This window comes from Haliotis rufescens, unplaced genomic scaffold, assembly GCF_023055435.1.
Source record: "Haliotis rufescens isolate VD_foot unplaced genomic scaffold, xgHalRufe1.0.p SCAF_5, whole genome shotgun sequence".
Taxonomy (NCBI): Eukaryota; Metazoa; Mollusca; class Gastropoda; order Lepetellida; family Haliotidae; genus Haliotis; species Haliotis rufescens.
The window spans coordinates 24,826,992-24,946,584 of NW_025964223.1; the positions used below are offsets into that span (position 1 = coordinate 24,826,992).

The window sequence follows — 119,593 nt, forward strand, 5'->3', positions numbered from 1 at the left end:
CACAGGCCACACCGACGACCCATTCTGACTCCACGTCATCTCCGGGACCGTCTTCAGTGGGCAACACAGCACAAGCATTGGCACCACCAGCAGTGGAGAAGAGTCCTCTTCTCAGACCAGAGCCGTTACTGGATCTCAGCAGCAGATGACAGAGAGAGAGAGAGTCTGGCGACGCCGTGGGGAACGTTATTCGGATGCTTGTGTTGCTGATAGAGACCCGTGGGGATGTCCGAGCATCATGGTGTTGGATGGAATTGGTCTTGCACAGAGGGTCGGCCCTGTGGTCTTCCAGAACATCGGTCCAGGGAGAGGCAATGGTGTCACAGTAGCTCGGTATATTGATCAAGTAGATCCAGTAGAATGGCATCAGAACCATGCAGTGGCCTGCCCTCAGTCACGATTTAAATCCCATTGAGCACCTATGGGGCGAGATTCAAAGACGGCTGAATGAAGTCAGACCAAGAACGACAACTGCAGCTGAACTGCGTCAGGCGTTCCTCAGAATGTGGGCTTAAGTGACTATGGTCTTCATCAACTGCCTCATCCACTCCATGTATCGACGTTGCACGGCAGTCATCAATGGACATGTAGGACACACGAGATACTGACTTGTGATGCCATTTTCCAAGAGACTGGTGTTCCGTTTCGCTTTAAGAACATTTGATACTTTCATTTCAACCTTGATTATCAGTTTTGCGAAGTTTCATCTTTTTAAAATGTCTCAAAGTATGTTTACAGTGTTTGGACAAATAAGGTTTCTCATATATCTATCCATGGTGACGTTTCTTTTGCGGTTCAGTATATAATGAAATCAAATTCAAATCTCCAGAGGAAACTTGAAATTTATGCAAGGAATGATCAACAAAACATTTACTTAAATATCTAACTTCTTTGATAGGTATTTAGAAGTTGGAATACTAAGTAAGGATAAGAATTTATGGATAAACAACTCCTTTTTTACAATTAAGAGTGACGTTTCGGTGTAGGTTCTAACACCGTTATCAAGCAAGTGATATACAGAGTTGTTGTTGTTGCATTAGGTGTATAAGAGGTCGCCTTCTGCCTAGGCAATTTCGGCTGACCTGTCCCTCTTTGGGACTCCTGTGTGTGAGAAGGGTTCACATATCTATTGTGACATAATTTCTGTTTTTGCATTGATATGATTTCTATTTTCTTATATTGATATGATTTCATTTTTATCCTTGGCTGCTCTGTTCATATACGTTCGAGCAGCTGTCCATCTCTCAGAAATAGAGTTAGTTTGGCCTTCGCTATTGCATCTCTTGGCTTTAGGAGATCTATGACAGATAGCGGATCTAACTGCAATTCTTGTTTTAACCTAGCCCGGGCTGGGGCATGGTCTTGACATTCTAGTAACAGGTGGTCAATGGTTTCAGCCTGATTGCAAGATGAACAAACCTTGTCATAGTGCTTTTTGTGACCAAGTCTGAGGCGTGAGATAGCAGTTTCAATTTTCCTTTCATTTGAGTATGAGTTTGGCTTTTGCTGGACCTTGGGTTGAATTTTGTATAGCCATCTGCCGATCTTACTTGCGTCCCATTGGGTTTGCCATCTTTTTGCTATGGAGGCTTTGATTTTGCTTTTTATCTCTAGTTTACTAAAGGGAATAGGCTGTATATCCGCTTTGTCTAGAGCTAGCTTCGCCAGTGAGTCTGCTTTTTCATTTCCATGAATATCTATGTGAGAGGGGATCCAACACAGCTCCACCTGTTGCCCTTGGTCCGATAGTTTTGTATATTCGTATAGAATATTGTTGACTGTGTTTGGCCTGGAGTTTGAGTTTCTTCCACTGATGGCCTGAAGTGCACTTAGCGAGTCTGATAGGATGACTGCCTTTGCTTCCGGGAGTTCCGGTATGAGTTTGAGTGCATGATGAATTGCCTCCAATTCAGCCGTGAATACTGACTGACCATCGGGCAAGCGAACTGAATGTGCTTGGGGTTTGGAGCTGTGGATATGGATCCCGTAACCAGCACTGTTGTTGATAGGATTCTTGGATCCATCAGTGTATATATGGGCCCAGCTGTCCCAGGTAGTTTGAATTTTAGTGATAGCTACTGATCGTAGTAGGGTTGGGTTTTCTCTTTTAGTGACTTCTGATGTTAAAGCAGTGTCAACTTTGGGAGTTTGTAAAGTCCAGGGAGGGTGTAACCCTTTCTAGTGACTTTCTGGAGGCTGAATGTCATCGCAATTGTGACTTCGAATGAGTTCACGTACTAATATCCCAGATGGCTTTAGTGAGGGATTTTTTCGAGCTAGGGCCTCATGTCGAGCGTTTTTGTCTTGCCATATCTTTTTAACCAAAGGGTTTGATGTTCGTCCCCAGAACGATAATATTGCCTGCTCTCGTCTTAGTTTCAATGGGAGTTCTCCCGTTTCTACTTGTAGTGCTTCTAGTGAGGTGCCTGTCGCTGCGCCTGTGGCCAGTATTAGGGCTTTGTATTGTATTCTGTCTAGTCTTACTTACTTACTTACTTTGGAGATTTAACGTGCGCTTTCCGACTGATGCGTATTTCGCACACGGGCCCGGCCAGGCCATTTAATGTGTTTCCGAAAGGGGCGAAGGTGGTCTGTGCAACCCAAGAGGGGGGTTTTAGGGGTTGCTTATATAGAATTTGGGAATTTTGAGATTTGGAATAGATGCCGATGGGATTGGGGAGGAGAACTAAGGGAGCTGGGTATGGTGGATGTTTGTTTGTTTATGTGATTTTGATTTGGTGAGTTATTGTGTTTTTAGATGCGTTTTATTAGTTCCGTTTTGATTAAGAATACGCCTAAGGCCTTGAAGTTTTCTAGTTTATTTTGTGGGTTTAGTATTGCTTCTAGAGTTAGAGCCTTGTTTAGATTGAGGGTGGTTTGTAATGCGGTTCGATGTGTTAGGTAGTGTGTGCAGTGGATGAGTGCGTGTTCTGGGGTTTCTGGTTGTTTGCAGTGTGGGCAGTTACCTGTAGTGTGTTTTTTAAATTTTTTAAGGTGGTTATTTAGGTTGGTGTGTCCTGTTTGGAGTTTAGTGATTACTCTGTCGATTTTTTTGGATGGATGGAGAATTTTTGGTTTGGTTAGTGGTTTGCTGAGCACTTTTTTGATTTGGCTATTTGAGTTTAGATATAGGTTATGCCATTTTTTGGTGATTTTTTGCTTGTTTACACTTTTAATTTCTGATTTTGAGATGGGTAAGTTTAAGCTTATTTCTGGGATTTTGAGGGATAGTTTAGCTGCTTTATCGGCGTTTTCATTACCGTATATTCCTACGTGGGCGGGTATCCACAAGAAGGTTATTTGTTTGCCTGCCTTAGTTAGGTCGTTGGAGCTTTTAAGTATTTGATTTATTAATTTAGGTCGGTTTTTGGTATTTTTGTTTTGGAGGGCTTGCAGTCCACTTAGGGAGTCGGTAAGTATTAGGATTTTTTTGTGGTTTTTGGATTCTTGATTATGGAGGGCTGAGGCCATGCCCATTAGTTCTGCCGTGAATATTGATTGGTTGTTTGGGAGTCGGAAGGATTGTGTGGTTTTAGTTGGTTGTGTGGTATGGACTCCGAAACCTGTGTGTTTGGAGGTCGGATCTGAGGATCCGTCCGTGTAAATGTGACACCAATTTGGCCAATTTTCGTGTATGTATGCTAGTGTGGTAGTTTTAGCTATGTTTGGGTCGGTTTGTTTATTTATTTGGCTAGCTAGTGTTGTGTCTATTTTGGGTATTTTAAGTTTAGGGGTGAAGATATTTGATTGTTTGCAGTTTTGTTTAAGATTTTTAATTTGGTGTTCATTTAGGTAGTTTGTTATTCTTTGGGATATTGGGGTAAGTAAGGGGTGTTTACGAGCTAGAGCTTGGTTTTTGGGGCTGATGTTTTGGTTTATTAAGTTTTGGATGAGAGGGTTTGATTGGGACGCGGCCCAGAAATTTAAGCTTAGCTGTTCCCTGCGTAGACTTAGTGGCATTTCTCCTGTTAAGGCCTGAAGTGAGGTGTAGGAGGTGCCATGTTGGGTGCGTGTAATTAGTTTGAGAGCCTGATATTGTATTGAGTCAAGTTTTTTAGATAGAGAGTTGTTTAGGGTGTTGTATATGGCGCAGCCGTAGTCTAGTTTTGATCTAATTAGTGATATGTAGAGAGAGAGGAGGGTATCTTTGGATGCTCCCCAGTTAGAACCAGTTAGGCATCTTAGGGTGTTTAGGTCTTTACTGCATTTAGTTGTTAGGTTTTGGATGTGAGCATCCCAGGTGAGATGTTCATCGAAAATAAGTCCTAAGAATTTGGTTTGTTTTTGAAATTTGATTGTTTGATTGTTTAGCTGGAGGATTGGGGAGGCGGGTTTCATGTTTTTATGTTTGAATACTATTCCTGTTGTTTTTTCTGAGTTAAGGGAGAAGCCCCATTTGTCAGCCCACTGTTGTATTTTATTAAGAGATTTTTGGAGTAAATTTTGGACCATGTTCATGCTTTTAGTGCGGATCCAGATGGCTCCATCATCCGCGAATTTTGATGTGTTTACTTTAGGGGATAGGCCCTCGAATAGATCGTTTGTCTGTCTAGTCGCCTCAAGACAGTAGATATACAGAGTGTGGTGGGCAAGTATATATACAAGTAGGAGGCAATGTTCATACAGTAGAGTAGATATTGTTATGCTGGAGTAGAGAAGCCTGTTATGTACACACAAGGGTAGTGATGACAATCATCGGTGAAGTCAGTGACATAAACAAAGGATGAAGCCAGTAATATAAACAACGGGATTATGGCTGATTGGGATCTTTGATGAGTTGATGGTACGCCGGGGGTATGTAATAGCTTTGGTCACGGTTGATTGACGGCTGGAGTCTTTTGATGTTGATGGCTTCTTGTAGCTTCCTGATCTTGAAGTCTTTGAGGTTGGTGGTGAGGACAGTGACTCTCTCCCAATGAATGCTGTGGCTTGGGTTGTCACGGATGTGGTCTGATAGAGCTGATTTAGAGTCATATTTGGAGACTGAGTTTTGATGTACTTTTATTCGGCTTTTGAGGGTCCTAGATGTTTCTCATATGTAAGGTATCCACAATTGCATGGATTGTGGTACACTGCTCCTGATGGTTCTAGCTTGTGGCTCGATGGTGGTTTCCCTGTGGCTTTAATTGTGTTCTGAATGGTATGACTTCTCTTGAAAACTACATCAATGTTGGCCTGTTTCTTTAAGAGTCTCTGGATTTTGTGGCTAACGGTTCCAAAGTAGGGGAGGCTGATCACAAAGGGTGCAGACTGTTGACGCGGGGATTTCTGAGATTGATCTGTGTGGGTAGGTTTCCGATAAACAGTGGTCTGGAGTTTGTCATTATTATCTTTCTGTACAAGTACATCAAGAAAGGGGAGCTGTCGATTGGTCTCCATGGTGAACTGCATTCGAGGGTTTTGGGAATTCAGGTGGTCCAATAGAGTTCTTGGGTCATTGTTGGGATGTAGGATGACAAAGGTGTCATCAACTTTGCGGAACCAGCAGAGGGGAGTTATCTGGGATGTTTCCAGGGCTTCTTCTTCAAGGTGGGTCATAAATATCTCGGTGATCAAGGGTGATAGTGAGGATCCCATTGGGAGGCCGTGGGTTTGTTGATATACTTTGCCTGTTGAGCTGATGTAGGAATGTGAGAGTCGGATGATGCCGTCAGTTGTTAGGTGGGTGTCTAGGGATGGGAGGATGTCCTCAACGCGGGTTCTGATGATTTCCATGGCCTCGTCCCGGGGTACATTCGCCAACAGGTCGACAACTTCGTAGCTGATTAAGGTTCCTGGTTGGGGGATGTCGAGAATCTTCTTATAGAATTCTGACGAATCAGCCACAACGGACTTGGCAGTCTTACCAAGAGGTGCGAGGAGGCGGGCCGTATTGTAGTGAGCAATGTCTCTGGAGCAGACAAGGAGATGGGCTTTGACGGGGTCTTTGTCAATTTTTATGATTGCCCGGGCATAAGGTGGCTTAGGGTGAGGGGTGATGAGTTTTTTTGTGAAGGTTGGGGCCGATATCATTGCTGTCCCGAAGTTGGTTGAGTAAGGTCTTGTGTTCTTTCTGTAGGCTGTTGGTGGGGTCTTTCTTAAGCTGCTTATAAGTACAACAGACGATACAGAACATCACCAAGAAATCTCAGAAATCCCCACGTCAACAGTCTGCACCCTTTGTGATACGGGGTTAGAGCCTACACCGAAACGTCGCTCTTAATTATAATAAAGAAGCTGTTTATCCATAAATTCTTATCCTTACTTAAATATCTAAATTGGCTTAATTTTATGAAATACTGTCATCAGATTCATGAAACAATGAATAGGTCCAACTAATTTCGTACCATTCCCTACGGTATAGTCGTATAATTTATTTTCGTTTGTATTTCATTGCATTTTTTCTTACAGAAATGCTTACGAGGATGAGAACGCAATTCCATAAATCCTTGCTGAAACAGGAGATCTGCACGCTAATCTCTAGTAGGTCATATCATTAAATGTGTCCATGCTTGTATTACTACTTTGAGTCTTTTTGAGACGTGCTAGTGTGTACACACACACGCGCGCGCACGCACGCACACACACACACACACACATCACCTCTGTTGTATTACAATACAATCACTCAACATATGCTACACTTAGTAATTATTTCCCATATTACTCTGTTTTACTTCGCTCATAGCAACACTAGCTTCAGTAAATCTCTGATCTTTGCATATTCTACATGTCATATATCCCTACAGACAAATCTATAAATTCTCTGTTATATATTACTCCAATGATTTTCAACCAGCACATACTCAAGGCAGTCAAGTCACTGCAGTCCTGTCCATTATCATAAAATGGGTCACAGATTACAAATGAAAATTCACCCTCTGAAGCGTATAATATTTACTGAAAATACAACTTCTCCTATCGCAGTGACAGCTAAAAAATAAAGCAAGAATATGAAAATTTAATGGCAACATGATTTTATAATGGACTCGTCTGCATCTCAACGTAACATGAAAATTCAGCAAATACAAATTAACAAAATATACACTGACAAATACTAAATTATTGTTCTACACATTATTAATGTTACTGAGATTGATGTTCCTGAAGGGTCGATCTCTCCAAACTGAAGAACAGCTGTTTAACTCTTTGCGGTTTTTGCACTCTGTCTTCTCTGGCAGACATTTGTACATGTTCAGGGAGAATTCCGTAAACTGAAGTAGAATAATAAAAACTATTTAAATGGGGAGAAATAATTATTTCTAAATGCTGCTTGCGTCAAGGTTATCGTAAAATAATAAAGTTCTGGAGCATAATGACTAATGAAATTATTCTAATCGGGATTGTAAATTCAACAGTCAATTTTCCATGTATGTTGAGCAAAATTCCAGCAGCTCCAGCTTTTGGTAATTACATTTCACAACTTTTGAGTTGCAATCAAGCACGCTCTTCGTTTATGCCATGGTGTCCAGGGCTTCGCTTCACACGGAATGATAACTCTAAAGGAAGAAGACATGCTTACCCTTTTCTCTAACATCAGGTGTCATCACTGATTTTCAGTGATCTATTCATGTGGACACCACTGTTTCGCCTTTTATGCTCAGTGGAATCTGGCTGATCGTAACGTTGATCATGACGTTTTATGTTAAACAGGCGGTACATTACGGGTATAACTATACTCAACAACAAAAGTTCCTCTGACACCAATATTTTAGTGTATTTTTCAAACAAGTAAAGTTTGGTTATCAATATTGAAGAACATGCATGGAAGCAAGTCACAAGAACGTAACTGATACAGAAAAGCATGCATTCCATGCAAAAGTTGACTTTTATGCAAGCCCCATGCATTTCACTACCTAAGAATGGGTATAAAAACATGTGCGTTAACGGGATTCCATATGCATTGTTTAGCATCGTGCTGACAACAACCACTCAGAATAACAACAAAATTACGCAATTATTCAACATTACGAAATGCCACGCCTGTCCGAAAATGAGCGTCTGCGAGCCATTGGTATGCTTGAAGCAGGATCGAGTCAACGTGAATTTAACGTCCACAGAAACACCATTTAGTGTTTATGGCAACGTTGGCAACAGACGAATGCAGTCAGATACCATCTTCGGAGTGGCAGGCCACGCGTAACCAATAATCGACAAGACAACTGCATTCGAACAACACACCTACGAAATCGATTTCAGCGAGCAACGGTGACTGCAAGAAGCATCCCTGGCCTTCGACGAATATCTTCACAAACCGTACGTCGTCGCCTCAGATGTGCAGGGATTGTCGCCAGAAGACCCGCCTGACGTCCTATTTTGACAGGAAACCACCGTCAAGCAGGTCTACAGTGGTGCAGATAGCGTCACTGACGAGTCTCGTTTTCACCTCAGCCACAGCGATTGACGGATTCGAGTGAACCGACGTCGAGGTGAACGTTACGTCAATCATTGTGTCATGGAAGAAGATCGGTTCGGGGGCGGCAGCGTTATGGTATGGGGTGGGATTACAGCAAGACAGAGGACCCGTTTGATAGTGGTAGAGGGAAATCTCAATGGACAGCGCTACCGCGACGAGATCATCGGCCCTGTTGTTCTGCCGTTTTTGCGTCGTCATGGCCCAGGCATTACCTTTCAACATGACAACGCCCGGCCTCACATTGCTCGACTTGTCAAGGATTCTCTTCAACAAAACAACGTGAATGTCATCCCCTGGCCGGCTCGCTCCCCTGATCTCTCACCAATCGAGCACATGTGGGATGAGATGGATCGGCGCCTTCGACGTCAACCACGTGTTCCACAGACACTCCAGGAACTTATTCAATGTCACAGGAACTTTTGTTGTTCAGTATATATTCACAAGTGAGTCATTTATGCAAAGTTATATTCAAAAACACATTTTCGCATAACAATATCAATCATACAGTTTGAAACACGGGCTATAAGCCACCAATGGCCAAAGCTAGGCCACTTCGCTGGGGATCGTAGGGGCTTCCTGCACGATATCCCAGCAGGATTTACATCATCACATTAGCTTTTGCTGGTCGTGCACAATATTAGCCAATATTAAAATACATTCAACAATGAGTTGGCTTAAAAACACAGGTTATGTAATTACATCGATTATGATAGGATAGGTAAAAACACAGGGGTGTAATTATCATACGGTACTTTAACCTCCTGGACAGAGCCTTAAGTAATGTCAGTTGATAATAGCATCGCACCTAATTTTAAAACAAGCATTTTATTATTCACATACATATTTTAAAATTTATTATACAGACCAATTTCTTTCAAGTAACTGAGAATTTGATGTCCGCTTACACGGGAAAAATATCTTTCATATTTCCTGTTTGATAATGTGAATCCCTTGCGAAACAATATATGCTTGATGGTGAACCTTTCAATCACAAGGGATACACTGTCTTAAGCAAATATTCGTGGGTAAACCGACTGTGGCCAATACGACGTCGTCGTAAAACGACCTCATCACGTCCTGACTGACAACACAAGTAGGTTTGACCGATTTTTGTTTTAAGTTCATGAAGTTTATTGATTCCAACCTGGGTGTCCCACCTTTCTTTCATTAGATCCCGAGTATAACTTTTGATAGTCGGTTTGAAATCGCTATGCGGGATGAGTAATGGAGATAACGGTTTGTCAAGAGCTGCTTTAGCTGCAGCATCGGCTTTTGAGTTACCTGTTATGCCCACATGACTTGGGAACCACCAAAAGACGATGTCACATTGGCCAGTAGAAAGGTCATTATACAGTTCTAAAATGTCTAGGATAACAAAGTGATATGTTGAGACACTTTTAAGTTCCTGAAGGCAATACAACGAATCAGAGACAATGTTCAACCTTTTAGATTGGGTTTTTCTTTAATATAGGTCAAAGCTGTTAGGATAGCTTTGGCCTCAGCCGTGAAGATTGAACTATTAACTGGGATTCTTAAGGAGATAGTTCTTGATCCAGTGATGGTGACACCATCCTTGGACCCGTCTGTAAAAAATGATCTGTGAGAATTGTATTTTGTTCGTAATTGGTTACAGTCAAGTCTCGTTAATCCGACCATTTAGACCCGTTAATCGGACAGTCTTGCACTCCGACTCCGACACACCTAATTTGCAACGAATTGCTGAAATCACTCATTAATCAGTCTCGTTAATCCGACACAGTGATCAGCGTACTCCATGGTCATCTGCCCGCGTGTACACAGCCCCGTGTTTTGATGCGAGACGAGTCGGCGAGTAGCTGCATATTTAAACGGCTGCAGAGATAAACTTGCTTAACAATAAACAATTACTGCGTTAAATAAACAAAACATGAATAATCACATGCCAAGACACATCACATTGGCTTAACAATAAACAATTACTGCTTTACCTCAATCTCATTAAAATCGGATACAAGTTCTCGCTACTGCCGAGGACATCCCTTCTTCCTCTTTAACCTCCATCTAAAAGAACTCACCGAATAAAACTAAATCACCAATCACCCGAACCCAATAATCGAAGGACTAAATATTTTTCAGTGGAACGCCAACGGACTCACCTCCCACGGCCATGAACTAAAAACTAAATTTAAACTAAATAAAGGCCCTCACATTGCTTGTATACAGGAAACCAAATTCTCAAAAAAATCCAAATTCACACTACCTAACTACAACTCAGTTAGAACTGACAGAGCTAAACCGAAAACAAGAAGAGCCGCAGGAGGACTAATCATATTTATCAGGGAAGATATAAATTACGAAGAAATAAAAATAGACACGCCAAACCAAGAAGCCAACGGCATTAAAATCACATTAAATAACCGAAACATAAACATCATAAATATTTACCACTGGGCGGAACAAAAAGTCCAACCTGAGGATCTAAACAAACTACCCCAAATAAGCGATAAATCTACTATATTCCTCGGAGACTTTAACGCTCACAATCCTACATGGAGCATAGATGATAAAATAGATAATCATGGCAAATTAATCTCCGAATGGATAGAAACAAACGACCTAGTACTCCTTAATAGCAACCAACCCACGAGGTACGATAAGATAAACCAAAAAATGTCGGCTATCGACCTAAACATATGCACCGCAGATCTAGCCCAAAGTACTCAATGGGAAGTGCACGACGTCCCGCTAGGTAGTGACCACTTCCCCATAAACATAACCATAGGAAATACAAACGTACCAATCCAAACAGAAATCCAAGAACCAAAATTCCATTACAATAAAGCTAACTTGGAACAATTCCAAGATATCTGCAACGAAGCTAACTTAAACGAAATAGAAAATAATGATCCAGAAACCTATTGTAAAAACCTAACAGACTATATAATAAACGCAGCCAAAACCTCCATCCCCTTCAAAACATCTAAGACAGGCAAACCGACGGTACCATGGTGGAATGAGGAAATAGAACAGACTAGACGAAAACGTAAATCAGCCTTCAATAAAGCAAAACGCGACTACAAATATTTAAACATAGCCCACGAACTAAACCACCAGGTTCAAAAACTAGTCCAAATAGCCAAAAGTAGAGACTGGAAAAAATTCTGCGAAGGTATAAATAACCGTACAGATGCAAGAATGGTCTGGCGCAAAATCCACGCCATCAGAGGCTTAAAACGACATAAAAAAAACCCTAACATTGACAACTCAACCAACCCCGCCCAAAAAGCAAATAATCTCGCCAACCACTTTTCGGCCGTTAGCAGTAACACCAACTTCAGTCAAAAATTCCAAGATAAACTTAAAACAGAAAATAAGAACCAAACAATAACAATCTAGAAATAAATCAACCCTACACAATGGAGGAGCTCCTCTACGTAATCCAAAAACAGGAAAAAGGGCACAGCCCCAGGATTAGACCTAACTTCTTACCAAATAATTAAAAAACTCCCCCTAAAACTACTCCAGGCACTACTCAAACTATACAATCTCATCTACCTAAACGGACAGGTTCCTACTCCCTGGAAACAGGCCCTAGTCATACCAATCCCTAAACCTAATAAACCAGCTAATCAAGCTAACTCATATAGACCAATATCCCTAACTTCAAACTTATGTAAAGTAATGGAATCAATGGCTAAAAATAGATTACAACATTATTTAACCCAAAATAACATCATAAACCCAGATCAAAGCGGTTTCACTCCTGGCCGCTCAACCCAAGATAACCTCGCCCGACTAGAACAAGATATTAAGACAGGACAACTAAATAAACAATATACCACAGGCATCTTCTTAGACTTCTCTAAAGCTTTCGACATGGTATGGCACGATGGGCTAATACAAAAACTTTAAAAAAAATAGGACTCAAAGGTCAGATAATAAACTACATCCAGGACTTCCTAAACAATCGTAAAATAACCGTGGGTATAGACCAAACTCTATCGGACCAATGTCCCCTAGAAAATGGTACTCCTCAGGGCAGTATCCTCAGCCCCACCCTCTTCAATATAATGATAAACGATCTATTCGAGGGCCTATCCCCTAAAGTTAACACATCAAAATTCGCGGATGATGGAGCCATCTGGATCCGCACTAAAAGCATGAACATGGTCCAAAATTTACTCCAAAAATCTCTTAATAAAATACAACAATGGGCTGACAAATGGGGCTTCTCCCTTAACTCAGAAAAAACAACAGGAATAGTATTCAAACATAAAAACATGAAACCCGCCTCCCAAATCCTCCAGCTAAACAATCAAACAATCAAATTTCAAAAACAAACCAAATTCTTAGACTTATTTTCGATGAACATCTCACCTGGGATGCTCACATCCAAAACCTAACAACTAAATGCAGTAAAGACCTAAACACCCTAAGATGCCTAACTGGCTCTAACTGGGGAGCATCCAAAGATACCCTCCTCTCTCTCTACATATCACTAATTAGATCAAAACTAGATTACGGCTGCGCCATATACAACACCCTAAACAACTCTCTATCTAAAAAACTTGACTCAATACAATATCAGGCTCTCAAACTAATTACACGCACCCAACATGGCACCTCCTACACCTCACTTCAGGCCTTAACAGGAGAAATGCCACTAAGTCTACGCAGGGAACAGCTAAGCTTAAATTTCTGGGCCGCGTCCCAATCAAACCCTCTCATCCAAAACTTAATAAACCAAAACATCAGCCCCAAAAACCAAGCTCCAGCTCGTAAACACCCCTTACTTACCCCAATATCCCAAAGAATAACAAACTACCTAAATGAACACCAAATTAAAAATCTTAAACAAAACTGCAAACAATCAAATATCTTCACCCCTAAACTTAAAAAAACCAAAATAGACACAACACTAGCTAGCCAAATAAATAAACAAACCGACCCAAACATAGCTAAAACTACCACACTAGCATACATACACGAAAATTGGCCAAATTGGTGTCACATTTACACGGACGGATCCTCAGATCCGACCTCCAAACACACAGGTTTCGGAGTCCATACCACACAACCAACTAAAACCACACAATCCTTCCGACTCCCAAACAACCAATCAATATTCACGGCAGAACTAATGGGCATGGCCTCAGCCCTCCATAATCAAGAATCCAAAAAACACAAAAAAATCCTAATACTTACCGACTCCCTAAGTGGACTGCAAGCCCTCCAAAACAAAAAAAAACAAAAACCGACCTAAATTAATAAATCAAATACTTAATAGCTCCAACGACCTAACTAAGGCAGGCAAACAAATAACCTTCTTGTGGATACCCGCCCACGTAGGAATATACGGTAATGAAAATGCCGATAAAGCAGCTAAACTATCCCTCAAAATCCCAGAAATAAGCTTAAACTTACCCATCTCAAAATCAGAAATTAAAAGTGTAAACAAGCAAAAAATCACAAAAAAATGGCATAGCCTATATCTAAACTCAAATATCCAAATCAAAAAAGTGCTCAGCAAACCACTTACCAAACCAAAAATTCTCCATCCATCAAAAAGAATCGACAGAGTAATCACTAAACTCCAAACAGGACACACCAACCTAAATAACCACCTAAAAATTTTAAAAAAAACACACTACAGGTAACTGCCCACACTGCAAACAACCAGAAACCCCAGAACACGCACTCATCCACTGCACACACTACCTAACACATCGAACCGCATTACAAACCACCCTCAATCTAAACAAGGCTCTAACTCTAGAAGCAATACTAAACCCACAAAATAAACTAGAAAACTTCAAGGCCTTAGGCGTATTCTTAATAAAAACGGAACTAATAAAACGCATCTAAAAACACAATAACCTACCAAATCAAAATCACATAAACAAACAAACATCCACCATACCCAGCTCCCTTAGTTCTCCTCCCCAATCCCATCGGCATCTATTCCAAATCTCAAAATTCCCAAATTCTATATAAGCAACCCCTAAACCCCCCCCTCTTGGGTTGCACAGACCACTTTCGCCCCTTTCGGAAACACATTAAATGGCCTGGCCGGGCCCGTGTGCGAAATACGCATCAGTCGGAAAGCGCACGTTAAATCTCCAAAGTAAGTAAGTAAGTAAGTGAGGACATCCCATTACAGGTCATGTCAGAACGACCTGTCGCGAACTGTGACCGACTAAGGAAAAAACTAACAGGAAGTCGACATTAGCCACAAAGAAAGCAGCTTTCTTAAGCATTGCGTCACTTGTTTCAAATTGGCGACTTCCATTCCAGACTATGTTTTAAAAAGTATTTTGAATCAGTTATACTGTCCGTAACAGTAGTTTTGTGTTAAACTTTAGAGGTTGCATGATAAGAAGCATATTCCGGTAACAATGTAACACAACAATATCATTTTTTCTTTTCCCTTTTTTATTACATGTTTGAATGGTTATCTATCGTGTAGTTGTCCAATTTTCGATCACGAACGTTGATACTACCCAATTTTGTTTATCCGCCATACTCGTTAATCCGACATAATCATATGCAACCGACAATGTAGGATTAACGGGACATGACTGTATATGATTGCTGATAAACCAAATGATTTGTTTCGGACTTTTTGAGATGGGTGAGAGAGTAATTAAGGTCTATCTCTGGCTTCACCATCTGACAGGGAGGAGAAGACGGTAAGGTGTTATCATAATTAGATCTATTTTAGCTGCAGAGATGTGTGGTTGAATTCTGATTCCATAGCAATACAAGATAAAAATGAGCTATAGATCGCCAGTAACTGAAGGTAGATCACCATACTGAGGACCATGGGGACTTACAGTACTCCAGCTTCCTGCACGGACCCCAGCCGGATTTACATCTTCCCTTCAGGTGTTAGCGATTATTGACAAATTAAGCCAAATCAGACAATAATTTTACAGTACTTTAACCCCCGTCAAGAGCACAGCCAATAACAATCTCAGTTCACAATTAAACACTACCAATTTAAGAAACAACTATGTACATCACAATTTATTAATAAGTTCAATTTCTTTAAAAAAGTTAATAATTAAATGAGGACTACTACTATTAAAAAGAGATGGTGAAATAATTATCCTTCGTGATGGCAAAATCTATACAGTCAAGCAGGACATGATTCTCTCATCACAAGGGATACAAAATGGAGGACCCTCACCTTTCAACAAATATTCATGGGTATATCTTGAATGGCCAATACGACACCGTCGTATAATGACCTCTTCAAATCTGGACTGACAGCCCAAGTAGGTGTAACGTATATTTGGTTTATTTTCATTCTTGTTTGTTTGTTTGCTGTTTAACGCCGCACTCAGCAATATTCCAGCTATATGACGGCGGTCTGTAAATAATCCAGTAATTGGGATCGATGACATGCATCAACCAAGTCAGCGAGCCTGACCACCCGATCCCGTTAGTCGCCTTTTACGACAAGCAAAGTCGCTTTTTACGGCAAGCATGGGTTGCTGAAGACCTATTCTACCCCGGAATTTTCACGGGTCTTTTAATTTCATGTAATTTATTAATACCTACTTGGGTGTCCCACCTCATTTGCATCAGATCACGGATGTAAGATCTAACTAAAGGTTTATAATCAGTGTATGGGATAAGAAGTGGTGTCACAGATTTGTTGACAGCATCAGCCAATGTGTTATCAGTGATACCAACTTGGCTTGGTAACCAACAAAAGACGATGTCTATTGGCCAGTCGCAAGATCATTATATAACTCAAGAATTTCAATTAAAAATGGATGTTTACATGAAATATTATTAATAGCCTAAAGGCACGAAAGTGAATCTGAAAAATAATGAATTCTTTATGTTCGGATTTGTTCTTGATATATTTTAGCGCTGTTAATATTGCTGAGTGCGGCGGTAAACAACAAACAAACATGATATACTAGTTGATTAGTGTCAGATTTTATAAAACGTGTGAGGGAAATGTCTACTTCCGGCCTTACCAACTGCCAGGGAGAAGAGGTCAAATGTCGGTATGGAGAGATAATATCCAGATCTAAATTTGAAGCATTAATATGAGATGGGAGCCGAGTTCCAAGTGGAGGAACCAGCTTTGGTTTCTTCTGAAACAGTTCGTCGAAGAGGGGATTAAAAACGGAGTCATAAGCAGGATTGAAACGTATTTTAGTTATATACTGGAGTGACAATTTAAAACGGCTTGATCAGCCTCGACATAGACATAAGTCTTATTCCTTGATGGTGGATTGGATCCAGGTTTTTTAAAATTACTCTTGCACGCTCCAGCATACACAATGGAGCCAGAGTCCAGCTTAGAGCGAATTAGAGATCTATATAAGTGAAGAAGGGTTGTCTGATCCCCTCCCCACTTTGAATTTGAGACGACTTTCAATAAATCAAGGGCCTTCAGGCATTTAGTCTTTAAATATTTGATATGTGGCAAAAACGTTCGCAAAACACGTTCGCAATCGGCTGTCTGTAAGGGCATGATGATCGCTAGTCTGGCTAGTATCAAAATATTTGGAAACATAGACTTGTGATGGAGATGTATCAACTTCCAAAGTGTCTTGAAATTGTCCAATGGATACATTTCATTCATGACAACTTGTTTGACAAGATCCCATTCCCCAAGAGTGGCCTGCTTGTCAATCTGGGCCTTACTGAGATGCCGACTGGAACCTGTGAGGTCTGAACCATAATGATTGATGAGTGTTTCTATTGCCTTTCTTCCATACAAGTCAAGCTGGTCCTTGGATAGGAATGATATACTCCTCATGCCCATGACACTGAAGGCAGTTGCACACAGATGTGCTGTTACTTGGAAATCTCTTGTTGACTCTGTCCTGAAGCCCAGTAAGAAACTTATGTCGGATAGCTTCTGCATCTTTGACATCATAGTTTGAAAGCTTTTCACCCCAGTACGTCACAGTGGCAACTTTCTTCTCCTTATCACTGTTCACTCTGAGTTTGTCCTTCAGCAACAGCTGATAGTAGCTTTTACCATTGATTGCTGTTTTCACACTTGCCAAACAGCCATCAATTGCAGGTTGGACACAGGAGATGTCTAAATCCACTTTCCGGAAGACAAGTTCTGTGAACTTTGGGATAACATCCATCATCACATGTAGTATGAACACAAACTTATAGTCTGTGAGATTTTGTAGTTCCTTCTCTGCTGAAGTAGGCTTCTCTTTCTGTTTGGAGTACTTGACCAAAGATCTCCAAGTCCTATACACTGTGTTGAGAGCATTGTACAATGCAAAGCACCTGATTTCATGAACTTCTTTAACCTTGATCTGGGGATCATCAAGTAATTCCTGCATCTGACTCAACTCTGCATGCTGATTTCTTAAAGTAATAAAATAAGTCCACCAGATTTTTCTGAAATGTCTTTCCAACATAAGCCACATCATCAGCTGCCTTAGATGTGTATAAGTTGAGGCGATGAGCCAAACAGTGGATATTAATGCAATGTGGGCTTTCCTTTCTTATAAGAGTAGCCACTCCTCCCTTGCTGCCAGTCATGACAGAGGCGCCGTCCGATCCGAAGGCATATATGTCACTAACTTCCAGGCGCCGAGAATTCAAGAATTATTTCAAATGATCATAGATGATCTCAGCAGTTGCACATTCACTCTTCATTCCAACATTTCCAAGAAAGTGGGTTTCTTGTTCAAGATCGTCTGACACAATCCGTCCATACACAACAAGCTTTTTGGTTATGTTAATATATGTTCTCTCATCTATCAAGACAGATGTGAAAACACCCTCTTTCAATTTTGAGTATATGTCCTCTTCAATAAGTTCAGCAAATGTATCCTGAAATTCATCAGCCGTTTCTCTTGATGCATATGTTGCATTTTTCCTGCAGCTAATGCCTGAATACTGTCACATCCCTGAAGCTTCATGAGTGATAACAAAGAAGGGTATTTCATTGTAGCCACAACTTCTTTGCATAACAAATAAACACAACGCATGGCAGAAATAATACTTGCAGTTTTCTGAGAAATGGCAGTATCTGCTGCTACAGATTTTTTTTCTTTAATTACTGATTTTTCAGAGCATTCTGATGATCCGGTAGCTTGACATGTCTTGCTAACGTAGACGACCGATAGTTTCTACATGACATTGAAGTCATCGAATTTTTTTAATTGCCTTCCATAAAGTTCACACGTCATAATGCAAGTTTCATCATCAAATGCCAGCCAGTCGTATTTCTTAAGCCATTCAGTTCTAAACTTGTGAACAAACTTTCTCTTACTGTCACTGTTTGGTTTGTTACCCACACTGTCACTATCGCTATCAGAACTATCCACGATGTTGTCCACCATGTGTTCCGAAGGAGGAGGCACAATTTCATTCACACTGACCAATGTTGACCGATCAGACGGCGTTTTTGTGAAAAGTCAGTAATTCTACGCTTCTTTGGCACTGACATGTTCGCGTTTACGCGGTACAAAAACTGTACATCAACATACAAAGAATCCTAATTCCAAGTGTCAAAACGACTGCCCTCATACCGATTCCACCTAGCGGGAAACATTAACCAATCAAATTAATCGTAATTATGCTTCATTTGATTCCGTTGCACATCCGATCAGTTCCAAAAGCAAATAGAAGCGACCTCTAGCGAATTCCAAGAAGTGCACTATTTTTAGCTTCGGTTTTCCCCATCTTTCACTTACCAGTTGTGTCACTTTCAGCTTCCACTGGCGATGTCAAGCGGCATTCGATATCCAGCCCAGCATTTGACAATAAAACTTTGCATTTCGTCCGAAATAACTGTTCCAATAACTATTTCCAAACATAAACATAATTTGTATCGGTTTTCCTTGAATAAAGTTGAATATTTTCTGCAAATATAGTTGCAATGACCCTCGCCTCGATCCAGATTGTCAAGCCAGCTGACACAGTAAAACAATCAACATCCGTGAGTAGAGAGCCGGAAGTTCCGGGAAGCATTTGCATATTGCACATGTGACTTAACATGTGATAACCGGTGAAGCTGAAATCAATTCCTGTTGATTTTACAGTTGTATTAACAACTGTTGGAGACGGTGTGTGTAAGTGAATGTTGAATAAACACGCTGAATGTGAAGCAAACATAAGCCTAGTTAGTTACAACATAGTTAATTGGCGATTAAATTACTCACCACTGTCTCTTATGTTATTACATCATAAATGAATTATATTTTACTGGCACCAATCTGGTGTCGCACCGTGTAAACAAAAAATGGTCACGTGTGCTGGAGTTACGCACGGGACCAATCATCGTAGAAAAAAACAACACAAGATAAATATAAATTTTTATTGCAAATATAAGGTTTGTGTGCGCACTTGTGATGTGCATCATTCTAGGTCGCTTTATACACGGAGTATATAGGCGGATTTTGAAGGCGTGTACAGGGGGTCGTCTTATACGTGGGGTCGCTTTATACACAGCGATATACGGTATCCAAGAACAGCTGATTTTCGAAAGTTTAACAGACTGATACGCACGGTAATGTCAAAAATGCGCCATCGGTGTAATTTTTGCGTACCAAGTGGCGCACCATTATTTTTATTTTGCGCCAGTGTCATATATAATGCGTCATTTACGCAATTACGCACACTAGATGCAACACTGACGCCGCACTAAGCAATATTCCAGCTATATGACTTTGGCCTGTAACTAATTGAGTCTGGACCAGACAATCCAGTGATTGATATCATGGAGCATCGATCTACGCACTTTGGATACGATGACATGCATCAACCAAATCAGCGAGCCTGACCACCCGATCCCCTTAGTCGCCTCTTACGACAAGCATTATCGCCTTTTACGGCAAGCATGGGTTGCTGAAGACCTGTTCTATCTTCATGAGTCTCACCATTATGTACTTGATGCAGTGTTGAATCTTTTATACATCAGACCCGTGAAGATTCCGGGGTACAATTGGTCTTCAGCAACCAATACTTGTCGTAAAAGGCGACTATGCGTGTCGTGTTTCACTTTAAGAACATTTGACACTTTAATATCAACCTTGATGATCAGTTTTTGCCACGTTTCATCTTTTTAATATGTCTCAAAGTATGTTTACAGTGTTTGGACAAATAAGGTTTCTCATATATCTATCCATGGTGACGTTTATTTTGCGATTCAGTATATTTAAATCAGGTAAGATTGATCAAATGTCCAATGTTTACAAACACCGATAATATGAAATATCAATACCCATAGAGAGTGCCTGTTCCAAACAGAAACGAAATAAAGTGATAAAAGAAGGTTCCATAGTCAAACTACAAATCGGGCACTTCTGTGATCTAAATTGTCATGGTCTTTTGAAATCGTTCGTTCGTTCTTTGTTGTTTAACACCGCACTCAGCAAAATTATATCTATATGACGGCGGTCTGTAAATAATCGAGTCTGGACCAGACAATCCAGTGATTGACATCTTTGACATCGATCCTCGCATTTGGGATACGATGACATGCATCAAACAAGTCAGCGAGCTTGACCACGAATTAGACCTGTATCTGTATTGTACCGATTACAAAGATATCTAAAAAGAAGGCTAGAAATGACCTTTCAACTTGTGACAAGATGACCAATGTTGTGGTCGCTAAAAAGCGTGATTTCCGGATCTGTTTTCCAATAAGCAATTATGTTTTGAAGATGGAAACTAAAACATTATAAATGAAAAAAATATAAATCTAACTCTAAGCCATAGGTGCAAATATGAATTGTTGCATCAAGTGTCTTGTTCCTCATGTGACACACTCACGTACTTGCATGTCCCTATATAAGTGCATTAATTTTGAACCCGACGTTAAACGCCATTTCATCTCACAGTCGATCATACAAATCCGGCCCTTCTGTCACCTAAGAAACGGTGTCTTTTAAAACTGAATAAAACAACAGGATCAGTAATATATCGGTGATATGTAAATATGTACCAGTATTTTAAAAACCAAGACTCATGAACTTGTGTCAAGGTGGTCTGTTAAAGACAAGTGTCGTGGTCTTCCTTTTCGGCAAGAAGTGTGATATCCGGATCTGTATTCGCTTCCCCATAAGCCATTCTGAATATGAAAATAAATATGAAAACTATTAACTAATAAATGTATATGAATAAGTTTAATTCTAACTGAAACAGCCATAGGAACAAACTTAACTGTTACATTAGGTGCCTTCTTCCTCTTATTATCCAACATCCCCTTAATTATTTTAATTGCCTCTCATTTCATCTTAATCTGAAAATATGAATACAAATGTAACACAACCACGATGCCGTGAGTTTATGAGCACTCTTGGTGTCAAGATTCATATTTCATAACATATCACAACTCATGCAGAAAGGCATTCTGTTGTCTGCTCCACTAAAGTCAGCACATCATTTCTTCTGACCGTCTGTTTCTATTGAAACCGAGCATAGAGATGAGAAACACAAATGTTTGGAGTCATTTATGTATGGGTGAGTGAGTGAGTTTGATTTACGCAGCTTTTAGCTATGTTCCAGCAATATCACGGCGGGGACACCAGAAATGGGCTTCACACATTGTACCCATGTTGGGAATCGAGCCCGGGTCTTCGGCGTGACGAGCGAACGCTTTAACCACTAGGCTACCCGACCGCCCCATTTATGTATGAATTGATAACTCACGTTCCGAGTTTCTCTGCTTCCTGAATTGTTTCTGGAAGCCTCTTGTTGAATGTTTCTGGGAGGAGTAGACAAAGGAGTCCGGCCAGGGTGGTCATGCTCCCGAATATCAGCATAGGCAGGATCTGACTGTATCTGCCACTGATATGCATTGTCTGAAACAGGAAAAGATCTTCATTGGGAAAATAAGACAAATCATTAAGACCACAGCAAACAGGAAGAAGTTGAGGCAGACGTTGCCAGAGAGGGTGGCGACGTTCATGCTGAGGCCAAAGAAACCCAGACGACAAAGTTTGTGATAAAAAATATGTTTTCCTCCTTCATTTAGAGAATTGTGTTTGCAGCAACAAGAATCCCTTTTTCATTTGAAAATGTATCACTCACCAGATCATTGATATATGGTGACGAGATACTACCAGCTCTAGAGAAAACTGAGCATAGCCCCGTGCCGAAATTCCTTGTTGTCGTCGGTAGTAATTCTGCTGTGAAGACGTAGACGGTGACGAAGGCCGCGGATACGCAACCATTGCCAAGACAGGCCAGCACTGTGATGATCCATGTGTTAGCTGGGGTAAAACCATAAAGAATCACACTTATTCATTGCAGCAATTTAGGAAATACTTCAGTTATGACCACATCAATCGCCATCTCTCCCTATCTTTATTTGAGTTAATCATTAACTTGCCCCCATCCTGAGCTGACCTTAAACGGTCAACCTTAATAATAATGCATAGTGACAGGATGAACACTGAACATGTATGTATTGGAACTTCATCAGTGTATTAGATATTAGGATCTGTCAGTTTAAGATGTTCATCAGTGAACTCCATCACTTGATGTTGTTATTAAAATAACGAGAAAACAAGTTGGAAAGAAAAACACAATAACTCTTACGCGTTTTCGTGACAAAGAAGGGAATGAAAGTAGAAAAGCACGCAGCTCCTGCCATCAACATAGTCGCACACAACAGCTTCCTCCGACCAATCCGGCTGATGAAGAGCATACAGAGAGCATATGAACATGCTTCTACCACAGAAAACAGGAAGTAATTGAGGTAGACGTTGCCAGAGAGGTTGGTGACGTTCATGCTGAGGCCAAAGAAACCCATTCCGATTGCCAACCTGTGTTTAACAAATGTGAAATTTATTATCCATTTAATATTTTATTTGAAAATTTGTAAAAGACATGTAACAACTACATCGAAGTTATTCCTCCTTAATGTACATACGTTGTCCTGATCATAGATAACTAGTCATCATTAAAGATAAATCAATTTGTGCATCTGTATGACATGAGAGAAACATGCAGAATAGTGAAATTTGAAGAATATTAGCCTTTAGACATGACTTCAGATGGACTTTGTTGGATGCGTCGTCTACTTACTTCGTTTTGCAATTGCTCATAAGATGTTTCTTGTTGTGAGCACAGTTGCTAATTGCATTCGCGTTGCAGAATAAAAATAACAGTTTCAACAATCGCTCTTAAAGGGCAAGTAAATTCAAACAGAATAAAATATTGCGATTTTGTTGCGAATATCAATTTTACAAGATACATTTGAATGCCACCGCTCGAAATAATTGGTTGGCGTCACTCATTGCTCAGTGACCTTTATTGTGCCTCGCGGTGTTGTATGGTGGTCGGACAACTTCTTTGGGAACATTTCAAATGAATGGAAGTTTGACGTCAGGTCTTAATCAGGATCTTGTAGCCGGTAAAACCCAAATGCCAACCCCTCTTAGAATTGTGAATAAACTGTAAATCAACCTGAGCATTTGCCACAGTGGAATACTGTTGTCTGCATTTCCTTTAATAGCCCAAATCATACTGAATGAATCATATTTTCACTAACTCATAGATATATACTCAACAAAAGTTCCCGTGACACCAATATTTTAGTGTATGTTTCAAACAAGTAAAGTTTGTTTTTCAAAATTGTAGTACATGTATGGACAAAAAAACGCAACTGCTACAGAAAAGCATGCAAAAATTGACTTTTATGCAAGCCCCATGCATTTCACTACCCAAGAATCGGTATAAAAACATGTGCGTTAACGGGATTCCAAATGCATTGTTTAGCATCGTGCTGACAACAACCACTCAGAAAAACAACACTATTACGCAATTATTTAACATTACGAAATGCCATGCCTGTCCGAAAATGAGCGTCTGCGAGCCATTGGTATGCTTGAAGCAGGATCGAGTCAACTTGATGTTGAAGGACAATTTAACGTCCACAGAAACACCATTTGGTGTTTGTGGCAACGTTGGCAACAGACGAATGCAGTCGGAGACCATCCTCGGAGTGGCAGGCCACGCGTAACCAATAATCGACAAGAGAACTGGATTCGAACAACACACCTACGAAATGGATTCCAGCCAGCAACAGTGACTGCAAGAAGCATCCCTGGCCTTCGACGAATATCTTCACAAACCGTACGTCGTCGCCTCAGATGTGCAGGGATTGTCGCCAGGAGACCTACCATACGTCCCATTTTGACAGGAAACAACCGTCAAGCACGTCTACAGTGGTGCAGATAGCGTCTACGCTGGACGGCCATGCAGTGGGGACAAGTTCTATTCACTGACGAGTCTCATTTTCACCTCAGCCACAGCGATGGACGGATTCGAGTTTACCGACATCGAGGTGAACGTTACGTCAATCATTGTGTCATGGAAGAAGATCGGTTCGGGGGCGGCAGCGTTATGGTATGGGGTGGGATTACAGCAAGACAGAGGACCCGTTTGATAGTGGTAGAGGGAAATGTCAATGGACAGCGCTACCGCGACGAGATCATCAGAGTCGTCATGGCCCAGGCATTACCTTTCAACATGACAACGCCCGGCCTCATATTGTTCGACTAGTTCAGGATTCTCTTCAACAAAACAACGTGAATGTCATCCCCTGGCCGGCTCGCTCCCCTGATCTCTCACCAATCGAGCACATGTGGGATGAGATGGATCGGCGCCTTCGACGTCAACCACGTGTTCCACAGACACTCCAGGAACTTCGAAACATGCCCCAGCAGATATGGACAGATATCCAACAGGACTTTGTGCGACGCCTGGTCGATTCCATGAGACGAAGATGTGTTGCTTGCATCGCAACCAGGGGTGGACACACACGCTATTGATTTGTAAATTGACATTTTGGCATGTTCATGTTTTTTTTATGAAATCACGCATTTTCTGAAGTCAGTATGGCAAATAAACCATTTGAACACTTACAGGAGTTTTTTATCTGTTGCAAAACGAAATTGATTCAGATTTGGTAAAAAACATAACTTTGCATTAAATCTTATTCAATGTCACGGGAACTTTTGTTGTTCAGTATACATATTTAAAGTTATTTTACAAAAAAAGAAACTGTCCCAGAAAATTCCTTAGGAAAATAGCTGTGCTTCATCAACCACATAAATCCGCCTGCCTAGAACACGATGAAATAAATACAGTGAGTATTGTGAAATATGAAGGTCATGTGATTGTGACACAACAGTGCCAAAACATCCTGTCTGTAAACATTGTGGCGTCATAATAGTTATTAAAGTTACATCAAAGTTACCAGCTTCGTTTCAAATATTTTCATGGTAAGTTTTAAGGTTGAGTCATATGTCATGTTTGCTCTGACCTTTGATGTCTTCGGTGAAGAGGTGTTTGCAAGTGATTAGCTTGGAAGGTATGGCAGCCAGTACTTATAAGATAGGTAATAGGTAATGGACATTGGGCAAATTCAGCGCTAATTAGTGTATAGTGTTGGTTCCATTGTCTATTGTTAATCACCTATCAGCGCATCATCTGTCGGCTTCCCTTGTTAGTTTCTACCCTTTGTTTGTTTCCACCTTTTGTTATCTTATTTTGTTGTCCTTACATGTACATATATATGCTCTCTGCCTCATGGCATTCATTCACCCGATAAAGGAATAAGCATGTGCTCCGAAACGTTGTGTTCCTCATAATAAAAAAGTTGACATCCATGTATTCTCTTCCTTGAATCGCATAAGATTGCATATCCACATCAGCCAAATATAGTATGATTAATAGATTAGTACAGCTAGCACTATATACATGTATACTGAACCAAATTAAAAACTTCACAATCCTAAAATTTTAACATTTTGACCAGTTATCATTGTGGGCCCTTATTGTGTATTTAAACAGTAATGGCCACGTATTGTCTTCAGATAACACCCGTTTTTGTGCAGGTGAATCGATCAAAATCATGTGCACAGCACTATAGTGGCAAAAGTGGTTTTTCACGTGCAACTGGTCGCGTGGCCATAATACCGCACGTGTTTTCAGCCATACTTGTTAGGAGTCGTTAACAAAAAAAGACAAACACAAGAAAACAAAAGTCTTTACGGCCATTTGTCATGCCACGCCTTTCAAATGTGCAACGTGAACGTGCCATCGGCATGTTGCAGACGGGAACGTCCGTAGCTGAAGTCGCAAGGACGATGGGTTGTAGTCGACGGACTGTTTATGATTTACAGACGCGTCTACAGCAAACGGGTACCACCGCTGATCGCCCTCGGCCAGGTCGACCACGTTTGACGTTACATGCAGAGGATCGTCAGATTGTCTTACATCACCTCCGTAACCGATTTTTGACGGCTACATCAACCAGAAATGAACTGTTTAGGGGTAGACTGAGTGCGCAAACTGTTCGAAACCGTCTGAGAACTGCTCACCTTCAAGCACGACGGCCATACTGCGGGCCGATTTTGACTCAATTACACAGACGTCAACGTCAATTGTGGGCACAGCCTCACTTACGATCGACTCAGAGGAATTGAAATCAAGTCGTCTTCAGTGATGAATCCCGATTTAGTCTTCGATTTGCTGATGGTAGGGCGAGGGTGTGGAGGCGCCGTCATGAACGTTACGCCCAGTCTTGTGTACAGGAAGTTGACAGATTTCGAGGCGGAAGGGTCATGGTGTGGGGTGCTTTCTGTGGCAATGCACGTTCCAGGCTTCTTGTCATCCGTGGCAACCTCAACACTGCTGCTTACCGCGACCAGGTACTGGCACCACAACTTCTGCCTTTTATTGCAGCACATGGACCCGGTTTGATCTTCCAACACGACAATGCCAGACCCCAAACAGCAATTTTGACAAGGAATTTCCTTCAGAATGCGGGAGTCAACGTCATGGACTGGCCGTCAAGGTCTCCCGACCTCAATCCCATCGAACACATCTGGGATGCTCTTGGCAGAAGTCTGCGCACTCTCCAGAACCAACCACAGAATTTGCAAGATCTTGGCACCATTTTGCAGCAACAATGGCGTCGTCTTCCCAATCATGTGTTCACAAGCATCACAAGGTCCATTCGGAGGCGTTGTGTGGCAGTTGTCAACGCACATGGTGGCCATACACGCTACTGAACTTGTGTGCCATCAGATTCTCGTGCTTGTGACTTATGATTTAAACTGTTGATGTTATTACCGAATACCGTAGGTGCTTGGAACAAATTATGGTTACCACCGTTAATTAAAATCCTTCTTTGGACATTAATGATTAAAAATTACCTTCTCTGATACATTTGTCCGTTGTATATCATATATGGGATTACTTTTAAAAATGTGAAGTTTTTAATTTGACTGAGTTTATTAACAATTGTTGAGGTACTGTGTTTTAGAACGTAATCACGTCTTACCAGTTACAACAAATTACAACCATCCTCTTCAGCATTATAGGGGATCTAAACAGCTCCCAGAAGCGCTCACGTTGTTCATCGTTACAGATAGCATTATCTACTGTGGCATCAGGGATTTCAACTTTGTTGCATTTGGCAATTTTCAACATTGTTGTCTTTGCAGCTTTGTTCCTGCATTTGGTAATTTGCCATCTTGGGGACTCCGGGAGAAAACTGAAACCATTTGTAGACACCATCTAGGCTTTATTGAAATATATCTCTCAGCAAATTATAACTGTTTTGTTTTTTGCCAAAACGGTTAAATACAAATTGTTCCAACTCTGAACTCTAGCAAGCAAAATGAGAAACTCAACAAACAAAAGTGACAGAACATAAAATGTCAAAGTAAACTTGGGGAGATTGTCCATGATAATGAGATTGATCTAGAAAAATGTTAAATTACACTCACTACAAATAGACGAAGATGATACCAGGAATACTGATGGCGAGCTGCCTAGTCTTCCAGTCTCTCACCATGTAGGCCACGAGAGCCAGAATCATGTTCCCAGCACTCCAGAAGAGACTCATTGCTACTCCTGTGATCATTCTCTTTGACGGGCCGACTATCTCCATGCCTGTGGTGACAAGACGTTATGTGGATTCCTCTAGTTAACACAGGTTTCTTCTGAGCATGGCATAGCCACACACTACAATAAACAACCGATGAACTTGTTCTTGAACAGATGCAAACATTAGTTGATTTACATTATTAAAAGGCAAAGCATATTTAACCATATATGCTTTATCAAGACAATGCTTATAGCATATTCCACAAGAAAACGTAAACTGATTTTACGTTATATGCAAAACGTCTAACAATACATCAGATGTTTTGTAGGATCTATTATTCTGTGTACAGTTTAGTGTGTGTTATTAGCCATTTCGCGTATGACATTTAGCATTAGTTCCTTATGTATGCGATTAAGTTTTTGTTTTAGGCACACTCAGCAATATTCCAGCTATATGACTTCGGCCTGTAACTAATTGAGTCTGGACCAGACAATCCAGTGATTGATTTCATGAGCATCGATCTACGCACTTTGGATACGATGACATGCATCAACCAAATCAGCGAGCCTGACCACCCGAACCCGTTAGTCACCTCTTACGACAAGCCCAGTCGTCTCTTAGGACAAGTATGGGTTGCTGAAGACCTATTCTAACCTGAATCTTCCCGGGTGCTTAATGTATACTGATTTGTTGAACCGTTTATACATATCCCCAAAAGCAAACTACATGTGACTGAACCAAGCCAGATGCCTACAAAATGAACGAAATTTTGATTGATGTAGATTATTGTCAGTGAACGGAACAGATCACAGATAAAATAGAGGATGTGTCTTCCGTACTTACTGTATATAAAACAAGATAGGAATTGCGCGTTGAATGTTCCAATCACAAGGAACACACATGCCAGGAGAAGATAGAAGTTGGTGACCCAGTTGAGACAGATGCTGAAGAAAACAGCACTGAACATTGCAACCAGCATCATTGTCCGTCGCCCAAACCTAGAAAATATATTTTTATGAAATACCCTCAAATTTAAAGCTACTATTTATATGTATGTGTCGGGAATGTTGGCTCAGCTTTTATTCACAACTACCAAGGGGCTCATAATTTTCGGTTTAAACTGGACACAGGGGCAGTCTGGTAGCCTGGTGGTTAAAGCGCTCGCTCGTCACGCCGAAGACCATGGCTCGATTCCCGACATGGGTACAATGTGTGAAACCCATTTCTTTTGTCCCCCGCCGTGATATTGCTGGAATATTGCTAAAAGCGGCAGAAATGTGCTTCACACATTGTATCCATGTGGGGAATCGAACCCGAAAGCTTTCCGTGTCCACTTAGGAAAAACATCTGACTCCTTCATCTCTGACTCCACGGACTTCTGCTCCAAACTCAAGAACATCACCGATCAAGATCAGATCATAAGTTACGACGTAGTAGACCTCTTAACCCACGTACCCATTGATGACACTCTGCAAATTCTCCGCCGTCGCATAACTGAAACTCCTCTTGAAACTAGCCTATCCATTGAATCTATCATCGCCCTCAACACCGCCTGGTGGGGGCGGGGGGTGGGTACGATTAACAGATACACGGCCAAGCCATGGGATCCCCACTCTCACCACATCACCCATCCAATCTATAGGAAAGTCCATCCCACACCCAGATCTGCTACCATTAAACCCGAATCAGCGCCCATCCGCATCGCCATCCGGTTCATAGGAAACGCCTCCAACATCATCAGCCGCCTCCTCAAACAGCAAGCCAATATTGACACCAACTTCACCAGCCCCAACTCCCTTAAGACCCTGCTAAGAGCAAACGGCAGGAACACAACCAAACCCCTAGAGCCTAAATTGTAGTTTACAAAATTGGCTGCAACTGTGGATAATCCTACGGTAGGTGAAACGTCAACTCCAGAATCAAAGAGCACAAAGCCTCAACCGATCTCGGAGCTCATCAGCAACTGTCCTATTAACAACATCAACTGCGACAACGTCCAAATCCTCTCCAACAACCTCCATGATTTCACGAAAAGAAAACTAACAGAAGCAGTCCACATTCGCCGCCACTAGCCATCAATCAACAGAGATCAAGGCTATTTCATCCCATCCGCCTGCTATGAACTCATTAAGCAATAATCACCCCACCTATGTATACTTATCCTGTTTAGTTGGCTTCCTGTCTTATTGGCTTCCTCCTATGTGTTCTCTGTCCATTGTGTTGTGACAGTATTATTTTTCTGTTCTTACCACGTACCCTATGTTATCCCACTCATGTATGCAATTGTTGTTACTGTTAATCCCCTACTGTTAATCCTCCACCTACTTTTCATATTCTGTACTCTGTCCCTCATTCAGTCGCCTTTACAGTATTAAAGATGTCGTTATCCATAAAATTGTGTCTACTTTATAAATGTATTACAAGACACCCAATAAAGATGATAAAATAATACTAATTAATGAAAATTATTAAGATACATTGTAAAAGATGGAGGATCGACGCCATGTATACCCCCGTATTAAACCGATGCTAGTTTGGATAATACTTTCGCGTTTACTGATACTGAAAAGGCTGAAGTTCTTAAAAGATTATTTTGTTTCTGTAAGTAATCTTTAGGCTAATAACCACCCTTTACCTCCCTTTGATCAGGCTTGTGAATCCTGCCTAACTGATATCACCATACAAGAACAAGAAATTAGTGACCTGATCAAATCTTTACAAAGTGACAAATCCAGTGGTCCTGATAGCATTAATCAAAGGCTGGTGAAGCAGCTAGCGATATAATTGCAATACAATTATTATCTTCTTCAATACATCTCTACACTCCTCTACATTTTCATCTCACTGGAGACCCGTGATGAAGATCCGGGTTAGAATAGGTCTTCAGCAACCCATGCTTGCCGTAAAAGGTGACTATGCTTGTCGCAAAAGGCGACTAACGGGATCGGGTGGTCAGGCTCGCTGACTTGGTTGATGCATGTCATTGAACCCAATTGTGTGGATCGATGTTCATGATATTAATCACTGGATTGTCTGGTCTAGACCCGATTATTTACAGACCGCCGTCATATAGCTGAAATATTGCTGAGTGCGGCGTTAAACAGCTAACCAACCAACTAAATCATCTCACTGGAAATTACCTCAAATCATGCTGTTCATAACAGGGGAGACAAATACCTTTCCTCGAATAATAGACCAATATGCTTATCATGCATACTTGGACAGTTACTGGAGAGACTTGTTTTGAAACATTTATGTTATCATTTTCAAAGACATCAGTTTATGTATGAGTTCCAATCCGGATTTATTCCAGGCCACTCTACTGATTTTATTGTATGATACTCTGTGATGTTTCCAAAGCGTTAGATACGGTTTGGCATAGAGGCCTACAATGTAAACTTGAAAAATTTGGTATAAATGGTAAACTCTTATCGTGGTTAAAAGGTTACATACTAAAAGGTTACATTTCGAGACGGAAACAATACGTATGTGAAAATGATAGCCTGTCCTCATTGAATTACCCCTCAGGTGGGGCACCCCAAAGTTCTGTACTCGATCCCTTTCTATTCCTTGTATACATAAACGATTTGGCGGATAACCTTTACACATTCAACTCCTTTATTTGCTGCATGCGCGTCTATTGGTGCATCGTCTACTGGAATTAACCACTTGGAAAAAAAACTTGAATCATGATTTATCGTACCTTTACAATTGGGCGTATACTTGAATTGTAAAACTTGACCCAGACAAAACAACATACATATTATGCAGCCACACAAACAATATTGCCAAACCTAATCTGGTCTATGATAATACACCGCTTCATCACTCGAATACTGAAACACCTTGATGTTATTTTATCCCAAGATATGAAATGGTCTGCCCATACTGACAGTGTAATTAACTCTGCATCCAAAATGATATTTCTTTGCGAAAACTTAAATATGTACTCGATAGACCAACATTATGTCAACTCTACAATGTTTTATACGACCAATTCTCGAATACGCATCTGAGGTCTTGGCAAACTGCACCTATGCAACTCTGATAAACTTGGAAAGATTCAACTTGAAGCAGCTGGAATAGTTACTGAACTTATCTAATACGCATCTCAAATTACTTTACATTATGAAACAGGATGGGAGGCACTCTCAAGCAGACAGAAAACTGAAATAAATATGTAAAAAAGGTATTAACAACTTATGCCCAGCTTAATTGAATGATCTTTTATCACCAAGACTAGCCAACATTAGTCACCATAATCTTAGAAATAGAAACAATATTAGTATTCCACACACTCGAACTGTTACGTTCATACTCTTTTATACCAGACACACTCAGGTGCCTTCTACACTTTCGTGCTTAAAATGTAGTGTTAAACCATAAAAATATGTACCTCCTCGTTACTTCTTATCTGGGGAGAGAAGGGTAAATATTCTTCATACAAGTTTAAGACATTCCTGCAGTTCCTTCAATCGGGATTTATTTGAAGTCAATTTGTCAGAAAACTTAACATGCCTGTGTGAAATCCACTTGAAAACGTTTATCACCTTTTTCTCGAATGTCCTCATTATAATGCTATTAGAACTTCATTATATAACAATATTTTATCAATTGGAGGTCAATTCACGATTAAACAATCCTCTATCGTGATAGTTCATGCTCATCATAACATAACATATTTATATTCAAAAGTTTGACCCGCTGTGATATTGCTGGAATATTGCTAAAAGCGGCTTGAACCCAAACTCACTCACTCAAAAGTGTGCAAAAACAAGAATTATATCATGCCAACATAGAGATTTGATCAACAGTTTTATTTACTTCAATTTATGCTCATTGCCATCTCGTATTTTACATTTGTTGTTCTACCATTTACATCCTCTCTCCAGATGACTGGTACATCATTCATCACAGCAATAGTTTGTGTAAGTGTTCTATTTAAACACTGTTTCCGTGAAAGTATCGGACTTTGTTTGCAGGTTATCTATTTCAATGTTTAACATTTACACTATTGACCGCTACGAGAAAATAGGAAAAGTTAAACATGCCCATGCCCTTATTGTTAATAACTGACGCTTAATGAGGTAATAAAGACCAGTTTATCAGCAGTGATTCAGTTGCACCAAACATCCACTGTGATTTTGTGTTACTCTTCCTGTCCTTGTGATGAATATGAATACGTGATATGTACAGCACCGACGATTTCAACTCTAGTGCATACAGTGACTTGACCAATGTATTATATACCAGAAACGTATATTGTGTCATGGAATACAACACTACTCATAGACTGTCTATACAGGTATCTCTTTGATTTGACGTCACTTGTTTCTTACGTCATAACTTAACCCGCTTACACTCCTACATTACCATACTGAGAGTACGGTGGTGGTCTCAGGATCGGTCTAATTGTCCTAGAAACATTTTTCACCGAAAGTAAGCCTATATTTCAGTTTACGGGCCAAATAGTCGTGGATACCACGAAACCGAACTTCTATTTAGGTTGCAAAGTCCTTTTCATACAGCTATTGATACATGTAACGCATTAACCATTTACAGCCAGATAATAGTGTGTACAATTAGTAAGGTGATAATAATGACTATAAATACATTAGAAATACCTACATAGTACTACAAAAACCCGCTATTGTCTGGAAATCAAAGTTACTAAAACACTTGTGAATATCCTTGCCCACACATGGGAGATAACATTTATCAAATCAATATACATTGTATGATAAGAACATAAGATTAATATGCTAGGGAATTAAGTTGACAGACAACACATTATTTAGCGATAGCCTAACAAACACAAAGTCAAAGAACTGAAGCCAAGTGGCAAACCTCCTGACAGTGATGAGTAGGTGAGGCGCTGATATCAGTGAACCACTGAGCTGGGTTCTACGTCACGGTGACAGTTATATAATATCAAAGTGGGAGAGAGATGATTCCTCACATGTCTGAGAGAAGTCCGCTGATGAAGACAGCAACAAGCTGACCCAACATCCCCATCATCTTAGCATGGGTCACATAGGACTTCCGGTCACACACAAGATCCATCTGAAATATAAGCCGTACATATGAACATGAATCTTTTTGGGGCTTCAATGAATCCTGATGAACATATGAAACTTGAGGAACGAGAGGACAGCTTAATAGATACATGGCTGCAAAACCAATAGTACTGGTGCTGCAGCTGACATATATTTACAGATGACTATCTCATAAATGTTACCCGGAAATGTACAATCAATAGATTAGATCTCAAGCAAGTATGATCACTTACAGCCTGTACAACTGTAGAATCGTATACCGTCCTGTCGTACACCCATTCGTGACACGTCTTAGTGATGTTTATGCGATCGCCTGAAGCATCATCTGTCCAATTGGAGGAAGAGTACACGTCACATGACGAGTACTTCAGGTCACCGTGGCCACGTGGAATAGTCCTGTTGATGAGGTCGGCGTGAGCTGCATCTTGGACTGCATATGAGTCATTCCTTAATCCAGGAATGCTGCACCTGTGCAGTACACATGGAGTCTAGCATCAACTCATTGTAAATACACAGATTTGTATCAATTACGAACGTTCTTTCAACGTCCGTGAATTAAATTGGCGGAACTGCAGTGCTATTACTAGCTATTTTTAACAACGAATCAAACGACAGCCTGGTTCAAGCGAGAGACCGCCAGCGTGGTCGGGCTGACAGCGCGCCAGCCAGGATATCTGAAGGTCGATGGTTCCATCTCGTGCAGCGTCATACCAACACACATTAAATGAAGGTACTTGTTATCCTACAGTGCTCAATGCTTTTTCATAGGGTCCTAAACAAACATTTTATCAATCGTTTGTGCATGTTTAGTACATAATAAGAAATAACAAGGACACATATGCATTTAAGAATTGACTTATATGTTTTTCAGTTCATTTAGGTATGAAACGGAAAACCGATGTGCACACTGGCAGTGTATAAATCCGCGTCGCAGGCAAATATGATGAGATTGATAAACATTACAGGCGAAGGAAAACACCGTACATTTATAATGTCGCATGATTGTCAGGATTTATTTCCTCAGGTACACATATTTATAGTGAGTGTCAGTGGCAGCACACTCTTCCTCTACTAATAACAACAAATAAAGTGCTATCATGGCAAGTTGAAACCGCACTGGACAGCTAGGAGTAGTGGTTTCAAGAATGGTTTTGCACGAGAAGTATTAGAGCTTTCCGCCCTTGTGTAGAGATTGCCACAGTGCATCAATTGTTCCCCGCCATATAATGCCATATGCAGAGGAAGGACGTGTAAGCAATGAGAGGAGAGGATTGGTGTAAAGTTCAAATTGGTTGTTGTTAATGTAGTTATCTTTGGAAAGCACAATAAACGAAACAGTGTCTTTAAATGGTGTGCGCAAGGAAAACCAAGGCAAGAAAACACACAACTAGGCCTGTCAGGCACAACTGTTAGTACCAATACTATAAAAAAACAAGCATGAAATACTCATATCCCCTGCCAATATTACATGTCCAGCTGGGTGCATCAGCTCTCTGTGAACTATATTCACTGGACCTTTTTGTAAATGGTGTAATTGCAGCACTAAGAAAGTTATTACTGGTTGTTTTGCTTTCTGCAGTTTATGATAGAATATGTAACTGTATCAGTAATGAGTTGTGTTATTACTTAAACAATAATGAGAGAAGTAAGGGTTGGTTAGTTGGTTGGTTTGTTGTTTAACGACGCACTCAACAATGTTCCAGCTGTATGACGGGTGGCACTCGTGAAGAGCAACCTCCACGTGGTGAGTGCTGGGTAACGCTAATAGAACTTCCCCAGTGTGGACCCGGGGTAGAATTTGTCCATAGCACCCCATTGCTGGTCGTAAAAGGCGACCAAATTGGGCAACCCGTTTGCCCGGTCTTATCAATCGGCTGGTCATGTCGAGCCCTGTGCATTATTTTATTTGCACAAAATTTGAATTCAGATTTGACTTATACTTTAGGACTTGACACAATTATATGTATTTATCTATTAAAGCTTGAATTTTGCTTGTGTAATCTTTCAGATTCCAAGAGTCGTATGCCCAGAAGGCGGTGGCTCATGTGCCAATCCGGCGGATTTATTAATTTTCAATTAATTCTTCTGCTTGAGTATACCATTCCAGTTTCCTTGGTGCTACCAGTTGGAGACCCACTGGTGTTAAGCATCGTCTTTATGACACTCCGTGGTGGGAGAGGAGCTGGGGTGATGAACCCTATACAAAATCAACATGGCACAACCCCCAAAAAACAAAAACGTTCGCTGGATGATTCCTCATATGAAGAAAATACTATTGTGAAGAATTCTTCAAACAGTTGGTTTGATTTTTTGTGGTTACTGCTTCTGATGGTACCCCTTGAAGCTAAACACATTAGCAATTTCTAAGGCATTTTATGGCATTGCTGGTGATGTACAGGATGTCAAGAAAATTAGATCTGGATTTCTGCTGGTGGAATGCAAAACCTCCAAACAATTTTCAATCTTGCAAGCTGCCAAACAGTTGGTTTCCACTCCTGATCTTATTTCTCCTCATAAAACTCTAAATTCGAGCAAAGGCATTGTCAGAAACAGATATGTTGTCTCTGTGATATGACAGAAAATGAATTACAGGATCAGGGAACCACAAACGTCAAACGTTTCACTTACAAAAGAGATGACACAATTTTTCAAACACCTATCTCATGACTTTTTCAGAACCAACTCCTCATAGAAACATTAAAGCAGGATATTTCAACAGTATATTCCAAACCCACTTCGATGTTACAAGTGTCAGCAGTTTGGGCATGGTGCTCAATCATGACCACGGAACTGATGACAAATGTACAAAATCACCTAACTGTGCGAATTGCTCTGGAAATCATGTGGCCTCCTCAAAGACCTGTCCACAGTTCAAACTTCAACTGACCAATGAAGATCCGGGGTAGAATAGATTTTCAGCAACCCATGCTTGCCATAAAAGGCGATTATGCTTGTCGTAAGAGGCGACTATCGGGATCGGGTGGTCAGGCTCGCTGACTTGGTTGATTCATGTCATCGTATGCCAATTGCGTGACTCGATGCTCATGATGTCAATTACTCGATTGTCTTGTCCAAACTCGATTATTTACAGACCGCCGTCATATAGCTGGAATTTTGCTGAGTGCCGCGTAAAACAACAATTAAACCAGCCAACCAACCAAACTTCAACTCCAGATTGTACAATTAAAACACGGAAAGAACATCACATTCCCTGAAGCAAAGCGTTTGGTCAAGGCTACTACCACTCCAAGCACAGCTGTATCCTACTCGGCAGCTGTCTCAAGCATACCTTCAAAATCAGTCATGTCTGTGCAATGCCAGACTAACATTACTTGGGTTTTGGCAGACAACTATTCTTTGTTACAGTCCAGTGCCTCTTCACAAACAGATGAAGTACCTGTGTCAACGCCATCAGTAGCAACAGCACCACCGGCAACAAAGCCAACTCCTGTTGTAAAAAGTGCAAACAAAAACGTTGATTACTCACAAAAATCAGATCGTGTACCAAAGGGTCACCGTGACCCTATTCAAATTTATAACCGCTATCAAACCTTGGAGGACATTGATGTCTCTCCTTATCCTAATGGGTGCTACAGAAGTAAGTCGCCTCGCAATGGGAGACGTACATCTCCTGTTCATCCACCAATAACTTGAATATTATGAATCCTCTGTTCAGTGGAATTGCAGAGGTGTTAGGACCAATATTAATGAATTACATTTATTAATAAAAGATTTTAACACATGGGCAATCTGTCTCCAGGAGACATATCTCAAACAGACTGACAACTTTGATTTACGTTGGTATAGTTCCTACAACTCATTTTCTCCTCCAGGTGTTAAAGCAACTGGAGGATCTTCTATTTTGGTGGAGCAGGGAGTGATCCACAGCCCTGTGGCGCTTCAAACCAATCTTCAAGCTGTTGCAGTAGGATTGACTTTGCACAAAACATTAACTCTGTGCTCTCTATATATTTCCCCTTCTTCTGCGCTTCAGCAATCAGACCTTCAATCACTATATGACCAGCTCCAAAAGCCCTGTGTGATCATGGGTGATTTAAACGGACATAACCCATTATGGGGAAGTGTTGCCGTTAATCCTAAAGGTAAGGCCCTTGAAGATTGTATTTCCGATAACAACTTGTGCATTTTCAATGATGAATCTAGTACATATTTACATCCTGCTACTGGTACCTATTCCGCTTTAGATTTGTCACTTACAGATTCCAATCTCTTAAACGAATTTACGTGGTCGGTTCACAATGACTTGTGTGGAAGCGATCATTTCTCTTCAATCCTAACAGCAATTAATCCATCTGATGTTCCACCCACATCAAGGTGGAACTTTACCAAAGCCAACTGGCCTTCCTTTCAGGAACTCTGTTGAAGCCTGATGTGTTCAGGAATGTAACTGATCCTATTCAGCTGTTTTCTGATATTTTAAACGAAATTGCCGACATAACCATTCCAAAGTCCTTTGCAAATATACACATTCGAAAACCGGGGTTTGATAATGAGTGCAAACAAGCTAGGAAGAGAAGGAAAAAGGCTGAGAAATATTTCCGCCGACATCAAACTGTACATAATTTGTATCATGTTTAAATTACAAGTGCCAAGGCACGCCGTACCTTCAAGCAAAAAAAGCGTAAGTCTTGGAGGAATAATGTCTCTAAAATTAATTCTCCCACACCTATATCCAAGTTGTGGAACATGATTGCTAAAATAAAAGGCAAAGATTAAAAATCGATTGTCCATCATCTCAAGGACGGTGACCATCTGTTGACAGATAAATTGGACATTGCCAACAAATTTGGCGAAACGCTGGCCAAACACTCTTCATTATCGAACTACGATCCTAATTTTTTTTAAATATCAGAAACAACAGGAAAAGAAGAGGGTTGATTTTACTTCTCAAAATGGAGAAGATTATGATGAGGTATTTTTGCTCCACGAGCTAAATTTTGCCCAAGGTCAAGCTAACGATACTGCTACGGGAGCTGATAATATTCTCCATATTATATTGTCTGTTACATGTTAAGAGACGCTTCTTGATATATTTGATCAGATCTGGACGTCAGGAAATTTTCCTCCTTCGTGGCGTAATGCAATAGTTGTTCCTATACCTAAACCTGGTAGGGACCATACTGATGCACCTAATTATAGACCAATATCAATAACCAGCTGTGTGTGCAAATCCATGGTGCGAATTGTAAATTAACAATTGGTGTGGTACTATACAATGGGAACATACAATGTGGTTTCCGTCATAATAGAAGTACCATTGACCATCTGGTACGTTTAGAATCTTTTGTCAAAAATACAGTTGTCAATAATCAGCATGCAGTATCAATCTTTTTGGATTTAGAAAAAGCGTATGATACCACATGGAAGCATGGTATTTTAAAAGATCTCCATGATTTGGGGTTAAGAGGCCGTTTGCCTCAATTTATATCCCAATTTTTAACAGACCGACAATTCCAGGTTCGTGTGGGTTCCACCCTGTCTGATCATTATAATCAGGATCAGGGCGTCCCACAAGGCAGTATTTTGTCCGTGACTCTGTTAAGTATAAAGATTGATAGTCTGTTTAGTATAAAGATTGATAGTCTGTCAGGTTTTACATGATTCCATTGATGGTTCCCTTTCTGTGGACGATTTTAATATTTCATGTCGTTGAAAAAATATGCATACCATCGCGGGTAGTTGCAGCTACATGTATGTCTCAACACAATCAAAAAATGGTGTCTTGAAAAGGGGTTTTAAGTTTTCAAAAGCTAAGACCAATTGTATTCATTTTTGTAGGAAATACAAGTACCACAAAGATCCAGAGCTATTTTTACATGGCACTCCTATCAAGGTTGTAGAAGAGACCAAGTTCCTGGGTCTCATTTTGCATCACCATTTTACTTTTAAGCCACATATTAATTATCTTTAAAACTAAATGCCTGAAGGCTCTAGATTTGTTCGAAGTTGTTGCTAATACAAAGTGGGGACGTGATCAGGCAACCCTTCACCACTTGTATATGTCTCTGATCCGCTCTAAATTAGATTATGGCTCCATCGTTTATGGTGGACCCTGTAAGAGCAATTTAAAAAAGTTAGATTCGATTCACCATCAGGGCCACCGACTCTGTCGTGGTACATTTCGAACATCTACTGTTGACAGCCTACATGTAGAAGCTGATGAACCTTGATTGAAGCAACGCCGTATCAAATTATCACGACAATACATTACTAAAATATAGCTGCGGGCAACGATGTCGGGCTCTATGATTTCTAGAAGCACTGAGTCATTCAGTTCCAGCCTACTTGAATCCACTTTATAATAAGTGCATAAGAGTATTGTATAATGTAATTAATAATTTGATTTCACTGTCTTCTTCTTTGATAGGCATTTAGAAGTTGGAGTACTTAGTAAGGATAAGAATTTATGGATGAACAACTTCTTTATTACAATTAAGAGCGACGTTTTGGTGTAGGTTCTAACAATTGCAATAGTTAGGAGATTTTACGAGCACTTCAACCTCTGGCTATTTCGCACTCGGGGCAGACGGGTCTTGTGGAACCATAAATAGTGGGCATAATAATAAACGTCTAGCTAAAAAAACTATAAATGAAAGGGGATAAAGTAGGAGAGAAGACGGGATTGGGTTGAAGAGGCAAAGAGATGCCATAATGAGTTTGTAAGAAGTCCTACATTAACCAAGGTCTAGGGGGAGAATATTTAAGGTAGGAGAGATAGAAAGAAAATAGAGATCAGTTAGGCTGATGTTTTAGTATATAATAAGAAAAATAAAAAAATTTAAATGGAAAAAATGAGAAGTGGATAGGGGTGGGTAACCTATGCTAATAAACAGGGGCCTTACGCGGGGGGGGGGGGGGGGGGGGGGGGGGGGTTGTGGCAGTGAGAGTGATTGGGCGGGTGGCTGGATAAACGGCTACAGGCTACATTATGTGTGAGTCTGGATATGGCAGAGTTTGGGGCGCGGACGTCGTAGGGGACAATCCGCGCTGGGAATTTAGCGCGTGGACGTCGTTGTAGACAATCCGCGCTGAGATTTTGAAGCGCGGACGTCGTAGAAGACAGTCCGCGCTGAGAATTTGGATCCCGATCCGAATCTGAAGTATTGCTGAATAGAGGGAGATTAACATAGAGAATTTGATTTGGATGGCCTAAATTTTTGCTGATAAGTTTGTTTCTTTAAGGAAAGTGGCTATTTGTAGGTAGGTGGCTGGGGGGTTGTTTGGTTTGAATAATAGTAGTAGTAGTATTGTAGATTTTACGACCGCTTCAGCCGTTGGCTATTTCGCCGTCGGGGCCAGACGGGTTAAACAATAATAAACAATAGTGGGTAATACGTAAGTAATCGGCTGGCCCAAAAAAATGTAAGTTAGGGGGGTTAAAGAAAAAAGAAATATAGTAAAGGGGTGTGAAGGGGAGAGAGGTTTAACAGTAGTAGTGTAGGGCTGTAAGAAACCTAGTCTAAATTGGTTTGAATAGCATGGTGACGTTGTTTTCGTAGTTGGGCGGTAAGGAATTGTATAGTGCTTGTTGTTGTTGTTGTTTATATTTTCCACATGTGTTGAAAATGTGGTTTAAGTCTTCAGTGGTGTTACAGTGGGTGCAGTTTGGATTTAGATGTCTGTTTTGTTTATCGAGTGTTTCGTTTAAATTTGTTTGATTGCTTTGTATTCTGTTTATAATTTTATCTGCTAATATGGAGTTTGTATAGTTCCTGCACTTAGTAATTGGAGTGGTAAACAGTGTTTTGATCCACTGGGATTTACATTTTTGTATGTTATTTTGGAAGCTTTGTTGTCTTATAGTGTGTTTTATTAGAGTTTTGTTTTGGCTTTGCTTGTATGGAATTGAATTGTGGGTGATTGGTCGATTGTTGCTGTTTTTGCTATTTGGTCTGAGATTTCATTGCCTGGCATGCCTGTATGGCTTGGTATCCATTCTAGTGTTATTGTTTGTTTGCCATATTTAGTTTTGAGTGAATATTTACTATTTGTTTGATTAGGTCGGGTCTGGGTTTTGAGTGTTTGTCTGCAATTTGTTTTATTTAATTTAGTGAGTCCGAAATAATGATGATTTTGTTGTGGTTTGTTGTTTCGGCTTGGTGGTATGCTTGGAGTATGGCTAGTAATTCTGCTGTACTTTTATGGGTATAATTTGAGTAGTGGTATTTGTGAAGGTGAAGGCTGTGTTGTATGGATGCCAAGCCCTGTTTTGTTGTTGTTTGTATTATATGATGCATCTGTGTAAATGTGTGTGTTCCGGCCAGTTGTCTTAGATGTAGTTTAGTGATATTGTGCCTTTTTCTATATTTGTGAGTTTGTTATGTTTTTTAATGTTATGGTTAAGGATGTGTCTGTTTCGGGGTGTGTGTGTGTGTCAAGAGTGTATGTGTTGTTTGGGGTGGGGGTGGGGGTGGGGGTGGGGGGGTGGGGGGTGGGGGTATATGTTCTAATTTGTAGGTTTTGATGAGGTTGTGAAGATGGGTAATGTAGGTGGCTATGTTTTTGTTGTTTTTGAATTTTTTGGTGGTGGCAGGTCTAGACTTTTGGTATTTCAGTGTTATTTCTTTGAAAATGGGGTTATGTAGTTAAGTATTGATTGGTGACGTTTAAGTTGTATTGATGTGATGCTGTGAGCATTTGTAGTGTGTTAAGGGAGGTGCCATTTTTTATCCCCAGGGCTATCTCGAGGGCCTTATATTGGATTGAATTGAGATTTTTTTTCAGGTTTTCTGTTAAGGAGTGGAAGACCGGAGCGGCATAGTCTATTTTGGCTTGGATAAGTGTTTTGTATATATTTATGAGTGTTTGTTTGTCAGCTCCCCAGTGAGAGCCGCTGATGGTTGTATTCGGGTTGATGTCTTTTTGACAGGAATTGACCACGTTATGAATGTGGGGAGCCCATGTCAGGTAATGGTCAAATGTGACTCCTAGGAATTTTGCATATTTTTGAAATTTGATAGTTTCTTTATTAAGTGTGAGTTTGGGTGATACATTTGGCATGAAGGGTTTTTTGAATACTAAGCCGATGTGTTTTTTTTGTATTAATTTTGAACCCCCATTGGGAAGCCCAGTGTTCTAGGTTCGAAAGGATTGGTTCAATTCTTTTTTCGATTTGTTTTATTGATGTTGATGACGTCCAGAATGAGATATCGTCGGCGAATTTTGCTGTAGTTATGTTTTTAGGGAGACTTGGGAAAATGTCATCAATCATAAGGTTAAATAACGTAGGGGACAGGATGCCTCCCTGGGGGGTGCCATTTTCTAGTCGGTTGGGTTCAGATAGTGTGTTGTTTGATTTTGGTATGTAGGTTGAGTATTTATGGTATCTTGTATGTGTTTTGAATGGTTGGTGGAGCTGCTAGTGGCCGAAAGGTGGGCAGCCATGGCGTTAGCATTTTCTTTATCTGTTTTTAGCGAGGGAAATTTGGGCGTATTAAAAGTCTTGGCATTGCCTTTAATTGCTTTAAGTTTTTTTCCATAATATTTTTGAATTTTGTTTGCCCAGCCTCAAGGTTGATGTAAAAGATTGCCAGTGATTTCTTTTGGCCGCCTTAATTAGTTCCTTAGTTAGAATTCTTTGTTTGTGTGCCAAATGAAGTTTAGTAATATCATGTTTTGCCTTGTTTAATGCTTTTTTCTGAGTTTTCTGGATTCTATGATTTCTGGGCTCCACCATGGTACTGTGTTGTGTGTATGGTTTGATTTGGTGGTGGGTATGCATTTCCTGGCTATATTATACAGTGTATTACTGAGGTTTGTATTGAATATGTCGGTGTCAGTATTGTGTATGTTATGGGTGTCTATTTTGTTGCAAAGTGTGGTGAATTCCTGCCAGCTGCTTTAGTGAAGTTAAATTTGGTTTGTTGGGTGTAGTCTCATGGGAGGTTAGGGTCACAGAGAGAGAGAGGGGGAAAGGAGGGGAGGGGGGGGGGGGGGGGGGGGGGGGGGGGGGATTTTTATGGGGTAGTGATCGCTACCCCAGGTGTCACAATGGGGGTCCCAGGTGAGCTTTTGGAATAGATGAGGGGTGGAGATGGAGAGGTCAACTGCTGTGGGGGATTGGAGGTGGCTGGTGGGAAATCTAGTAGCTCGGTTGTCGTTAAGGCAGATAAGATTTGTGGTGTCTAACCATTCTAGTAGGAATTTTCCAAATTTGTCTAGGTAGTTTTTTGTGCCCCACAGTGGGTGGTGTGCATTGAAATCACCTAAGATGAGGGTGTTTGGGCCCATGAATTTTGATAGTATTTCTAAATCCTCTGGGTAAAATGGCTTAGTCTTAGTGTGGTAACAGTTAATAACAGTAATTTTTGTGTCGTTTATAGTTATATTGGCTGCCAGGACTTCTAGATTGGGAGTAGGGATGGGTAATTCTTCATAGTGGATGGTGTTTTTAATGAAAAGGCCCAGGCCCCCATGAGGGGGTCCTGGTTTATTTGGAGGTCTGGCTATATTTTGCCGAAGGAAAGTATAGCCTGGCAATTTGAAGGCTTTTTGGGGAGATATTTTGGTTTCTTGTACAGCAATTACATAAGGGACAATTTTGTTTAGGGCGATGAGGGCCTTAAGTTCATGCCCATTGGTGGCGAGACCGTTGCAATTCCACTGTAAAAACACCATGTTCGGAGTTGAAGTTAAGTGGAGAGATTTAAGAAAGATGAATGCTGTTTTGGGGCGAATTTGTAATGGGTTGGGGGCTGGTTTGGTTTTACTTTAGTGCTTTGGTGGCTGTTTGAAAGTGCTGGTAAGGTTTTTGGTACAGATTAGACACCAGGGCCAGGTTGTGGAGTTTTTTTGGGGTGGGGCTTTTTGGTAAGGAGAGCTGCCGACAGGAACTCAATGATTTTGTTGGTATTTGTGTGTAGCTTTTTTGGGGTGATTGGTTCGGGGGTTGCTGTTCTAAGTGACTGTATTTTCTGTGCTATGAGAGGTTTCTTGGACAGGTAGGCTTTGACTTTGTGTGTTCGGGGTTTGGACTGTGGTTGTGTGGCTAGGATTGGGATGGCTGATCTGAAGAGTGTTTGTAGTGGGGCCTGGGTTGGTAGGGGATTGGAAGGGGTGGGTGGGTGGGATTACTGGGACAGGAGGGGGTGGGTGGGGGGGGGGGGGGGGGGCATAGGGGAAGGGAGGGGGGGGGTAGGTAGCAGGGTTTTTTTGGCCTGGGGTTGGGTCTTGGGTCTTGTGGGTGGGGGTACTGCGGTGGGGGGGTAGGGTTGGGTTGGAATGGTTGGTTGGGGTAAAGTAATGTTTAGTGAGGGGGGGGGGGGGGGGGATTGGCGTTTGTTTGGTAGGAGTGGGTCTGTGGTGTTGACAGTGGGGTAGAGAAGAGTTGTTTACGTTTAGATTGTGTGGGCCGGGGTTGTGTGGGGGGATGGGGTCAGGTAATAGTGATGATGAGGTGTCTGAGATGTCTTCATATTCTGGGAGGCTGTTGTATGTTTGGCTGATTCTGGCCGGTTTTGGGAGGTGTTCTTGTTTGATATGTTTGTTTAGCCGAAGGATGTGTTTTTGTTTTAGGAGGCATGTATTTTGTGTGGATGTGTGTCCTTCGGCGTCGCATTGTATACAGTAGGCCGCCCATGTGCATTCTGTGGTTTCATGACGAAGGGATCCACATTTCTGGCACATGGGCGGTTGGCGGCAGGTAGCAGTGATGTGATTGTAGGAATGGCAGATGTTGCATTGGGGAGGGGGGGAGGGGGGGGGGGGGAGGGGGGGGGTCCTTATTGGGTTAATTTTGTATTTTAGGGCTCAAAAAACTATGCGTGTGGGTAGTGTGGTGGCTTTGAATGTGAGGAATATTGTTTGTGTAGTTGTTCTGCCTGGTATGGGTGTTCTGTTGTTTATGCTTTTGTAGACTGTTATTTCAGGTTGTGTTTTGAGTTGGTTTGCTGTGTGAATGTATTCTGTTATATCTCCCTGTGTGTCCCTGTGATCTATGTAGATGACCCCCTTTATTGATGTAAGCCATTTTGGAGTTTGCCATGTGATGTCTAAGCCGTCTATAATTGGATGTCTGCGAGCCTGATTTAGTGAGTCTTGCGATAGGAAGGTGACCTTGAACCCTTTGGGTTTTTTGGAGGCAGAGGGCGAACTTGTTATTTGAATGTGTCGTTTAGTGGTGTGGATATGGTTGAGAAGGCTAGTAATATAAGTTTTGTGTGGGTGGGTGCTGTTCCCTTGGCGGTAGTTGAGGTGGTGGGTGGTGTTTGTTTGGCGCATGATTTTTAGGTTGTTTGGGATGACTCTGCAGGGGAGTGGTGTGGGCGCTTGGTGGGTTTGGGGGATGGGGTTTTTGGGGCTGATTTGGGATGACTCTGCAGGGGAGTGGTGTGGGCGCTTGGTGGGTTTGGGGGATGGGGTTTTTGGGGCTGATTTGGTTTTGTTGGTGGGTGGTTGAGGGGGGGGGGGGGGGGGGGGGGGGTTGATTTGTTGGGGAGGTGATGTTGCTGTGGCGGTGATTGAAGGAGAATTCTTTGAAATCGAGCCCAAAGTCGAAGGGGACAGGGTTTTGGCTGTGTTTGGATTTAAGTCCTGGGAAGTGGGTATCTGAGTGGATGGGTGTAGTAAAAATGGAGTCTGTTTGGGGGGACGTGGGTGTAGGGGTTGTGGATGTCATGGTTGGCTAAATGACAACAATGAATGAATGATATAGCACTGGGGTGGTGAATAAACAATAAATAGAGTACAATAGTTAGTGAAAAGTTAAGCTTTAGATCAATATAATCAATAGGGATTTAATGTGAAACTATAAACAAATTAGAGGGGAAAGGGAGATAGAAAAGGAGACTTAGCGACTCGTGAGATTAGACCCGTAGTGTCCGTTGTCAAGTATATAAACAAGTAGGAGGCAATGTTTATGCAGTAGAGTAGATATTGTTATACTTGAATGGAGAAGCCTGTTATGTACACACAAGGGTAGTGATGACAATCGTCGGTGAAGTCAGTGACATAAACAAATGATGAAGCCAGTAATATAAACAACGGGATTATGGCTGATTGGGGTCTTTGATGAGTTGATGGTACGCCGGGGTGTATCAAAATCCAAATAAAATATGGCCGCAACTAATAACTATCCCATCAAATATATCAATGTTTGATGTGTTATGTACCGAGACAAATCTCAGAAAGTTTGGGAGCATTTCATGTGGTGGATTCAGAGTTGTATGCTTTTGAAGACCTGTGTACCTAAAACACACTGTGAAAACCCTGAATCCAAAATGGCTGCCAAACCATGTGACCAATGGCCAAAGTAAAAAAACAAAAGATGTCACGCACCTAAAGCAGCAGGCACATGTAGAGTGTGAAAGTAATCGGACTAGCGGTTTCCGAGCAACGGGGAAAAATACATCCCATGCCAACAAGTCATTTAGTTCCAACCAACTTGAATCCACTTTATAAATGCACTTCACATGAGTAATGCTTTAGTGTAATTTATTACTTGATATGTCATTTGTCCGTTTTGACAAAATTGGCGGGAGCCAGAGCATCCTTGGGTGTTCTGAATCCATTCCAGTCCCTGTTCATATTCGAATCCTCAAATGGTTTCCTTGTACCAATGCCGTCAAAAGTATGACGCGTGTGCAGGGGTGTCCCAGGGCATAGAGCCCTAATAATAAATGGAACGATTACAAATGGACAATATGATTACAATAATAATCCAGACGATCCGAATCTCCATACACACACGAAATGTGGTCGAAATCAGACCAGAAGCTTCCGAGTTACAAGTGTTCAAAGGTCTGCTATTCAGAGGTCTGCTGTAGGGCAGTTTGTGGCAGGGTGGCAGTAAGTGGCAGTAAGTGGCAGTAGGTCAAATAGTCCGGGAGAAATATGAGCGTAGCTCCCTTGTCCATTGAGCTACAGTCAAACGGATTAGTGTTTTGAGTTCGCCAGGACTCCGGGTTATTGTTGATTGCTTAGACAAAGTGCTGAACCCGTTTCCGACCTCGTCCATGTTCGAATCCCCAAATGGTTTGGTTGTACCGATGCCGACAAAAGTAAGGAAACGCTTGCGAGACATCGCCTCTACGACATTGACGTGGCCCAGAACGTCCCGGGATGTTGTACACCCATTTCAGACGCCGTTCGAATCCGCATATCGTTTGCTTGTACCAATGCCGTCAAAAGTAAGACGCCACTATGAAATTGGCTTGTGCAGGGGTGTCCAAGGGTGTTCTAAACCCATATTAGACCTCGACCATGTTCGAATCCTCAAATGGTTTGCTTGTACCAATGCCGTCAAAGATTTATCTCTGGTTGTGACATATCACTGCTATGACATTGGCATGTTCCGGAGTATCCCTGGGTGATCTAAGCACATTTCCCACCTCGACCATGTTCGAATCCGCATTTGGTTTGCTTGTGTCCCAGTGAGTTCTTAACCCATTTCCGACCTCGAATCCTGGTGTTCGAATCCTTACATGGTTTGCTTGTGCCAACGCCGCCTAATGTATTCAGTGCTTGTGGGACATCGCCGCTACGAGGTTGATGGTTCCAGGGCGTACCAGGATCTTCTTTACCCATTTCTGAATACTCAAATGGTTTGCTTGAACCAACTCCATCAAAATATAGTCATAAGTGTTCCATGGTGTTCTAAACCAATTTCAGACTTCGACCATGTTCGAATCCTCAAATGGTTTGCTTGTACCAACGTCGTAAATCATAGTCACCGCAGGCAGGCTGGACATCGCCGCAAGAAATCGGCCTGTTCTGAGGGTGTTGGGGGGGGGGGGGGGGGGGGGGGGGGGGCACGGGTGGTACGTTAGCATTTGGCAATTGGGAAATAAAGTAGCAAGTCAGGAAGCCTGACCACCCGATCCCGATAATCGCCTCTCCAGACAAGCATGGGTTGCTAAAGACAAATTCTAACCCTCATCTTCAAGGGTAGTCGACAGTCAAAGGGAGATAATCCTACCTACCTAGATTTACGAGTACTTCATTCAGTATTTGCACTCAAATCTGTTTTAAATATTACAACCAAGCATTGTTACTTTAAGCATACAGCCAAGAACAAAAAATGAGGTTCATATGAGTAAGTAACTTAATGTAAAGTCTCCGTTGTTTCTGTGAAGAACCTAACAAGATATGATCTTTAAAGTAAAATGTCTGCGGAAAAAAATGATCAAAATCCAATATGACCTCAACTAAAAAAGATATCCGAAGACAGCTATCAAAGGTTTGGTGTGTTTTGTATGGAGACAAGTCCCAGAAAGTTTGGAAGCATTTCATTAAGTGGATTCTATGCTTTTGAAGACATGTACCCCCAAAACACCGTGAAAACCTTGAATTCAATACCAAACCACGTCATCAATGGTTAAAGTCAAAGAACAAAAAATGTCAAGCACACAATAATAACAAATCGAACGATTACAAAAGGTCTCTTGCCTTTCAGGCATAGAGCCCTAATTACATTCTAACCCATTAAATCCTGCATGCAACTGTGTTTTTCAACCACTTTATGTCCCCGTTTGGACCAGGGGAGGGTCAACTAGAAAATTGTCCTCAGGACCCCATTGCTGGTCGTGAAAGGCGACCGAAGTGGGGAACCCGTTTGCCGTGGGTTGCGTCCCTGTGTCGGCAGAGGACGGGAGTCTGGTTGAGGGCATTGGTTCCAGGAATAGTGTTCCTTTGCCCAGTACACCACTTCGACCCTTACTTCGCCTAGACGGATGGCAGGATGGGCCCGGTCTCATCAATCGTCTGGTCATGCCAAGCCCTGTGCATTACTATTACATTGCACAAATTTATTCCCTTAACCATGGCACCAAAAACAAATTCTAAAAATGGCGAAAAGAACACATTCTGATTCAGAAAGTGAACTTGACTCCTCGGATGATGAAACAGTCGATTGAGTTTTTTAGAGAGAGACACTTGGCCCATGTTCATTGTGCTTGAGGCCACTGAAGAACGCAAAATAGCATACCCACCCTTTCTATTAGAAAAAAGCATTAAAAGGTAAAGGTGGAGAAGTCTCTGATGTAAAGAAACGGAAATTGTGCTCTCTTCTAGTGGAATGCAAATCTTGTAAACAAGCTGCTACCCTACCCTGAATCCACTAAACTGGCAGATATGAGGATCAAAAGTTACGCTCTTAAATCGCTCAACTTCAGCAAAGGGTTCATCCGTGACCGTGATCGCAGTTTAAATGACCTATCAGTTGATGACATTGTTTCTGAGCTCAGAGATCAAGGTGTTGTTGAACAAAACGTTTAACTTTCAAGAAAGATGGAAAAATTTCGCCTTACAACACCTACCTCTTGACGTTTGATACACCTAAACTGCCAGAACGTATAAAGGTAGGTTGCTTTGCTATAAGGATTGATTTGTTGATACCACGTCCTATCCGCTGCTTCAAATGCCAAAAATTTGGTCATGGTCAAATTTCATGCAAAAATAATGTTGTGTGTTATCGCTGTGGAGATCGAGACAATGAAGGCTCTGCTTGTGATGCTACCATCAAATGTTCAAACTGCCAGGTAGCTCATATGGCATCTTCCCCTGAATGCCATATGTTCAAATTTGAGTCAGCAACGCAGCGGGTCAAGTCAGAACAAATCCTTGGCTATGTTGGTGCACGGAAGAGAGTCAATGGCAATTCTCCTGCAGGACCAATAAAAAAACCTTATGCATTAGCTCTCAAACCTACAAAAAGTTCTGTTATGTGTAAAACAGACTGTACATGGGTCAAGACAGACATTCTTGCATATCATTCTTTGAACATAGATCAATCTAACAATGTATCTTCAGTTTCTGTTCAAACATCCCCTACAGATGTCCAAACACAGCAACAGACAGAAATATCACCAATCGAATTCTTATCATTCTTTCTCACCACCAGGTGATAAAGCCACTGGTGGTGCTTCAATTTTGGTGAGGCGGGGCATTATCCACAGCCCTGTTCCTATCAACTGCAATCTTCATGTTGCAGACCGTCTTACCTTACACATAACCTTCACTCTTTGTTCATTATATACTGAACCAAATTTAAAACTTCACAATGCTAAAATTTTAACCAGTTATCATTGTAGGCCCTTATTGTGTAATTAAACAGTAATGGCCACGTATTGTCTTCAGATAACACCCGTTTTTGTGCAGGTGAATCGATCAAAATCATGTGCACAGCACTAAAGTGGCAAACGTGGTTTTTCACGTGCAACTGGTCACGTGGCTATACTACCGCACGTGTTTTCAGCCATACTTGTTAGCAGCCATTAACAAAAAAAGACAAACACAAGAAAACAAAAGTCTTTACGGCCATTTCTCATGCCCCGCCTTTCAAATTTGCAACGTGAACGTGCCATAGGCATGTTGCAGACGGGAACGTCCGTAGCTGAAGTCGCAAGGACGATGGGTTGTAGTCGACGGACTGTTTATGATTTACAGACGCGTCTACAGCAAACGGGTACCACCGCTGATCGCCCTCGGCCAGGTCGACCACTTGTGACGTCATATGCAGAGGATCGTCAGATTGTCCTACGTCACCTCCGTAACCGATTTTTGACGGCTACATCAACCAGAAATGAACTGTTTAGGGGTAGACTGAGTGCGCAAACTGTTCGAAACCGTCTGAGAACTGATCACCTTCAAGCACGACGTCCATACTGCGGGCCGATTCTGACTCAATTACACAGACGTCAACGTCAATTGTGGGCACAGCGACACTTACGATGGACTCAGAGGAATAGGAATCAAGTCGTCTTCAGTGATGAATCCCGATTTAATCTTCGATTTGCTGATGGTAGGGCGAGGGTGTGGAGGCGCCGTCATGAACGTTACGCCCAGTGTTGTGTACAGGAAGTTGACAGATTTCGAGGCGGAAGGGTCATGGTGTGGGGTGCTTTCTGTGGCAATGCACGTTCCAGGCTTCTTGTCATCCGTGGCAACCTCAACACTGCTGCTTACCGCGACCAGGTACTGGCACCAGAACTTCTGCCTTTTATGGCAGCACATGGACCCGGTTTGATCTTCCAACACGACAATGCCAGACCCCAAACAGCAATTTTGACAAGGAATTTCCTTCAGAATGCGGGAGCCAACGTCATGGACTGGCCGTCAAGGTCTCCCGACCTCAATCCCATCGAACACGTCTGGGATGCTCTTGGCAGAAGTCTGCGCACTCTCCAGAACCAACCACAGAATTTGCAAGATCTTGGCACCATTGTGCAGCAACAATGGCGTCGTCTTCCCAATCATGTGTTCACAAGCATCACAAGGTCCATTCGGAGGCGTTGTGTGGCAGTTGTCAACGCACATGGTGGCCATACACGCTACTGAACTTGTGTGCCATCAGATTCTCGTGCTTGGGACTTATGATTTAAACTGTTGATGTTATTACCGAATACCGTAGGTGCTTGGAACAAATTATGGTTACCACCGTTAATTAAAATCCTTCTTTGGACATTAATGATTAAAAATTACCTTCTCTGATACATTTGTCCGTTGTATATCATATATGGGATTACTCTTAAAAATGTGAAGTTTTTAATTTGACTCAGTATATATTTCTCCATCCTCAAATCTTCAGCAGCCATGTATCATCGTGGGTGATCTTAATGGACATAATCCTCTTTGGGGAAGTTCCAATACAAACAACAAAGGGAAAATCCTTGAAGATTTTATTTCTAATAATAATCTATGCATATTCAACGACGGCTCGAACACATATTTGCATCCTGCAACGGGTACGTATTCTGCATTAGATCTGTCAATCGCAGATTCTAACATATAAAATGAATTTGAATGGTCAGTCCATGATGACCTTTGTGGAAGTGATCAGTTTCCGACAGTATTTACAGCTGTAAATCCAACTGATGTTCCAATTCAACACGATGGAATTTTTCCAAGGCAAATTGGCCATTAAGTCAAACCATATGTGCTGACAAATTGAAACCAAACCTTTTTATGGATGTTCCTAACCCAATTCAATTGTTCTCTGACAAACTGTAGAACATAGCTGATGAAACTATTCCTAAGTCCTCTGTGAACCCACATATTCGAAAACCATGGTTTAATGGCGAATGCAAACAAGCTAGGAAGCGTAGGAAGAAGGCAGAGAAGTATTTTCGACGCCATCCTACCGTTCATAATTTTAAGTAATGTAAAAATCAATTCTGCCAAGGCTCGACGAACTTTTAAACACAATAAACGTCAGTCTTGGAAGAATAATGTGTCTAAAATAAATTCACGCACGCCTATGTCAAAAGTATTGAACATGATCCAAAGAATCAAAGGCAAAGGTTCCAAAACTAGTATTCATCAGCTCAAAGATGACAATAATTCATTGACCAAAATTTCAGACATTTCAAACAAATTGGGCGAAACTTTAGCTTAACATTCTTCTTTTCGTCAAATTATAATCGAAAGTTTCAGTAGTATAAACAACAAGAGAGGAAAAAGTTAATTTTACTTCTGACAATGGCGAAGACTATAATTTAGTTTTTTCACTACATGAACTACACACTGCTTTAGCACAAGCTCATGATACTGCAGCTGGTGGTAATGATATTCATTATCAGCTCTTATAACACTTGCCTGAATCTTGTCTCACAACACTACTGAATATTTTTGATATTATTTGGACAAAAGGACATTTTCCTCCTTCGTGGCGAAATGCCATAGTTGTACCTACATGTATACCAAAGCCTTGCAGGGATCATACAGATCAATCAAATTATAGACCTTTTTCGTTAACTAGCTGTGTGCTTCGAGCGCATGGTAAATAATCGATTAGTTTGGTTTTTAAAAACCAATAATCTGATTAGTAATATCCAATGCGGTTTCCGTAAAACCCGAAGTACAATAGACCATTTTGTTCGTTTAGAATCATTTATTAAAAATGCTTTTGTCAATAAACAACATGCTGTATCTATCTTTTTCGATCTTGAAAAAGCCTATGATACCATTTGGGAGCATGGTATTTTAAAAGATTTTGGTTAAAGAGGCCGCTTGCCTCAATTTGTATCAAAGTTTTTAACAGACTGACAATTTCAAGTTCGTGTTGGTTCAACCCTGTCTGATCATTATAGTAAGGATCAGGGAGTTCCACAGGGCAGTATTTTGTCTGTCACATTGTTTAGTATAAAAATAAATACACTGAACAACAAAAGTTCCTGTGACATTGAATAAGATTTAATGCAAAGTTATGTTTTTTACCAAATCTGAAACAATTTCGGTTTGCAACAGATAAAAGACTCCTGTAAGTGTTCAAATGGTTTAATTTGCCATACTGACTTCAGAAAATGCGTGATTTCATAAAAAAACATGAACATGCCAAAATGTCAATTTACAAATCAATAAGCGTGTGTGTCCACCTCTGGTTGCGATGCAAGCAACACATCTTCGTCTCATTGAATGGACCAGGCGTCGCACAAAGTCCTGTTGGATATCGGTCCATATCTGCTGGAGCATGTTTCGAAGTTCCTTGAGTGTCTGTGGAACACGTGGTTGACGACGAAGGCGCCGATCCATCTCATCCCACATGTGCTCGATGAGATCAGGGGAGCGAGCCGGCCAGGGGATGACATTCACGTTGTTTTGTCGAAGAAAATTCTGAACAAGTCGAGCAATATGAGGCCGGGCGTTGTCATGTTGAAAATTAATGCCTGGGCCATGACGACGCAAAAACGGTAGAGCAACAGGGCCGATGATCCCGTCGCGATAGCGCTGTCCATTGATATTTCCCTCTACCACTATCAAACGGGTCCTCTGCCGCCCCCGAACCGATCTTCTTCCATGACACAATGATTGACGTAACGTTCACCTCGATGTCGGTACACTCGAATCCGCTGTGGCTGAGGTGAAAACGAGACTCGTCAGTGAATAGAACCTGTCCCAACTGCATGGACGCTGTCTGCACCACTGTATACGTGCTTGACGGTGGTTTCCTGTCAAAATGGGACGTCTGGCGGGTCTTCTGCAATCCATGCACATCTGAGGCGGCGACGTACGGTTTGTGAAGATAATCGTCGAAGGCCATGGATGATTCTTGCAGTCACTGTTGCTAGCTGGAATCGATTTCGTAGGTGTGTTGTTCGAATCTTGCCGATTATTGGTTACGCTTGGCCTGCAACTCCGAGGATGGCCTCAGTTTTGCCAAGTTTCATCTTTTTAATATGTCTCAAAGTATGTTTACAGTGTTTGGACAAATAAGGTTTCTCATAGATCTATCCATGGTGATGTTTCTTTTGTGGTTCAGTACATGTGTATATATGAAACAGTTGATGAATTTTGTGTACTATTATATAAATATTGCATTATAGATATATTTGAGCACATGTATTTATAACACAATAAAACCTCCTGATAAATGAGCAAAGATGAAAAAGGTGTAATGTTTACCTGTGTTGAGGGACGTCGAAGAGAAAGACAATCAGCAGCATACTAACGACAGCATTCTGAACAGAAGGGAGCGACAGAAGGAAGTAGAGACGTCTCTGGTAGGGACCAAAGTCGCCAACTGTCACCAACAACTCGTCAAAATGCATCTATAACGACAGAAGAAAAACACATATGGTGTTACTGTGGAGGCAAAGTAACCAGCTGCCTGTTTCTGTGCTTGTAATTAAAAATTCCCAACCGCGCCCAATATAAAAACGTGAATAAAATGCACGAGCAGCAGGACGTCATGTGTATGCCTGTCTCGTCGTTATTGTTGATGAACCTCACGTTGGTTGGTTGGTTTGTTGTTTAACGCCGCACTCAGCAATATTCCAGCTATATGACGGCGGTCTGTAAAAAATCGAGTCTGGACCAGACAACCCAGTGATTAATATCATGAGCATCGATCCACGCAATTGGTATACGATGACATGCATCAACCAAGTCAGCGAGCCTGACCACCCGATCCCACTAGTCGCCTTTTACGACAAGCATAGTCACCTTTTACGGCAAGCATGGGTTGTTGAAGACCTATTCTACCCCGGATCTTCAGGGGTCTGAACACCACGTGATTGTATTGCGATCTCTCATTGGGTTGCCTACAACTGCGATAAAAATGTTAATAATAATGGGCTTTGTACATTGTACCAGTTTGGGGAATCGACAGTCTTCCGTGTGGTCCTCCCGTGTTAGACCAACTCCCCAGCAAATAAATTCAGATCATGGTCAAGCTTTGTGACTTGGCTGGCTGCTTACAATCGTTTCAATACACGTAAATCGCTGATCTGATGTGCCTGCTCCACACTCGATTACTTACAAGCTGTCGTGATGCAGCTGGTACAATGATAACAAGAGCGTTGAAGTAATATTTACTCTGAAGCTTTTGCAGGATGAGCAAATGTTAAGCTGGTGTAAATAATGTATGAAGGATGTGTGTTGAGGCATCCAATACTCCCAGCATGTTCGTGTTCTGTTTCTTTTGTGCTGCTATACCTTGCATTACATATCATGAGAAGATTCAGACGGATACTTTCTGTAATGCATTGTATGAGGATATTATCATTAACGTATTCATTTATATATTAGAGTGGTCTACGAGTTGTGCCTTTTAGAATTGACAGGATCCGCTGATGTTGGTTCGAATTAGCCACGGTTGTGGCCTTTGGTCCCGTCAGCACATTGTGTGACACCTATTTCTACAGTTCAATATCGTCATAATACTTAAAGGGAAAAGATACACTTTCCACTCGAGCGATTGTTATCCTTACACAAGCATTTTTTATTATTTTGTTACGTAACACATGCCTGCATTAATCATCTTATAGCATGGAACTGCCTCCCTCCTGCGATGAAGTGGTACAAGCATACTGTGGAAAATAATACACGCTTGTGATATGTGTAAGTAATTTTAGTGGCGTCAGAAACTGTTGTAAATATATTTGTAGTGAAGATCTTCAGCAACCTATAAGAGGAGGCTAACGGGATCGGGTGGTCAGGCTGGCTTACTTGGTTGATGCATCGTATCCCAAGTGCGTGGATTGATGCTCGTGATGTCAATCACTGGATTGTCTGGTTAAGGCTCGATTATTTACAGACCGACGTCATATAGCTGGAATATTGCTGAGTGTGGCGTTAAACAACAAGCAAAGAAACAGTGGCAGCAAATGATTTAAAGTTCCATGAAAATATATCACGCGCTGACGTGACCAGATTTTAGCAGTACTCGTCAGCAGCGAGAAGAGTGACAGCGACAATATTCTGGACACACTGACATTTATTATAGGGTCTTATTCGTATTGCTGCATCAATCTTTTTGGTTCATTGCATTGCCATTTTCATTGTAAAACTGAAATTGTGTTTAAATATAGTTTTTTGAACATTTATTGATTTTGTGTGGTCATTGACTGATTTCACAGTTTCTGTCCGCTCCGATTTCTGGAGAATCTAGCCTGATCAATCCTGCTGACAACTCCTTGTGCCCTTTTTTTTCGTTATCAATACTTTACAAAAAACATTATTTAATTTCCTCTTATTTTGGTTTATAACATTAGTTTCTAGCGGACAAATAAATAAACGTATTTACAGACACTCAAAAGGTGGACCGATTTAGTGTTGCGCATTGAGACTGATAGTCATGGCGAGACGAATGCAAATAAAGTTATGGGCCGAATAATCCAAAACCATTAACCAATATCGAATCATATTAATAATTCTCAAATCGTTACTCCCATCACCTTTTAATGGTTAACACAGAACATAACAAGTGGCTTTTCTCTCACGGGAAAACTCCTGTGGGTTGTTTTCGCTAGATCATTTTTACCTGTTTACGGTGCAGTTGTATTACTGAGCATATTCGAAAAAGAGGCTAGGGGGAATCCCGAGTGGTAACTTAACATGGGAAATCTTCAACTACAAGCTCGACTTTTATGGCGTATTATTATGTGAGAAAAGGGATTAACCACTGTGTTCGGTTGTTACCGAAAAATCTACACACGAGTTATTAATCTACCACGATCAGAACGAGGCTTTGCCGTTAACAACCGAACACAGTGATTAATCCTCTATGTATACATCCTGTATTCTAACTTGTTCTTCACTCAGTGTTAACTTACAGTATTGTTCCTCGTTCTTGACTTCGCGCATTTACGTCCGGTATTGTTACTTGTTCTTGCCTAGGTGTGTACTTTGCTTCCGCGTTGCGAGAAAATCAGATTTGATAAAGTCATGTAGCTTTCTTCCTGTGTTTTCTTTTAATAACTTGTGACACAGTTACTGAGTTGTCATTGGTAATTACCTCACTTTGCAAAAAAATGTTGATTGCTTCACATTTGCTATACACTGTCATATGCTTTACATTCATTTGCTTCAACGGACGTTTGGTTTAATTATATCGGGCGACATTGGTTTGCATTTTCATCCGTGGTTTGTGTTGATAAAATTTGTTTACTCTTCATTACTTGGCAGTAGGTCACGTGTTTAAACAAGTTCGGTGTTTTGGTTTTCCACTTTGTGTATTTGCTTCAGTTCTCTGAGATAATTAGTGTTTTTTTCCGTTATTCCTTATTTACCGCTCAGGCTAAAAGCGGAAGTGTTCAAGACAAGGGAGGTGAGCCATGCATCGTGCAAGGTAACCCTGCCCGTATTCTTGTTATCACCGTCACAAATCCCTTTCGTCAAATCTAACACTGCCATGTGCATGTAGCATGTTTTCAGGAATTACAGCACATCACAGTACGTTTAAGTGTAATGACTGCAGAACATGCATTATAACCTCAGGGATAAAACTAATCTTCAAACAATGAGGTGTAAAACAAAAGCATATGCAGATTACTTTATGTCAGATACAAAAAAACTCAGGACTATGCTAGCAGAAAACCTAACGAGGCAGAGACCCTTACAAAAATTAAAAACCTGATTAGGGAAGGGGGATGATGGAATATAGCTAAGTATCTAAATTTTGGAATCAGGTTATGTCAAAATCTTCACCTAGCCTCAGGCTTGGCTGCAGCGACCTTAACGCAGGTCAGTATACAACACACATATTTTTGACATTATCATGTTTTGCTGTGGATATAATACTGATGGCGCTTTGCTTTATTATGTGTAGATATTGTTTATTCTTCGAAATGAAATGCATTTTAGCAAAATGGTTACTCTTTTCAAACAGTGACATACGAAATTTCATATTGGAGTAAGGAAGACCAAATCCAATTATTAGATTCTGATAATTCAATATTTTATAATAAAAAACGGCCGATTGTCAATGAGTAAAAAATACTAAATTACTTCATAACTTTGAACTGCAAATATATTTGATCTTATATTCACATGTAACTTGGCATAAAAAGTTTATTTGTTACATTCGACCTTCACTGATGAATTAAGTGTATCATGCATTATGTGTCATAATGTATTAACGTAAACGTTTTACTTACATGTAGGTATCGGATCTGAATGGATATGTTTGAAAATGACCAATGCTTAAACCGACATTATTCCCAACATGTTTACGCTAATGTTACAATTATGATGCCTGGGAACTTTCTGAAGTGCACCAGTAGATCAACCTGTAGGTCCCGTGACCAAATCATGGAAACAAAGGTTTGAAATTGTTATTGTGTTCCCTGATGGATACTGAACAGTTCTGGCTTGGGCTGCTCCGCTGAAAATCCCGGGCATTTCGGGGAGGGGTCGAATAAAGGTCAAACAGGGGTCAAAATTCAAATATGACGCAATTGTGTCGATATGCATATAACATTACTCGTCTAGTTATAAGGAACATAGAAATGTATAGTTTGTTATGCTTCCGACCTTACATTGGGGAGCTTGAAAATTGAAAATTGAAAATGGCTGCCGAAAGGGCTGCACGAATAATTGTCATGCTTTAGTAAAGTCATTGGAATCAGGATCCTTGGCCAATAACGCAGCATGTTTCAGAATGCATTGTCCAGTAATGCTTATCTAACCTTACTTTAGTGCACAGTTCATCATCCTACTCTGCGTCATACCCATCAGATGCAGAGTCGGAATCACTGTTACAACCACTGGTATATGAATCTGTGTCTGATTCTACAGTGCAGTTTGCGCTGGCATCACTCAGACGTTGAGGTAGTGCTGGCTGTGAATACCGTATTGGCAAACATTTGCCCTCTCTTAGGCTCCACCCATGCTGTAGATGAAGCATCTGGATTCATGAAGTTAAACATGATGAATGCCTGATAGTTGGCTCTGGTTAGTTTCAGATTATGCGAATCTCTATCAGGAGGAATCCTGAGAGTTGATTTACTCTTCATCCCCTTCAAATGTTTGGCCCTAGGTTCTGCGAGAGACTTGCATCTTTTCTCCTGACTTTCTTGGTTTGGAATAAATAAACACCAGAAAAGTGTCTGCTTCCATATGCTGCCATGCGAAGTCCCCTGTCTCCTCATCAGTTGACAAATCACTACAACGTTCCCTCACAGAGTAAATAAATCTGGTCTCTGGATGTTGGAGTAAAAAGGATTTAAACTCAGTCTTCATGAACTGCTGCAGGCGTATTTTGTTTCCTGGGTTCTTGAACATGTTGTGGAAGTGCCAAGGAGATGGTAGGGGTAGATTATATGGGTCATTGATAAATATTGACAAGGTTAACCATTTTGGCGGCATAATCTCCCCATGTATACGAACTTTCATCTTGCTTCTCCCTATCCTCAGCAGATGGGGTTGACAGCCTCCAAATGAATCTCTTATATCTACTAGGGCAATGTTTCTGTTTGGTAAGTCCAGTTGAAGAAAGTTGAACTTCTCAGTCAATTTTGATTGTTGCCCTTTCCGTATTGTTCCATTTATATTGAAGATGGGGAGACACTCTTCTGTCATGCTGTATTCCATAACTTCGGATAACACAAGACCATCATCTAACTCTTGTGACACTCGTGAAGAGCAACCTCCCCGTGGTGAGTGCTGGGTTACGCTTATAGCTCTTCCCCCATGTGGAACCGGGGCAGAATGTGTCCACAGCACCCGATTGCTGGTCGTAAAAGGCGACCGAATTGGGCAACCCGTTTGTCGTGGGTTGCGCCGCTGTGACGGTGGAGGACGGGATTCTGGTGGTTGAGGGAACTGGAGCCAGGAACAGTGTTCCTTTTGCCCAACACACCACTTTGACCCTTACTTCACCTAGACGGGTGGGAAAATGGGCCAGATTCTATCAATCGGCTGGTAACGCCATGCCCTGTGCATGGAAAACTTGTATTTCGAAATATCAAATATGATAACGTTATTGATGCAAATTTGGGGCGGTCGGGTAGCCTAGTGGTAAAAGCGTTCGCTCGTCACGCCGAAGACACGGGTTCGAATCCCGACATGGGTACAATGTGTGAAGCCCATTTCTGGTGCCCCCCGCCGTGATATTGCTGGAATATTGCTAAAAGCGGCATAAAACAAACTCACTCAATCACTCACTGATGCAAATTTAAATTTTGCCTAGAGTCCTATGCCAGAAGGCGGTGGCTCATGGGCCAATCTGGTCATACGGACCGCTGAATTCTGTGTTTCTTAAGAAAAATGACATGGGCCGAACCAGCCTGACATTTCTTCGTAGCTATTCATGTCTCTATTTCTGGAGTATACCATCCTTTTAGCCCTGGTGTTGCAGACTGGTGTCCACTGCAACATCGTCCTCGTTGAAACTCGATGGCGGGTGGGGAGCTAGGATGCTGAACCTTCTTATCATATCATGGCTCAAAACTCACACTCTGGTTCTTTGAAAGCAAGTAAGAGAAGACATCTTTCTCCTTCATCTGAGGAAGAAGTCTCCCCTGTGGTGAAAGATACTTGGCCAAGGTTTTTGGTTATTGAAACTGCAGATGGTAGTCCCTTAAAACTCAATCCGTTTGCTGTCTCCAAAGGCATCCAAGGTGCCCGCGGAGAAGTTAAAAATGTCACTCGCCTCCGGAATGGTTCACTTTAGGTAGAATGTGTCAAGAGGCAGCAATCTGTCAATCTGCTGGGTTCATGTCTGGAGAACAGGGTGGCTAGGGCAATACGTTGACGTTAACGTCATTCAGGTAGTCTTGAACAATTCGGGCGGTGTGAGGCCTTGCGTTGTCTTGTTGCAAAATCAATCCTCTTGGCTGATGTTGAATAAAGGGCACCACAACCGGTCTCAACACTTCATCCCTGTATCGCTGAGCATTCAGGTTTCCTTGGATGATAACCAGTTGTGTCGTAATCTGGGCACAAATGCCACCCCATACCATGACGCCTCCACCTCCAAACGGGTGAACTTCTCCAATGCAGTTTGGCAACAGTCGCTCTCCCCTTCGTCGAAAAACACGAACTCTGCCATCGTTCCTGAACAGACAGAACCGACTTTCATCTGTAAAGAGCATTCTCGCCCAGTCACGTCGCTGCAACCGACGTACATTTCGTGTCCATTGCAGTCTGCGTTGACGGTGTAGACGGGTCAAGGCCATTACACGAAAGGGTCGGTAGGCTCGTATACCAGCCGTACGAAGACGTCGAAGGACTGTTTGTCTGCTGATGGCATGCCCTAGTGCTGTTGCCGCCGTTGACGTCGCCGTCACACATCTGTTTCGGAGGTGAATCTGCCGAATGTAGCAGTCTTCGGCCGGTGTTGTCACTCTCCTTCTTCCCGATCTTGGCCGGTCTTGAGTCTCTCCTGTCTGTTGGTAGCGGATTATCAACTTGCTGATGGTGGTCTGGGAGCAGTTGAAGGTTCTGGCTATCTGATGTTGAGTAGCCCCCATATTGGCCATACGGATCGCTCTGTCTCGTTGCGCTTGTGTAAGTCTGGGCATATTCTTGGTGTTTTTTTTACTGAATGCCTGCTCTGTCCAACGTCGGTATTTATGCCACAATCACACACGTGCATTTGAACCAATGTCTCAAAATCACGTTTTGCACGTTTTCAACAATGCATGATTTGGAAAGCTGCGTTCGAAAATTTGCGTTGTTGTTGTGGTCATGGTGCATTTGGCCGAATGTTTTCTGCGGGGGTTCAAACCTGTACCAGCTTTTTTTGCTTTTTATACAACTATTTTTAAAGTGAAAAATTTCTTTTGCCCGGTAGTTTAAATGGGCATAACCCTCTATGGGGAAGTGCCGGTGCCAATGCAAAGAGGAAACTCCTTGAGGACTTCATTTGGAATAATAATTAATGTATCTTTAATGACTGTTCCACCACATATTTACATCCCGCTACGGAAACTTATTTTGCACTTGATCTGTCACTTACAGATTCAAACATTTATACCGAATTTGAATGGTCGGTCAATGATGATGACGTCGACCTATGTGGAAGTGACCATTTTCCAACAATACTTTCAGCTATTAACCCAACTGATGATCCACCTGCCACAAGGTGGAATTTTACCAAATTGGACATTATTTCAAACACTTTGTACTGACAAACTGAAATCTGGCTTTTTAATAAATGTCCCTGACCCTATTCAGTTGTTCACGGACAAACTGAATAATATCGCTGATATGACTATTCCTAAGTCCTCTGCTAAGCCACATATTCGTAAACCATGGTTTACTGATGATTGCGAACAGGCTAGGAAGTGTAGGAAAAAGGCTGAAAATAGTTTCTCCGCCATCCTACAGTTCATAATTTAAATAATGTGAAGATAAATAGTGCCAAGGCTTGACATATGTTTAAGCAAAATCGGCGACGGTCTTGGAAGAACTTTGTATCAAAGATTAATTACCGTACACCAATGACAAAGGTGTGGAACATGATACAAAAAATAAAAGGGTAAGGTTCAAATTCTGGTGTTCATCATCTTAAAGATGACCATGGTCTATTAACTGACAAAGTTGACATCGCCAATAAGCTGGGTGAAACTTTAGCTAAACATTCTTCATCATTAAATTATAATCCCAAATTTCAGAAATCAACAAGAAAAGAAAACTATTAAATTTCCCTTCTTCGTGGCACAATGCCATTGTTATCCACATGCCAAAACCTCGTCAGGATCATACCGATCCATCTTACTATCGACCTATTTCATTAACTAGCTGCGTTTGTAAAACCATGGAACGCATGGTCAATAATCGATTAGTATGGTTTTTGGAAACCAATATTCAATATTCAATATTCAATGTGGTTTCCGCAAACGTCGAAGGACTATTGACCATCTGTTTCGTTTTGAATCATTCATTAAAAATTCCATTGTAAATAACCAGCATGCTGTATCTATCTTTTTCGATCTTGAAAAAGCTTATGATACAACATGGAAACATGGTATTTTAAAAGATTTACATGACTTTGGTTTGAGAGGCGGTTTGCCTCATTTTATATCACAGTTTTAAACTGACAGACAATTTCAAGTTCGTGTTTGATCAACCCTGTCTGATCATTATATTCAGGATCAGGGGGTTCCACAAGGCAGTATTTTGTCTGTTACCTTGTTCAGTATAAAAATAAATAATCTATCAAAAGTATTAAATGACTCAATTGATGGGTCATTGTTTGTGGATGATTTTAATATCTAGAGTCGTGGTAAAAATATGCAAAATACGCCAATTACAGTTGTGTCTTAATAAAATTCATAAATGGTGTCTTGAGAATGGATTTAAGTTTTCACAGACCAAGACCAATTGTATACATTTCTGTCGGAAATATTAACCTCATAAAGACCAAGAGCTCTTATTAGATAACACTCTAATTAAGGTTGTAAAAGAAGCCCAATTTTTTGGATTCATTTTCGACCACCATTTGACTTTTTTGCCACACATAAAATATATAAAAACAAAATGCCTGAAGGCCCTAGACCTGTTGAAAGTCGTCTCAAATTCAAAGTGGGGAGGGGATCAGAAAACCCTTCTTCACTTATATCGATCATTGATCCGTCCGAAATTGGACTATTGCTCCATTGTGTATGCTGGAGCTTGCAAGAGCAATTTAAAAAAAGCTGGATTCAATCCACCATCAAGGACTACGACTATGTCTCGGTGGTTTTCGAACTTCTGCCGTTGACAGCCTCTATGTGGAGGCTGATGAACCTTCCTTAAAACAACGCCGTACTAAATTGTGTGTTCAATATGTTACTTAATAACGTTCGAACCCCTCTAATCCTTCTTATGACTCCGTTTTCTACCCCCTCTATGAAAATCTATTTCAGAAGAAACCGAAACTGGTTCCTCCACTCAAATCCCATATTGCTGCTGAAAATCTAGATCTGGATCTTATCTCTCCTTCCCGGGCTTTTGTCTACTCCTCCCTGGCAGTTGGTAAGGCCAGAAGTAGACATTTCACTGACACGCTTTCTAAAATCTGACACAAATCAACTAGTATAACAACAGGAATATTTACATTTGAGAAACAAATATGACACTCACCGTTCAATTTTTACTGATGGGTCCAAGGACGGTGGCAAAGTAGCAAGTGCCACTGTGGTTGGATACAAAATTATATCATCAAGAATACCAAACAATAGCTCTATTTTCACTGCTGAGGCCAATGCTATCCTTACAGCCTTGGTACATATTCAACGACAGTCTGCATGTAAACAGTTTATCATTTTTTCTGATTCACTTCTTGTCTTCAGGTATCAACTAATGTATCTTCAACTCATCTAATTATTTTACATATGATCTTTCAACTGGCCAAAACGACATCATCTTTTGTTGGTTACCGAGCCATGTGGGTATAATTGGAAATACAATGGCCGACGCTGCAGCCAAAACAGCACTCTGTGACACCACTTCTGATACCATATAGTGATTTAAAACCTGTAATTAGATCTAAACATCCGTGATCAAATGCAAAAGTAGTGGGACACCCAAGTAGACAATAAATTACATGAAATTAAACCCAATATTGGTTACACCTACTTGGATTGTCAGTCCAGATTTGATGAGGTCATCATGCGACGATATAGCATTGGCCACTGCAGATATACACATGACTATTTATTGAAAGGTGAGGATCCTCCGTTTTGCATCCCTTGTGATAAAAGAATCACAGTCAAGCATGTCCTGCTTGACTGTATCGATTTTTCCATTACAAGGGATCAATATTTCAGTATCAAAACTTTTTTAACAATGTTAATTCATATTTAATCCTTAACTTTTTAAAAGATATATAACTAATTCTCAAGTTTTGATATGTATTTTATACATCGTTAGTGTATGATTTATTATCTGAGATTGTTCGTGGCTATGTCCTCGACGGGAGTTGAAGTAACGTAAAATTATTGTCCCCCAGAGAGAGTATGTAAGACCACCTCTTTCAAAGTATATCTCTATCTACATCTATTTTTTAACTGCAGAGTATTTGTTGATTTTAATCTCTGGCTTAACTTGCAACAATCACCAGTAACTAGGGTAAAGGTGTGAATCCTGCTGGGGGACCATACAGGTAGCAGAGGTACCATAATTCCCCTTGGTTCCTCAGTATGGTGACCTTAACCTTGTTGGTGGTGATCTACAGCCCCATTTTTATATCGTGTCGTATCCTGATAATCAGACAGTTTTAATGTTCTACAACTAGTTTTAAGTCAATCTGTGATATATTGCTAGTTATTATACTGTCCTTCGTTGACAGTTTTTATTAATATTGTCTAACTCTTTCAAGTCACATTGTGGCTGAAATATTGCCGACGTGACTTTAATTAAACTCACTCACTCACTCACTCTAACTCTTGTGCCAAAGTGATGATCTCGGCCATTGCTTTGTTTTCCATTACATCTGTTTTTGTTACCCTCTGTTTTGATGCGTCTTTGGCAACTGTGAATGGTTGCATCAAACTGTTTGTCATCAGAGAACATTCGCTCTTTAAAGAATGATTGCACTAGAGTCTCCCCATCCTCGTGTGATGTGTCAAAATCTTTGACAAGTGCATCTGATGCGACCATTCCTGACTGGAGTGACCTCAAGATAGGCTTGGTAGGGTCGAACGGGTCACAATCATGCTGATGCAATTGTCTTAGTTTTGTACCCAACGCTCATCCAGCAACAACCTCGTTGTGGAGTTGTCTTTGTGACCTTCAGAAGATTCAGTGACGTTTGCCAATGCATGTAGGAAACTTCTTACTCTATTCACAGAGTTGATCAACACCATCTTCTCATTTTTTTAAGATGCGCTTTCAACCTGCTTTCATATTCGAACCTTTGTTCATGGTCATTTCTATCCAGAGATCCAGAGGTAAGCATGAGTACGGTTTGCCTGTCCTTGATTGGGCGAAGAACTTCTAACTATGATTTAAGCTCTGATGACAGCTCGAGCTCCTCGCTGGATCCTCAAAAAATAATCCTGTGAACGAGCACCTCATACATAAGTGTGAGGCACCGTATGCCTCCGTTGTAGTGTTTACCACCAAGTGCTTGATCAACTGAGCCTTCTGAAATTATATCAGCTACCACAAGAATTTCAGATAGACCTGACCAATGGACTAGTGACTTCTGAGGTGGCTTTGGAAAAGTCAGAAAATAGTATGCTGTACTTTTCACCACAAACTCGTGGATGTTAGCTTGGAATCCAGTGAAACTTCCCACCCTTTGTTTGTCAGGTGGTATATTCTTTCCTGCAATATCCAGACGGGCCAAAACATGCATAACACCTCGCTTTCTTTGTTCATCACTGGTCTGAAGTGAGATATCAATCTCCTCACGAACTGCTGGCCGTCAGCGTTTAACTGTCTTGAAAGGATGTATCTTGTGTTGTGAAGTGCTTAAATTTTTCACATCTTCAGACTTGGTCAATTGAAGAATAGGACGTCCATTGATGTAACATCATCGGGTTGCACGAACATTACGATGGTTCGGTAAGATGTATCTGCGCCTGTCGATGTATCATCTTTCAAGTCATCGTTATCTAGGATACCTGTCCCTGGAAAACCTTCTGCCAACTTGTCAGGACAAGTAACATTTGCTAGAATCCAGATGCTCCATCATTTCCTCTACAGCATGGTTTGAGCTTAAGAGAGGGCAAATGTTTGCCAATACGGTATTCACAGCCAGCACTACTTCAACGTCTGAGTGATGCCAGAGCAAACTGCACTGTAGAATCAGACACAGATTCAGATACTAGTGATTGTAACAGTGATTCCGACTCTGCATCTGATGGGTATGACACAGAGTAGGATGATGAACTGTGCACTAAAGTAAGGTTAGATAAGCATTACTGGACAATGCATTCTGAAACATGCTGCGTTATTGGCCAAGGATCCCGATTCAAATGACTGTACTTGAAGCAGGACAATTCTTCGTGCAGCCCTTTTGGCAGACATTTTTAATTTTCAAGGTCAAGGGAATCATCTTGAATTTTAACAGCTGCTTGGTTGAATTTGTCATGTTAGAAATCATATTATTAGACACTAAAATCATGACAATGTTAACTGTTTTTGTGAATTTCACCGCCTGCCAAAAGTGCGTTGACCTTTAAACGTTTTTGGCCATAGCTCCCCAATTTAATGTCGGATGTATAACAAGCTATACATTTTTAGGTTCCTTATGGCTAGACGAGTAATGTGATATGCATATCGACACAATTGCGTCATAATTGAATTTAGACCCCTGTTTGACCTTTATTCGACGCCTCCCCGAAATGCCCGGAATTTTCAGGGGAGCAGCCCAAGCCAGAACTGTTCAGTATTTATCAGGGAACATAATACCACTTTCAAACCTTTGTTACCATGATTTGGTCATGGGACCTACAGATTGGTCTACTGGTGCACTTCAGAAAGTTCCCAGGCATCATAATTGTAACATTAGCGTAAACATGTTGGGAATAATGTCGGTTTAACCATTGGTCATTTTCAAACATACCCATTCAGATCCGATACCTTCATGTAAGTAAAACGTTTACGTTAATACCGCTCAATTACCCATAATGCATGATACATTTAATTAATCAATGAAGGTAGAACGTAACAAATAAACTTTTCATGCTAACTTACATGTGTATATATGATCAAATATATTTGCAGTTCAAAGTAATCAAGTATTATTTACTTTTTGACAATCGGCCGTTTTTAAATATAAAGTATTGAATTGTCAGAATCTAATATTTGGATTTTGTCTTCCTTGCTCCAATATGAGTTTTCGTATATCACTGTTTTAAAAGAGTATCCTTTTTGCTAAAATGCATTTCATTTCGAAGAATAAACAATTTGTACACATAATAAAGTAAAGCATCATTAGTATTATATCCACATGAAAACATGATAATTTCAAAAATATGTGTGTTGTATACTGACCTGCGTTAAGGTTGCTGTAGCCAAGCCTGAGGTGAATATTTGGACATAACCTGATTCCAAAAGTTAGATACTTAGCTATATTCCATCATCTAACCCTAATTAGTTTTTTAATTTTTGTAAGGGTTTCTGCCTCGTTAGGTTTTCTGCTAGCATAGTCCTGAGTTTATTGTATCTGATATAAAGTCATCTGCATGTGCTTTTGTTTTACACCTCATTGTTTGAAGATTAGTTTTATCCCTGAGGTTATAATGCATGTTCTGCAGTCATTACACTTAAACGTACTGTGATGTGCTGTAATTCCTGAAAACATGCTACATGCACATGGCAGTGTTAGATTTGACGAAAGGGATTTGTGACGGTGATAACAAGAATACGGGCAGGGTTACTTTGCACGAAGTATGGCTCACCTCCCTGGTCTTGAACACTTCCGTTTATCCTGAGGGGTCAATAAGGAATAACGAAAAAAACCACTAATTATCTCAGAGAACTGAAGCATATACATAAAGTGGAAAATCAAAACACCGAACACAGTAAACACGTGACCTGCTGCCAAGTAATGAAGAGTAAACAAATCAACACAAAGTACGGATGAACGAGCAAACCAATGTCGCCCTATCCACTAAGGATACAGTGTAAACCAAGCGTTCGTTGAAGCAAATGAATGTAAAGCATATGACAGTGTATGGCAAATGTGAAGCAATCAACAGTTTTTTGCAAAGTAAGGTAATTACCAATGACTAAGTCAGGAACTGTGTCACCAGTTATTAAAAGAAAACACAGAAAGAAAGCTACATGACTTTATCAAAACTGATTTTCTCGCAACGCGGAAGCAAAGAAACGATGTAAACACACCTACTCAAGAACGAGGAACAATACTAGATGTTAACACTTGAAGTGAAGAACAAGTTAGAATACAGGATGTATACATAGAGGATTAAACACTGTGTTCGGGTGTTTACGTCAAAGCCTCATTCTGATCATGGCAGATAAATTGCTCGTGTGTAGAAGTTTCGGTAACAACCGAACACAGTGGTTAATCCCTTTCATCACATAATAATACGCCATAAAAAGTCGAGCTTGTAGTTGAAGATTTCCCGTGTTTAGTAACCACTGGGGATTCCCCCTGGCCTCGTTTTCGCATATGCTAAGTCATACAACTGCACCGTAAACAGGTGAAAATGATCTAGCGAAGACAACCCACAGGAGTTTTCCCGTGACAGGAAAGCCACTTGTTAGCATTCATGTTATGTTTTGGGAGTAACATTTTGAGAATTATCAATGTGATTTGATATTGGTTAATGGTTTTGGATTACTCGGCCCATAACTCTATTTGCATTCGTCTCGCCATGACTATCATCCTCAGGCACTCGTGAAGAGCAACCTCCTTGTGGTGAGTGCTGGGTAGCGCTAATAGCTCTTCCCCCGTGTGGACTCGGGGCAGAATTTGTCCACAGGACCCCGTTGCTTGTCGTATGAGGCGACCGAAATGGGCAACCTGTTTGCCGTGGGTTGCGCCCCTGAGTCGGCGGAGGGCATTGGAACCGGTGTTCCTTTTGCCCAACACACCACTTTGACCCTTACTTCGCCTAGACGGGTGGTAGAATTGGCCCAATTATATCAATCGGCTGGTCACGCCATGCCCTGTGCATGGAAAACTATCATATTAGGTCTATCATTTGAAACAACTTTTGATGATGAAATCAGATATAAACCAATTTATCCAAATCTAAATATTGCCTAGAGTCCTATGCCAGAAGGCGGTGGCTCATGGGCCAATCTGGTGATTTTGACCTCCGAATAATGTATGTTTCCAATTTCTTGTCATGGGCCGAACCTGTCTGGCATTGAGTTGGTAGACAAATACAGCTGTTCGTGTCATCTTCTCTGGAGTATAACATCCCTGTATCCCTGGTGTTTGCATCCTGGATATCCGGTGCAATATAACACTGTCCTTGTTGACACTCGATGGCGGGTGGGGAACAGGGGTGCTGAATTATATTCTTTTCATCATTGCTCAACAACAATCTGGTTCTTCTCGAAATGAAGTAAGAAATGAAAAAAAAGATGTCTAGAGGAAATTGAAATTAGAACTGGAAATGTTTCTCAAAATATTGATTCCTGGACTCGATTCCTGGTTATTGAGGCTGCTGACAACCTACTCATCAAATTGAATCCTTTTGCTATATCTAAGGCTGTGTCTGGGATTTGCGATGAGGTCAAGAACGTCACCGGTCTCTGTAGTGGTTCGCTTCTGGTGGAGTGTGCACGGAGACAGCAATCTCTCAATCTTTAATCTATCTCTACCTTTGCCAATTTTGAGGTTGCTGTGTCTGTGCACAGAACATTAAATTCTTGTCGAGGCATTGTTCGTGACAGGGCTCGTTGTCTGTACCGACATGTCTGAAGAAGAAATCGTTACAGAGTTGGGAGACAAGGCCGTTACTGAAATAAAACGTTTCACAATAAAGAAAGACGGTGTCATCACAAACACAAATACTTATCTCATGACGTTTGCCCGTACATCTCTTCCACAGTCAATTAAAGCAGGTTATTTCCACATCGGAGTCACGGACACGGAGTCACGGACATTTTGGTCACGGTTCCAAATCCTTTCGTAACTCTGTGGTATGTCATCGTTGTGGTCATGAGAGCTCTGACTGTGATCATGATTTGAAGTGTGCAAACTGTTCTGGCCCACATGTTGCTTCGTCTAAATCTTGCCCTGTGTGGCAAATGGAATTTAAAATAATGAAACTAAAATGTGAAAGAAACATATCCTACCTGGATGCCAAAAAACTATTTATGGATCAGACCACGACTCCATCTACCATTTCCTACTCCGCTGCAGTCTCCCGCTCTGTAGCAACATCCTCTATTTAGTGTCAGACTGACTTGACATGGGTCAAGTCAGAAAAATCTGTTGCTACTATTCAACTCAATCAACATATTCCTGCCACTCAATATATTTCAGGATCTCAAACTTACATTCAGTCTAAGAAACTATCTCAAACTTCTGTGAAAGAACCAGTTAATCAGTCAAAAAAAAAGAGAAAAAGATATTGAATAGAAACCTGCCACCTATCGTCCCTTTTACCTTCAGAGGTTCCTTTACAGAACTCCTGTGGGCCTCTGGACATGGAGGTTACTCTGTCCTCACAGGACTGGCGGAGGCGTAGTTCCTCCTCACATTCACGCGAGCGATCTCCAATGGAGCCACCATGACTCAATTGTCAAATATAATGCAGTAGAATTGCAGAGGACTTAGGCATAATTTTAATGAGATACAATTATTGATACAGGATTTTCAACCGTCAGCATTATGTCTTCAAGAAACATACCTGAAAACTACAGATCAGTTTACCTTACGACAGTACAATGATTATCATTCCTTTTCTCCTCCGGGGGACAAAGCAACGGGAGGTTCTACTATCTTGGTGCGACAGGGGATCATACATAGTCCTGTCCCTCTTAATACTAATCTTCAAACTGTTGCTGTTCGTCTGACTCTGCACATTGCTTTCACGCTGTGCTCTTTGTATATCTCTTCGACAGTCTGATCTTCAAAATCTGTATGACCAGCTCCCAAAGCCCTGCATCATCATGGGTGATCTCAACGGACACAACCCGCTATGGGGCAGTGCAAATATTAATCATAAAGGGAAAATCATTTGGGAACAACCTATGTGTATTTTATGATGATTCTACCACATATTTGCATCCAGCCACTGGAATGTATTCTGCCCTTGATCTGTCACTCACAGGCTCAGAATTGTATAATGAATTTGAATGGTTGGTCCATAATGACCTCTGTGGGAGTGATCACTTCCCAACCATCCTAAAAACTATTAACCCTGCTGATGATCCACCTTCATCAAGGTGGAACTTTACCAAAGCAAATTGGTCATTATGTGAGACACTATGTATTGACATCTTAAAGCATGACCTTTTCAAGAATATTCCAGATCCGATACAGCTGTTTTCGGACTTACTCAATGACATTGCTGACCAAACAATTCCTAAGTCCTCTGCGAATCCACATATTCGTAAACCATGGTTCACAACTGAAATCCAACAGGCCAGAAAGTGTAGGAAGAAAGCAGAAAAATATTTTCGCAGACATCCTACAGTCCATAATTTAGATAAGGTTAAAATTACAAATGCCAAGGCTCGACGCGCCTTTAAACAAAATAAGCGACAATCGTGGAGGAACTATGTCTCCAAAATAAACTCTCGTACACCTATGTCCAATGTGTGGAACATGGTTCAGAAAATAAAAGGCAAAGGTTCCAATTCTTCTGAACACCATCTAAAGGACGGTGATAAATTATTAACTGAGAAAATAGATATCGCCAATAAACTTGGTGAAACACTTGCCAAACATTCTTCATCATCTAATTATGTCCCTGAAATTCAAAATTAAATAAACAAAAAAAAAGAGGAAAAAAATAAAAATAATTTAAAGTCTAACAACGGTGAAGCCTATAATGAAGTCGTTTCTTTACATGAACTAAAAATTGCCCTTGGGCAAGCACATGATACAGCAACAGGAACTGATAATATCCACTACCAGCTATTGAAGCATTTGCCTGAATCATGTCTCATTATCCTTTTAGATATATTTGATCAAATATGGACATCGGGGACTTTTCCACCTTCGTGGCATAATGCTATTGTAGTCCCGATACCAAAGCCTGGTCGGAATCATACAGACTCCTCTAATTACCGCCCTATATCTTTAACCAGTTGTGTCTGTAAAACCATGGAACGAATGGTAAATAACAGATTAGTATGGTATTTGGAAACAAACAATCTTATCACAAATATTCAATGTGGTTTCCGGAAAAATAGAAGTACTATTGATCACTTAGTACGTTTAGAATCCTTTGTTAAAAATGCTATAGTAAATAAACAACATGTAGTATCAATATTCTTTGATCTCGAGAAAGCATATAATACAACCTGGAAGCATGGCATTTTACAGGATTTTGGTTTGAGAGGACGTTTGCCTCATTTTATATCACAGTTTTTAACCGACAGGCAATTTCAAGTCCGAGTGGGTACAACCCTGTCTGACCATTACAATTAGGATCAGGGTGTCCCACAAGGTAGTATTTTGTCTGTCAAACTATTCAGTATTAAGATCAATAGTCTTTCAAAAGTTTTAAGCGATACAGTAGATGGTTTGATGTTTGTAGATGATTTTAATATTTCTTGTCGGGGTAAAAACAACATGCATGCTACTGAGAGACAACTGCAATTGTGTCTGAATAAAATACATAAATGGTCGCTTGCAAATGGCTTTAAAGTTTCAAAAGACCCGTGAAGATTCTGGGGTAGAATAGGTCTTCAGCAACCCATGCTTGCCGTAGAAGGTGACTATGCTTGTCGTACAAGGCGACTAACGGGATCGGGTGGTCAGGCTCGCTGACTTGGTTAATGCACGTCATCGATCTCAATTGCGCGTATTGATGCTCATGATATTAAACACTGGATTGTCTGGTCTAGACTCGATTATTTACATACCGCCGTCATATAGCTGGAATATTGCGGAGTGCGGCGTTAAACAACAAATCAACCAACCAACCAAGTCAAGTTTCCAAAAATAAAACTAATTGTATACATTTTTGCAGAAAATTTAGACCGCATAAGGACCCAGAACTGTTTCTACCTGGTACTCCCATCAAAGTAGTTGAGGAAGCCAAGTTTACCGGACTTATTTTCGATCGTCATCTGACATTCTGAAAGCAAAATGCCCGAAAGCTCTTGACTTACTGAAAGTCGTAACAAACACCAAATGGGGAGGGGATCAGAAAACTCTTCTCCATTTGTACCGATCACTTATTCGCTCAAAACTGGATTATGGTTCCATCATTTAAGGTGGAGCCTGTAAAAGTAATTTACAGAAATTAGATTCAATACATCATCAGGGTTTGAGGCTTTGTCTTGGAGCTTTCCGGACATCTCCTGTTGATAGTTTATGCGTGGAGGCAGATGAACCTTCCCTCATACAACGCCGTCTTAAACTTGCATTACAATACATTACTAAATTATACTCAAATCCCTCAAATCCAGCATATAATTGTGTTTTTCATCCCATTGATGAAGACTTGTTTCTGTCAAAACCTACACTTGTTCCACCTCTTGGGATCAGACTTAAGCCGCTTATGATAGCGGCTAACATAGATCTGGATAATATTGCGCCAAATCAGCTGTTGTCTACACCTCCTTGGCAACTTGTCAAACCAATGGTAGACCTAACACTTGCTAATTTTCGAAAGTCCGAAACAAACCAATTAGGAACAGGAGTACATCCAATTAAGATCTAAATATTATTCTCACCAGTCTATTTTCACTGATGGGTCCAAGGATGGTGGCAAAACTGCTAGTGCCACTGTCGTTGGATCAACAATTATCTCTTCTAGAATACCAGATATTAGCTCCATATTTACCGCTGAAGCCAAGGCTATACACATAGCATTGAGATATATTCAGCAACAAACACAGTGCAAGCAATTTATCATATTCTCCGATTCCTTGTCATGCCTACAGACCCTACAAAATGTAAACACTACTCATCAACTGATTCTTGACATTTTAGAATTATATAATAGTCTTGCAACTGGCCAATAAGACATTGTTTTTTGTTGGTTACCCAGCCATGTTGGAATCGTTGGTAACACAATGGCTGATGCTGCAGCTAAAGCAGCTCTCAACAAGTCTGTGACACCACTTTTTCTTCCTTACAGTGACTATAAGCCTGTTATCAGCTCTTACATCAGAGATCTAATGCAGAAGAAGTGGGACACCCAAGTGGGTCTAAATAAATTACATGCAATAAAAGCAAATATTGGTTATACCTACTTGGGTTGTCAGTCCAGATTTGAAGAGGTCATTTTGAGACGATGTCGTATTGGCCATTCACGTTATACTCATGAATACATTTCAAAAAGTGAGGATCCTCCATTCTGCATCCTTTGTGATGAAAGAATCACGGTCAAGCATGTCCTGCTTGATTGTGTTAATTTTTCCATCACAATGGATAAATATTTCATCACTCAAGGATCTTTTTAACATAAACTCTCAAATAATTATTGGATTTTTAAAAGAAATTGAATTGATTAATAAATTTTGATGTATAAAGTTATCTTTTTTTTATAAATTGGTAATATATAATTATGAACTGAGATTGTTAGTGGTTGTACCCTTGATAGGGGTTGAAGTAGCGTAAAAATTATTGTCCCCCAGAGAGGGTGCGTAAGCCCACTTCATTTAAAGTAATTTATACATACCAGGTTTTTAATCGTAGAATGATTGTTTGTTTTAATTTTGGCTAAATGTCTCCATAATCAACAATAACTGAATGGATGGTGTAAATCCTGCCCGGGTCCATGCAGGTAGCAAAGGTACTCAATTCTTTAACTAAATTTGCTTTGTGTTAATCTTACCTGTACATGTAATCTTGTCTCTAAAACACACATTAAACATATAAATTTTACGAGATTGTGTCCAAGTGTCAGTTCACTTGCAAATGCTATCATGGCAGGCAATAGTAAGAGGAAAGCCATCATTTTAGACACGAAATTGAGAATTATTAATGCTGTTGATGCTGGCATAAAAACCACGAAAGACATTGCAATGGAATTTGACATTCCAAAATCAACATTAAGTACCATTATGAAGATGAGAGAATCCATTCTTGAATCCTGCGACTCGACTGACTTTGGCCCCGCCCGGAAGAGGTAACGAGGTAGAGGACGCCCTCTTCAAATGGTTTCAAGCCGTGAGAAGCGAAATTATTCCGCTAAGTGGTGCGTTACTGCAAACCAAAACTGACGAACTTGCAGTGATATTAGGCCATGAAGATTTCACGTGTAACACTGCAGTTACTTGTATTGTGTTTTGTCTTTTTAAAATTTTTAGGAATAATGTTCGACCACCATCTCACCTTTTTACCACATATTAAATATCTTAAAACAAAATGCCTGACGGCCCTAGATCTATTAAAAGTTGTTTCAAATTCCAAGTGGGGAGGGGACCACTCAACCCTACTTCACTTGTACAGATCACTCATACGTTCTAAACTCGATTATGGCTCCATCATCTATGGTGGAGCCTGCAAAAGCAAACTTAAACTTTTAGATTCCATCCACCATCAAGGCCTCGGACTTTGCTTAGGATCTTTTCGAACTTCACCCATTGACAGTCTGTACATTGAGGCCGATGAACCATCTCTTGAACAATGCCGTATTAAACTATCTCTACAATATATCAGAAAACTATATTCTAATGAGTCAAACCCTGCATACAACTGTGTATTTAATCCCATTTATGAAGATCTGTATAAAAAGAAATCATCTCTTATTTTGCCTCTTGAAATAAGACTTAAACCTTTCATTTGTGCTGTCAATATTGAACTTGAATCAATAACTCCTTTCCGGCTGCTTTCCCCTCCTCCTTGGCAATTGGTAAAGCCACAAGTAGACCTCTCATTGACCAAACTTAAGAAAACAGAAACAAATCAGTTACCAAATACATACAATACTTACAAATCAATATTACAGATGGGTCCAAGGATGGTGACGCTGTTGCAAGTGCCACTATTGTTGGATCCAGAACTTTATCAACCAGATTACCTGATCACTTCCATATTTACAGCCGAATCAAAGGCAATTTTAACTGCTCTGGAATATATAAAACAGTCTAAACATCAGGAGTTCATTATTTTTTCAGACTCTCTGTCCTGTCTTCAGGCTATTCAAAATAATTCGTGTCAACATTCAATTTTACTCGACATCATTGAACTATATACATACTGAACTTGCCACTGGTCAATATGACATCGTCTTCTGTTGGTTGCCCAGCCATGTTGGAATCACTGGCAACTCATTGGCTGATGCTGCAGCTAAAGCAGCTCTCAACAAATCTGTGACACCACTTTTTCTTCCTTACAGTGACTATAAGCCTGTTATCAGCTCTTACATCAGAGATCTAATGCAGAAGAAGTGGGACACCCAAGTGGGTCTAAATAAATTACATGCAATAAAAGCAAATATTGGTTATACCTACTTGGGTTGTCAGTCCAGATTTGAAGAGGTCATTTTGAGACGATGTCGTATTGGCCATTCACGTTATACTCATGAATATATTTCAAAAACTGAGGATCCTCCATTCTGCATCCATTGTGATGAAAGAATCACGGTCAAGCATGTCCTGCTTGATTGTGTTGATTTTTCCATCACAATGGATAAATATTTCATCACTCAAGGATCTTTTTAACATAAACTCTCAAATAATTATTGGATTTTTAAAAGAAATTGAATTGATTAATAAATTTTGATGTATAAAGTTATCTTTTTTTTATAAATTGGTAATATATAATTATGAACTGAGATTGTTAGTGGTTGTACCCTTGATAGGGGTTGAAGTAGCGTAAAATTATTGTCCCCCAGAGAGGGTGCGTAAGCCCACTTCATTTAAAGTAATTTATACATACCAGGTTTTTAATCGTAGAATGATTGTTTGTTTTAATTTTGGCTAAACGTCTCCATAATCAACAATAACTGAAGGGATGGTGTAAATCCTGCCCGGGTCCATGCAGGTAGCAAAGGTACTCAATTCTTTAACTAAATTTGCTTTGTGTTAATCTTACCTGTACATGTAATCTTGTCTCTAAAACACACATTAAACATATAAATTTTACGAGATTGTGTCCAAGTGTCAGTTCACTTGCAAATGCTATCATGGCAGGCAATAGTAAGAGGAAAGCCATCATTTTAGACACGAAATTGAGAATTATTAATGCTGTTGATGCTGGCATAAAAACCACGAAAGACATTGCAATGGAATTTGACATTCCAAAATCAACATTAAGTACCATTATGAAGATGAGAGAATCCATTCTTGAATCCTGCGACTCGACTGACTTTGGCCCCGCCCGGAAGAGGTAACGAGGTAGAGGACGCCCTCTTCAAATGGTTTCAAGCCGTGAGAAGCGAAAACATTCCGCTAAGTGGTGCGTTACTGCAAACCAAAACTGACGAACTTGCAGTGATATTAGGCCATGAAGATTTTACGTGTAACACTGCAGTTACTTGTATTGTGTTTTGTCTTTTTAAAATTTTTAGGAATAATGTTCGACCACCATCTCACCTTTTTACCACATATTAAATATCTTAAAACAAAATGCCTGACGGCCCTAGATCTATTAAAAGTTTTTTCAAATTCCAAGTGGGGAGGGGACCACTCAACCCTACTTCACTTGTACAGATCACTCATACGTTCTAAACTCGATTATGGCTCCATCATCTATGGTGGAGCCTGCAAAAGCAATCTTAAACTTTTAGATTCCATCCACCATCAAGGTCTCGGACTTTGCTTAGGATCTTTTCGAACTTCACCCATTGACAGTCTGTACGTTGAGGCCGATGAACCATCTCTTGAACAATGCCGTATTAAACTATCTCTACAATATATCAGAAAACTATATTCTAATGAGTCAAACCCTGCATACAACTGTGTATTTAATCCCATTTATGAAGATCTGTATAAAAAGAAATCAACTCCTTTCCGGCTGCTTTCCCCTCCTCCTTGGCAATTGGTAAAGCCACAAGTAGACCTCTCATTGACCAAACTTAAGAAAACAGAAACAAATCAGTTACCAAATACATACAATACTTACAAATCAATATTACAGATGGGTCCAAGGATGGTGACGCTGTTGCAAGTGCCACTATTGTTGGATCCAGAACTTTATCAACCAGATTACCTGATCACTTCCATATTTACAGCCGAATCAAAGGCAATTTTAACTGCTCTGGAATATATAAAACAGTCTAAATATCAGGAGTTCATTATTTTTTCAGACTCTCTGTCCTGTCTTCAGGCTATTCAAAATAATTCGTGTCAACATTCAATTTTACTCGACATCATTGAACTATATACATACTGAACTTGCCACTGGTCAATATGACATCGTCTTCTGTTGGTTGCCCAGCCATGTTCGAATCACTGGCAACTCATTGGCTGAAGCTGCAGCTAAAGCAGCACTCAACAAATCTGTGACACCACTTCTGGCTTATACAGTGATTATAAGCCAGTTATTAAATGCTACATCCACCATCTAATGCAAAAGAAGTGGGACACCCAAATGGGTATCAATAAGTTACATGAAATCAAACCAAATGTCGGCTACACCTCCCTTGTGTTGAAAGAATAACCATCAAGCATATCCTGCTGGACTGTGTTGATTTTTCCATCACAAGGGATAAGTATTTCAAAGTTTACAAAAATTATTTTTAAATTTAGGTGGAATAAATTTATATCTGAGATTGGTTATTGGCTGTAAAATAGTGTAAAATTATAGTCCAACTGAGAGGATATTGTAAGTCCCTTTTCATTCAATGAATATTTATTTCTCCTTGTATTTTAAACGTAGAATATCTGTCTTTTAAAATTTTGGCTAAAAATGCGCAAAATCGCCAGCGACTGAGGATATGGTAAAAATCCTAATGGGGTCCATGCAGGTAGCAAAGGTACAGTAAGTCCCCATGATCCCCAGTATGGTGATCTATCTTCAGTGGTTGACGATCAATAGCCCGGTTTTATCATATCTTGCGTATTGTTACATCTTTTTACAGTTCAATGCTAGTTTTATGTTCATATCTGTGATAGTCTAGTTTATTTTACTGTCCTTTGTCGACAGGTTTTTATATTGTAAAAATGTATTTATTATTGATGTATAAATTGATCTCGTCACTATATGGCTAAAATAATGCCGAGGTGACGTTAAATCCCAACTCACTCTGTCCATATCTGCTGGAGCATGTTTCGAAGTCCTGGAGTGTCTGTGGAACACGTGGTTGACGTCGAAGGGGTCGATCCATCTCATCCCACATGTGCTCGATTGGTGAGAGATTAGGGGAGCGAGCCGGACAGGGGATGACAGTCACGTTGTTTTGTTGAAGAGAATCCTGAACAAGTCGAGCAATATAAGGCCGGACGTTGTCATGTTGAAAGGTAATTCCTGGGCCATGACGACGCGAAAACGGTAGAACAACAGGACCGATGATCTCGTCGCGATAGCGCTGTCTATTGAGATTTCCCCTTACCACTATCAAACGGGTCCTCTGTCTTGCTGTTATCCCACCCCATACCATAACGCTGCCGCCCCCGAACCGATCTGCTTCCATGACCCAATGATTGACGTAACGTTCACCTCGACGTCGGTACACTCGAATCCGTCCATCGCTGTGGCTGAGGTGAAAACGAGACTCGTCAGTGAATAGAATTTGTCCCAACTGCATGGCCGTCCAGCGAAGACGCTGTCTGCACCACTGTAGACGTGCTTGACGGTGGTTTCTTGTCAAAATGGGGCGTCTGACGACAATCCTTGCACATCTGAGGCGGCGACGTACGGTTTGTGAAGATATTCGTCGAAGGCCAGGGATGCTTCTTGCAGTCACTGTTGCTGGCTGGAATTGATTGTTCGAATCCAGTTGTCTTGTCGATTATTGGTTACGCGTGGCCTGCCACTCCGAGGATGGTCTCTGACTGCTTTCGTCTGTGGACGCTAAATTGTCTTGCAACATCACGTTGATTCGATCCTGCTCCAAACATACCAATGGCTCGCAGACGCTCATTTTCGCACAGGCGTGGCATTTCGGAATGTTGAATAATTGCGTAATTTTGTTGTTTTTCTAAGTGGTTGTCAGCACGATGCTAACTAATGCATATGGAATCCCGTTAACGCACATGTTTTTATACCCATTCTTCGGTAGTGAAATGCATGGGGCTTGCATAAAAGTCAACTTTTGCATGGAATGTTTTTGTGACTTGATTCCATACATGTACTAAGATATCTTGCATCTCTAAATTTTGAGGAATAAGGGGAAATTCTATTTGTTTTCAAAAATATATCGATTTGGTATGTGCATACCCTCTTATTGCGGAAACCAAACCTGCATATTCTAGACGAATGTTTCTTGGTTGATACGCCCAAATGAATTGATCATAGCTCGACCTGTGAAGATCCGTGTTAGTATAGGTCTTCAGCAAACCATGCTTGCCGGAAGAGGCGACTATGCTTGTCGTAAGAGGCGACTATAGGGATCGGGTGGTCAGGCTCGCTGATTTGGCTGATGCATGTCATCGTATCCCAATTGCGCGGATCGATGCTCATGATGTCAATCACTGGATTGTCTGATCCAGACTCGATTATATACAGACCGGCATCATATAGCTGGAATATTGCTGAGTGCGGCGTTAAACAACAAACAAAGCACATAACATGTTGACAGTATGATAATTACAGTCCTGCAAGTACATGTAGCTGGAATATACCGCCCCGCTGCCCTCGGTCTTTGCAGCTAGGAGGTCCGCTGCAGCATAAGACTGTCCTTGTTGACACTCCGTGGTGGGTGGGGAAAAGAGGTGCTGAATCCTTTTCCTTTCAACATGGCTTCCCAAGACCCTCGTTCAAAATGAAGACACATAGAATTCGACAGTACCTCATCTGACGAGAATACATCCATTCGATCTGACTATTGGCCACATTTTACTCCAGCTACATGTACTTGCAGAACTGTAATTATCATACTGTTAACAGGTTACGATGACATGCATCAGCCAAATCAGCGAGCCTGACCACCCGATCCCGTTAGTCGCCTCTTACGACAAGCATAGTCGCCTCTTTCGGTCGAGCTATGATCAATTCACTTGGCCGTATCAACCAAGAAACATTCTTCTAGAATATGCAGGTTTGGTTTCCCCAATAAGAGGGTATGCACGTACCAAAACGATATCTTTTTGAAATCAAATAGAATTTCCCCTTATTCCTCAAAATTTAGAGATGCAAGATATTTTATTCAAATTTAGTGAATAATTTAAATGAAAGGGACAAGGTGAAACAAAATTAAATGAAAATTTACAAGTGATTGACATGAGCCTCGAGTTCATGCATCAACCAAGTCAGCGAGCCTGACCACCCGATCCCGTTAGTCGCCTTTTACGACAAGCATAGTCACCTTTTACGGCAAGCATGGGTTGCTGAAGACCTGTTCTACCCCGGATCTTCACGAGTCTTACCATTATGTACTTTATGCAGTGTTGAAGTTGAATCTATTATACATCTGTTATTTGAATACACACATGTAAAACCGTATTGGCAGACCTTATTAAAATGGATAGAAAACAGTACTGGCACAAAACTTAAGTAAAAACGAAATAATGTACTCAAATTTATTTCTATTCACCTACAAAAACAAATGTACGAATCGCTAAATTTAATGGTCTGGAGATTATGTTAACAAGTTCACTGCTTATTCACAATGCAAATGTGGTCCTCAGGTCAAAATCTATACTGAACCGCAAAAGAAACGTCACCCCAAGTAACATTGCATGAAAAGTTGTCATTTAAAAATCTGGGTAAAATTTTTGTCAAAGTTTCTAAAATTTAACATAACCTTGTCCGGAAAAATGAAATTTGATGATAAAAAAACAAAGTAGATAACAATAAAACCGATCGCCCAAAAGCATCACGGCAACGGCCATGGTAACCCGATGCACATGAGTTCCGTGCAAACTGAAATGCACATCCGCTCCCCAATGTCTTGCCCTATAAAAATCCACACAGATCGGATAACATTCATTCGTTATTGAATTGCTACCACATGCCAAGATTGACAAGAAATCAGCGACACCAATCACTTGGACGGTTGCAAGCAAGACCAACCGCCCGGCAAGTAGCCAATGCATTTCAAGTCCACGTAAGGACCATACCGAGGTTCCAGCAACGGTACCAGACCACCAACATTACAGATGACCGACGTAGTGGAAGACCAGGGGTCACCACCAGACGTCAGGATCGTCAGATGGTGCGACAGCGTCTTCAAGATTGCTTTGTTACTGCTGTGGAAACTGCTCGACAGACAATGGGGACACACCAGCGACACATTAGTGCGGACACCGTGCGACGACGATTGACGAGCGGACACCTCCACTGTCACAGGCCACACCGAGGACCAATTCTGACACCAAGTCATCGCGTGGGCAACACAGCACAAGCATTGGCGCCACCAGCAGTCGAGAAGAGTCCTCTTCTCAGACGAGAGCCGTTACTGTATCTCAACAGCAGATGGCAAAGAGAGAGTCTGGCGACGCCTTGGAAAACGTTATTCGGATGCTTGTGTTGAGAGAGACTCGTGGGGTGGTCCGAGCATCATGGTGTCGGGTGGAAATGGTCTTGCACAGAGGGTCGGCCCTGTGGTCTTCGAGAACATCGGTCACGGGAGAGGCGATGGTGTCGCAGCAGCTCGGTACATTGATCAAGTTTTGAGACCACACGCCAGACCTCATTTGGCACGTCGCTACAACCAGGAGTTTCAGCATGATAACGTCCGTGCCCACACTGCGAGAGCAACAAGAGACTTCCTCCAGCAGAATGGCATCAGAACCATTCAGTGGCCTGCCCTCAGTCACGATTTAAATCCCATTGAGCACCTGTGGGACGAGATTCAAAGACGGCTGAATGACGTCCGACCAAGGCCGACAACTGCAGCTGAACTGCGTCAGGCGCTCCTCAGAGTGTGGGCTCAAGTGCCTATGGCCTTCATCAACCGCCTCATCCGTTCCATGTATCGACGTTGCACAGCAGTCATCAATGCACATGGCGGACACACGATATACTGACTTGTGATGCCATTTTCTCTGAGACTAGTGTTGTGTTTCACTTTAAGAACATTTGACACTTTAATTTCAACCTTGATGATCAGTTGAAACTACAAATCGGACACTTCTGTCATCTAAATTGTCATGGTCTTTTGGCATCGTTCGTTCGTTCGTTCTTTGTTGTTTAACGCCGTACTCAGCAAAATTACAGCTATATAACGGCGGTCTGTAAATAATCGAGCCTGGACCAGACAATCCAGTGATTGACATCGATTCTCGCATTTGGGATACGATGACATGCATCAAACAAGTCAGCGAGCTTGACCACGAATTAGACCTGTGTCTGTATTGTACCGATTACAAAGATATCTAGAAATGACCTTTCAACTTGTGACAAATGTTGTGGTCGCAAAAAAAGCGTGATTTCCGGATCTGTGTCCGTTTCCCAATAAGCAGTTATGTTTGAAGAATACAGAAGATAGAAATTTAAACATTATAAATGAAAAAAGTATTTATCTTACCCTAAGCCATAGGTGCAAACATGAATAATTGTTACATCAAGTGTCTTGTTCCTCATGTGACACACTCACGTACGCACACACGTACTTGCACGTCCCTATATAAGTGCATTAATTTTGAACCCGACGTTAACCCTCTGGATGCCGAGGTTTTTTTCTGACGCACATTTTCCTAAGATCGGAAAAGTGAAGGTTGTGCGAGAATTGCGCTCACGCGGCACTGGATCTACCTCTGGCTATAAAATTACGCAGAGGTGGAGAATATGAAATTTCTTATTTGATAGTGTAAATTTAACTGTAAATATCAAACCGGTTATTAAAAATAACACTCCTAAGTGTTGTCCAAGAATTTATTCTGCGTTGAAAAACAGTAAATTTCTCCGCTTTTCATCGTACACCGATAAAAGTACTGTGCGACAAAAAAATTTATTAAGAAGCTATACGGAAACTGTGAGCGAACAAAATACTGCCTAATATCTGAACGACATAACAACATATCAAATGAAGTTATATGCGTATGTATAACGACATACGTTCAATTCCAAAAATAGCATGCCGTAAATGACGAAAACTGATTTTTCTCTATGACGTCAAAAGGTGACAGAGAGGTTACACACGTACAAATTTAGATTTCAAAACATGCTGTAAATAACGCCGTGAGTGGTGATTTAGTAATGTGTAAAAAATGGCGACATTTACGATGTACCTAATTTTCAGAGGTCATTTTCAGTACTTTTGCTTGGCCTAAAGTGCCAGTGGGTGATATCACAGAACAGGGAATTTTCCACCTTATTCAAAACTGTGAAGTGTATTTGTGTGGGTGATGTATTTTGAAATTTATTCAACTTTAAAGTGAGGGTTGTAGAGGAAGGACATATATGTCCCTCTGGCATCCAGGGGGTTAAACGCCATTTCATCTCACAGTCGATCATACAAATCCGGCCCTTCTGTCACCTGAGAAACTGTGTCTTAAAAACTGAATAAGACAACAGGGTCAGTAATATATCGGTGATATGTAAATATGTATCAGTATTTTAAAAACCAAGACTCAGGAACTTGTGACAAGGTGGCCTGTTAAAGACAAGTGTCGTGGTCTTCCTTTTCGGCAAGAAGTGTGATATCCGGATCTGTATTCGCTTCCCCATAAGCCATTCTGAATATGAAAATAAATATGAAAACTATTAACTAATAAATGTATATGAATAAGTTTAATTCTAACTGAAACAGCCATAGGAACAAACTTAACTGTTACATTAGGTGCCTTCTTCCTCTTATTATCCAACATCCCCTTAATTATTTTAATTGCCTCTCATTTCATCTTAATCTGAAAATATGAATACAAATGTAACACAACCACGATGCCATGAGTTTAAGAGCACTCTTGGTGTCAAGATTCATATTTCATAACATATCACAACTCTTAGCAGAAAGGCATTCTGTTGTCTGCTCCACTAAAGGCAGTACATTTTTTTCTTCTGACCGTCTGTTTCTATTAAAAAAAAAAACGAGCATAGAGATGAGAAACACAAATGTTTGGAGTCATTTATGTATGAATTAATAACTCACGTTCCGAGTTTCTCTATTTATGTATCAATTCATAACTCACGTTCCGAGTTTCTCTGCTTCCTGAATTGTTTCTGGAAGCCTCTTGTTGAATGTTTCTGGGAGGAGTAGACATAGGAGTCCGGCCAGGGTGGTCGTGCTCCCGAATATCAGCATAGGCAGGATCTGACTGTACCTGCCACTGATATGCATTGTCTGAAACAGGAAAAGATCTTCATTGGGAAAATAAGACAAATCATTCAGATCCCCTTCCATTCTTACATGCTGAACATTTTAAACAAATAGTTCATATTATATTATATTTCCGCCATATCAAGGCCGAGAAGCGGTCACGTGTCATTCGACAGAAACGCATATTGACTTCATGTCTGGTCTGATAAGTTATGGGGTTTAGATACTGAAAATAAAATGGGGATAACCCGAAAGTGGTATATCGAAAACCTATGCCAGATATGCCTATCAGATACGTCACTGTTTGTCTGAACATCCAAATGCTGTTATAGATAGAACGCGATTTTGATATGTTAAATCTGACTTTATCTTTTTATTGTAAATTAAAACAATAATGGACTTTATGTAAGGTCAATACCCGGTGTTTTGTGGATATGGCATATATCGGGTCCATAAACCGGAGTTGACCTCATGAAGTCCATAGTTGTAAAAGGCGCCAAAGGCATTATCAACGTATTCCTGACCTTGTTAGCCTCTCGACAACAATTTTAACACAGATGACACTACTTCTTCACTGCGGCCAATAAAGTGTGTAAAATAAATATCACCTTTGTGTGAGCGACCCGCTGATAAGTTGGTAAGAAGAACAAAATCATTTCGTGACAAGAAAGCAATAAACGAAGATATGCATGCAGCTCCTCCCATCAACGTGGTGACACACAACAGCTTCCTCCGACCAATCCGGCTAGTGCAGAGCATTCAGAGAGTAAAGGAACACGCTTCTACCACAGCAAACAGGAAGAAGTTGAGGCAGACATTGCCAGAGAGGGTGGCGACGTTCATGCTGAGGCCAAAGAAACCCAGACGACATAGTTTGTGATAAAAAATATGTTTTGCTCCTTCATTTAGAGAATTGTGTTTGCAGCAACAAGAATCCTTTTTTCATTTGAAAATTTATCACTCACCAGATCATTGATATATGGTGACGAAATACTACCAACTCTACAGAAAACTGAGCATAGCCCCGTGCCGAAATTCCTTGTTGTCGTCGGTAGTAATTCTACTGTGAAGACGTAGACGATGGCAAAAGACGCAGATACGGAACTGTTGCCAAGACAGGCCAGCACTGTGATGATCCATGTGTTAGCTGGGGTAAAACCATAAAGAATCACACTTATTCATTGCAGCAATTTAGGAAATACTTCAGTTATGACCACATCAATCGCCATCTCTCCCTATCTTTATTTGAGTTAATCATTAACTTGCCCCCATACTGAGCTGACCTTAAACGGTCTACCTTAATAATTTACACTCTGCTTATGCATAGCGACAGGATGAACACTTAACATGTATGTATTGGAACTTCATAAGTGTATTAGGTATTAGGATCTGTCAGCTTAAAATGTTCATCAGTGAACTCCATCACTTGATGTTATTAAAATAACGAGAAAACAAGTTTGAAAGAAGAACACGATAACTCTTACGCGTTTTCGTGACAAAGAAGGGAATGAAAGTAGAAAAGCACGCAGCTCCTGCCATCAACATAGTGGCACACAACAGCTTCCTCCGACCAATCCGACTGATGAAGAGCGTACAGAGAGCATATGAACATGCTTCTACCACAGAAAACAGGAAGTAATTGAGGTAGACGTTGCCAGAGAGGTTGGTGACGTTCATGCTGAGGCCAAAGAAACCCATTCCGATTGCCAACCTGTTTTTAACAAATGTGAAATTTATTATCCATTTAATATTTTATTTGACAATTTGTGAAAGACTAACAAGACTATCACATGTTACAACTACATCGAAGTTATTCCTCCTTAATGTACATACGTTGTCCTGATCATAGATAACTAGTCGTCATTAAAGATAAATCAATTTGTACATCTGTATGACATGAGAGAAACATGCAGAATAGTAAAATTTGAAGTATATTAGCCTTTAGACAAATCTGAAGAATATTAGCCTTTAGACTTGACTTTAGATGGACTTTGTTGGATGTTGTTTGCCGGATGTTGTTTGCCGCTTGTAGTGTCGTCTACTTACTTCGTTTTGCAATTGACCATAACATGATTCTTGTTGTGAGCACAGATGCTAATTGCATTCGCGTTGCAAATTAGAATAGCACTTTTCACATTCGCTCTTAAAGGGCAAGTAAATTCAAACTGTTGTCTGCATTTCTTTTAATAGCCCAAATCATACTAAATGAATCATATGTTCACTAATATATATATTACAAAAAATCAGAAACTGTCCCAGAAAATTCCTCAAGAAAATAGCTCAACAGTACAGTTAGCACTATATATTAACATTTGTTGAGGTACTGTGTTTTAGAACGTAATCACGTCTTACCAGTTACAACAAATTACAACCATCCTCTTCAGCATTATAGGGGATCTGAACAGCTCCCAGAAGCGCTCACTTTCTTCATCGTTACAGATGACATTATCTAGTGTGGCATCAGGGATTTCAACTTTGTTGCATTTGGCAATTTTCAACATTGTTGTCTTTGCAGCTTTGTTCCTACATTTGGTAATTTGCCATCTTGGAGACTCCGGGAGAAAGCTGAAACCATTTGTAGACACCATCTAGGCTTTATTGAAATATATTTCTCAGCAAATTATAGCTGTTTTGCTTTTTGACAAAACGGTTAAACAAACATTGTTCCAATTCTTAACTCCAACAAACAAAAGTGACAGAAGATAACATGTTACAACAAACCTGGTGAGATTGTCCATGATAATAAGATTGATTTAGAAAAATGTGAAAATACACTCACTACAAATAGACAAAGATGATACCAGGAATACTGATGGCGAGCTGTCTAGTCTTCCAGTCTCTCACCAGGAAGGCCACGAGAGCCAGAATCATGTTCCCAGCACTCCAGAAGAGATTCATTGCTACTCCTGTGATCATTCTCTTTGACGGGCCGACTATCTCCATGCCTGTGGTGACAAGACGTGATGTGTGCATTCCTTTAGTCAACACAGTTTCGTCTGAGCATGGCGGATTTAGTTTTTGTTTTAGGCACACTCAGCAATATTCCAGCTAAATGACTTCGGTCTGTAACAAATTGAGTCTGGACCAGACAATCCAGTGATTGATATCATGAGCATCGATCTACGCACTTTGGATACGATGACATGCATCAACCAAGTCAGCGAGCCTGGCCACCCGATCCCGTTAGTCGCCTCTTACGACAAGCATAGTCGTCTCTTAGGACAAGTATGGGTTGCTGGATCTTCTCGGGTGCTTAATGTATACTGATTTGTAGAACCGTTTATACATATCACCAAAAACAAACTACATGTGACTAATCCAAACCAGGTGCCTACAAAATGAACGAAATTTTGATTGATGTAGATTATTGTCAGTGAACGGAACAGATCACAGATAAAATAGAGGATGTGTCTTCCGTACTTACTGTATATAAAACAAGATAGGAATTGCGCGCTGAGTGTTCCAATCACAATGAACACACATGCCAGGAGAAGATAGAAGTTGGTGACCCAGTTGAGACAGATGCTGAAGAAAACAGCACTGAACATTGCAACCAGCATCATTGTCCGACGCCCAAACCTAGAAAATATGTTCTTATTAAATACCCTTAAAGCTACTTGATATATGTATGTGTCGGGATTGTTGGCTCAGCATTTATTTTTTAACTACCAAGGGGCTCATAATTTCAGTTTAAACTGGACACAGGGGCGGTCGGGTAGCCTTGTGATTAAATGGTTCTCTCGTTACGTCGAAGACCAGGGTTCGATTCCCGACACGGTTACAAGATGTGAAGCACTTTTCTTTTGTCCCCCGCCGTGATATTGCTGGAATATTGCTTAAAGCGGCAGAAATGTGCTTCACACATTGTACCCATGTGGGGAATCGAGCCCGAACGCTTTCCTTGCCCCCTTAAGAGAGACAGACTCTGACTCCACGGACTTCTGCTCCAATCTCAAGAACATCACCGATCCAGAACAAATCATCAGTTACGACGTAGTAGACCTCTTTACCAACGTACCGATAGATGTAACTCTTCACATTTTGCGCCGTTGCATCACTGAAACTCCTCTTGAAACTAGCCTATCCAAAGAAACTATCATCGCCCTCACCATCTCCTCTACCAGTAGGAAATCTGAAATCTACATGACCTACTTCGAACAGCAAGCCCTCACCACATCACCCATCGAACATATTTGCTGGTATAGGAAAGTTGACAACACCTTTGTCATCCTAAAACAAGACCGAAACCCAGCCTTGCTACGACAACATCTTAACCAACAACACCACCGAGTACAGTTCACCATCGAAATAGAAAGAACAACCAACTACCCTTCCACTTCAACTCCAACCACCCCCTTAGAACTAAGACTGGCATCATCTCCACCCTCACCAAACGAGCCATCAACCTTTCTTTTGCTGACCCCAAACCTGAGATCGAACAACTCCACAATTATCCACACAATCTCGTCGACAAAGTCATCTCCTCTGTACTCCATCCCAGCCCAGATCTGAAACTCTTAAACCCGAATCAGCGCCCCTCCGCATCGCCCTCCCGTTCAAAGCTTACGCCTCCCACATCATCAGCAGCCTCCTCAAACAGCAAGCCAATATTGACACCCACTTCACCAGCTCCAACTCCTCAACACCCTGCTAAGTGCAACGGCAGCAACACAACCAAACCTCAAGAGCCTAAAGGTGTAGTTTAGAAAATTGACTGCAACTGTGGACGATCAACTCAGAGAATCAAAGAGCACAACATCTCAACCATTAAATCAGACAGCAAATCAGCCATCTCGGAGCTTTATCAGCAACTGTCCTCTTCACAACATCAACGGCGACAACGTCCAAATCCCCTCCAACAACCTCCATGATTTCACTAAATGAAAACTAACAGAAGCAGTCCACATCCGCCGCCACAAGCCACCAATCAACAGAGATCAAGGTTGTTTCATCCCATCCGCCTACTATGAACTCATAAAGCAATCATCACTTATCCTGTCCAATTGGCTTCCACCTATGTGTTCTCTGTCCATTGTGTTGGGTCACTCTTTGTAGATGGCTTCAACATATCTTGTCGTGGCAAAAACATGCAAACAATAGAAAGGTAACTGCAGCTTTGCCTAAATAAAATCCAAAAGTGGTCCCTTGAAAATGGTTTTAGATTTTCAAAAACAAAGACAAATTGTATCCATTTGTGAAGAAATTATAGACCGCATAAAGACCCGGAACTACTGTTAAACGGTGCCCCAAACAAGGTTGTTGAGGAGGCCAAGTTCTTGGGTCTTATTTTTGATCGCCACCTAAGGTTTTTATCTCATATAAAATATCTTAAAACTAAATGCTTGAAAGCTCTGGATCTACTAAAAGTTGTTGCAAACACTAAATGGGGTGGGGATCAGACAACCTGTATAGATCCCTTATTTGATCTAAACTAGATTATGGTTCAATTGTATATGGTGGAGCTGCTAAAAGTAATTTAGAGAAATTAGATATCATACATCATCAAGGACTGATACTCTGTCTTGGATCATTTAGAACCTCTCCTGTAGCAAGTTTGTATGTGGAGGCTAATGAGACTTCGCTTGCACAACGCCGCTTAAAACTATCCCTTCAGTATGTAACTAAATTACGTACAAACCCATCAAATCCTGCTTATAACTGCGTCTTTCATCCTCTCAATGAGGAACTGTTTTACAACAAGCCAAAGCTTATACCGCCACTTGGCAATTGGATCAAGCCTTACATTGCAAATGCTAAAATTGACTTCGATATAATATCTCCATGCCGGATTTTGTCTACTCCTCCCTGGCAAATAGTCAGGCCTGAAGTAGACCTTTCTCTCACTAATTTAAAAAAATCTGAAACAAATCAACTAATGTATCTGCAAGAATATAATCAATTACGATCCTCATACAATACCTAAAATCTATATTTACAGATGGATCCAAGGATACCAGATAACTGTTCCATTTTTACGGCTGAAGCAAAGGCCATATTCACAGCATTAGAATATATCAATAACCAATCAAAACATAAACAATTTATTATATTTTCAGACTCACTCTCCTGCCTTCAAGCTATTAAAAATCTGTCTTGTACACATCCGATTTTAATCAAAATTATTGAATTGTTCAATGATCTTGCTACTGGCCAATACGACATCGTTTTTTGTTGTTTACCGAGCCATGTTGGAATCATTGGTAACACAATAGCTGCTGCTGCTGCTGCTGCTGCTGCTGCTGCAAAAGCAGCACTCAACAAATCTGTGACACCAGTTCTTATCCCACACAGTAATGGATGATAAGACTGTTATTAGATGTTACATCAGGGATCTCATGCAGAAGAAGTAGGACACCCAAGTAGGTATCAATAAATTACATGAAATTAAACCAACTATCGGTTACACCTACTTGGGCTGTCAGTCCATATTTGAAGAAGTCATTATGCGACGATGTCGTATTGGCCACAGCAGATATACCCACGAATATTTATTGAAAGGTGAGGATCCTCCATTCTGAATCCTTTGTGATGAAAGAATCACGGTCCAGTTTGTCCTGCTTGACTGCATTGATTTTTCCATCACAAGGGATAAGTATTTCAAAGTATCATCCATCAAGGATGCTTTTAGTCAAATCAGTGCTCTTTTAATCATCGCTTTTTTAAAAAGAAATAGAAATAACAGATAGATTTTGATCATAATACATGTATGTATACTATATAGAAAGTGATTTTTAATTTGGTAGAATGAATTTATAACTGAGATTGTTAGTGGCTGTATCTTCACAGGGGGTTGAAGTATTGTAAAACAATTGTCCCCCTGAGAGGGTATGCAACTCCGGTATCATTCATAGTATTTTTTCTTTTCTCTGTGATTTTAATCGTAGTATTTTTGTTGTTTAACTGTTTGGCTAATAATTCTGACCATCACCAGTAGCGAGAGGGATGCTGTAAATCCTGCTGGGGTACCATATAGGTAGCAGAAGTACTGTAAGTCCCCATGGTCCCTAGTATAGTGGCCCTTACTTTGGTTGCTGGTGAACTGTAGCTCATTTTTATATTGTATCGTGACATATAGTGATATCTTTTTATGATTACATGCTAGTTTTAACGATTTATCTGTGATATTCTAGTTATTTTACTGTCCATTGATGACAGGTTTTTATTAATTGATAATATATAATAACTTCTCGTCACGATATGGCTGAAATATTGCCGATGTGACGTTAAATTTAACTCACTCACTCACTCACTCAATCACTCACTGTCCTTGTGTCCTTTGATTGGACGTCACTTGTTTCTTACGTCATAACTGATCCCGCTTACACTCCTACATTACCATACTGAGAGTACGGTGGGGTTCTCAGGATCGGTCTTATTGTCCTAGAAACATATTTCACCGAAAGTAAGCCTATATTTCAGTTTACGGGCCAAATAGTCGTGGATAATCCCGCTATTGAAATCAAAGTTACTAAAACACTTGTGAATATCCTTGACCACACGACACGTGAAGATTCCGGGGTAGAATAGGTCTTCAGCAACCCATGCTTGCCGTAAAAGGTGACTATGCTTGTCGTAAGAGGCGACTAACGGGATCGGGTGGTCAGGCTCGCTGACTTGGTTGATGCATGTCATCGATCCCAATTGCGTGGATCGATGCTCATGATAATAATCACTGGATTGTCTGGTCCAGACTCGATTATTTACAGACCGCCGTCATATAGCTGGAATGTTGCTGAGTGCGGCGTTAAACAACAAACCAACCATCCAACCAACCTTGCCCAAACATGGGAGATAACATTTATCAAATCAACATATGATAAGAGCATAAGGTTAAAATGCTAGGGAAGTAAGTTGACAGACAAAACATTATAGCCTAGCAAACACAAAGTCAAAGACCTGAATCCGAGTGGCAAACTGCCTGACAGTGATGAGTAAGTGAGGCGCTGATATCAGTGAACCACTGAGCTGGGTTCTACGTCACTGTGACAGTTATATAATATCAAAGTGGGAAAGAGATGATTCCTCACATGTCTGAGAGAGGTCCGCTGATGAAGACAGCAACAAGCTGACCCAACATCCCCATCATCTTAGCGTGGGTCACATATCTCTTCCGGTCACACACAAGATCCATCTGAAATATAAGCCGTACATGTGACTCTTTCTTGGGCTTCAATGAATCCTGATGAACATATGAAACTTGAGGAACGAGAGGACAGCTTAATAGATTCATGTCTGCAAAACCGATAGTACTGGTGCTGCAGCTGACATATATTTACAGATGACTATCTCATAAATGTTACCCGGAACTGTACAATCAATAGATTTTTATCTCAAACAAATATGACCACTCACAGCCTGTACAACTGTAGAATCGTATACCGTCCTGTCGTATACCCATTCGTGACACGTCTTAGTGATGTTTATGTGATCGCCGGAACCATCATCTGTCCAATTGGAGGAAGAGTACACGTCACATGACGAGAACTTCAGGTCACCGTGGCCACGTGGAATAGTCCTGTTGATGAGGTCGGCGTGAGCTGCATCTTGGACTGCATATGAGTCATTCCTTAATCCGGGGATGCTGCACCTGTGCAGTACACATGGAGTCTAGCATCAACTCATCGTCAATGCACGGATTTGTATAAACTACGTACGTTATTTCAACGTCCGTGAATTAAATTGGCGGAATTGCAGTGCTATTACTAGCTAGTTTTAACAACGAATCAAACGACAGCCTGGTTCCAGCGAGAGACCGCCTCCGTGGTCGGGCTGACAGCGGGCCAGCCAGGAGATCTGAAGGTGGATGATTCCATCTCGTGCAGCGTCATACCCAAAAACATGAAATGAGGGTACTTGTTATCCTACAGTGCTCTATGCTTTTTCATAAGGTCCTAAACAAACATTTTATCGATCGCTTATAATTAAATGTGTTCATTGATATTCCTGCATTCTGATTAGCTGAATTGGTCACGTGTTATTGCATTCATTTGCCAATGAATGTAAAAAATTAAGCCACGCCCACCGAGGCGGACTACTTTCGTTACTACGGAATGTCGGGGAATCCCAAAATTACATTTGAGGGAATTCCCTTACTACTTAAGAGTATCGAGAGTCATGCACATGACATTTAGCAAAATTCATGCATATTCATTGTCCAAACAACCCTTTGGGACCGAAGACCGTGAAGGAATGAAACAGCAAACGTGCAGACTCGCTCGCCTGTGTTTTCCAGCTCGCCTCGGTTCCATAACTTTCATGTCTTCGGGTTTTAGAGATCTAGCATTTTTCTAATTCTGTCTTCCCGTTCTCAGGGAACTAATGTTTGAATATGGTGGTAACTGACCATGTCGTTTGCAACAGCCTTCTTCTGCCGGACATATTTATTCCGGTTCGTTACAGTCTGACTGTTGCACTTCTTCTTGCCTCTTGCTTTGATTGACAGGTCTTATGAACATTGTTTTGTTCATACTCTCTGTTGATTGGCTACTGACTTTGTAGGCGTGTCAAGTTATGTGCAAAAATTAAACAATCACCTGATTCATGTCACGCCACAGTATGTATTCCTTCACCTGGAATGTTCGTCAATATCGTCATTTTTGTAGGCTTTGATATTTACACCCTTTTTTGGTTAAACTATTGTAGATAAAACATGTTTTCGTTGTCGAATTTAATTATAAGCATTGATTGTATATTTTTTTCGGTTCATTGAGGTATGAATCGAAATACCGATATGCAAACTTTTATAAGAATCCGCTACGCGGATTCATACCGTTTGCACATCGGTTTTTCGATTCATACCTCAATGAACCGAAAAAAATACACAGTCAATCCTTAATAGCATGTTTAGTACATAATAAGAAATAACAAGGACATATATGCATTTAAGAATTGACTTATATGTTTCTCAGTTCATTTAGGTATGAATCGGAAAACAGATATGCACACTGTATAAATCCGCGTAGCAGGCAAATATGATGAGATTGATAAACGTCGCAGGCGAAGGAATACACCGTATATTTATAATGTATGAGTAGTGCTTTCAAGAATGGTTTCGTACAAGAAGTATTAGAGCTATCCACCCTCGTAGAAATTGCTGCAGTGCATCAATTGTTCCCCGCCATATAATGCCATATGCAGAGGAAGGAAGTGAAAGCAATGAGAGGAGAGGATGGGTGAAAAGTTCAAATTGGTTGTTGTTAATGTAGTTATCTTTGGAAAGCACAATGAACGAAACAGTGTCTTTAAATGGTGTGCACAAGGAAAACTAAGGCAAGAAAACACACAACTAAGCCTGTCAGGCAGAACTGTTAGTACCAATACTATAAAAAACAAGCATGAAATACTCATATCCCCCGCCAATATTACATGTCCATCTGTGTGCAATGCATCAGCTCTCTGTGAACATTGTTTACTGGACCTTTTTGTAAATGGTGTAATTGCAGCACTAAAAACCTTATTACCGGTGTTGTGTTGCTATCTGCAGTTTATGATGTATTGGAGAAAACACTTTCCCTCGGTTTTGGTAGACAGAGCATGCCCTTGGGAGAGGGAAAAACCAAGGGGCCGAAGCGAAGCCCCCGCGGTTTTTACCGACCCCCAGGGCATGCTCTGTCTACCAAAACCGAGGGAAAGTGTTTTTCCATGCTTATAAACCGAAAAAAGAAACTTAGAACAACATTTATCAACATTTTTATGTTTCGAACATACTTTCCATGAACCTTAGGAAACGCGCGTAAAATATCTGTTGCTGGCGTACGGATCTTGAGAATGACATTCTAAAAACCAGTGAGGCTTATTAACAGCTCTGTAGCCTCGTGGTACACTCACTGGGCTACAGATATAAAGTTTGCGAGGTCGATCCTCGGGAATATAAAGATTCATTTGATTTTACATTTCATTACATGTTACAATCAGAACGGAAGTTGTATTAATAAAATACCAAGGACATTATATAAAATCCCTGGGATATTATATAATATGCCAGGGACATTACAACGTCCCTGTTTATGAGATTTAACCCGACTGGAAAGTAAAACCTCACAATAGGTTTTAATGCCTATAGAAAGAAGTCTCTTACTTAATGGCGATCCAAATGAATAGGTTTATAAAGAATATGTAACTGTTTCAGTAATGAGTTGTGTTATTAATAAAACAATAATCAGAGAAGTAAGGGTTGGTTGGTTGGTTTGTTGTTTAACGTCACACTCAACAATATTCCAGCTGTATGACGGCGGTCTGTAAATGATCGAGTCTGGGCCAGAAAATCCAGTGATTATTATCATGAGCATCGATCCATGCAATTGGGATCGATGACATGCATCAACCAAGTCAGCGAACCTGACCACCCTATCCCGTTAGTCGCCTCTTACGACAAGCATAGACGCCTTTTACGGCAAAGATGGGTTGCTGAAGACCTATTCTACCCCGGATCTTCACGGGTCGAGAAGTAGGGGAGTTCTTACTTTACTTAGAGATCAATGAGAGCAGGGGTCACCATGAGGTGTACGGTAAAGTACAGCACTTATCATCTGATGATCTGATTAGGAGGCTGGAGTCTGGAATGCTACAGCACTGGCATGATCAGTAAACAACAAGTTCAGTGTAGCTCCAAGTTACTGAGTTGGAGAGTGAATGAGTTGAGTCATTTTCTGCACATTTAAGAAATCTTCAAGTTTCAGCTTTTCACTCAGATCACAGTTGAAATCTCCAGTAACTAGGACATGTTCACATTCATGCTGCTTGGGGAGATCCTGAAGGTTCTGCATGAAATGAGTAAGTAAATGTGACAACCGTGTCCAGGACACTTTTGCAGGAACATACACACAAGCAATGCAGAACTTTTTCAACTTGTTTTCAATACTGCGAGATGGCATTACATCCTATAGCTGGACACTGTTCTTGAAACTTGTTGAAACATACACAGGAAGACCATGTGTAGTGTCTCCTGGATTGACTTTATATCCTGACAGTTCTCTTTCACCGTAATCATTGATGTGCGTTTCTGTGAAACATAAAGCACACCGACAAACTAACACTGCGAGGAAGTAGGCTGGTTCGGGTGCCACTGTTCATGTTACCACCATGCACTGCGATGAAGTACGCTGGTTCGGGTGCCACTTGTAAATTGTGTTTTTCACAATAATTCGCCATATACCTTGACCAAGTTCCTTTGTCAAGTGGTATACATCTCAATTAGGTAATTATGGTAACGGTTCTCAGACAACCCTGCGTAGATGTTTTTGAAGAATTGATCCGGAAACGAGGTTTCATTTTCAGTCTAAGTCAAAGTCTTTGCCATGGAAACTCGAAAAAAATGGTTTTTTTCTAAAATTCCAAACTTTCTAAAAGCACCAGTTCACCACTAGACCTATCTATGTGCCAAGTGTGGTTAGGACATCTTTCATGGTTTTTGTGTTCTGCTCCGGAAACGAAATGTGACGGAAGAACGGTAAGACGGAAGGACGGCGCCCATTCCTATATCCCCCTTCCACTTCGTGGCGGGGGATAATAATTTATTACAAGTCCTATATAGATAACACAACAAACGTCATTCTTAAAACATGCTTTGGCAGCAACTATCAATCTTTCTGGTACAAAATGCTGGCTGGGTTAATAATATAAAACAATCTTTTGAAATAGTAAACATGTATGAATGTAATGAACCCACTGTATATAAACTTCAGTCCAAATGTAAAAATATGTTCACGCATTCATTAAGGGATTCCCATTTATCCAAACAGCAAGTTTAGAAAATACAGATTGGTCAAGTGATCTGTAAATATTGAGAATTATCGTACATATTGTAAAAACAAAGGTCACATTTCTCAAAACTTCGTTTAAGTAATCACAAACTAAAAATTGAAACTGGTAGATATACAAAAACACCAACACCATTGGAACAACGTCTCTGTGAAACATGTGATGTCTTAGAAGATGAGCAACATTATGCAACCGAGAAAGAGCATCACAAATAATCCACAATCATGATAAAGAATTTGGTACACTCTGTTAAAAAGAACAATTCTTAATAACTTTTAACATTTATCAAGAAACAATTTCCATGATCTGTTATCATATCTACAATTATAAACAAATTTCTTGTATGTACAACATTACCATAGTTTTGCTCAATTCTCATATTGTTTCCATATAATTAAAATACACTTGTTTTAAAATATAATTGTTATAATGTACCTCCTTTGTATTCTGAATGTATATGTGTGTTTTGCACTTTTTGTCCATATGTGTTGTAGTTTGTCATAGTGTAATATTGCCACTGTTTCTTTCATGGAATGTTACGCAATACTTATATCATCTAGAACATCTTTGTTGTATGATAGTTTGTTACAGTTGTGTATGGAGGCACGGTTTGCCCAGTCGCCTTCGGCGCTTCAATTCGCTATGCAGAGTTGTGTCCCTTGGGCCCGCCAGAAACCTATGACAGTGTGTTCGAATCCTGGTTCGCCCCGATTATGTTGTCAGCACAATACCCGTGCACGTGGGTTTCACCAAAGTGGTGACCGTCTAAGACCTGCATCACTTTGGGCTTTTCTCCCACATCAAGCTGACACGTCGTGATACAAGTGGAATACAATTCAAAGCCGCGTTTAACCCAACTTACTCACTCATTACTCTTGTGTACGGTTCCGTTTGGCTAACTAGGTTTGTTTTGTGATTACCTCCCGTTTAGATTTGAAGTATATTTAGAAGAATGTTACTATGTTCAACCCAAACATCGTGAATATATCACGATCGTATGATGTTTTAGGAAAATATTTGCAAACTACAGATCAACCTGTTGATTGACAATATATCCAGAAGCAAACTTATACGGGTGTATAATCTCTGCCGGAAGTTAAAAAACTGTCAAAACAATAAACCATGCAGAACCGTAAACCGCCGTATGAAACGGTATGAATCATACATTACATACAGTGAACTACATGAAACAATACTGTGCTCAGGTAGTGCGCAAAAGAGCTATTCGGGCAAGGGATATAATCACTCACTCTCAGTGATACAGCTTGAGCAAGATACGATGTACAGCATTGCAAGGTCAGTGCACGATAAAGCTCTATTTGACGCCTATAGCTAAAGGAGATAATCGCTCAATGCGCAAATTATTCTCACAAAATTTTGACCGGTTATCGTTAGCGAAAGGACATAAATGTCCCGCAATTTTTTTGGAATATCTACATTACGAAACATGACTAAGATTGAGTAAAAGAGAACATTTAAACTAGCTCCAAATTTGGAGCCTTTTATATCCGACACGCAGTGTAGAACGAAACATTGCCAGGCATGCTTAATTCTATAAAGGAGTTCCCACTTTAAGTAGGTTCAAGAAGCTGCTATGCTACACACTTTCGCTGCATGTTTATGAAGTGAAGTGTTAAAAAAACAATGCTTGAGCATATACAGCACCAGACTTTGCTTAATGTCTGTTACCGTGTTTCCTAAATTCAGATCACGGATTTGCGATTGAAGTTTAAAAATCTGCCTTTTCCACTTATTCAGCCATATTTGACTTTGTCTCAGCTCCAAAACTGGCAAGTGTGGGAAAGTAAAAGGCAAATAGTCAGTCATTTGAATATGTTGCATAATATTCATATCAACATATTCATAGCTCTAAATTGAAACATCTTATCTCCTATTTGATTGTTCAATACTCGTTGTACACAGTGTCATACCCGTGTGTCTTGAGCGTAAGTTGAGGCTTTATGCATAAAACAAGTAGTTTAACACAATGAAAGCCTGAAACGTGACCACGTTGTGAAAACATGGATTGATTCAGAACATTCCAGGTCATCATGACCATGACATCACTGAATAATATCGATCGAATATGTGCGTTAATGTTCGAGTCATTGCATTCCCAAACATGAATTACATGTATGTCATCTATTATTGTAGCAGGTGGTATTGTCGCCACATATGCTCATAAATTATGACTTCTTTCTTGAAAAATGCATAGAACTGTTTACATATTTCACATATCGCAGCTACATATATGACATTAGACAAACAGTCTAATAATTCAAGTTTATTGATTTAAATAATTATGCCATACATTTGTATTAATATTTCTTATGATGTCACTAATATTCTTAAACTAACATGATGCAGTTCATTTTAAAGCTAAATAACCCGATAAAGTCTTTGACTTAGATTTTTAAAACGAAATATCCTCCCCCAAAGTGAATTTCATTCTTAAGTGAGTAAAACATACCTTTATATACATAATTCTCCCAGATCCTTATATATTTGCTAACCGCACCCTCTAAAAGCTATCATTTTCAAATTGGCAATCGGCGTTAGAATCTGCAGTACAAGTTTTGACTTTTAATATCCAGATAAAAGTATCTTTGTTTGCCAACTATTTTAAATTGTGAAACAATTAATTCACTGTTGTAAATTATGAAGAGATCAATGTCAGCGTTACATCCTTATCAAGTATTGCTATGAATATAGATATAAAATAACTCATTCCGATGAAAGAAATGCAATTCTTACTTCGAGATATATAAATACTGAATCGCAAAAGAAACGTCCCCCCAAGTTACATTGCATAAAAAGTTGTCATTTAAATATCTGGGTAATTTTGGTCAAAGTTTCTAAAATTTAACATAACCCTGTCCCCAAAAATGAAATTTGATGATAAAAAACAAAACAGATGACAATAAAACCGATCGCCCAAACGCATCACGGCAACGGCCATGGTAACCCGATGCACATGCGTTCCCCAATTTCTTGCCCTATAAAAATCCATCCCAGATCGGATAACATTCATTATTGAATTATTGAACATTCGTTATTGAATTGCTACCGCATGCCAAGATTGACAAGAAATCAGCGACACCAAGCCCTTGGACGATTGCAAGCTGGACAAACCGCCCGGCAAGTAGCCAATTTATTTCAAGTCCACGTAAGGACCATATATAGGCTCCAGCAACGCTACCAGACAACCAACACTACAGATGACCGACAACGTAGTGGAAGACCAAGGGTCACCACCCGACGTCAGGATCGTCAGATTGTGCGACAGCATCTTCAAGATCGCTTTGTTACTGCTGCGGAAATTGCTCGACTGACCATGGGGACACACCAGCGACACATTAGTGCGGACACCGTGCGTCGACGATTGACGAGCAGATACCCCCACTGTCACAGGCCACAACGAGGATCCATTGTGACACCACGTCATCGCTGGGACCGTCTTCAGTGCCCAACACAGCACCAGCATTGGCGCCACCAGCAGTGGAGCAGAGTCCTCTTCTCAGACGAGAGCCGTTGATGTATGTCAACGGCATATGGCAAAGAGAGAGAGTCTGACGACGCCGTGGGGAACATTGTTCAGATGCTTGTGTTTTTAAGAGAGACTCCTGGGGTGGTCCGAGCATCAGGGTGTTGGGTGGAATTGGTCTTGCACAGAGGGTCGGCCCTGTGGTCTTCGAGAACATCGGTCCAGGGAGAGGCAGTTGTGTCGCAGCATCTCGGTACATTGATCAAGTCTTGAGACCACACGCAATACCTCATTTGGCACGTCGCCGCACCCACGAGTTTCAGCATGATAACGCCCGTGCCCACACTGCGAGAGCAACAAGAGACTTCCTCCAGCAGAATGGCATCAGAACCATACAGTGGCCTGTCCTCAGTCCTGATTTAAATCCCAATGAACAGTGGGGCGAGATTCAAAGACGGCTGAATGACGTCCGACCAAGGCCGACAACTGCAGCTGAACTGCGTCAGGCGTTCCTCAGAGTGTGGGCTCAAGTGCCTATGGCTTTCATCAACCGCCTCATCCGTTCAATGTATCGACGTTGCACAGCAGTCATCAATGCACATGGCGGACACACGAGATACTGATTTGGGATGCAATTTTTTTAGAGACTATTGTTGTGTTTCACTTTAAGAACATTTAAAACTTTAATTTCAACCTTGATGATCAGTTTTTGCCAAGTCTTTTTAATATGTCTCAAAGTATGTTTACAGTGTTTGGACAAATATGGTTTCTCATATATCTATCCATGGGGACGTTGTATCTTTTGCGGTTCAGTATATATGAAACAGTTGATGAATTTTGTGTACTATTATATAAGTATTGCATTATAGATATATTTGAGCACATGTATTTATAACACAATAAAAACTCCTGATAAATTAGCAAAGATGAAAAAGGTGTGATGTTTACCTGTGTTGAGGGACGTCAAAGAGAAAGACAACCAGCAGCATACCAACGGCAGCATTCTGAACAGAAGGGAGAGACAGAAGGAAGTAGAGACGTCTCTGGTAGGGACCAAAGTCGCCAACTGTCACCAACAACTCGTCAAAATGCATCTATAACGATAGGAACAACATCACATATGGTGTTACTGTGGAGGCAAAGTAACCAGCTGCCTGGTTCTGTGCTTGTAATTAAAAATTCCAAACCGCGCCCTATATTACAACGTGAATAAAATGCACGAACAGCAGGACGTCATGTGTATGGCTGTCTCGTCGTTATTGTTGATGCATGTACACCACGTGATTGTATTGCGATCTCTCATTGGGTTGCCTACAACTGTGATAAAAATGTAAATAATAATTGGCTTTGCACAATGTACTAGTTTAGGGAATTCAGAACATGGTCAAGCTTTGTGACTTGGCTGGCTGCTTACAATCGTTTCAATACACGTAAATCGCTGATCTGATGTGCTTGCTCCACAATTCCGCTCGATTACTTACAAGCTGTCGTGATGCAATGATGCAATGATAAGTAGAGCGTTGAAACATTATTTACTCTGAAGCTTTTGCAGGATGAGCAAATGTTAAGCTGGTGTAAATAATATATGAAGGAAGTGTGTTGAGGCATCCATAACTTCCAGCATGTTCGTGTTCTGTTTCTTTTGTGCTGCTATACCTTGCATTACATATCATGAGAAGATTCAAACGGATACTTTCTGTAATGCATTGTATGAGGATATTATCATCAACGTATTCATTTAAATATTAGAGTGGTCTACGAGTTGTGCCTTTTAGAATTGACAGGATCCGCTGATGTTGGTTCGAATTAGCCACGGTTGTGGCCTTTGGTCCCGTCAGCACATTGTGTGACACCTATTTCTACAGTTCAATATCGTCATATTACTTAAAGGGAAAAGATACAGTTTCCACTCGAGCGATTGTTATCCTTACACAAGCGTTTTTTATTATTATGTTACGTAACACATGCCTGCATTAATCATCTTATAGTATGGAACTGCCTCCCTCCTGCGATGAAGTGGTACAAGCATACTGTGGAAAATAATACACGCTTGTGATATGTGCAGGTAATTTTAGTGGCGTCAGAAACTGTTGTAAATATATTTGTAGTGAAGATCTTCAGCAACCTATAAGAGGAAGCTAGCGGGATCGGGTGGTCAGGCTCGCTTACTTGGTAGATGCATGTCATCGTATCTCAAACGAGGCTAGGGCGAATCCCTTGTGGTACTTAAAAATTGGAAATCTTTAACTACAAGCTCGACTTTTTATGGCGTATTATTATGTGAGAAAAGGGATTAACCACTGTGTTCGGTTGTTACCGAAAAACCTACACACGAGTGATTAGTCTTCCACGATTAGAACGACGCTTTTCCGTTAACAGCCGAACACAGTGGTTAATCCTCTATGTATACATCCTGTATTCTAACGTGTTCTTCAATTCAAATGTTGACATCCAGTATTGTTCCTCGTTCTTGACTTCGCGCATTTACGTCCGGTAATGCTACTTGTTCATGACTAGGTGTGTTTACATCGTAACCTTGCTTCCGCGTTGCGAGAAAATCAGATTTAATAAAATCATGTAGCTTTCTTACTGTGTATTCTTGTAATTACTGGTGACACAGTTCCTGAGTTGTCATTGGTAATTATCTCCCTTTGCAAAAAGTGTTGATTGCTTCACATTTGCTATACACTGTCATATGCTATACATTCATTTGCTTCAACGGACGTTTGGTTTACACTGTATCCTTAGTGGATAGGGCGACATGGGTTTGCTTTTTCATCCGTGGTTTGTGTTGATTTGTTTACTCTTCATTACTTGGAAGTAGGTCACATGTTTACACAAGTTCGGTGTTTTGGTTTTCCACTTCATGTATTTGCTTCAGTTCTCGGAGATAATAAGTGCTTTTTTCCGTTATTCCTTATTTACCACTCAGGCTAAACGGAAGTGTTCAAGACAAGGGAGGCGAGCCATTCATCGTGCAAAGTAACCCTGTCCGTATTTTTGTTATCACCGTCACAAATCTCTTTCCTCAAAACTAACCCTGCCATGTGCATGTAGCATGTTTTCAGGAATTACAGCACATCACAGTTCGTTAAAGGGTCACGACTGCAGAACATGCATTGCATTTCGAAGAATAAACAATTTGCACGGATAATAAAGCAAAGCAACATTAGTTTTATATCCACATGAAAACATGATAGTGTCAAAAATATGTGTGTTGTATACTGATCTGCGTTAAAGTCGCTGCAGCAAAGCCTGAGGTGAATATTTTGACATAACCTGATTACAAAATTTAGATACTTAACTATATTCCATCATCTAACTCTAATTAGGTTTTAAGTTTTGGTAAGGGTCTCTGCCTCCTTAGGTTTTCTGGTAGCATAGTCCTGAATATGTGACAAAATCTAATTTTCCCACATTTGTGAATGACAAGAAACAATGTATATTTGACAAGCACAATACTTTATTGTGTGTGAAACATAAACGCATAGGATATATGTTAACACGCGAAGTAAAGAAAGAGTTACAATACCAGATTACACACACAAAGTAAAGAACAGATTAGAATACGGGATAATACATGTGAAGGAAAGAACAAGTAAGAATACGGGATAATATATGTGAAGGTAAGAACAAGTTAGAATATGGGATTATACACGAGAAGTAAAGAACAAGTTAGGTTACGGGATTTTACACGAGAAGTAAAGAACAAGTTAGAATACGGGTTTATACACGAGAAGTAAAGAACAAGTAAGAATACCGGATGTATACATGCGAAGTAAAGAACAAGTAAGAATACCGGATAATACATGTGAAGGAAAGAACAAGTAAGAATACCGGATAATACATGTGAAGGAAAGAACAAGTTAGGTTACGGGATTATACACGAGAAGTAAAGAACAAGTTAGGATACGGGATTTTACACGAGAAGTAAAGAACAAGTTAGGATACGGGATTTTACACGAGAAGTAAAGAACGAGTTAGAATACCGTATGTATACATGTGAAGTAAAGAACGAGTTAGGATACCGTATGTATACACGCGAAGTAAAGAACAAGTTAGAATACCGGATGTATACATGTGAAGTAAAGAACCAGTTAAAGTACCGGATTATACATAGAAAATGTACTCAATAGATAATGATATAATGTGTCAAAAAGGTTGATTTCGTAGCTTTTTATGATGCGTTTTTCTAATATTTGAATTTCAGAGATGTACATATGGTAAATAATCTGCCTTTTCCACTTTTATTTAGCCACATTTGACAATGTCAGAACTCCAAAACTGGATGGTGTAGGAAAGTAAAAAGTAAGTTGTCAGCCATTTGAACATGTTGGATAATATAAATACCAATATTTCAAACTTCCAATTCAGTTTCGCGATTTTAAATCTACAGGTACCAAAGCTCTAAATTGAAAACACCTTATCTATCTCCTATTTAATTGTTTAGTACTCATTGTATACAGTGTGTGTTGAGTGTAAGTTGAAGCCCGTTGCAAAAAAAAAGTAGTTTAACACATTATGAAAGCGTGAAATGTGGCTACGTTATGTAAACATTGATTGATTTACAGCATTCCAAGTCATTATGATTTTAACATCATCGTAAAAATGTTCGGAATATAGTCTCTTGAATCGATGGATTTATGTTCCAGTTATTGCCTACCAGAATATACATTACATGTATGTTATCTATTATTGTAACAGGTGGTAGTATCGCCACATGCATATGCACATAAATTATGACTGCATCCTTGAAATATGCATAAGTACTGTTTACATATTTCACATGTCCAGTGTTTTCCACACATTTTTCTACGATGTTTATGTTGAAGCTGTGGTGATCATTTCACTGCAGTGTTGAAGCTGTGGTAGTCATTTCACTGCAGTGTTGAAGCTGTTATAGTCATTTTACTGCAGTGTTGAAGCTATTGTCGTCATTTCACTGCAGTGTTGAAACTGTGGTAGTCATTTCAAAGCAGTGTTGAAGCTGTGTTGATCATTTCACTGCAGTGTTGAAGCTGTGGTAGTCATTTCACTGCAATGTTGAAGCTGTTGTAGTCATTTCACTGCAGTGTTGAAGCTGTGGTAGTCATTTCACTGCAGTGTTGAAGCTGTGGTAGTCATTTCACTGCAGTGTTGAAGCTGTGGTAGTCATTTCACTGCAGTGTTGAAGCTGTGGTAGTCATTTCACTGCAGTGTTGAAGCTGTTGTAGTCATTTCACTGCAGTGTTGAAGCTGTGGTGGTCATTTCACTGCAGTGTTGAAGCTGTGGTAGTCATTGCACTGCAGTGTTGAAGCTGTTGTAGTCATTTCACTGCAGTGTTGAAGCTGTTGGAGTCATTTCAAAGCAGTGTTGAAGCTATTGTCGTCATTTCACTGCAGTGTTGAAACTGTGGTAGTCATTTCAAAGCAGTGTTGAAGCTGTGTTGATCATTTCACTGCAGTGTTGAAGCTGTGGTAGTCATTTCACTGCAGTGTTGAAGCTGTGGTAGTCATTTCACTGCAGTGTTGAAGCTGTGGTGATCATTTCACTGCGGTGTTGAAGCTGTGGTAGTCATTTCACTGCAGCGTTGAAGCTGTGGTAGTCATTTCACTGCAGTGTTGAAGCTGTGTTAGTTATTTCAAAGCAGTGTTGAAGCTGTGGTAGTTATTTCACTGTAGTGTTGAAGCTGTTGTAGTCATTTCACTGCAGCGTTGAAGCTGTGGTAGTCATTTCACTGCAGTGTTGAAGCTGTGTTAGTTATTTCAAAGCAGTGTTGAAGCTGTTGTAGTCATTTCACTGCAGTGTTGAAGCTGTTGTAGTCATTTCACTGCAGTGTTAGAGCTGTTGTCGTCATTTCACTGCAGTGTTGAAGCTGTTGTCGTCATTTCACTGCAGTGTTGAAGCTGTTGTAGTAATTCCACTGCAGTGTTGAAACTGTGGTAGTCTTTCACTGCAGTGTTGAAGCTGTTGTAGTCATTTCACTGCAGCGTTGAAGCTGTGGTAGTTATTTCACTGCAGTGTTGAAGCTGTTGTAGTCATTTCACTGCAGTGTTGAAGCTGTGGTAGTCCTTTCGTTGTCTGAGTGTCATTTTTATGTTTCCACAAGTTCGTCTGTCTTCATACGTGTAATGATTAACTTTTCCTTGTGTTCATTGAAATTCCTGCATTCTGATTAGCTGAATTGGTCACGTGTTATTGCATTCATTTCCCAATGAATGTAAAAAAAAGTAAGCCACGCCCACCGAAGCGGACAACTTGTATTACTACGGAATGTCGGGGAATCCTAATATTACATGCGAGGGAATTCCCTTTCTGCTCACGTGTATCGGCATGCACTGGGCATTTAGCGAAATTCATGCATATTCCTTGTCCATACAACCCTTAAGACCGAAGGCCGAGAAGGAATGAAACAGCAAATGTGCAGACTCGCTCGCCTGTATTTGTCCCGCTCGCCTCGGTGTCACAACTTTCATTTCTTCGGGTTTCATTTCTAACTAGCATTTTTCCAACTGGGTCTTCCCGTTCACCGGGAACTAATGTTCGAATCTGGAGGTAACTGACTATATCATTTGAAACAGCCGCCTTCTCCCGGACGTATTTGTTCCGGCTCGTTACAGCCTGACTGTTGCAGTTCTTTTCGCCTCTTTCCTTGATTGACAGGTCCTATGAACTTTGTTATAATCCTACTCTCCGTTGATTGGCTACTGACTGCGTGGGCCTGTCAAGCTATGTGCATAAATTAAACAATCACCGGATTCAAGTCACGCCACAGTATGTGTTCCTACACCGGGAATGTATATCAATCTCGTCATTTTTGTCTGCTTTTATATAAACAACTGTTTTTGGTTAAACTATTATATGTTTTCGTTATCGAATTTAAAGACCGAGAACGGTGGAATTTGCTTCAACTTGTTGCTAATAGTTTATCAAAATGTAAGTGACAGGCGGACATAAGATTTGGAATCTACTGATAAGGGCGAGGGGACTATGATGGCTGGAATGACCTGTTTGTATATACCCAGTGGTAGCTTGCTTCTGCTGCCCTGTCTCCCAATCTCAAGCCTCTCCCCACTGTCTGCAGTTAGCCTTTCTCCTTGTATTGAAGGATAAGTCCATGGGTGTAAAGTTGTTCTTTCCTTAAAATAGGCAAGTCTAGATAAGTCTTTCATTTATATAATTTTGAAATTAGTATTTAAATGATTGATTGTTGCCTTAGAGGCTTGTGCAAGTCTATTTCTCTAGTCCGCTTGCCACTTTGGTATAGAAAAAAGGAAAAACTCACTTGACACTTTGTACAATTTATACACTTTATACGCTTTGTACAATTTATACACTTCATAAACTATATACACTTTATACACTTTGTACACTTTATAAACTATATACACTTTATACAGATTATACACTTTATAAACTATATACACTTTATATACTTTATAAATTATATACAATTTATACACCTTATACATTGTAAATATATACATTATATACAATTTATACACTTTATACATTGTAAACAGATGTCGCCGAGTCAGTATCATGTAGTCAATCACCAACAGTCAATATGTACTCTCACATAATTCTACATAATAATAGATAGCAGGAGAAAGTTTAACAAGTACTTCATTACTAGATTGATATAACTGATCTTGGTACATACACATATATTACGTTTACTGTTCAATGTGCTGTTTAAATACGAATGATCAATTGTGCCAAGGTATTCAACATGAAAACAGTAATATTATTTACCACTGCTCAAAGGAAACGCCTCTTCAACACAATATATGTTGGTTGTACAGTTCATGTTCTCTATGAATAATCATACATAAATATAAATATTTGCAAGTCACAGGAAATATTCAGCAAAACTACAATGGACATTCTTCAAAGAAAAAGTACTACTTCTACAATAAATTAAAATTGTTTGTTATCCCAGCTTTATACTGGAAATAAGTATACAAAAGTACCGGTAAATAAATATTGGTATGTCAGCATTATAATGAACAGTGTCTCAAAATAGCATCTAGGATTCCGACAATATACATTTGTTTGTCATTGCAAATAACTACTTCCACACTAAAGTCCTACTTATACCACCTCTGTTGTGATAAATATACATAAACATAAATACACATCTTTCATAACTCGATATTCGAGATAAAAAATCAACTTTCAGCTATGGAAAAAGTATCTAAAACATTAAGAATATCAAAATGTTATTAAATGAGAAGCACATCACATCATCTCAAAGAGAGCTTAAAATATGTACAAATTTCAAATTTATATCAACTGGCCATAAATTAAATAATCTAATATCCTGCCTGTAATATTAGCGATGTTTTTCACTCATAAAAAGAAACAAATATTTATATGACTTGTGTATATTCACATACTTCATACTGATATTTACATAGGATCAAGATAGAATTAGGTGATCAGTTTGTCACAGGTCCATGTAAGTCCTCACTGATTATTGTCAATCTCTTCATCTGAAACGCTTTCTCTCTCATCATCAATATCACTGTCACTCAGGTTATTCTCCGCTGGCATATCATCTTCAGAATTAACCGTCTGTAGTGGTATCCAGATTCTGTCCACAAATTTAAATCTTTTCTGCGTGTAACATTTTTTCCCAGTGCTTCTGTTTGGATGTTGTACTCTGAGTCGCTGGTATCTAGACGAGAAAGGTATGTCCACGTGTTCATTCCAGTCTAAAATAGCCAGGCTCATTCTTGTTTTGTACATCAGTGTTTTATAATGTATTCTCTTGTCCAGATATGCTAAACATGCATTGTTAAAAGACTCTACATAAAACGTGCTGTAACCCAAAATATAGTCCAAAGGCGTTTTGAAAATCTGTTGTGCTTTGATGAATTTCGTCAATAGTTCTACTGCAACTGGGTCTGTTATAATTCTCCATTCTGAAACATAATCTTCTGTTCTACATTCAGAATCCTCGTGGCATGTTTGATGGTTTGTGCATTACACATGATAAAAGAAGTTGTTGGAGACAATGTGGACCTCTTTGGCAGTTGTCCATTGACCAATAAAGATGTTTTTTAACCATCGATCCTTTGTCTACAAGTTCTGGGTGCCATGTTTTCAATTTGTCACAAACGCGACCATTGGATATTTTGCAAAAGCATTTTGAGACAGATTTGGCACAGTGCCACTTGTCATTGCAGTTTTGCACATGGGGCTGATGTGTTCGAAGATATTTATTTATGGATGCATTTCGGTCATGTACATGACTGACAACAGGAATGTTGTGTTCTTCAAATGACTGGTAGATCTTTTCACATCCCACAAGTTCATGGTTTTGAGAACAACGCTCATCTGATTTAGTTATCAGTTGATGATCAATAACTTTATGAGTCAAATGTCCAAATGCAATATGATCAGAATGAAACGAGGTTTTCCGACAGCCATGTCTAGCATCTGTCATAGTTTCGATCCCATCTAATGCGTTGTCCATTGACGCTGCAAGTTCATCAAATCGAGCTACGCTTATATTCTCATGCAGAAGAACAGAGATAACGGATGAAAGAGTCTTGATACTTTGATCCTTGAAGTGACGTGTTGGTTCACCAATGTCAAAAAATTGACAAAATCTAGTGTACTTGTTTGTTGGCATACCTGATGAGATGTATGCACTGACACTGTGATAGTTTATCTTAACATTGTTCTTCATATTTGTTGATGAATTCCAAATGGAAGAATGGTTCTGTTGACATTGCATGATGAAAGTGGCAACGTGTCCAGTGTGGGAGGGACTGATTGGATAAATGAATGAAGAACAATTTGAGTTGTGGTCGGCAGCAAATGATAATAGTTCCCACAAACATGTCAGTTCACATATGAAATAACTGTGATTTGATTTTGGACACTCTTCTATATCTATATATAAAGGACGGAATACTTTCTCTGTATTTGTGGAATTTCCTACATTGTGTTTAGTACATTCTCCATTTGCAGAATCACAATGCATTGCAGAGCTCTCACTTTCAGGTGTATTGTCGTCAACAACTCTTTCAAGAGCACAAGTTAAAACATCCTTCAAAGATTTAGCTGTTAACTTGGTTTTGGCTGAAGATAAGAAATTTTCAAACTTGAGTTTTTCAGCTTCATTCTCAAAATATAGGTCCAGCTGTTTGCGACACTGTTTCTTGTATGAGTATAACTTTTCAGTTCCATCACTGGGCCTCTTTTTCACCGTCTTTCTTCCATTTGGTGTACACTTTTCCTCCGACTGAATGGTATAAGTAATATTACGAAGACTCATGTTTGTAGTACAATCCTGTTTCACATAGATGACTGTATGAGGGAATTGTCGGTTGAATTAGTCGCCAACTATCAAGTTCTTCTAACACAGCCAATGAGAGTTGTAGAGGTTTTCTTGAAGAATCATGCATTCTGCCCCTGCTTAGCATCATGGCTGGATGCAATATCGAAACGTGTGAATCTACTTCTAAACAGGATACAACTAACAAGGAAGAGGAGTATCTAGTAACAATAAAACTGACAGAAGAAAGAGGCTATTATGGCATTTTTTGCACACAATATCTGGGAATATGTGAAACTGACTAAGTATTGCTTTATTATGTTTTTGGGACACAAAAAATATTCTGTTACACATCTTATAACCGTTGGGTAAAATAATATGTATTTCTTTCATTCTTCCATCCATCAAGCCTATGTAAAACATATATCCATCCATCCATTCATTATTTAATCATTCATTCATCCTTTAGTTTATCTCAGAAACTGAGAAGTGCAGTAAGCGGAGGAAACTATGTTCTGCAGAGCAGAGTTACAGTCAAGCAGTGCCTGATCAAGATCCCGAGTTCGAACAGCCCGTTGATCCTGACCAGGAGTGCAGATACTGTCTCCTTACACCGTGTGTAACACTGAAAACGTATACCTGGGAAGGTGACGGACAGAGGGCATGTGACGATAACCCCGGTATAAGGCACAAACTATACACAAGGTACTGGTGGGTTATAGCCAACATGGGAGGCTGGAATGATGAGCGATATGTTGCAAAGAAAAGGAATGTTGGTGGAGGAGAATGGGCAGTATCCCACAGAAGAGAGATAATGCCACTCTGTGTCTTGATGAAGACAAGAAGTTTATACCCCAACATAGATGGGCAACCATACCTTGGACATAAGTGGGATAAGGACGACATTTATTCCAAGGAATAATATCTGTGTTCAACATATCAGATTATGCTAAATAGCAATTGTATATAATTATGCTTCTTCATAAATATAATGTCTACAGGCTGTTTTATAATTTTAATCATCATCATCATCATCATCATCATTATTATTGTATCAGCAGATAATAGCCAAATAGACCTCTTTGCCTAGACATCCTGTACATTTGTGTTTTGACTGTTGAACATCTGGTACATAGCAGAGTATCGGCAAGGCCATTTGTTGGACAGTAAGAGACCTTATCAGATGATAGCCTTGACAGGGGCAGTGTGCCTGCCAGTTGGTTTCCCTGGGAAACTAATTCCACCGTTCACGGTCTTTAACCGAAAAAAATACACAGTCAATCCTTAATTGGAAAACATAGCCACAACATGTTTATCTTTGTACATTCCAAGACATTGAGGCTTCCACCTTTCTACATCAGTTCTCCAAACATAAACGTTCTGATCTTTATCTTCCACTACCTGAGTTTCATCTGAAAATACAACTTAGGACCAGGTTTTCACAAATTTCTGAAATGGTAGTCCAGTCAAGATGTGAAATACCCAAACGAAATTGGTACAGAAATTAGCTGTTTGATTTTAGATTGTCTATAGGAGATGACATGTCCCCCGATCTGGTGCAATTCGAACTTTTGTTTGGTTCGTTGCCATTAGATACCTGCAGTTAAGTGAATGCTGTTCAGTATTTGTCATGACTTGAATGGGAGACTTTTCCAGAATGTCATGGAAAAGTATACATGTGTGACACACAATGGAGCAAGTGTTGTAGATTATATGTTAACAAGCTCTTAATAAGCTCCTTATTTTAGTGATTTCGGTTATCATTATAAAGAATAATCAATACATGTTCCACTGTTTTGCCCCATGAACATACAGTTAGATGTTGAAACTTTCATGACCAACGACTCCGAGAATACTCAACGAGATGAAGCTCCCATAAAATATTATAATTATTTCTGAGATAGATCACAGGCTAGCATAAGTCGGATAAACGTCCTTGATGTATTTTTAAGAAAGTATGAAAACCTGGTCGAAACTGCATATGACAACATACAATAGTCTTTGGAATTGTTTATGGATATATATTATAATGCTGCTAAATTTGCTAAAACAAGTGTTAAAACAACAAAACAAAATACAAATCCCAGGTGGAATCAAGAGCTTGAGGACATGAAATATAAAAAATGTAGCTCACTTCGATCACATGGAGACTTTGGGATTCATATCGACATAAACTGACGGCCAAAAGTAATTATTGCCACTTTAAAAATGAAATTGCAAAAATTTACAAGCACAAGTTCAAAAATAAATCGATACAAAACACATCGTCCAAATACATCAACGCACTATGCAGATATACGTTCACTGCATGTTTTTGTTTGCTTGTTGTTGTTTTTTGTTTCTTTTGTAGAATATGCGAAAAAGTGAAAAACACATGCGGCATGGGCAGCCGAAACTACACGGATGTATAAATGATACGGATGGCATGCCAGACGCTCACATTCATAAACAAAACACCACACAAATGCCACGACTGACACCAGAACAACGCGAGCGGCCCTGGGCGTGATACAGATCGGAGCCATCCATGCCCACATTGCTAGAACTTTGGGTCGATCACGTGTTGTTGTAGCTAACTTCATGTAACGTTACAGATAGACCAGGCAACCGGACAGTTATTGACATCGACGTCGGAGATTGTGATGACCCCGGACTGTACGTCGTTGGCAGCGACGTGACTGGCCGCGGGTCGTCTTCACTGATTAAAGCCGGTTCTGTCTGTTAAGAGCTGAAGGAAGACTTAGTGTTTATAGCTAAAGGGGAGAGCGAACGGCGGCATTTGGCATTCAGGGGGCCGCCGTATGGAGGGGGTGTAATGGTATGGGGAGACATTTCATGACAACCCAAATCTTACAGAACTTCCTTGTGTTGCCGTGGCCTGGACGCTCCCAAGACATGTTCCCCATAGAACCCCTTTGTCATGGATCGTCGTGTCTGACAGCGACCACATCCTTCAGCCAGTCGAAAAGAACTGATCCAGGCCCTCCAAGAAGAATGGCGACGTATCCACTTCACGTCATCAGATAACTGGCTTTTTATATGCGCCGGAGAGTTATTCCGAGTCTTGTGGCGGGGGACACCAGAAATGGGCTTCACATATTGTACCCATGTGGGGAATCGAACCCGGGTCTTCGGCGTGACGAGCGAACGCTTTCACCACTAGGCTACCCAAATAGCTAAGGTTATATGTATTGTATTTTATTTTAGAATGCAGTAAATATGTCATCATACAAATTATTGTATTTTTGGTTGAAGGTCGTATACTGAATAAATCTATCTTTCCGTCTGTCTGAAAAAAAGTAATAAAAAAAATTAAAATCCCCAAACATCAAAAGCACCATTTCACAACTAGGGTGATCTGTATGGTCAACGGTACCAGTTTGCCACCAGGATGGTTTATATTCAACGGTTTAGGAGTTCTTCTCAGTTCTGCTGATCGCTACATCCCCCAGTTTTACAAAACGGGAGATTAAAAAAGTACTAAAAAGTCCTCCCTTGAAAAATAACGTTAATCCCTATTTTTGAGGTATAATGTTGAAAAATACAGACACATGCGAAGGCGACCTGAAAACAAGACAGATATTTAAGTGATGGACCAGAAATCAGGTCACACGAAAGCCCATATATACTGATTTTGTTTAAACTGAACACAACATGTAAATTTTGAATGTCTGTTGTGCCAAAAGTGCAAAGATTAAATAATTTACACATAACAAATGTACATACAATAAACGGGTTTGTAACAGTTATTTTGCCAATTCAACAACCGGCCTTTTGTTTAGAGTCTAGTAAGGGATACAATATTTGCTCTTGACCCCATAACACTGAGGCAGATGTTATAACTAGTAACTAAGAGGCATTTGTCCTTTTGTTGACAAAATACAATACATCATATGGGAAACATGCAATCTGTATGCAAAAACATGAAAGAGAGAAACTATCCCATGGTTTGAAATTGATGACGACATATAACTCCACAATTTCCATCGAGTCTAAAACCATCTAAAAATTTGTTTGTTTCCACCTTACAGAGAAACAAATGTATGTTTTGAGGCCCTGACTGAATAGCTTCAGGCTTAAAGAAAAATCCCGACCTAACGAGAATATGAGTTGGCTGGTCCTTTAGTGCATTCGAGGGTAGATATGATTCAATTTGTTGAATCCATCTGGATTTACCTGTTGATTCGTTTGTTACTGTAAGAAAACAAGCGTTGCAAAGTGCAAAGTATCCTTTTATTCTTATTATTGACCGTCACAAATCCCCTTCCTCACCTTTAACATTGTCATGTAAGTAAGTCAGTTGAAAGGAAATAGGTTAAAATCAATTTTTTGGTCAATTCCCTTGTTTTTATTTTGCCAATCTGAGAAGAAATTGCTATTAATATGCATAAAGAAACAACGAGGAGGGGATCACAATAAGTGCCAATGGGAATGCCTGCTTCTTTCCAAAACCGTCTTATCACCAAATTTCACATACAGTAAACTACGGTTTTAACGAACTCAAAAGGACCACTAAATTTGGTTCGTAATAACTGTAGTTCATTATAAACATATATACAGAATACATACAACAAATGACCGTTACTAAATAATTAGTTCGTTAAAAGCATGTTCGTTATAAACGTAGTTTACGGTATTTTTTCAGATTATATTTGCTTTCATATTTGACAAATTTCACGAGCTTTTGAAGATAGAGATGCAACTGGTTGACTGATAAGTTCTGAGCCTCACATAGAAGGATTTGCTTAAAAGTGACATCTTTTGTTCTCAACATTACACGATGCCATGAATATCCTGACTACTTTTGTAGACATTTCCCAGGAGAGAGTACGTGGCCTGTTCTCTTTTCTCTCATAGTGTCTGGCCTTTTGTAAGTCCTCGTCATCCCAGAACACGATGAATTCGCATTATGATACACTTTTGAGGCAATTACAGCATGAAATTGTTACTAAGAGACATTTGAAGCTGAGAAATGGTATGCTCAGCTCTTTTCTCCCTTATATTTCATTTTTTTACAAACAATTGTAAGACTTAATGAGGTCATCTTTTTCTGTCACATGAAAGAAAAGAAAGAAAACTTCGCAGTAACTTTTACTTCAGATCAATTAAGATATCTTCGAAGTCGGTATTTCATCGTTTACCAAACATTTGGTTTAGGACTGCAATGTCCAGGCCCGATCCAAGAAGAAGGTTGTCCCGGGCCCCAAATGTGCATCTTGTGTGTTAGAATACTTATCTGTGTTCATAATCCCTTTACAGACAATTAGTAAGGTTCCCGCGCCATAATAAGTCACACATCCCACCTAGATGACATAATCCGTAATAAACTGTAGTGGACCGTAGTAAGCCGTATTATGCCGTGATGTCACGTAGTAACCCGTAGGAACCCTTGAGAAACCTTGGTAATCCCTACCTATCCCTAATAGAACGTAGTGCGATCGTGCTGATCCGTGACAAATCCGTAGCAAACCGTATTGTATCCTTGGCTTATCCGTGGTGTAACCGTACAAGTACGTAGTTCACCGTAACCAACCTTACCGATCCTTGGCGACTTGAGTCCGGGGATGTGTTACGAATAAGTACGGTTTATTACGGACTACAACGGATAAGTACGTTCTTATACGGATCAGTAAGGATGTACTACGGTTGTCTGATCCGTGGGGAATTTTTGAACATACTCAAAAAGTGTCACGGATATACAAGTACTACTACGATTGACCCAGGAGTGAGTGAGTATGGTTTTACGCCGCTTTTAGCAATATTCCAGCAATATCACGGCGGGGGACAC

General features: G+C 40.4%; 1 protein-coding gene across 2 annotated transcripts; it reads right to left on the reverse strand.

Annotated features, from left to right (window-relative positions):
* Positions 1-20,425: 20,425 nt before the first annotated feature.
* On the reverse strand, positions 20,426-104,692 carry LOC124111200 (organic cation transporter protein-like). Of its 2 annotated transcripts, none has more exons than XM_046470838.2 (10): positions 104,486-104,692; positions 95,647-95,881; positions 95,322-95,425; positions 90,719-90,873; positions 90,074-90,239; positions 89,647-89,859; positions 88,779-89,005; positions 88,260-88,441; positions 22,025-22,176; positions 20,426-21,443 (listed from the first exon to the last, which is right to left on the reverse strand). In XM_046470838.2, the coding sequence occupies exons 1-10, from the start codon at positions 104,629-104,631 to the stop codon at positions 21,365-21,367; spliced, it is 1,659 nt and encodes a 552-aa protein (XP_046326794.2). In that variant the 5' UTR covers positions 104,632-104,692; the 3' UTR covers positions 20,426-21,364. The 2 variants fall into 2 exon arrangements, with proteins under 2 accessions (XP_046326794.2, XP_046326784.2); XM_046470828.2 differs by lacking the exons at positions 20,426-21,443; positions 22,025-22,176 and adding exons at positions 86,353-86,713; positions 87,167-87,318.
* Positions 104,693-119,593: the final 14,901 nt, after the last annotated feature.

What these genes read in the sequence shown, in the direction of transcription:
- LOC124111200 (XM_046470838.2), bottom strand. Translation starts at nt 104,631, where the DNA reads ATGCATTTTGACGAGTTGTTGGTGACAGTTGGCGACTTTGGTCCCTAC. An exon ending in TTTGACGTCCCTCAACACAG is followed by an intron (nt 95,882 to 104,485) that starts GTAAACATCACA and finishes TGTACTGCACAG; the next exon opens with GTGCAGCATCCCCGGATTAA. An exon ending in CCTATCTTGTTTTATATACA is followed by an intron (nt 90,240 to 90,718) that starts GTAAGTACGGAA and finishes TTGTCACCACAG; the next exon opens with GCATGGAGATAGTCGGCCCG.